Source organism: Xenopus laevis, chromosome 1S (genome assembly GCF_017654675.1).
Source record: "Xenopus laevis strain J_2021 chromosome 1S, Xenopus_laevis_v10.1, whole genome shotgun sequence".
In the NCBI taxonomy this organism is placed as follows: domain Eukaryota; kingdom Metazoa; phylum Chordata; class Amphibia; order Anura; family Pipidae; genus Xenopus; species Xenopus laevis.
Window position 1 is genome coordinate 135,227,803 of NC_054372.1, and position 144,179 is coordinate 135,371,981.

Below are 144,179 nucleotides of genomic sequence, written 5' to 3' on the forward strand. Positions count from 1 at the left end.
CACTTTTTCATACCTTATTATGTGCAGTGCAAGTGCAATCTGTGCTTTTGGTCAGTTGGGCTTTCTTAGAGCAACCAGCACAGAGAACACTATTCTGGACTCTTATATTAAAGGAAAACTATACCCCCAAAATGAACACTTAAGTAACAGTTAATATCATATTATGTGACATATTAAAGAATCTAACCAAACTGGTATATATACTTAAGTAAATATTGTCCTTTTACATCTCTTGCCTTGAACCAACATTTGATATTATCTGTGCTGCCTCAGGTGAGATCACCTGACCAGAAATACTACAGGTCTAACTGTAACAGGAAGAAGTGTTGAAGCAAAAGACAGAACTCTGTCTGTTAATTGTCTCATGTGACCTAACAAGCATAGTTTGTTTGGCATGTTTGTGTGCACAGTGAATCCTACGATCCCAGGGGGCTGCCCTTATTTTTTAAAATGGCAGTTTTCTATTTATGATTACCCAATGGCACATACTACTAGAAAAGTATATTATTATGAAAATGGTTTATTTAAATGAAGCAGGGTTTTACACATGAGCTGTTTTATGCAATATCTTTTTATAGAGACCTACATTGTTTGGGGGGTATAGTTTTCCTTTAAGATGTGTGCAAGGGGATGCCCACTTCCCATCTACAATATACATATTGTTTATCTAGTCTTAAAGTTGCACCTTGTAGTAGCCATTGAAAATAATGTGGGAAAGGAGCTCTGTGTGCAGAAAAACATGCAATTTTGCCAGTTTTTTTCACCTTGTTTAGTAAATGAACCATACCATATCCCCTGGATTGCCCCTTACCTGGGCATCATTCAGTATGTACAGTACATACTAGCACTTGTGAACAGGTGATACCCATGCTCTTAAAATCGCCCAATTAAAAATCCAGTGCAGAGTGTAGCACCAGTGCTCTCTTGCTTGCTTGACCAAATGAAGGGTAAATTAGCAGATAGATACGGATGGCAGAGGGGACACCTATTAACCCTGATGAATTTCTTCACTAGGCCTTGCATTATTAAAGTTTTGGCAAGATCCCCTCAATGTGTAAGTTTGTATGTTATATTTTTTATAAGAGTCAATACAGCCCTGTTAAATAAAAAAAAGGTCCATGTCAAGAAAGTATTAAACTATAAACTTTTTGTTTTCTGAAAAGTAAGTCAGTGGCTTATATTCTCTAAGATAAGTATTTTCTCTAAGGTAAGATGCAAACAGATTATTGGTTTCTATGAACTGCACATCCCATCATCCTCCATCAGCCTTTAGTAAACATGTGGTTTATTTACTTACAGTGGACAAACAAGCCGCAGCACATTTAATCATAACAGTCAGAGAAATGTTTTTGGGTTTTTTTCAAAATGTTTTTATTATTTTCAAATTAAACAAGCAGGATTTTAACAAAAGACCAAAGCTGTACAATGAGGGACACTAATACAACTTGTTTTGGCTGAATGCCTAAAATAAAAATAAAATATAGATTTGAATCTTTAATTGGTGATGCCACCTGAACTGTTCAACATGGTAAAACAAATTAATTAACAGAGAAATGTTTTCATTATTTTGCAAGCAGTATACGTATCCAAGCTATCTAATGATGGGCAGGTCTGTGCATTCAACTATTCCAAAACCAATTCTTTCAGATGCCAGGATGTCAACAATCCTGTTGTATCAGTAAAATAATGATGATCTAGTCTGTAATGTTTAATATATTTATATTGTTTTCCAATTTATGCACAGCAAGTATGGGTAATCACTTTTAACAAACCTGGAATTGACCAAGATCTCATAGATACCATAGTTAGCTGATTTTGCTGTATCTGGGAATCCAGCATAGATTACAGAACAGGGCTCCACCCTTAGGGGTAAATTTATCAAAGAGTGAAGTTCCGCCACTAGAGTGAAATTCCGCAGCTCTCAATTCATTCTATGGGATTTTGAAAGGCGTATTTATCAATGGGTGAAAGTGAAAGTTCACCCTTTGATGAATACGCCTTTAAAAATCCCATAGAAATGAATGGAGAGTGGCGGAATTTCACTCTAGTGGCGGAACTTCACTATTAACTTCACTCTTTGATAAATAAACCCCTTAGTGAGAATTGTTGCTATAGATGTTAGAACTAGAACTAGAGAACATGGTGGCCCCATAATGCTGAGAAAAATACAGAGAATGTATGCAAACACTGCATAAATGGAAATAGCACAAACATCTGGTGATCACAGGGAAAAACTACACATAGAAAAATGGCTTACAGTAGGAATTGAGAATGATGCCCCAAAGACAATTCTGAAAGCAGGCAAAATCACAAGCAAAGTAACACCCATAAATGTGCAGCAGCTCAGGCATGAATTTGTCTCCAGGAAAGGCTGAACAAATATCACCTTGTAGCAGGTTTATAATGTATCTGCTTTTAAAAACCCATGAAATTTACATATATATACTTACACAGCTTGAATACTGATTTTTGTCTCATATGTGTAGACATTTTTTACGCGTTTATCTAGAGCCCAGTTATGAAACACAGATAAGTATAATAAAGTGCTAATTTGAATCCAAAATTGGGCATGCTTTGATAATATTCAAATAGGTAATTAACTATCGCTCCTTTGCAACCTGCAACAAGAGCCCTTTAGCTTGCTCTGGTGGATTATTCGCACTCATGATGCAAGAGAATTTTGGAATTACCGGCAGCCAGGGGCAGATTACTGCACAGGCTTCCTTAGGCTATAACCTAGGGGCCCAGTGTGAGAAGACATTTCTATTCATCTCCCAGCAGGTCCAGTTGGGTGCACCTACTGGGAGAAAAAGGGTAGGCAAGTTGTGTGTCTGTGCACCCAGATACATGCAAATCCAGTGACGTCACTGGTGCACACCGAATCTGACCCAGCTAAGAGAGCTTAGGTGCACATGTGCCTGGTTCTGCACACATCCGGAAAGTAGCCTAACCTAGAAAGGGGCCCCTGTGTGGATGTAGCCTAGGGGCCCCCATGTTATCAATCCACCACTGCTAGCAGCCTGGACCTGGCGGCGGTTCCAGGGTACCAGGGAAGCCATTCAAAGATAAAATCTGAGGAAACAGTGTATAACTCAACTTACTAACAAGTTTTACCATGAGCTCAATGCTTTATTGTGTGTAAAAGAATAGATTTGCCTCCATGAACTGCTTTTTGCACTTGCATTCATTAATGAGGCTTTATGTGTAGAACGATTAAATGAAATATCGAAAAAATACATGTCTAAAAAAATGTTGTCATAGTCAAAATATCTTCAAAAAAAGAAGCACATTCTTGGAAGCATATTCACGTGTGATGTGGCAGGTTCCTGAGATCAAACTGGTCTGGGACATTATAAGGATGCTTCAAGACCATGGCTATTTACTATGCACTACAGGCCCAAGTTTTACAGTGATAAAATCAATTCTTTTGATCATTATTTTCCTTTTTCTAACAGTATGTTGAACTACTATGTCAGAAATATAAAACATGTTTTTTTTAGTAACTTCACATCATTCATTCTCTGGGTATAACAGCATTTCTTGTATAATTCAACCTATAATCTGTGTAATCCATTTACATTGTAACGAGTTAGTGTGGGATTTGCCTGTGTTTCAACAGTTGTCTCCAAGGAGAAGAATTTCAAATGGCAAGGTTTCCTACACTTGAAAGAGAGTCAAACATGAGTTAACAGACAGATAAAAGAGAAAGCACTTATAACAATAATGGACAAAAAATAGCTCATGAGATATGTGAGGGGACAATTTACTTTCCCCCAGCAAGTTTTATGGATGGAATTATATATATCTTTATAATAGGCCTATGTGAAATCATTTTATTACATGGCTGTTGTGAGATGCAAGGTAAGATTTGGGGGTAGGGACTGAAAAGGGTACATGGTGGAGAGCTGCTAAATATTTCCACTTGTTCCAAATGGGGTTTTGCTTTAGCAATGGATATAGGACATCATTGACCCAAAGCCCTGTTTTTTCTCCTCCGTCTCCCTCTACATAAGTATCTATATAAGAATCTTTAAACAAACAACATCATTTTTAATGTGCTGTGTTTATAATAATAATAATTGTCAGATGATCATTAACATGCTGATTTTGAAAAAAGATTAAAGCCAACTACTGATCAAAAGATTAAAGCCAACTAAGGATGGTCAGGAGAGGCCTAAGGGAATGATCCCCTGAACCTGCCTTTCCCCAGTAAAAGGATTCAACATACAGTTCAGTTTATTAACCCATTTAACCACCAGTCTTACCTTACCTTTATTATTGAATACCTAAAAAACAAACAACAGAACAAGAAAATAGGGGGCAAATTGCAGCCGTTACAATCCACCGATTGAGCACTTGCACCCATGGCATTAGCTGCACTTCATAGCACTTTGCTGTGTACTTTGTTTTGGATTTAAACTCCAGCACAAGGTGCAAATCTTTGGAGCACAAAGACCCGTGCCTATGAGATCAGCCTTTGCAAACTGAATGTATAGTGTACTGTATTTGGGCCAGTTTACTTGCACAATGCACCCTGATCCCATATTAGTAAATGAGCCCCAATACAACAAATGTATTTTATTTAATTGTGTACCAGGCCCTGTCACAGGAACAAGAGTCATTGGCTAGAAGTTAATGTGACCCATATTTCCTGTGCCACCAGTAGTTGGAAGGTCTTCTTCCTCTATATTTACTGTATACCTTTGACAAAACTTAGGCAAGGTTATAAAATGGATTTTGTCAGAACAAAATGAACCCTGTGAAAACAAATAGCATTTTGGCTCACTGATTTAAATGAATATTTCATTCTTCAAAATGACCCTCAATGTAGTCGAAGATGAAGAAAATATAGTGCCTGATTTCATTTGGGGCTAAAGGGGACTTTTAAAAAGACACCTTTATTGGGTCATAGATCCTTAATGGCCCAATGTATGTTACAAAAAATATAATGAGAGTGTCCCAACAGTCCTAGCACAGCACAGTAGGATGTGGGTAGACAATCTCCGTTTTTCACACAGACAGAAACTGTGGTTCAGGTCTTTCTAACTCAGTAATCCCGAACCAGTGGCTTGTGAATAACATGTTGCTCACCAATCCCTTGGATGTTGGTCCCAATTGCAAAATGCTGAGAGCTTTAAGTTAGTTGCATTTTTGGGCAAATTTTCAGTAAAATAACATAAAATGTAACATTTAAATGGATAGTTCTTATTTTAGGTGTATAAAGTAATAATAAATAATTGTTCATGACTCATTATGACCCCTTAGAGCTTGTTAAAAGTGTCAGCAGCCTTCTTTTGGGGGATTGGTAGCTGGTGAGGGGGGCCCATGGGGGCAGGGCCCCTGATGTAGCAGCCCCAGTGGGCCCAGACCCTCCCAGTGTGACAATATTTTTTTAAATAGTGCTACTTGTGTACACTGCACTGTACAGTAGAACAATACAATAATAACATACAAAAGGCAATTTCCATACTTCTAAAAGAATGGATTATTGAGAAACATCCTTAAAGGGTTGATAAGGTCAGATGTAGATGCTATACAATGAAGTGAGGGGAAAAAAAGATTTATGTTATTGACGGAAGGTGTACTGATCCACTGATACATATATATGTGTGTGTGTGCGTACGTGTGTTTATATGTGTTTCAGTGAGGCATGCTTACATGCCGTGATGTTTATATTTTCTTAAATTAATTTATCATATATAAAGACCTCTATCCTGAACTCAGATCAGTTGTGTTTCCTTTTCTGTGGCTTCTATCTAAAACAAAACAATGCAATACATTTGTTCTCCTATTGTGAAATGAAGTAAAGTGATTAGGTGCATGCCCCTAACCACACTATTCCTCCTCCCTTCTATATCTCTCCCCCACCATCTCCCTCCCTCTATCTTTTTCCCTGTGTGTGCTGCACCAGTGCAATATTTTCCGCATGGCTGGAATCAGAGAGGAGAAGGTAATGAATCCTGCCAGCAATTTAAATGTACAATTTGTAACGCAAGCCATGAAGAAGAGGTGGGGGCTGAGAGAAAGATCTTGCTGTGTTTGTTTAATGTTAAAATACAACTGTCAGGGGCATCCTCTTCAGGCTGATAGAGAGAATTGTGAGAGAGAATATTAAAGGGACAGGTTCATTAAAATGTAGGTTTCCCTGATGTTAACTCTTTAAGCAACACAAAATGCAGATTTGACAGCAACCCCTTAAAAATCATATTGCCTGTGAAACAGATTCTTTGTTTATGCATGGCTCTTTTTACGGGGTTAAAATGCTGCCTATATCTGTACATTGAATGTACTACTAAACCTATAGATACATATTGTTTTACCTTGCATTCTTCATTCCTATCTGAGGAGTAATACTATGCTTCAACGTAAGTTCCAACCGTTTCTAAATGTCAAGGCAAACTGCAACAGTGTCGGAAGTGTGGGGCATGCAAATACACGATATGAAAGTGTCACTGTCACTATAAGGGGAAAGGCACACTTAGTAACTCCAGGCATTTTATAGGTCCATATGTGGGCAACAAAACACTCAGATTTGCTCCCTATTGATTTGGATAGGAACCCCCTGGCGACTAAAGCTTGGCAAAACAGGCTGCCTCGTTTCCAAGAGAAATCTGTCGGACACGTGAGTGCTAAAACCCCAGAATTGCTATATGTGCCATTGCCCAAAGCCATGACCCCTTGGAGTGTGGAGCATGTTCAGGGAAAAGGTGCAGGTCAAAGGATCAATCACTTTCTTTCCATGCAGTGAATATGAGTATATAATGCATTTCTACTGGTGGCTTGCTTCACAGCCCTCTTGGGTAGCCGCATATATAATAGGAAGCCAGAAAGCAAACAGTGGACGTGCAATAGTCAGTTTTTCCAAACATCAATCACCAGGAGGTTGTCGTTCAAATCAATGGGGAAGAAGTCTGAGTGTGTCATTGCCCACCTAGAGCTATTAACTGCCCAAGCACATGCTCCAACTCAGCAGGAGTCACAACACACAGCATAGCTTTGGGGCAGACAGGAACCTGTACTTTGACACCCCAAGGTCATGGTGGGCTTGGCAGAAAAATGATGCATAATTTGAAAAAATGAAGTGTAGGTTTACCTTTTTAATAGGCTCTGACACAATTCCTTCATATCATTGGAGCATAGCAGCATGAGGCTTCAGAGCAAAGGTCACAAAGATAAAAGGAAGCTCTATAACAACCACCTGCTCCAGGCATTCAACCCCTTTCAGCAATACTCTGCATACTGTGTTCCCATAGCAAATGAACCCCACTGAGTTACAGCATTTGGCACCCTGTTTTGCAGTTATGCTACATACATGAAAAACAGAAAAGAAAAGGTATGTCTGTGTTTATATTTTCATATGCCACTGAAATGATGCAACACATATACTGGTGGTGCCTAAATACAGTATTTGGACAGCAGACTTTTACCAGCCCCCCAGGGTTTTGTCTCTCCCTGATGCACATAACTGTGTGAATCTTCTGTGCTAATCACATATGGCAATGCAGTTAAAAGAGCAAGCTTATTTACACATACATTTCCCACCAGCCAGATAACACATTTACATTTCATGCATGTTTCACAAAATAAACGTCTTTCCTGCATCTTGAATTCTGATGAATCCACTGTGTCTATTATATTTCTTTTGTCATCAATTATTAGATTTCTGCAACACACTGGGAGTTCCTTACAAGGCTGATGAGATAGATATCGTCTTTAAAGCTGAGATGCTTCAAAGCAAATTCTCAAATTATTTTAAAAAACTGCTTTTATTTATCTTGAAACTATCGAGCTTCATTAGGAATGTATATTTCATAGAAGAACAAGTTAAAATATAATTGGTATTCATGCCAATTTCGGAATTAAAAGTTGCACTTTTAATTCCGAAATACATCAATTTGAGTTGTTTCTCATATTCTCAGTATCTGTGTGTCTAGACCACTGTAGGGCATTCTATTTTTAAACGGAATTTACCAAAGGGTGATTGTGAAAGTTTACAATTTGATAAATATGCCTTAAAAAATCCCATAGAAATGAATGGAGAGAGGCGGTATTTCACTCTAGCAGACTGTGGAGATCTCTGACTTCACTCTTTGATAAATATACCCTTTTTTTGGCTCTTGGGCCACTGCATTTCGCATCATTTACGAAACTGTTGCGAAAATCCGTTTCGGACGCGTGTTGGAAAAGTCACTGGCGTCAAAACCGTCGTGTGTCAATATTATTCGGGCGCCCATTGACTAAAATGCTGGCGCCAAAATTGACGCGATCGTCAGAATTAGGGTGTGTCAAAATTCGTGTTTTTGCAACTTTTTCGCTATTTCGTGAATTTTGCAGGCAAAGCGAAACAGGACAAATTCAACCATCACTAGTATATTATTAAATTGCAGTTAATTCCACAATCATGGAAGAAAAGGGGACTTAATGTGTCTTTTCTTCATTTTAGTTATGCACATATTTATGAAACCCACAGTGTTAAAGGAGAAATAAAGCTTAACTAAAGAATTAGGCAAAAAATTTTGTATATTGTGCTTTGAGCTTCTGCACCAGCCCAAGGCAACCACAGCCCTTTAGTAGGGCAGATATGTGCCTCCAAAGATGCCCCAGTAGCTCCCCATCTTCTTTTCTGCTGATTCACTCCACATGCTCTGTGCTGCTGTCACTTACTGAGTTTAGGGACCCACTCACAATATACAGTACACATGGAATAGCAATGTCACAATATAAGGCTGATTAGTAATTAATACAGATAATTACTACATGGCATCACAGAAACCAGTGCAATTAGCATCAGAATTTAATAATCAGCCCTGTAGCATCAGCTTATATTACAGACAAACTTCATTTTCTGCTTGATAATTTGTGATGACCCCTAAGCTTAGCTTCTCAACAGCTGCTCAGAGCCCACTGAGCATGTGAGTGTCACAGACACTTTCCAAGATGGTGACCCCCTGTGACAAGTTTGAAGTCCTGGATCATTGCTGCTATTGATATATTTAAACTTTAGGCTGGTGCAATAAGTTCAATATATAAAGTATGGCATTTTTAGCCATATTAATTTTTTTGGTTTACTTCTCATTTAAATCATGGTCACGTCATGATGAGGGAAGGGAAATCACTAATTTCCAAGCAAGTTTATACAATGTGATTGGTGCAAAATTTAAAAAACAAACCAACATGCTTGAACACTTCCCATTGACTTCTATGTTACCTCAACAGGCGTTTTGTGTTTCATAAAGGAGTTTTTCACCTTTAACTTAACTATTTTTTGTGATTTTCAAGTTACAGGTAAGGGATCTGTTATCCTCCAGAAATCCCTTATCCAGAAAGCTCCATAGACTTCAATTTATCCAAATAATCCATATTTTTAGAAATGTTATACTTTTTCATTGTAGTAATAAAACAGTAGCTTGTACTTGATACAAAAGACATGATTAATTATTTTTTAATTATTTATTTGCTTCCAATAATTATTAATTATTGGAAGCAAAACCAGCCGATTGGGTTTATTTAATGCTTATTTGATTTTCTAGTAGACTTAAGGTATGAAGATCCAAATTACATAAAGATCCATTATCCAGAATACCCTAAGTCCCAGCATTCTGGATAACAGGTCCTATACCTGTATTTAGCTTTTTATTCAATAACTTTCCGGTTTGCAATTTCCGCAATCTGATTGCTAGGGTCTGAATTACCCAAGCAACAATGCACTGATTTTAAGAGATTTTTAAGAGACTGGAATATGAATAGGAGAGATCCTGAATATAAAGATGAGTAAGAAAAAGTAGCGTTAACAATAAATTTGTATCCTTACAAAGTATTTGTCTTTTAGATGGGGTCTATGACCCCCATTTGAAAGCTGGGAAAGACCCAGAAGAGGAAGGCAAATTATTCCAAAAGTATAAAGAAAAAAATGAAGGCCAATAGAAAAGTCGCTTTGCATTACCCATTCTATAACATAATAGCAATACATAAAAATACATATAATAATAATAATAATAATAATAATAATAAAAGTTAATGTAAAGGTAAATTGTGACTTTCCATGATTTTGAAATCATGAATATAATGGGAACCACGTAGATGTGAGCACTCGCACCTGCACGTCTTTGAAGTCCACAGGAACAGCAGGAAGCAGTCAGGGCCAGTACTCCATCAAATAATAGCCTAAGGGGAAATTCTCTTCACTGATGTTAATGTTGTGATGAAACAAATATTTAAATTTAAAAAACAACTAAATGCATTCTAGTGTTGAAACCTTCAAAAGCAAAGTGTAATTTCATATGTTGCAATTCATGACTGGCTGTTTGGGCAAACCTGATTCAATGAAATTGTAAGCTCTACGGGGCAGGGACCGTCTTCCTACTGTGTCATTAACCACACAGCACTTAGGGTAGGGACACACTGGACGATTTGTCGCCAACGTTTTTAAAAAGCAAATCGCGGCGACATATCGCTCGTTTTGTCTCTGAACAAAAACAAATGAAAGACGCCAGCTCCTGTGCCCACAGCGCGTTTGTGAATCGCCTGTAGCTCCAAACGCACTGAGACCCTTTTCCGAGCGATTTATCAGAAATAGCATGTACTTAGAAAAGCACTGAAATCTCCTAGACACGCACACACATACAGATAAGTAGCAGCAATTGTATTCAAATTACAATGCGAACGCAATGACGCAAGAACGCAAGAATGTAAAGACGCCAGGTTACAGCGGGAAGCACAAACCGTTTCCAGTTTGGGTGGAGCACGTACCGCACAGAGTAATGGGATACAAATCGCTCTGTGCCAATAGTCGCTGTGAATCGTCTGTTCAAAAAAGACGATCGTCTTGTCGCCGCGATTTACTTTTTTAAAACGTTGGCGACAAATCGTCCAGTGTGTCTCTACCCTTAAGCTTTGTGTCCTTATATAAGTTCTGTTTATGTTTATCGAATTAAGGGTTAGTTCACACGAGGAGATTCGGGGAGATTTTGTCACCTAGCGACTAATCGCCTCGTCTTCTGACGCATCGCTGCGTGTGCTTTAGCGCAGGAGACTTTTCATTATAGCCTATGGGAAAACACGCTGAGGAAGTTCAGGGAGATTGTTGCTCAGAAGACGAGGCGATTAGTCGTCAGGCGACAAAATCTCCCAGAATCTCCTCGTGTGAATTAACTCTAATTGTGTGAATTGTTATCCCTGTGTGTACTTGTATATATTTTACTTTTATTCATTGTACGGTGCTGCAGCTCCTTTATAGCTCTTTACAAATAAATGTATGCATACATACAATGAAATAGGACCTACATGCCACTGAATCTGGCATAATGGGGAAAATATTGGCTAACTTCCAGACTACACTTAACCAAGTCAGCAGCTTACTGGTCCACTTGTGATGGGACTGCACAGGCCCCTTACCTTATGTCATACAAACGTTGCTTCAAGGGATAAACAATTAGGTCAGCTTGATTTCACCCACAATCTGAATGGCCAGTTTGCCAACATTGCCAGATAAAGCAAAACTTACCATGTATAGTAACAGCCAATTTAAGCAGAATTGCAACATTTTCATATATTTTACAAAATTCTCCTTCCCTGAAGCACTTCTAAGTGATTGGAACCTTATTGAAGGAAGGCTGTCCTTAACAGGTGAATAAAGCTTGGTTTAATCAATGCCTTGAAAATGTATTACTCACTTTCTACCAACTATAGTGTTTTGTGAACAGTATGGGGCTTATTTATAGTACTGTGTAATACAATTAACCCAGAAGAAACAGTGCAAAAAGCTGTGTAAAAAATATGGTGAATTTATCAAGGTGTGTGTTTTATTTTATTCTGTCCAAACGCCGCGGTGACATGATATTCCAACACTTCAGATCTTGTGTAATTAATTAAAACCAATGGGAAAAATAAATTATAAATTCCAGCTATCTGGGAAAAAAACTGTAAAAAAAGCCACTAAGTTTGTCCAGAGCAGTAACCAATAGCAACCAATCAACAGAATTAACTGGAATTAACTGGTCACCTGTTTAAAAACAAGCATCTTTTGATTACTATGGGTTAGTGCTCCTGGGCAAACTTAGGAGCACATTTACTAAGGGCTCTTACACATGAGCGTTTTTACCTGCGCTCCCCTGCGTTCCGTTTTTCGGCGTTCAGCCGCAGGGGAGCGCAGGAATAGACGCATTTAATTATTTCAAATGGGGCTGTACTCACACAGGCGCATGTAGGCGCCGAACATAGGAAAAATGCAGCATGTTGCGTCTCAACCTGCGTTCGGCGCCTACATGCGCCTGTGTGAGTACAGCCCCATTTGAAATAATTAAATGCGTCTATTCCTGCGCTCCCCTGCGGCTGATCGCCGAAAAACGGAACGCAGGGGAGCGCAGGTAAAAACGCTCAGTAAGGGTCGAATTTCGAAGTGGTAAAACTTCGAAATTCGACCATCTAACCATTTTTTTTTGAGTGAACTTAGCTGTTTTCGATCGAATTCAAATTGTTCAATCGATCGTTGACATCGTTCGAATTGATTTTTAAAAAAAAAAACTTTGACTTCTAAAAACTTTGCCAAATACTGGCTATAGGTTCTAGGAGGTCCCTATAGGCTAACATAGCAATTCAGCAGGTTTAAGGTGGCGAAGTGTTGAAGTCGAAGTTTTTTTAAAGAGACAGTACTTTGATTTTCGAATGGTCGAATATTCAAAGTTTTTTCAATTCAAATCGAATTTTGGCCTATTCGATGGTCGAAGTACCCAAAAATTACTTCAAAATTCGAAGTTTTTGAATTTGAAAATTCACTTCGAATTAACTTCGACCCTTAGTAAATGGGCCCCTTAGTGCCTTTTATTAAATAAGGGTTGTTTTTTTTTGGGAAAAAATTCTCTTTACCAATCATTTTCCCAGGTAGTGCATACATCTACTTACTCACAGGATTTGTTTGTCTATTTCTCCTGAAATATTTAAAGTCTAACATATTGTTTTTTTGTGAAAATGCAAGGATCAATTGGATTATCCACTTGTATTTCAAATTTTTCCTTAATTAACTAAAGAATGGATGCCTGTTCTAAGCACATATGTTGGAGGAGATACTTGTGACAGTATTTAGCAGTTGAATGTACAGTTGAATACAATTTTGTATATGAATTGAGATTGTTAAACAGCAACTAATATATTAATATATAAAACATAAGAAGTATCAGCCAGGTCATCAGTGGTCTCTAAGCCATGCACACAATTATGAACTTAGTTTTCATTCATTTACAGAAGAAGGTACATGTATATATCTGAACAATTATGAACAATTATGAATAAAATGTGCAGTATTATTCTGAATTTGAACATGGGGAGGCACATTTATCAAAGAATTTCAAAATCATGTGAGTTTTTTAAAACTCCCCTAAACTTGACCTTGATCAAAATTTATTATTAAAATCAAATTTTTCCAACTCGGACTAATTGAAACGACTCAAAAATGTGAATCGAATTCGAATGGAATTCAATCAAACTCGATTCTAGCTTTTTCTCCGAAAAAAACTTCAATGTCAGGAAGGCTGCAAACATCTCCAAATTGATCCCTGGACCTCTCCCATTGACTTATACAGCAATTCGGCAGGTTTTAGGTGGTGAATAGGTAAATAGTCGCATTTGAATTCTTAAAGGACCAGACTATGATAAATCTCAAAAATCAAATTAGAATTTTTTTAAAAACTCTAATCTCTTTTGACCATAAAAAAACATTTGAAAATTTGAATTTGAATTTTCAATGCGACTCTTATTTAAGAATGATGCAAGCCAATATTTGTACAGAATATCTATGAAAATACACAAAGCAAAGGGGGTATAGGAAGCGCAAAGCCCGCCAATAGTTCATATTTTCTGCATTCAGAGAACATAGATCAGCCTATCCAGATAATGATCCGGCTATGCTGCCAGGATATTCTGAGATAATGTAGTGTTGAGTCCAGAGAACTAGGCTGAAAACAGGTGTAAAGCTGGCAATATGCAGATCTGGGGCTGATTTGACCACCCAAGTATTGGGCCAAATCAAGTTGATCCCAAAGAATCAAACAGAGGAGTCTATTCAGACCCTCTGAAACTACATTAATGTATCAATGCCCTCCTGATCCGATGGGAATTTCAAACCTGCCTGATCATTGTGTAAGATACCTTAAATGACTGTTGTAACTAAGTATACAGTAGCTGTGAATTATAGTTAACATCAGAAATCAGCACTGCCCTTTTATCTGCAGAGCTGTAGTTCAGCCATAACTGGACATTCAAAGGGAATTTCAACAGACTTTAAGTTTATACTGTCTGTACAACACCATAAATCCTGAAAAGATGGGCTTTTAATTTGTTGGGGAGCATTCTCTCTTTTTGGAGTAAAATATTAATTTCATAATGGTGGCATTCAAAAAAGGCATGGTTCAAGTTCAGTTCCAATATCCTTCTTGTTTTGTATTATCCCTTCAGGTTCAGGATGCCAGTTCTTTTTGTGGCTGCACAGTTAGCAGCTAAATCCTACCCTGCAGGCAGCCTCAGTAGTGGCAGGGAAGGGGTTACCAGGAGGCAGAGCCGCTAGTGTTATCAGCAGCTTGCAGATCCCCATTACCAACTCAAGGGTGACTACAGATGTATTTCCCACATTACCAGTCAAAATAAATAATGTGTGACATAAAGCCAATCTTACCAGGGCTGGCCTGTGATAAGATGATTGGATCCGGAAAGAAGCTATAGCTTGGGGGCTGTATAAACTATGGAGTTATAGGTGCGAATTACATTATATATATATATATATATATAGTATATAAGGTGTAGGTAAAGTATAGATATACAGTCTGCAAATGTTGGAAAATTATACACATACTTTTATTTATTTATTTATTAAATATTTAAGCTCTACTGCAAGTAAGCAGGATTGTTAAGCTCCAAGCTCGATTCAGAATTACACAAGCTATAAATATAAATCCCATATTGGAGCCATTCCTGAGCATTTCCAAAGCTGAATCTGCAAAGTAATGACTTACAATTTACAGGACAATATTTACATTTTTCATAGAGGTTACTAAGCTGATATTCTACAAGTTATATGCTTAGAAAGAGCCATCACAAGCTTCCAGTCCATATCGTCTGGTACGGAGAGAAATACACTAGCACCGTAGTTACAAATCTTGATAGAATGTAAGATATTGTGATGAATGCGCTGTTTGCCTCTAAGCAGGGAGATTGCATTTTTCTTTGAACTGGAAAATGTCAAAGCTGCTGTTTCAGAGGCAGGAGGAAGCGCAGAAAACAATGGATGAAAATGACTTCCCCAAGCCTGTTAAAAAGAAGCATATGTAATACATGATATTATATGTTCTGTTGTGTTAGGGGGATTTTACACTGAATAATATATTTCTGAGGCTTGTCTTGTGCATCTTACTATGGTTAAAGCACCACAGAGTTCATATAGTAGGTCCAAACCCCTTTTCTAGCAGACAGGTTAAAATTGGAGCACTTATACTTATAGGGAATCGCAAAGCTTTTTTACACTATAAATTAATTCAGATGGAAGAACTATAATGCAACTTTGGTAAGTCAAGGTGAACAATATTACATAGCACAAATAGAATACAAGATTATCAATAGGCAAAATATCCAGCCTGGCCAACGCCATTTATATTCCAAATGTTAATGTGCATGAACCCTAATAGAATCTAAGCAGCAAATACAATATTTGCCACTTTTTATTTTGATGTAATTCTAAGCAACTTTACAATGCACTATACATTTAAAAAGTGAATGTTTTTAAAGTTTTGTACATGATGTACTGTAATTGCGAGTGGAAGCCGTATCTGTTTATTGCTTTCTGCTCCCTGGTCCTGAGTCTCAAAACAATGTAGCATAAATCATTTCTCCTCTGTTAATCAGCAGGCTGCTGCTACATTGTTTCAGGAGTCAGAAAAAGAAGAGCATATAATGTAAACAGACAGACGCTGTAATATATTGTAAAGTTGCTGAGCATTACTTCTTTCACTATGCAAAATATTTTTCTTTCGAGAAGGGCCTCAAAAATTAAGGCATGCAGGGGTAGAGTAGGGTTGGGGACAGGGGCTTGTGGGTGCACGTCAGGCCCATCCGAAGATTTTTTGCTGGGGCGGCCTGGTGTTATGAAGGTACACCAATGAATTGTATAAAGAATATTTGCCTATATCTCTCCATTTAGTTACCACTAGTAGAAGCTAAACAGGACCATGATTTTTTTTTAGACATGGTTTAATCATATAGTTTGCATAGTCGCACAGAAACAGATACTTGTTTGTTTAAATGTGAATTTTGGGCGAGATTTACAAAAAAGCGAAGTGACTAACGCTGGTGACGATTAGCCAGCGTTACCGTTTTTAGGCACTTTGCCGATTTACTAACGGGCACAGGTGTAACTTCACTAGCAAAAGAGACAGACACTAGCGCTCATTCGCACTCTATCTCCAGGCAAATTTTCGCTCTGGCAAATGGACATTACTCCGCAAATTCACTAAGATGCGGATTTTACTGAACGTTACATCTTTTCACTCAGACCAGGTGAAGTGCAATGGAGTACATAGATTTTCACATACGTATAGAACCGGATCCGCACACACTCAAGTTAATGCAGTCGGGGAGTATCCCCTTTTATTTAGTCAACAAACATTCAGCATTTTGGGGGACACCCTCCCTTCATCAGGGGTTGATGAAGGGAGGGTGTTCCCCCCCCCGAAACGTTGAATGTTTGGTGGCTAAATAAAAGGGGATACTCCCCGACTGCATTAACTTGAGTGTGTACGAATCCGTTTCTATACATATGTATTGCTAGGGGACCTGGCTGGGTCAAAGGAAGAACGCACCACCATTGCAGGACTGGTGAACTACAGGCAGGAAAAATTACATTCTCAGTGGCGTAACTAGATATTACTGGGCCCAACAGCAGATTATTTTTCAGGCCCCCAGGTTGACCAGATTTACCAATGTTTATTTAAATTGTATATGAATTAGGACCCCTATGCCTCCTGGGCCCCGCTGCAGCCGCAGGGTCCGCTTCCTCTATAGTTACACCCCTGTACATTCTTCTGTTACTTAAATCATATTTTTTAGTGGGAAAAGTCCAAAAAAACGCTGGCGTTTTTTTTTTTCAGAGTGATATATCTGCAAAAGTCCTGCAAAAGTCCTTAAAATTTATTTTTGGGTAACCAGGTTCCCCCATACATTTTCTAACATATGGAACATAAACTATACAGTGGGCTCATGTGTAGGGCATTATTACAACTCTATTTTCTTTATTAAGGTTCCCTGGACTTGTGTAATGTAATGTATTTGCTGCAACATATAAGTCCATTCAACTTGAAACTTCCCAGCGTATGCAAATTAGCCTGAGCGAAGACCTCTTATGAAGTTGCGTTATGATTTGCTCGCATTGCCGAAGTAACGCTAGAGAAAATTCGCCAGCATTTGCCGCTCTGACACAAATTCACATTTTGGTAAATTAGCGGTGTCTGAGCGAATTTTCACTGGGCGAAGTATTGCGATGGCTGCAGAAAGTTTACTTTGAACGTCAGCCTACAATTTACTGTCACACAGAAACATGATAGAACAAGTTTTTAAGTGACAATCACTGACCAGCATTTGCACCCCTACTTGTAGTGCTAGAAATAAATAGGGCGCAATTTCCCCTGAATTCCAAGTTGGCAACAATACACTGGTAATCAAACCACTTGACAAATCTTTAGAGGGTCTGCTTCAAACTGCACTATTACCTCTGAAGTTTTAATTGTGGCACAGGGATATTATTCATCTCATTTGGAGAGCAGCTCTGCTGGTATCATGTAGGTTGTCCTGTGACTAAAATTGCCAAAATATACACTTGGGGGCACATTTACTTAGCTCGAGTGAAGGAATAGAAGAAAAAAAACTTTGAATTTCGAACGTTTTTTTTGGCTACTTTGACCATCGAATTGACTACTTCGACCATAACTTCAACTTCGAAATGGAACGATTCAAACTAAAAATTGTTTGTCTATTCAACCATTCGATAGTCGAAGTACTGTCTCTTTAAAAAAAACTTCGACCCCCTACTTCGCCAACTAAAACCTACCGAGCATCAATGTTAGCCTATGGGGAAGGTACCCATTGGCTTTCTAACAATTTTCTGATCGAAGGAAAATCATTCGATACGAAGGATTTAATTTTTCCTTTGATAGATCGATCTAAGTATTTGCGGTAAATCCTTCGACTTCGATATTCGAAGTCGAAGGATTTTACTTCGACGGTCGAATATCGAGGGTTAATTAACCCTCGATATTCGACCATTAGTAAATGTGCCCCTTAATAAGGGAAGCTTAATAAAAATGCAGAATGTAAGGTTGTGATACCACTGATACATTATTTATCCATAACAACCCAACTGATTTATTTTGTAGTTGTGAACAAAACATCATGCTTACTAAGTAATCTTTTTTTAAGATATACCCACTTTTTTATAGATGTGTAAGGGGATATATCTCTGTACAGTGCTGTGGCATGTGTTTGTGCTATATAAATAATTCATATAATTTTGTTTCAAATATAATTCTCAACAGTTTTAGGACTGTAGCAGAAAATGAGGGTTGATTTTGGCCCTTATTTAAGTATTAACACTAAACAACCTGTTTGTTGCAGAATATCATAATTATAAGCAGAATTTTATTTTTCTTACTTTTAAATTAATCTTACAATATTGCGTACAACATTCCTGATGTTGCAGCAGTTGTGTCAGAAAAAAACACGGACTGCTTCTCAGGTGAAAATCACTTATCTAAAAGAAGGTAGATGCAGGTTTGCTTATGTCACCTGATGGGTTTACCTTGATGTGGTATGGTGGCTTAATCATTTTATGATCATAAATTTGTAACTAAAAACCCCTGTTTTTGTAAATATATACAATTGCATACAAACCGAATTACTTATGAGACAGCGGACCAGGGAATGTGCATTGATTAACTGGCCAAATCCATAATTTCTATTGTATTTAAACACATTTTACTAAGCCTTGGAGTGCACCCACAACCCCACTCTTTTGTATTTATGTCTCCTGAGGTAGCAGACCAATTGCCACCCAAATTCACACATCATCTGTCCCAGAGGACTGGGAAAGTTGATTAGAATTATTATCTCTTTAATACAGTTGGTCAATTAGCCAATAACCTAAATGCTGATTGGTTGCTATGTTTTACTGCTCTGGAGTTAAATGTTGATATTTTTGTGAATTTCTAAGGGCTTGTACTCGCCTGTATTTTTTTTCCTGCACTCCCCTGCGTTCTGGTCTAGGACAAGGAAAGTTAAACTAAAGAAGTAGCTAGAAATGTTGTACATTATGTTTTGAGCTTCTGTACCAGCCCCAGGCAACCACAGCCCTTTAGCAGTAAAGATCTGTGTCTCCACAGATGCACTAGTAGCTCCCCGTCTTCTTTTCTGCTGATTCACTGCACATGCTCCATGGTGCTGTCAGTTACTGAGCTTATTACTGAGCAGAATATACAGTACACATAGAATATAAATGTCACAGTATAAGGCTGATTAGTAATCAATATGGATAATTACTACATGGCAGCACAGAAACCAGTGTAATTAGTATCAGAATTTAATAATGAGCCCTGTAGCATCAGCTAATATTGCAGGCCAACCTCACTTTCTGCTAGATAATTTGTGATGACCCCTAAGCTTAGCTTCTTAACAGCTTCTCAGAGCCCAGTGAGCATGTGAGTGTCACAGACACTTTGAAAGATGGTGACCCCCCTGTGACAAGTCTGAAGTCCTGGATCATTGCTGCTATTGAGATGTTGAAACTTCAGGCTGGTGCAATAAGTGCAGTATACTGTATAAAACATGGCATTTTTAGCCCTATTCATTTTTAGGGTTTAGTTCTCCTTTAAAGGTGTTCAACCGAAGGGGAGCAAAGGTACAGACACAGGCATCTCTTCTTTAATGGGCCATCCATACAATGTCACATGTAAGCTCTAAACACAGGTGGAACGCAGCATGTTGCTCGCAGCATACGCTTTAAATGTATTTTAAAAACGCCCATATATGGATACCTACTTTAAACACCATTCCTAATAATTATGCCATGGTCTCTTATTACTTTTACTTTTAGCATATCAGCATGGCGGATAAATCACAAGGAAACACAGGAAACCAAGTTTTCACATATACATAGTCCCAATGCCTGTCTCCAGAAATGCCTTATTTTTTCCAAAATAAAAACTTCCACAGTCCCCTATGAAAATCACCTGACAACACAAACAGCGGTGTCTCTCAAGCTGGTGTTAGCACATTCAAGTTATGGGAGACAATAGGGCAAGATTGTGGTATTTTGGCCTAGTGAGTTTATATGACTTAAAATATTCAGCAGACAAAATGCCCTAGAGCACATTTAGATAGGCAACCAATGGTATGTACTACACATGCCCAGTATTGCTTCATTTGGCTGTTGTTGTGCTACTATATGCTTAGGAACTGTCACCTTAGAATTAACTTATTGTCTGAATTTGACAATAATATTCTGAGACAAGCTGCACTTGATTCTTTGTGAGTTGTTTTTAGTTTTTTAACTTTGTATACTTTTATACTGCAGCTCTCCAGTTTGAAAATCAATGTAGAGGAACAGAGCACCAAAGAGCCAGAATAATATGTTAAAAAATTTTTTATAAATCCATTAAAAATTACAGCAGCATCTCTCCTGTGGGGCTGCCCGCTTAACGCGTTTCGTGACTCACTACCACTTCATCATTTTGTTGCTAGACAGCTCTCCAGTTTGGAAATTCTATGGATATCTGGTCATTAGGATCCCACTCACCCAAGCAGCCAGGCATAGGGGCAAATTCACTAATCGGTGAAAAGTCGCCAGAGACAGTTTCGTACCCATCACTACACTTCGCCAGGCGAAAATTTGCTCATACAACGCTAATTCACTAAAATGCAGAGTTTCATTGTGGGCGCCGAACGCTGGCGATACTTCGGCAATGCAACAATTCAAAGCAAAGGTGTGCTAGCATTCATTTCTGCCTAGCGCAAATTCGCTAGAGGCCTTGCGCTCAGGTTAATTTGCATACGGCGGGAAATTTAAAGTTGATTAAAGTTATGTTATATGTTGCAGCAAATAAGTTACATTTCCACTGTTAATTACACATGCCCAGGGAACCAGCGCTGCTTCTAATTAATGCTCCACCTGAGGCGCAATTGCGCTATCTCGCAATAAAAAAGCCGAATTTCCGGTTTAAAAAACAGAAATTCGGCTCTTAAAGGTACCAGGAGCAACTTTTTACCGCCCCTGGATACCTCTCCGGCATTGCCGCCTGAGGCGAGTTTCTCAACTCACCTCACTGGCGGCGCGCCCTGCAGGGAACCTTAATAAAGACATTCGAGTTAATATAATGCCCTTCACATGAGTTACCCTACACATAACATAATGCCCTACACTGTATAGTTAATGTTCCATATGTTAGAAAATGTATGGGGGAAACCTATTACCCAAAAAAGAAAAGGCAATCTGGCGAAAGAGGTAATGTTCAGTAAAATCCTCATTTTAGTGAATTTGCTGAGTAACGTCCATTCGCCAGAGCGAAAATATGCCAGGAGATAGACGCTTGCGCTCATTCGCACTCTGTCTCTTTTGCAAGTGAATTGGCACCTGTGCCCATTAGTAAATCGGCGATGTTGCTGCGGGCGGTAACGCTGGAGAATTTTCGCCAGCATTTGCCACTTCATCCTTTAGTAAATCTGCCTCATAGTTGGAAAGTCAGAATGGAAGATGAATAGGGCATACACAGAAAAAGAAGTCATAAAAAGTAACAATAGAAATTTTACACTGCATCTGCTTGTTTTTGTCAGCAACCCCCACAACCACATAAAATTTTTAAATTCAAGATGGAAAAAGGAAGAATAGAAAAGCAAATAAACTAATACACAAAGGTCATTTGAAAAGTTGCTAAGATTAAGACAATTTATAAAATGCTAATTTAAAGGTATGCTTATCAAACGTTCAGTTTATCGACAGCATGGTGAATACAGTTTGCAAAAAACAACATTGTTATAAGTATGTGCATAATTTGAAGTCACTCTTCAATTGTTCTTCACTATTTCTTTTTTATAGTTTTTCAATGATTTGCCTTCTTCTCCTGACTCTTTCCAGCTTTCAAATGAGGGTCACTGACCCCATCTAAAAAACAAATGCTCTGTAAGGCTACAAATGTATTGCTTTTTATTACTTATATTTCTATTCAAACCTCTCCTATTCATATTCCAGTCTCTTATTCAAACGTGTGCATGGTTGCTAGGGTAATTTGGACCCTAGCAATGAGATGGCTGAAATTGAAAACTGGAGAGCTGCTCAATAAAATGATAAATAATTCAAAAACCACAAATATTAAAAAATGAACACCAATTGGAAATTGTCTCAGAATATCACAGTGTATATCATACTTAAAGTTAACTCAGAGGTGAACCCCTTTAAATGAAATAAATCTGATTTTGTTTTAGATGTATATACACCCTCTTTTTGGTGCATAATAAAACATGAAGGATGGAAGTCAATTGATATCTTATTTCAAGTGGGCTCTCTTTACCTGCTAATATAACAAGGTCCAATGGGCCCAAACATTCTCTTACTGTATAACATCAGACAGATCAGATTATCTATCTGATCTGTCTGGTGTTATACAGTAAGAGAATGACAGAAATAATTGGCTTGGTTTCAAATAATGCATTAATTACACAACTGCTCACTTTGAGCCTGTATCAGTTGACTTGCTTTAGTTCTGTGCAGATATCTTCCAGAAATGTAAGGGTTACTGACAGGATTGGTTTGGACTTTGCTTTACAAAGAAACAGGAGGGGGGTCTGGAATTTTGTTTTCACTAATCCAGATTTTGTATGTGAATAGGACAGTAGGAGGGAATTCCCTGTAGGACTACCTAACCACCCCAAACACCAAGGTAAATAAACTTAGCATTAAGCAAACAATTAATACACTGCCCTTTCATAGAACTTCATTATGATGCCTTTTTCTCCACCCAGATCACTTCTCTATAACTGAGTGTGCCCAAGATACACCTTGCTCGTTAGCACTGCAGGGGTTAAACGGGGTTGCCTGTTTCTCAGTGCAGAGACTACACTTTCTCATCCAAAGTGTCACAAATGACTTATTAACGCATTGTATGATGCTGGGGGTTATTTTAGCATAATTATGCTTTGTTTACATTTGAAAGGGGAGGTCAGGATATTGCTAAAATGACTAATTTCTGATCTATTAACTTAATATGGTACTGCTGCCAGACAAACAGACTGGCAACCATTATACAAAATGAGAAAGGACTGGAGAGCCTTCCAGTATGAATAAATGTAGTTTTTATTGAACCAATACATGTTTCATACCAAACAGGTCCTTCCTCTAGTGTGCTTGCACCAAAGGAAGGACCTGTTTTGGTCCGAAACGTAGTGATTCAATAAAAACTACATTTATTCATACTGTAAGGCTCTCCAGTCCTTTTTCATATTGTTGATGTGTGGAGATGGCTACTCTACTAAACTGTTAAAGAGCCTGAACATAAGACTTTGGAGGATCTACTAAGGAAATAATGAATTGAATGGCACATATTATAAAAGAAGATGTATACACAGTATAATAAAAGGAATATAATGTAGCTGCCCTCCAGCTGTCTGCGTGGAATGCTGACACAACCGAGATCACACGAGCAAGTGAGAAGAACACATGGCTGGCAAGATCTTTAAGTAAATGAAATATAAAAGAGGTTTCTATGAAGTGCACAAATAATCAGATGTGGCTAAACACATACCAATGCACGGCTAGATATGCCCTGGGCAGATAAATAGGGTTATGAACTGCTAATTTTACTGCTCTGCATGACAAAGCTGAATAAAGATTGGGAAAGAAAAGGTAAGAGCAGGGCTTCTGTAGAAATGCACAGAGCACCCCTGGGTGAGGATGCCTTGCATTGCTTTAGGGGAACTCCCATTTCGGGCTGGTAGAGATCACCTGCACTTGATGGAAAGGCAGATGTGTGTTTCCACAACAGACGCTAAAGAGATGCTAAACTGAACGCTTTTGTCCTTTTAACGAGCTGCAAGTTGTCACGGTTGCATATGCACTCCTCCTCCTCTTATTTAATGCTGCTAAAATAAAGCCTAAATATTATTTCAATGCCATCGGATCCCCAAGAAGAAATACCCTCTACTTTGTAACCAGAATGAACTCTTAGCAGCATCTCTCCTCCAAGCTACCCCCGTGCCAGGGACCATTCTCCAGCGTCCAGCCAATATAGATATGCTATAAATTACCCGGTAACCATGGCTACTCCGCGCTGATTGGCAGATTGCTTGGCGACGTTGCTGGGGACGTCACGAAATCTGAATAAGGATGCGCGAATTGCCAAGCTTGGCACTCAGAGCCGATTATGGGGCACAGAGGTGGAACGGGAGAAAGTGACATCTAGGATTGTGGAGTAGGACACCCTCCCTAGCAGATTGGTTTGGGGATCACTGCCGGAACGTTGGAGCATGTGGGAATAAATGACAATATTGGCCACCTGTCATCTGAGCTATCCACAGAGTCAGTATTGGTGAAAACAGGCGCCCCCCTAGGACTGTGCCAGGGACACTTGCGTACAAGGCCCGCTGGGACTGAACTTATATTTGGGTCTTTGGTTGGGGAGTCTATGAGGATTTCACTGGAGTTGGCTTCTGCTGCAGCTGTTTCTTCCAACCATGATGGCCCATTGCGCTGGGTGTGAGAGGCCCATCCTGGACCGATTTCTTCTTAATGTCCTGGACAGAGCCTGGCATGTCAAATGTGTGCAGTGCTGTGAGTGCAAGTGCAACCTGACCGAAAAGTGCTTCTCCAGGGAGGGCAAGCTCTACTGCAAAACTGACTTCTTCAGGTAAGTACTTGCCATGGACTGGTGCCCATCCTTCAGTGGGAATTAAACGGCTGCTTAGGCTGCCTGTTTATTTTATACATTGCGCATACCCAGCAATTGCAACTGGTTGGGCATGGCATCTGAGTGGCAGCACATTACCCTATTATACCCCATATCATACCCCATATTATACCCCATATCATACCCCATGGTTCAATCAGTGGCCAGTCCTGAACGCCCTCTAAGCCACATTCGTGCCAAGGAGTATTTGGATACACGCTGCAAATTTACTCTAGATGTGGAACTTGGATAAATACATTTCTATCACAAAAATATACGCATATGCGTATTATTTCAGTATAAACAATCGTTCTGGGTTGCAATAACAGAACAGAATAGATGTAACCGCTGTTAGAAATATTAGTATAGGGGGATTATTAAGATAGTAACAATTATAGAATTAAGTATCGGGGCGCCTACCAGGGGTTAGGCTAGTATCCCCGATAGGGAAATAACGAGGATATTCGACCTTAGGTGCCTGTTTGATATGAGCAGCTGCTAAAAATACCTTATGTTTTATTGAGGCCTCTGGTCCCAGTGTTTCTATACGGAAATGTATTGAAACCAACCTGGTAATTAATTCAAACACAGAATTGGAACACCATCAAAGATTGGAAAACAAGAAGGTTTTAAATGAATTATCAAAACAATCAGACACCATTCTCTACTTTGGGTAGTGTGTAGACAAGCAGCAAATTTGAGCAGTGACCCCCAGCAGACAATACAGTTCAGATTCACCAAAAGGTGGTCACAAAAAACACTTCACTATCGGAAAGAAGATAATATGTATAACTGACATAAAAGCTAGCATCCACTGAACATGTTTGCTGTTCATATCGCTTGGGGTGGAATTATCCCCAAACGATATTATCACCCTAATTACTAAGCTTAAAAAAAAAAGCGCCTCAATCAATATTAACACCTTATATTAAGATCATGGGGACAAAGTATCTAAAAGTGTGTGTTATGTATGTGGGCAAACGTAAAATGAGCGTTATAAAAAAAATAATAATTCAGTGTCCTAATTTTAGGCACCCACAATGCTTTGTTTCACCCACAATGCATTGCAGGTACCTGTTCTTTTATTCCCAGGGTAATAGCACTAAGAATACTAAAAAAAAAAATCCGCTCATAAAAATTGCATCAGAAACCTTAATGATTCAGTCGATATGAAGGGTAAAATTACAGCTTAAAAACGGGAAAATATTGACCTTGAATGAATAGAGGCCCATATATATATATTTTAGCGCAAGTGTTTCAGCTCATGCCTTATGTGTGCATGTTTCTGAGCAATGTAGTCTATAGATGATGTGAAGGTGCTTCATATTCAGATCCTAATTTATTTCGCTGCAGCTCAGATACAGAACACCACCAGGCTTGACCAATACCTGTTTTTACCTTGAACAAATATAAGACTTCTATGTTTTCTCTTTTGTCCATTCATATATATATATATATATATATATACACATACATGTGCTTAAATTCAGAAAAGCCTTATTCTCAGTGCACATCAATGCCATTTATACATAAAACTGAAGAGTCCCCACTCCCCAGGCATAGAACAATGGGGTATCCATATTAAAATAGAGCGACAATGTTCCATTTGTCAGAGCCCCTGATTGCAGAGGAGTTACCAGCAAAGACAGGCACTGGGGCATTGCTTTCCACCAAGCAGCTGGCTTTTGTCATGTTAAATCCGAAATTCTACTTGCTTACATATGTAATGGTTCCAAATCCCTACATGTAAATAAAAAAAAGTCTAAAACCCCCTTTTTTATGCAAAGGAAAGCGAATTATATTTGTTTTTGGCTGATGGGCTCAATGAATGTTTTTGTTTTTTTGCAGAGATAAGGTTAATCATGCGATCTCCTTTAAATATGTCTTTAATGTAACTTTCCGGTCCACGAATAGCCCCTCCCAACTAATGTGCAAACTCTTTAGGGGCATTTAATGATTTTTGATAAGGTGCAGGTGAGCTAATTATTTCCTTGGATAAGGCTGGCATGACTTATGACCTCTAATACAGTCACTAAATCAAAGTCACTGGATGCACAATGAAAGGTCTGGCCATATAAAAACCCTGCCCAAACCGAGAAAACAAATAGGAACATTTTCCATTGTATTTATTCTCTGTGTTCTCTAAAATAATTCCCCGCCCCAAAACATATATGAATTATGTATATTTTCCCTCACACTGTGTTTAGGTGTAACCTTTTTTTTTATTTTTTCTTATAAAAACAAACACCACCTTTACAGTCACATAGAACTGATTTTTCTTCACTAGTCGTAAAACTGAAGAGAATTATTTGACATTGTGTTTGCTTGTACCAATGTGTAAAGGCGTATACTCCACTGTAAGTAGCATTCTGCTGTTTAAATAAATTATAAACCAATATCGCCGTTTTGGTTCCATTTTAATTTCCTGATTCCCCTAAATAGGAAAGTTTTTTTTTCCCATACAAAAATTCTTCGAGCGTTAGATTTATCCAAGCAGGATATATGGTTTGTGGATCCCAGGCAATGATTTGTGCACCAATAAATTGTGCCCAGCACATATCGTGAGACATTTCAGCTGGTCCTACAGCTTCGCTTTGCAGAATTGCTAAACAGAATTCACAAGGAACATTAATCTGCTGTTTTCTTCAAATGAAGCTTTTGATTTCATAGATTTTTTTTTTTTATCAAATCACCAATATGTCAAAAAAAGCCCCATGCACCTTTTATGCTTACAGCTTGAACTACAGGAATAATTCCGACTGAACAAAAATTGTAAAAAAAAATATTTAGAAAAATAAACAACACTTTCCAATTGTACAGTGCCCGAACAATTGCGTGCGATCATTTTATTGGCGTCTCTAGGTTTTAGAATGATTCGTTTTCTTTAGTGGAATTGTTTAAAAGTCATAGATACAATTCAGACATGGCAAACTATGTAGTTATAGAACTGAAATAAAATATCCATCGGAATGTTAAGGATAATAATGCTCATTTTTACATTTGTAAAAAAAATATATACATTTTTATTGTAGATGTTACATTGTTGCTACTGCGTAAAAATCTGTTAAGCGGCTTGTCCACTGTAGTTGACTTGCAGGCACTCTATGCAATTACTGATAGCTTTTAGAACTTAACATTTGTGTTACCTTGTAAGGTTTGGGATTTTTATTTTCAGAGGCACACACAACTGATACTGTTTCTATGAGAAACAAAAGGAAGGCAATTGTGTTGGCTAAGGGTGTCTTTGCAATTACAGTCCCAATTGAGGCACCACCGAGAGTACACTTATTTTCTAAGCACTGAAGCATGTTAGAGGTTGTGTTACCCTTCATAAATCTTATGTCAGTGTGGGGTGCGTCAGGTAATTAACGAGTACTGCTAAATACATTGATTATTCTGTGAGCGGGGACATTCTATACACCGCATACTAACCCTGTAATACATTTATTCTATAACGCTTGCTCGTGTTGTGTAGCGTTTTGCATGATCCAACTATCTATGCAAATACCCCTATGTTTGCCTTAAATAAAGGCCCAGTGTCCACTTTCTTTCATTGATTATATATGTCTTTATTTCTTTTTTACGCAGGAGATTTGGCACCAAATGTGCAGGATGCTCCCTTGGGATCTCTCCAAGTGACTTGGTCAGGAAAGCGAGGAATAAGGTGTTTCACCTGAACTGTTTCACCTGCATGGTGTGCAATAAGCAGCTCTCAACAGGCGAGGAACTCTACATCATAGATGAAAACAAATTTGTCTGCAAAGAGGATTATATCAGTGCCAGCAGTCTGAAGGAAAGCAGCCTCAACTCAGGTGAGTGTAGGAGGGCAACTCTCAGCAGCAGCAGTATAAAATGGCTTTATGACAGGTGTGGGGTAACCAATGCTTCCAGTCTCAAGATCTCTGGATATTTATTTATTAATTTACTAATTTATGTATTTATTTATTTATTTTAACATTCACCTTCGTTTTCATACCTTTGATCTCATAATGAATAAAGCCAATCGAGCCCCTGCGTGATGCTCTTCTTTCCCTAATATTGGCCTGTAAATCGCAGACCTCACGAGGAAACTTCGGGCGACTTTGGAAAACGAATCGCCGCGTGTGATTAGCGACGGCGATTTTTCATTTTAGCCAGCGCAGAGCAAGGGAAGGCATTCCGGGCGATTAGTCGCCAGGCGACTAAATCTCCCCAAATCGCCCAGGAATAGTTGCCAGACACACCTGCCAGACACACCTGCTTTTGTTGATCAACCAGTCGAAGTGCACTGTCTCCCCTGAAGGCACCCCACCCCGGTTTTTAGGCAACTACAGCTTCCTCACTGAGAGACTGATATCGACTGACCGATCATTAAAAAGCAGAACATGGTTCTGTGGATTAATATTTTTGTTGCATGAACTTGCATCCCATGGCTCACTTTAAAACAATATTTATAAACGGTGTATATGGCTAAAGTCTATCCGTGTGAGTAAAAGACACAAAATGAGACCAACCCTGTACATAACCAAATACATTCTCTTCAGCCGTAATTCACTGTTCTTTGATTCCCACTTAGTGACACTATTGTTAGGGTTGTAACGGGACTGCCTCACTGGTGAACCTGATAAAGAAGGAAACGATTTGAAGCACTCATGCTTAATTTTTTAGTTATTTTAACTATCCCATATTCTCAACATTCACTATGAACATAGCTTTCACGCAAATACAGAGGGCTTTCCTAAATTGTTTTCGGAATATAGGTAGCAGTTCTGCAGCTTTTCTTCGCAAAAGCAGTGCATGATGGTAGTTGTAGTTTTAACGACAGCTCGTGAAGTACTAGCGTTGTGGACTCTCACGCGGAGTTGTGTTTACAGTGCGCGTGTGGTTCATTTTGTGACTCCACAACGATGTACAGAAATAGAAGGCGCATTATGTTGTAAGGCATGGGAAAACACAGTGTAATAATAACGTATACCAACATTTTCTTTTATCGGATGCTTTCAATAAAAGGTTACTGTTAGGTGCTTCATTGCGTTAAGAATTGGCAATGACGCTCTCACAACATTACAACTGCGTTTGATGTGTACACGTTGAGCGCTTCCCCGAAAGAGAACCTATAGCACGTGACCCATCGTCCTCAGAAGGCGGGAATTAGTGGAGGGAACGTATGTGCGTCTTGTTTACTGAGTTAGACGCCTATTTTGCACAGCATTGCTGTATATTGGCCAAATAATGTGTCATACCTCCCAACATTTTGGAAATAAAAAGAGGGACAAAAAAGTTGCAGCGTGACCACGCCCCTAATTGGCATGTTCATTTTAAAAAAATTTGCAGGTTAGAAAAGTTTGAACATATTTATGTGGTTTTTTTTCAGTTATATTGTTTCAATTACTTTTTTGCTTATCTAGATTGCTTATCTAGATACATTTGAATTGTTACAAATGTATCTAATCTTCTATTGTGGCTGTTCTGGGCTCTCTGCCAAAAGCCAATTAAGTTAGAAACTTTGTTTCTTTTTCTGGCTGTTCACTGCAGAGAAAAACTGGACTTTCCAGTACAAATGAGGGACTGCAGGTTGAGCTGTCAAAAGAGGGACTGTCCCTCTAAAAACGGGACAGTTGGGAGGTATGTGTGGTGAACGTGACACACACACACACACACGCACACACACACTGAATAATGTACTCCCATTGTAAAATATAAGGATAATATGTCACCGAGGAGTACCATGACCATTCGGCCTCGTGCTTTTATACAGGTCATGAAACTCCGAGGTGACTTCTAAAAATCCTCATATTTTCCAACAAGGGGTACTTTATTTATTATAATACACAAATGTTAGTAAATCATTTGACAAAAATGACATCACTATTCACCGTTTATAACTGATGACATCACTAGTCACCTTTATAAGGAAATAATTTACAAGATATTCATGGCTTTTGTGTATTAAAAGCATATTATAAGTCACAAGGAGTTTCATGACCATACAGGTCATGGAACTCCGAGGTTACTTTTAATAGCCTCATATTTTGCAATAGGGGGTACTTTATTTATTATAATACACAAGTTTTAGTGAGTCATGTGACAAAAATGACATCACTACTCACCGTTTATAACTGATGACCACTAGTCACTGTTTATAAGGATATAATTTACAAGATATTCATGGCTTTTGTGTATGATATATATATATATCTACACTTTCAGACACACACACACATATATAGGGGTGTATGTAGATTGACATTGCTCTATTACCTCTATGTTACTGTAGAGCAGGAAGGTAAGGTAAACAGGACAAAACTACCACAAAAAGTGGCAACCTTCTTCCTTGGTCTGTTTCCTATATTGTTATAGCCCAGTTGGAGTTAAATGTAACCACTTGAGACCTGAGTACCCAGCAGTGTATTAAAGCTATGTCTTTACATGATGCACTGTTCTATTTCATTTTATGCAAAGCCAATGTCACTGTTTGTTTCACCATTAGCTGAGATATTCAAAATTGATCCAAAATGTGGGTAACCTAGAAGCACAAGATTGTTCAAAGGGAATTGGTGATCAGGTTTATCAATGCAAATACAGAAAGAAAAAAAATGTAATTTTCTTGACTCGTTAAGTATTGAATTGCGAATTATACTTGGTTGGGTTGGTTTGGGTGGCAATGAGATATGATTCATGACATATTTCATTTGTGTCTAACCCCAGCACTTTGTTTGAAATTTCTTCTAATAATTTCGTAATCAGTATTCATTTTTGTTTTCTAGTGAGTTTTTTTCTTTTAAGAAGTCCAGGGTTTTGTATCAGTTGTGCTGTATTTGGACATTTATTATCTTTTGTCAATCCACTCTTGACTTCACTGGAACTTGAAATAATGCATATTCGCAAATTTCCCCCAAAAGCTCACCAGAATAAAAGACCAAAATTTTCAAATAATATATGTCATGCTTTCTAAGAAGAGTACCACGTGTGAATTTTATATATAGGGGCATTTAGGGCATTTTCCTTTTTTTACTGACACTTTAATGTGATACAAAGTTTAAAAGATATTGGATCATATTTGTAAATAAAAAAGTTTAGTAATTAATGATAGATCTCAGTGAGTTGCCAAATATAAAGCCACAATTACATTGTATGCAACAGTCTGCAACAGCATACAACATTATATTTGTATTTGTGTGTGGGATACAGCCTTTTGACCTGTTGTTGGAGTACACCCTTTATTATCCACCAGAGAAGAAAACCATAGGGCTCTATCGGGGGTAGTAGCTGGGATGCTGCAGACCTGACATCCCTGATTTATGACATTTTTATAGGCTGGGGTTGCCAGACTCTTTCATTACCCTGAATTCTGTAAGTCGGAACAAGGCAAGCTTTCTGACAGCTTGATTTTTAAGTTATTTAGTTCTGAAACAAATGGTTGCACGATTTAACAACATCTTGACCTGAACACACACTTCAGAGCAATATTGCGAAGTATGTATGGGTGCCATAAAACATATGCGTGCTTTAAGATGTGGGGTTCATATGCAAAAAAAGTCCACTGAACAAACACATGTTATGTAATTGCTCGTGTGTCATTTTGAAAGAACTAGAACTTGGCAATCAATGAACCCTGTGGCATTCTTTTCATTTGGCTTTGGTTGAAACACTTTTTATTGTTTAACTTTTAGACATGTCTTGTTCAAAGCAAATGCTAACCCATATTCACTATAGTAATGATCAGTTTACAAAAGAGGATATAATAAGAATGTTGTTTTTGCCTTTACAGTGTCTTCTTGCACAGACAGAAGTTTGTCTCCAGATATCCAAGACCCTATACAGGATGAGAGCAAAGAGACAGACCACTCCACATCTTCGGACAAAGAGACAGCTAACAATGAGAATGAGGAACAGAACTCTGGTACTAAAAGAAGGGGACCCCGGACAACTATTAAGGCCAAGCAACTGGAGACCCTTAAGGCTGCTTTTATTGCCACCCCTAAGCCCACCAGACATATTCGGGAACAGCTAGCTCAGGAAACAGGGCTTAACATGCGGGTGATTCAGGTAACAGAATATCAATATATTTTTTCTGTTCTATTCTTTACTGAACTTCTGGTATAACACAATGATTTCATTCTAGCACATTAAGTGCCTATTTGGCCTAAATACTAACTCTAAGTTATTTTGCCAGTCATGTGGATGATCATATCATACAAAACTGATTATCTGATTCCTTACTACTTAATGACCCCATATACATACCTTTGGTTCTCAACGGATTACTAGACCTTTTAATAACCTATTAATTCCGGTTAGTGTGTGACCAAAGAGAGCTGGATATTCCTTTATGATTTTCTTATATTGTTACTACTAGATTGTTCAGAGTAAAGGTGCCCATACATGGAGAGATCCGCTCGTTTGGCGATGTCGCCAAACGAGCGGATCTCCCTCCGATATGCCCACCTTGAGGTGGGCAATATCGGCTGATCTGATCGTGGGCCCTAGGGCCCAACGATCGGATCCTAACGATGACCAAACGGGCGGTCGGATCGCGGGACCGCATCAACGAATAGATGCGGCCGCGATCCGACGGGATTTTCTGTCCCATCCGATCGAGATCTGGCCGACTTTCGGCCAGATCTCGATCGGTGAAGCCCGTCGGGGGCCCCCATACACGGGCCAATAAGCTGCCGACATGGTCTGTCGGCAGCTTTTATCGGCCCGTGTATGGCCACCTTAAGAATCCTGCTGTTTTGGCCATTGCATAAAGGTGGCCATACATGGATAGATCCGCTCGTTTGGCGATGTCGCCAAACGAGCGGATCTCCCTCCGATATGCCCACCTTGAGGTGGGCAATATCGGGCAGATCCGATCGTGGGCCCTAGGGCCCAACGATCGGATCCTAGCATTCGGCAAACGGGCGGTCGGATCGCGGGACCGCATCAACGAACAGATGCGGCCGCGATCCGACGGGATTTTTAAACCCATCCGATCGAGATCTGGCCGACTTTCGGCCAGATCTCGATCGGGGAAGCCCGTCGGGGGCCCCCATACACGGGCCAATAAGCTGCCGACACAGTCTGTCGGCAGCTTTTATCGGCCCGTGTATGGCCACCTTAAGGTTAACACTGACATTTAGTTGCTTGTGTCAGAGCATTATTTAAGTATGTGTTTTTCATCTGTTGTAAAGATACTAGTCACAACCTAGGGAGGAGTCAGAGTATGACAAAGCTCAATAATTGAAAGACTTTGGTCTGTGTAATGGAGTGAATACTAAATTAGGCTGTTCTTTGGAAGCAATTTCATGTGAGATTAACCTACCTTAATGTGTTTTTACTTCTTAAAACACAATGCAGGTCAGAAGAATTGTTCTTTGGCTTAGTTACTAAAAAACTTAGATGGCTGCATCTAGAATGTGGTCTTAATTATACAGCCTTGCTGTACTTTTCCTCCTATTTTAAGAAAGTGTTTGATTCTGGGAGTAGCTGTTTACTGAAGCTAGGTTTAAGGGCAATCCAAGCATCTTCTTGCTATAGGATAAATTGATTTGCGGCCCTGCTACCTTTACCTTTTTGTGACAAGGTTTAATGTCCTTCTGTGGCACTCACATCCAAAGTTAAAGCTTGTGGAATTCTGTGACATTTTTATATAGCCTGGTCAGCAATTTGCCTTTTCAGGATGTGTTACCTGATTTGAGGGAGGCTAAACTTTTTTTATTTTTCGATGCACATGAAAACTAAAATTATTACCACAATAATGGGCAACAGTAACGCTGATTTCCCCCCCATGATAAACACTGCTCACACTGATGATAATGGGGTTCATAAAAAATTAACATTTTCTTTCTTTTGCTTCTAAGAATGATCTTGTTTGCATCACATAATGTTTCGTTCTCTCTTTTTTTCTTGCTTTTGAATTTGGTATATCATTAGCTTTTTCTGCTTCTGTTATTTCTAAGATCATTTTTTGTTAGTAGATACAATTATCACTTAATAAGAAAATGAGTATTTCAAGATGCATTAGTATAGGTACTTAGAACCTGGACAATTGTAATTTATTTCAAGAGATATCAGTAACACACGGAAACAAGAGAAAATGTTCTTATGCATTTTAAGTTCAGCTTACTTTCTTAACCCCAAAATAGTTCTTTACAAAATAGAAACATTGCTTTTTCTTCTTTATCTCTTTATTATCATTCTTGTTATCTTTCTTTATATTTGGCTGCTGTCCCAATTTTTATTCTACTCTTAAAACCGATCCCTGAGCCCTCCCCTGATATTCACGTTGCTTCAGTGTAAAAAAATGGTGTTTTTTAATCCTTATTTCTCTAGCAAAAGAGTGAGGTCCTTCCCTTGTCTTTCAGGCAGGGGGTCTCAATTCATCCCCCTGAAAGAGTTGTAATCCGGATCCTATAAGCTCTTTAGAGGGGCTTGTACAGGATATGATGCTTTTGATAAAGTGGTTTTCATGTTTGATGGTTTTCATGTTCTTTCGTTCTCGGCTTATCCCAGTAAGAATTCTTCCAAAATTCACAGTAATCCCTCATTTTAGGGGTGGATCTGTATGACAGGAACCAAATTCAAGAGATGAGATGTAGACCTATGGGGTTTTTCAAATTCCATCACAGTTCCACTCTGTGAGCTTGTGATTGCCTCTTTATATCCAAAGACAGGTCTGCAGAAGTATTTTTCTAGAAAAGCATTCTCTATCAAATAGTTAGCTGATTTAAGGACACATGGAAAAAGAATCAAGAAAAATGAATCCCAGAATACAGTAGAACCCCTATTTTACGTTTTTCAGGGGACCAGGAAAAAATTATGTAAAATCCGGGAAAATGTAAAATCATGGAAATGTGTTAAAGTTACTTTTTCTTCAAGTACTGAAATGATATAACAATAGAGTCAGTTTTACTTTGAGATACAATATTTAGTGTTAATAAGAAGGGTTAAGCATTGCAGCGTTAATGTTACACTATGGGGGGCATGTACAAGGCCTCTCAGTCACATACTGTACATAACTTAAAGCAACAAGTGATTGGTGCAGGACTGTATAAGGGGCAGACTAATAAGAACTGACCATTTACAGGCAGAACCATGGCAAAATATACATCTGGTTAGTATTTTAAACTTCTTCATAATAACATTCATAGAGGGGGAAAAACTGTTTTTGGGTACATCAGAACAAAATTTTGATGAAAAATCTGGGAAAAAAATTACTTAAAATCAGGGAAATGTACCCATTGAAATGCATTATAAATTGGGGGGACCAGAAATGAAAAAATGTAAAATAAGGGAAAACTTACAATCAGGGTACTTAAAATCTTTAATCAATAAATATCAGATTCGCCCAACTCAAAAATAATTAACTCAATATATTTCAGCTACAAGAGTTATATATATATAGGTCAAATTTCATTTGTTTTGTGTGGGGGTACATTATTTCAAGCTCATATATTATCATTATTTTATTTCCTTATAAAATTCAGATGACACGTGGGTATGTAATATTATACATAAATGAAATCATATAAAAATGTAAGCTGTCACAATGACTACTATATAAAGGTGAAATGACCTACAACTATGGGATCCGTTATCCGGAAACACTTTATTCAGGAAGCTCAGAATTACTGAAAGGCCATCTATCTAAAGGCTGAAGATACAAATTACAGATAGATCCGTTATCTGGAAAACTCCAGGTCCTGAGAAATTCTGTATAACAGGTCCCACATCTGTATCACTCAAAGTTGAAATAGAACAATAAAAAAATGTATATAATGGTCCAGAAATCATTAAAATAGTATGGGCTTGAGTTTTCTAAATAATAGCATTTAAACTAAGAATCTTCATGAGAAGGTACTGTGATTGTTTTATTAATAAAATTACACACTTATGCAATAGTTTTGTTTACTATTGCTCTGAAGAACGATCTAAGTGTAGCGTTTTTGTCCTAGGATTTTATAATAGCAGATGAGCAACATGCTGACATGTAAGCCACGGTGGATATGTATGCGTATAGTATATTTCCTTTTACTTGTATATGTTTCATTATCACTGTAAGAAAACAACAGCCAACAAAGACAAATCAATTTCTGTAGAGACATGGTGTTATTCATCAACTTTTTTTTTTAGGGGAAGGCAATATCTCATTTTAAAATAGTTTAGGACTCTTTCTAGTTACCATTATCTTTAAAGGAGAAGGAAAGGTTAAAACTAAGTAAGCCTTATCAGAAAGGTCCACCTAAATATAACAGTAAACCCTCAAAGTAATGCTGCTCTGAGTCCTCTGTCAAAAGAAACACTGCATATCCTTCCTTCTATTGTGTACCCATGGGCTTCTGTATCAGACTTCCTGCCTTCAGCTTAAACCTCCTTGCCCCGGGCGTGAGCATGCTCAGTTTGCTCCTCTTCCGCCCCCCCCTTCTCTGTTGTAATATGAGCCCAGAGCTATAAGTGAGCAGGGAGAGTCTCAGGCACGAAGTGATGTCACACCAAGCTAATACTGCAGCTGCTATCCTAAACAAACAGAGAGCGTCTAGAGCTGCTTACTCAGGCATGGTAAAGCATTCTACAGAATAAATATAGCAGTCTACCTTGCACTATTGCAGCTAATCTATTGGCAATAAAATCCCTCCACAGCTTTCCTTCCCCTTTAATGTCAACAGACCATGGTGCGGCTGAATACCCATAATGCAATGTGGTGCTACTGGTGAATAGGAAACCAGCCATATAAAATGAAATACAATTGCATACAATTTTTGTGAGACTTATTTTGTGTAAATTTTTTTATAGTTAAGTGTTACTTTTAATTTCAGTTGCATACCTTTTTAATTGAGGTTCTCTTCTTATCTAGATGTGCACTGGTTAATTTCTACCATGACACATTAAAGTAAATGAAGTTTAAGTCAAAGGTGCCATCCCTTAGGGGCAAATTCATCAATGGTCGAATATCGAGGGTTAATTAACCCTCGATATTCGACTGGGAATGAAAATCCTTTGACTTTGTAGGGCCCTACTTCGCATATCGAAGTCGAAGGATTTTGCGCAAATAGTTTGATCGTACGATCGAAGGAATAAACGTTTCAAAGGATTTTAATCCAACGATCGAAGGATTATCCTTCGACCAAAAAAATTTAGCCAAGCCTATGGGGAACTTCCCCATAGGCTAACATTGGGTTCTGTAGCTTTTAGGTGGCGAACTAGGGGGTCGAAGTTTTTTCTTAAAGAGACAGTACTTCGACTATGGAATGGTCGAATAGTCGAATGATTTTTAGTTAGAATCCTTCGATTCGAAGTCGAAGTCGCAGTCGAAGGTCGAAGTAGCCTATTCGATGTTCGAAGTAGCCAAAAAAACACTTAGAAATTCAAAGTATTTTTTCTTCTATTCCTTCAATCGAAGTAAATGAATTGGCCCCTAAGTGTAGCCTGTTTTTCCTCACACTGTGCAACACTACAGGGCCTATTTATTAAAACTCGAGTTTTAAAGTGGAAAAAAAAACCTCCAATTTTTTTAAAGAAAAACTTGATTTTTTTGAGATTTATTATACCCCAATGCTAAAAAAAATTTGAATCCAAAAATACTCCAGCTCAAACCTGTCGAAATCATGTAAAAGGCAATAGCAGAGGGTCCCTTTAACCTCTGGAACATGTTTTTTTGCTTCATGATTGTCGAGAGTTTCAGGCTGGCTTTCAGTCAATAATCTAAAAAAGTCGAGTTTTCAGCTGTCAAATCGAAAAAGTCACACAATTCAATTGTCAAGGGGGTTCAGGTTTGGGAGTTTTTTTTAATAAAGTGAGAAAAAGTTGAGTTTTAGTAAATAACCCCCTACATGTTTAAAAAAAGGTGTCAGTTTCCAACTATCATGTTACCGTCATATTGACATTTATTCACTTTTCTCAGAGAAATAATTTTTAGAAAATGGGAACATTTTAGAACATTATACAGTTTACATTTCCCTTGAAACCACTTAGCTTCTACCCATTTACTGTCACAAAGCATGGGCATTGCTAATACATATTGTTTATAAGCTCTCACACATAAGGCAAGCAAATACATTGCCTATGTTTTTCTTTTCTACCCAACATATATTGTATAGTGTGGCACGTTATAATTTATACATCATTTACATTAGTATGTCACCGATTATTAATGGAGAATGAAATATATTTCTCTTTGCTGATATTCAACAATACTTTACAGTCAAGATGGTCAGAACTGATAACTGCAACTTGACATAAAACTAGTGAACCAAGTTACTACCACCCCCACCCCCCAAGATTCTACTGTATTCAGTACTGAACAAATGTCACCCTAAGAAATTATTCCAAACCCTTTTCTATCATGTTAATTGAGCAAAATAAACTTTACTTACACTATATAAATATATATATATATATATTTAATTTTGTTTCCTTCAGTCTTGGAATAAGGAATAAGTTGTGTATCACCCCAAAATCATGCATATGTGCCAGAATGAGGGACCTAATGCCCATGCACAGTGTCCTACAAAATAACAGTGTGAACAGGGTGGGGGAATGTGAGGAGTGTCATGACGTCTAGGAAGTGCTGAATGGAAAGTGAAAGAAATTCACTTCCCCCGACTCTATGCCTGAGGCATAGAGGTGGGGCAGGCAATATATGATAGACAGCTCAAATTTTTAAACACATTTATAACAGGTATTGATGTTTTAATGAAAAAAAGAATTTGGGTTCCATTTAATTTGAGAACATTATACAGCTTTTTATGTCTGGGTGACAAGTCCGCTTTAAGTTTGCTTAAACGTCATTTATTGTGGATGGTGATGTAGCATCATAAGTAGGAATACTGACCTATACCTTATTTTGTGTAACAGGTTTGGTTCCAAAACCGAAGATCCAAGGAAAGGAGAATGAAGCAGCTCAGCGCTTTGGGGGCCAGGAGGCATGCTTTTTTCAGGAGTCCAAGGCGTATGCGACCCCTGGGAGGAAGGCTGGATGAGTCAGAAATCCTGAGCTCTGGGCCTTACAGTTACTATGGAGGTAATCCACAGCAAGGTGCAACTGTCCACTTTCACAGCCCTCAAAGATCTTGTGTTCACAATAGAACAGATAACCCACTTAATGTCCCTTACCTTTTATTGTAAAAGTAATTTAAAATGTTGCTATGAGGCAGGGGGGGGGACAAGAGAAACTTAATGTGTCACTTAAGTGTCACTGTCCCTGTAAACCAACCACACAGGGAGCAAAAAAAAAAAATGTTATTAGAAATTATACACTTGTTTGTGGGCCATGAAATTACTGTTTGAATTATTGCATTCTAGTGTGATCATGTGGTAGTTCACCTCTCTAAGCATGAAACCAAATTTGCTGCACATATATATATCATCAGCCTGTCATTAATATAATGGGACCACATTTCCATGGTGATATGTTAGATGTTATTACTAATATTATCTTTTACTGATATAGTGCTGACATAGTCTGCAGTTTTTTACAGAGACTAAACAGATTTCATCTTTGTATGGCACTGTATAAATGTGCTGCCTCTACGTAAATAAATAGGAAAATAAAGAGGAAACCCAGGAAAACACAAACCTGGACTCAAACATATTTGCCACGTCGGACAATAATCACTCAACTTGAAAATTTTGTTTAAAGGGCTGTGAAAGAATAATACATAATATAAATACTGTATCTGGATTGCTTTTTTAATGGGGACATCCATATAACAGTATTTCCCCTTAATCAATTGTTTTGCTATCAACATGAATTTATGCTGGACTAGTTAATAGAAATTAAAAGGCATCATCCTATTCTTATTATTACATAGGAACAGAAAATCAGCAAATGAAGAGCTGTTTATGTAAAGGGTTTGCAAAGCATTCGGCTAGCTACACTTTAGTTTGTTCATAAGTCTAGGTACGGCCCCTGCTGGCTACTTCTGATTCAGACGCCACAGGAGGGCTATGGGAGATGATAAGTGATGCCCAGAGTGGTAGTATAAGGGAAAGAGTAACTCAAAGTGCAGTGACACCTACAAAGGGGCGAGAAAACGTAAATCACCTCTGAAAAACAGTTATACAAATACAAAGGCTAGATGTAAAAAAATTGTATTGAAGCTTATTTCTCCAACTAGTGTTGCCAGACCTTCAAGTAGCCATATTGTATTCAAATACACTTGGGAAAAGTTCGATTTTTTCCCCTTGTGTAGATTTACTAAAAAAATTTAAATTGTACAGCAGATGTATAAAAACAGGGAAAAGACAAAATATAGATCAGTTTTTAACCTGGCGAGAAGAAGTGAAACGGTCAAGAAATTTTACTTTTGACAAACCTGCTCCTTACAGCAGATCTGTGTGTTCTTGAGGGATTGAGGGATTAAACCCTGATCTCTAACATCTCCATCCAATAAAAGAGAACTCGAGCTGCAAAACACTTGGGTGACAAAATGCTGAAAATCACCCTGTCGGACATGGGGGATAAGGACAGTAGTGTTGTAAGCTCAAACTTAGTGGTTAAAGTGAAGAGTAATGTTCTTTTGCATCAGTCAAATCTTTAAAAACGAATTTAAATACACAGTTATATCACTTTCCGTTAAATAGCAATTAAAATCTAATGTAATAGTTATAATGATTGCATGATTGTGCTACAATAAATTCCCAAAAACTATGGCCTTGCATCTGATAAAGTCAGTGAGCAATGTGCTGACACTCATGTATATAACAAAAAGTTATATTACTCTAACACATGAAATCATATATAACCTTATGTCTCAAAAATAAACTTTAAAAATTTTTTTTTAACTTTTTAACTTTATATTATTAGGTTAGAAGTGCATTGGTTTCTTTACCATCTAATTCATTCCAGTCCATCCATTAACTTTGCCATGGCCCTTCACAGTTTGGTTTTCTTGGCATTGCTAAAATACAACCCCCAGCTGGGGGGTTTTGTTTGAATAGGAAACTTCTACTGGAAAATGATTGCAGGCCTCACAACTTTCCTATAGATAAGCTTATTTATTTGACAATTCTCTTTTACTTTCAAGTAAATATAACACTTGTAAAGTTTTTTGCACCATGATATACAGTAGCTCTTTGCCAGTTATTATTATAATTTATTTATATGCTGCTGAGGTTTACACAAATTATGTAGCATTTACACCAGCTCCTGTTCCAGTGGAGTTTACAATCTAGTTTCCTATCACACATTGACACATCACACAAGGATTTAGTCTGTGTGTTATGCTGTTAGCATTTTGCATACCTCCCAATAAATGTCACAAACTTAAATGAATGGTAGCCTATTTTTAAAGAAAACTAAATTGCCATACAACAGAAAACACCACAATTGTATTTCAACATGATTATAGAAAATTAAAAAAAAAGTTAATTATGCCATTATAGTAACCACCTAGTATAGACCATTTAAATGACCTTGAATATATGAATCTGTAGTTCAGCAGAAGCTATGGGTCCAAGCCTGAATTGGCAATCTGTGAATTATGGCACATGCCATAATGGCGGCTCTAAGATACCACAGACAGTCACTATTTATTGGGCCAGTGGGTTACTTTTTGGGCCTCTGTGTACTTTAAATACTAATTTAATAGTGTCTATTGTGAATCTCAGTCCTGCATGTGGACCTAAGCCATTCTACTTTTTAGTACACAGGAGCATAACAATAGGGACAGCAACCCCTTCAGCGGCTTTAGGGCCAATATTATAAACAGACATGTATATAAATGTCAATATAACACACAATTTCAGCATATGCTTGTGACAGATTCTTCAAAAATGATGCCATGGAGCTGGTTCTACTGACAGATGCCTCTATCAGTTACATATTCTGCCCCTGTCCTTTTTATATCCTATAATAATCCGATTTTATATCATAGTTAGAAATACTTTCTGGGTCCCGCTGTTAGTAAAGGATAACTTAAGCAAAGTCAAAGATTTAAGTCTGTTGAAATAAGTGCTGTGCCCTGTGCTGACCTGCAATGTGTATATGTAAGAATGGCCATGGCGATTGGATTTATTTGCTATATCTCAAAATGAGGTTTATCAGAAAGCCAAAAGGTATTTTGAAGATTAGCTGATTGCAAAGCCTCAGTGAGAGATTTTTCATGAGGGTTTCTTCCAGAGGTCTCTTTAATCTCCTTTTCCCTCTCAATCCTCTAACCACCACCTCCTCCCTTGCCTTGCCTTGCCTTCCCCTCACCTCCTTAAAGGTTTCCTTCATTGCCTCTCCAAAGTTCGCACTCTGCTGCAGTAGAAAGTAAGAAAGAGAGGGCATTGTGAAGGAAAGATGTAAGAGCTTGCCCCCCCTTGCACTCCCTACACTCCCCGCCACCCTCTGTAGTGTTGCAGGGGACAATACCACAGCTGCTTTCTTTGTACCTTATTCAGACAACAGTTGTTCCAATTACCTTCACATTCCTAGAACATATGGAGGGTGATTGGAAGAGAGCAGGGTACCCTGCCTTTCTCTGTTTGTTTTCTCTTTCCTCAGATTCACAATTTACCCATTACAATTATCATTTGTGTCATGTGCCCCCTGAAAACCCAGACATTAATAATATTCAGAGAGGCAATGACATGCAGCAGCAGCAGATTCTCCCTTTCCGCTCCCTGCCTCCTCTCTCTCTTTTCATGGCCACCTTGCAAGTTTCATGTACCCAGTTTTGTCCTCCTCCTCCTTCTACATGTATCCACAATGCTGTTGTCACTTACATTATGTCTGGACAGAAGAATTAAAGTGTTGTTTTACCCTATGTTTCTTTTTATGTTTTCCTGCTGCTTTTTTCCTCGCCCTTCACTTCAAGAAAACAGCATCTGCAAATGTCATGCGGAAAATGTTCAATACACTAGAAATATCAATCTAAAGAGCAGCTTCTGGGCCAAAGACATAAACACTGTCCATTGCTGGGTGCATTGGGCTGGAAGATCAACCTGGATAACCTTACACAGTTACAAGTTGATATATGTTAGTCTGGGCTGAAACTTGTACTTCTGTTTGTGTATATCTTTGTGACCAGCCAAAGGGATCTCTGTGACACCCAAACATTTTCATTATGCAAACTAAGCAATGACTTACAAGTCGTTCAGATTAATTGACTAGTGGAAATCTCCAGCTTTGGGTGTATATAATTTAAATGTTCACAAGTCTATAAAGCTGCATGCATTTGTCTCTCTCTCTTCATCCTTTTCATCTTTCTGCTTGCTCCTCTGATTGCACTCCTTCTCAATATTTGCTCCTTACACACACACAGACACACACATGCACCCCTTTCTAACTTGCCTTTGTCATCTGTTAGGGTAAGGCCACACTGGGCGTTATGGGGAGATTTAGTCGCCTGGAGACTAATCGCCTCGTCTTTGCGGTGACCAATCTCCCCAAACGCCTTCCCTCGCTTTGCGCTGGCTAAAATGAAAAATCGGCGGCACTAATCACATGCGGCAATTCATTTTCCAATGTCGCGGGAAGTTTCCTCACGAGGCAATTTTGGAAAATGAATCGCTGTGTGTGATTAGCGCATTTTAGCCAGCGCAGAGTGAGGGAAGGCGTTTGGGGAAATTGGTCGCCGCAAAGATGAGCCGATTAGTCGCTGCCCAGTGTGGCCTTACCCTTACAAGTTGGATGTGTCTTGTGTCTTTGAGCCGTGTGAATGGGGATGTGTGTTTACCAAGAACTGTGCATTCAGTGCCCTCAATAGATCTGCGTGTCAAGAGATTACAGAATCAGTCCTTTCTTATTCGGAGCAGAAGGGGGAAACAAAGGAATCCAAATAAACCCCTTTATTTCTTATTCTATAAGTGATTTAGTTACACATTCAATTAAAAAGATACTAGAGTAATCGGTGGATTCTTAGACAGTGTTATGTGACTTTGCCTTCAGCTTTCACAAGTAAAAGGATATTGTTGCCAATTTATTTCACCCTTGGACATTCAAAGAAAATATACATACTGTATATGTTTCTATGTATAATATATATATATATATATATATATATATATATATATATATATATATATATATATATATATATATATATATATATATATATATATATATATATATATTGAAAACCTTTTCCTTTTATCTCTGATTGTAAAAATATAATTTTTTCAAATGAGGAAAAAAATGTTGGAAAAAGTAATTATTTTCCCATCTGCTCCCTCCTGCAGCCTTGTAATCGCTCCTCCCTCCCTCCCTCCAACCCCTGCACACTTAATGCTTTGCCACACTTACAAATGGGTTTTATTCTGCTGCCTGTGTGATTTATTTGTATATTTGGCTTATTATTTAGCATTAATTAGGGCAGAAGAACATTGACTCAGGATGGCCTGGTGCCATAGAGACAGGCTTACTTCACTTGAGTAGAAAAATGGCAACTTTATCAATCTATAACCTTTACTCTGGAAAGCAGAGGTTTTTTTTAGATCATTTGTCTAATTTTTTTAGCTAATTTCCAGCTCTATAGTTTCTATAAACAAATCTTAGGACAATATTTCCATTGAAGTAATTTAAAAATAAGTCCATTTTCAGTACTATCAGTTTCACTTATGTTAATTTAGTATTGAAGCTAGACATAAACAAAAAATATATATTGCTGAGTATCAGGACATGTATTAGTTCTTACCCCCCCCTCATTATATCTGAGTTATTAATGTAAGCACTGAATAAGTAAATCTGCTGGAAAACCAGACTTTCCCTGAAGCACACTGACTTCTCACTTTCTCAATTTCATCTATTTCATCTTTTTTTTTCTCGCAGTTTTAAAAATATTTTCTCACGTACTCTCTTGTTTATTAATTAATGCAAAACAAGTTTTGGACTTTTTAAGGATTTTCAATTTTTTACATTGCGCTTTCATTTTTTTCTCTCCTTTTTAATTGTGCTACTTTTATTGTCTCCTGTGTACAACTGCACGAGAGAGCTCATTTACATTGCCTCCTGTTATAAAATAAAAACAAATCAAACGTATATGTTGAACCAGCCGTATACACAGGTGACTTGGGCAATCAGTTTCATGCTAGATCCAAATTGTACTCTGTGGTTAAACTGTGAGGGTTACGTAGAGCTCTAAGAGTGAGAAAAGACAAAGACATTCCTTCCCCAGAGCATCAGTGCCTATTAAGGTAATAGAGGTTCTCTGCCAAGGCTACCAGTAGAGAATAACTGTAAATGGGCTTTTTTTTGCCAATTGATATTAATGTGGTCATGTAATGGGGGGTGATAGAAGACGTTAACAAAATAACTATTTGCATTTGTCATTCTTTTGCTATGATTCGACATACATTAATGTTCACGTTGACATGACTCACAGTGTTGCTCACTGTTATATTTATTTTCCCTTTTTTAGATTATCAAGGAGATTATTATGGAAGTGGAAATTATGACTTTTTTCCTCATGGACCACCATCTTCCCAGACACAGTCCCCAGCAGACTCTAGCTATCTACAGAATTCTGGACCTGGTTCAACCCCTTTAGGTCCTTTAGAATCTCAGCTTTCTGGACACCACCCTTCAGAAAACCAAAGATATGTGGACATGATTTCCCATCCTGACACTCCCAGTCCTGAGCCGGGTATGACTGGCCCCCTCCATCCTATTTCTGGTGAAGTCTTCACTGGTGGTCCTAGTCCTCCCTTTTCTATGTCTAACAATAGTGGCTTTAGTGGTCCTCTGCCCCATCAGAACCTTGACATTAATGAAGCCACTGTATGGTAATAAAAGACACTTGTTGACTTGTTGAAATGATCTCTTTAGTTGACCAGAAGTCATTCTGTCTCTTTCCTTCTACTCTTCACTCAACAATTGGGTGCTTGTACGCCTGATTCCAACAGACAGGCCCAACCAACCTTGGAAATGATTCAGTTCCGTGGTACATTTTCTCCTTGCTGAGCGATGGCTGAATCAACGTAGGAGTGGGCAATCTGGGGTGATTAAAAACCAAAACCAAGAACGACACTAAACCAAAAGCCATTTGTATGACAGCAGAAGAGAAACTGCAATCTGTACAAGCTCTCCTTGTCCTGTAGCACCGGAGCCACAAGTCCAGTTATCGGAAAGAGGGAAGATAAATGGGACCAACATGGCACCAAAACCAAAACACACCTTCATGACTATTTATTATGAAGCTGCCTCCCTACCCAGCTTGAGAACCAGGAGAAAGCCTAAAACAACAAACTCTACATGGTACCACGTATAACATTTTCTGGACCAGAAACCCAAAAGGAGGCGTTTCACTAGAACAATCGAGTTCAAATATTTTGTATTTATTTCACATTGAACATGTATTTTTAAGAATGATAATAAAAAATGGTTACAGGGGTTTTGTGTCTAAGCTCAAGACAATGTTAAAATTAACAGGGAAGCATTCATTTCAGAAATGTCCTTAACGCTGCCTGCCACCCCATTAAAACCTATTTTGTATTTACACGTAAGCCATTTCTAAGTCATTGATTTAGTTACTGTCTTCTCTAAGTTTTGTTCTTTTGGAAGCATTTCACATAATGATCATACTACAAAAGATAATTTCTGTTTATTGTGTGTTTAGGTGGAACTGTTATTCTTTCCATACTGGGTGCTTTCCTATGTCTAAGAAAATACGGGACCAGCTGAAACGATTGAATTTTCTGTCTACTGAGCTTACGTCAAGTTTTTTTTGTATTGATTAAATCCTTAGCTGTCATTAACACTGACTTCCTAAATCAAGTTCTCTGGTTCAGTTGATACATTACCTCAATGATAGATATAAAGCTGCAGTACTGTTGTAGGGTGCCATCTAGTGATCTCTTTCACCAGTGTAACTCTTCCTGTCAATGGCTTAATGGAATCCCAATGAACCTGATCAAAATGTGAAAATCTATAGTCTCTCTTTAACAAAAAAAAAAAAATCAGGATAAATAAGTGGAAGAAGAGATGATAGGACAAGACTCCCATTTGCTGTATTATAGTTTTAAGAGGCTTTGAAGCTTCACATTTGCTTATTTTGTATAAAGAAACATGAAAAATGAATAAAGTAAGTTTGTGTTCCTGATTATTTATTGTATATTGTATACCTGCCTTTTCATTTCATCCAACTACCCTTGCCAAAAAATAGGATTTCTAAGTGTGAGCACTTCATAAATAAACACTAAAAATGCTTGAGTCAATAAAAAGCATACTCTCTTTACATAGGGCTTTGCAGTTAGGTCTTAAAGGGGTGGTTCACCGTTAACTTTTAGTATGACGTAGAGAGTGACATTCTGAGACAATTTGCATTTGGTTATAATTTTTTATTATTTGTGGTTTTTGAGTTATTTAGCTTTTTATTCAGCAGCTCTCCAGTTTGCAATTTCTACAATCTCATTGCTAGGGTCCAAATTACCCTAGCAACCATGCATTGCTTGAATAAGAGACTGGAATAGGAAAAGTAGGTGGGCTAAATAGAAAGTTGGGTAATAAAATAGCAATAACAATACATTTGTAGCCTTTCAGATCATTTGATTATTAGATGCGGTCACTGGAAAGAGTTAGAAGAAGAAGTATATATAGTTAATAAAGTACCCCCTCTTGTAAATTATAAGGATATTATAAGTTACCGAGGAGTTTCATGACCACGAGGCCAAAGGCCGAGTGTTTTTATACTGGTCATGGAACTCCGAGGTAACTTCTAATATCCTCATATTTTACAACTGGGGGTACTTTATTTATTATAATACACGAATTTCAGTGAGTCATGTGACAGAAAGGACATCAGAACTCACCGTTTATAACTGATGAAATCAGAACTCACCATTTATAACGATATAATATACAAGATATTCATAGCTTATGTGTATTACAATACATAAATAATGAAGACCAATTGAAAAGTTGTTTAGAATTAGCCATTCTATTACATACTAAAAGTTAACTTAAAGGCGAACCACCTCTTTCAAGGGGTTGTTCATCTTTAAATTACATTTTGATGTGATGTAGACATTGATACCCTGAGACCATTTGCAGTTGGTTTTCATTTTTTTTATTTATTTTGTTCTTTCAGTTATTTAGCTTTTTGCTCAGCAGCTCTTCCGTTTGGAATTTTAATAGCTGTCTGGTTGCTAGGATTGTGCTTACCTTACCAACCAGATAGTAATTTGAATAAGAGACTTGAATATGATTCGGAGAGGGACTAAATAGCAAAGTAAGGTATAAATCATCATAATACAATTGTAACTTCAAAGATCAATAGTTTTTTTTGTCTGCTGGGGTAAGAGACCCCTATTTTAAAGCTGGAAATAAGTAGAAGAGGAAGGTAAATAATTTAAAAACTATATAAAAAAAAAATATTTGGAAAGTTGTCAGGAACAGAGCATTCTATAATATACAAAATTTAACTTAAAGGTGAGCCACCACTTTAACAGCATACTTTTTTTTTTTCATTGATTTTAAAAAGCAGCCACCAAAAGACTGATTTGATCAAGATGAAAGGGTAACAGGATGGAGATGAGCTAGTGCCCCCTGCACTTACCAGGTAACGCAAACTGACATCCACATAGACAGATAAAGAGTCATTAAAGGACCAGTAACATAAAAAAAGATTTAAAAAAAAAATTAGTTTCCTCATAAGGAGAAAAAACACCAAGACACATTTAACTTTAAATTCGCAACGTTTTTATTAAGAAATAACTTACAGATTCTCAGCTTGCGCTCCTCTTCAGAAACTGCGCCAGGGCGACCATCCATCGTGTGGAGCTCGATTTCTCCTCCCTGCCTTCTATAGGAGATAGCCAGGGAGGAGAAATCAAGCACAAACTTTCATTAAGTACAAACTATTTTTTAAAAAAAAAAAAAAAAAAAAAAAAGTTACTGGTCCTGGTCTTGGACTGTGTCTTGAAACTGCCTGTTAACTGGCTGCTAGGTGAGTTTTAACATTATATGAACTTTCTACTTTGCATACTGTCTGTTCACTTCCAAACACATTTTTCAGTTCAGTTGTTTTCAGATATTTAGCTTTTGCTTTTCTCCCTAATCTGAGTAAACACTGTCTACACCAGCCAACACACTTTGTTCTTACACAAAGTTTGTTAGTGCATGGTCAACTTTTCCTTACCTACAGAGCTACAAGCAACTCATTTATGTTCTTCTTTGGCCATATTGAAGCATACCTCCCAACTGTCCCTTTTTCCCAGGACAGTCCTAATTTTGACAGCTCAACCCGCAGTCCCGGATTTGTTATTGAAATGTCCCAACTTTCTCTTTGATCTCCTGCACTGGACAGCCAGAAAAAGATACAATGTTTCTAACTTAATTGGCACTAGGATACTTTGTAACAATTTAAGATAAGCAAAGAAGCGATTGTAACAATTTAAATAAGCAGGTCTCTCGGGGAAACTGTGACTTGCAGCTTAAAGGGAAATTCATCTTTATTAGCAAAACTGTAATAACACATAAAACAGAAATGTGTTCAAATTTCATAACCTGACAAATTTTGTAAAATTGAAATGGTTATTAGGTGGTGTGGCCACAAAAATGGACGTAGTCCAGGGAGCATAACTACTAATCATCCCATAATAGATCCTTCTCCCTATAGAGACATTAACCATCAAAAAGACCTTTTCTTCTTTGAAAGCTTGACCCCTCATCACTAACACAGTAAATTTGCACCTCCCTTTCCCAAGACTAGACTGCTCATTCAATCCAAAATGTCCAAGGTATCCTTGTTTGACTGGTTTCCTTACTTCAAGATTTTCATGCTTTGGCCTTATTATATTGGGTGGTTCCTAGGCAACCACCCTGCACACTGCCTGTATTCATAGGGGACTGAGCAGGTGAAAATATATGTAGGATCTGATATTTTAGGGAGCATGTAAACTATTTTCCTTGACAAGAAAAAAAAAAAAGTGAAAGGGAAGCTTTCCCTTTCCACTTTGCTCTTTTTCATAGATAACAGCAGAAACATGACCATTAAATTATTACCATATGGTTATTTTTTTGCCCAAAAAGAATGGGGCAGATTTACTAAAGGGCAAGGTGACTAACGTTAGCAAAACTAACGCCAGCGTGACCTAATTTTGTTACTTTACCGATTTACTAAGGGGCGCAGGCGTAACTTCGCTAGTGAAGGAGATAGACTCTAGCGGTAATTCGCTCCCTTATGCCTGGCGAAGTTGCGCTCTGGCGAATGGACGTAACTACGCAAATTCACTAAGATGTGGATTTTACTAAACGTTACCTCTTGCGCCAGACTTGCCTTAGCCATCTCAGACCAGGCAAAGTGCAATAGATTAGATAGGACTTCCTCAAAAAATAGTTGAAAAATATTTTAAGTCCCAAAAAACGCTGGCGACTTTTAATTTTTCAAGGTTATAGGCTGCAAAAGATCGTAAATTTTTTCTGGGGTACCCGGCTTCCCCCCTACATTTCCTAACATATGGCACATAAACTATACAGTGGGCTCATGTGTAGGGCAATATAACAACTTTATTTTATTTTATTAAGGTTTCCCAGGCTTGTGTAGTGTAATGTATTGACTGCAACATATACGTCCATTGAAATTTAACTTCCCGCTGTATGCAAATTAGGCAACACTAGCGCTACTTCGCTTCACTTGCTGCAGTAATGCTAGTGCTTCTTCGCTAGCGTTCGGCGCTCTGGATGCAACTTCAGATTTTAGTGAATTAGCAATGTCCTGGCGAATCTACGCCTGGCGAAGTGTTGCGCAAAGCCGTCGCTGGCGAATTATCGGAGGTTAGTGAATTTGCCCCTTAGAGAGAAAGAATGTTGCTATGCATGCATGCAAAAGAATTATACAATATATGGCAAACCTGCTAAGGGAGAGGAAGGCTGTGCCCTACCTGCTTTTGTATGCTGGTTTCATATAGCATGTCACAATATGTTCACAATTCAAACTTTCCATGCAAATATGGAGACAAGGAGTGTATTGCTGAATACCAAAATAATGTACTGTACAAAAATAATGTACTGTACCAAACCTGACAATTTAGAGGGTCTGAGAAAGCTCCCATTGCATTATAATTCACTCCACTGAGACCATCTCAACCTACCCTGCTTATATATACATCACATCACAATACAGGTATAGGATTCATTATCCAGAAACCCGTTATCCAGAAAGCTCTGAATTACATAAAGGCAGTCTCCACATTTTTTAAAATGATTTCCTTTTTCTCTGTAATAATAAAACATTAGCTTGTACTTGATCCAAACTAAGATATAATGAATCCTTATTGGAAGCAGACTATTGGGTTTATTTATTTATAATGCTTACATGGTTTTCTAGTAGACTTAAGACATGAAGATCGAAATTTCAGAAAGACTCATTATCCGGAAAAACCCCAGGTCCCAAGCATTCTGAATAACAGGCCCCACACCTGTACTTCCAGGGGTTGAGATCAAAGATTTTGCCTTAGAGCAAACAAAGTGTTTTGATAATCACTATTAATCAGGAAGGTCAGAGGCCATTAGACTGAAAGCAGAAGGCTTACACGTGTTCTGCCCAATAGTTATGTATGGTTGTATAAAGATAAAAGAACATCAACAATTTCCATTCATCTTTACAGGAAGATGGCAGGCTATGACCACATTTTGATGGATACAATTAATATTTCCTTCACCAACGTATGGTGAGCACATATTTACACTAGGATTTACTAGCTGTTGTACTACAAGGAATTCCTGTGATAGAAAGAAGATAATGGCATTGCACTACCCTCAGCTTCCTCGCTTGCTTACAGAAGGGCCCACCCCGGTGATTTAAGGTTTAATTCTCCTTTAAAACAGATTCTAGGTACTGGGTATCAATTTTTAGCATGCAGAGAGTTAAATTTCTCAGTAAACACCCATTTGAACAGGACAAACTGTCCTGGATTCAGATGATGTGCAGTTTGTGATAATCAAGAAGATGACACGGAGTGAGAAAGTTGTTTTCTAGTAGGCAATAATACTGAAAAAAATGATTTCCAGAGAAAATGCTTCTTACGTATACTCCGGCTAGAGAGAAAGAAGAGAGGGGTGTGGAGAGGCAGAGAACAGAGTCTAAGTGGAGAGACAAATATGCAGAGAAAGGGAAGCTGTGGTAGGAGACACAGAGGCAGAGCTTTAGGTTGAGCTCTAATTAACTCTAATTAACAGGGCCTTCTTCGTCTCTTATACCAGAGGAATCATGTATAGTTCTGATAGCTGTATGTCTCTGGAAAAGGAATCTTGACTTGTCACTGACATTTTGGTGGGTTTTCAAAATACTTTTGTATGTTTTGTTTCATGTGGATCACCGTTCGCATTTGCCCGAAGTAAAAACACTATAAACTTTATACAATTATAACATCTGAAATGATATATTTCATATACTGTAGTCATGGTGCTTCCAACATACTGTGAACTGTATCCTTCAATATCAGTATGACACATATATAGAGAATAGTGTACCCAGTCTATTGTATATTAAATGAAACATGAGAAGTTCCACAGTCATATAAAGGCACAAGGCCAAAGGCAGAATGCTTTTATTCAGGTCATGGAACTTCAAGGTGACTTCTAATATCCGCACACTGATCAATTGCACACATGAAGTGCAATGATATAAAGTGAGACAGTGATTAGACAAATGGTAGTTTAGGGGACATACCAAAACAAATGGTTTCTTTTAGCAATAAATAATCCTGCAGTGAATAGGTCCCTGTTATGAAGATTAGTTAGCATATACAGGTATGGGACCTGTTATCCAGAATGCTCGGGACCTGGGGTTTTCCGGATAATGGATTTTTCTGTAATTTGGCCTTATGTCTACTAGAAATTCATTTAAACATTAAATAAACCCAACAGGCTGGTTTTGCTTCCAATAAGGATTAATTATCTCTTAGTTGGGATCAAGTACAAGCAACTGTTTTATTATTACAGAGAAAAAGGAAATCATTTTTAAAAATTTGGATTGTTTGGATAAAATGGAGTCTATGGGAGACAGCCATTCCTTAATTCGGAGCTTTCTGGATATTGGGTTTCCGGATAAGGGATCCTGTATTTTGTATATCTCCTACCTTCCTCTGGTCTTTCTATGCCCCCTACAAACACACATAAATAACCAAACATACACACATAGTTGTATATCTTATAAGCAATTGTGCACTCTCTGCACCAATACAACAGCATATTAGAAGGCACCTGAGATTTCATTAAAGGGATACTGTCATGGGAAAAAAACATTTTTTCAAAATGAATCAGTTAATAGTGCTGCTCCAGCAGAATTCTGCACTGAAATCCATTTCTCAAAAGAGCAAACAGATTTTTTTATATTCAATTTTAAGATCTGACATGGGGCTAGACATATTGTCAATTTCCCAGCTGCCCAAGTCATGTGACTTGTGCTCTAATAAACTTCAATCACTCTTTACTGCTGTACTGCAAGTTGGAGTGATATCCAACCCTTCCCTCCCCCCCCCCAGCAGCCAAACAAAAGAACAATAGGAAGGTAACTAGATAACAGCTCCCTAACACAAGATAACAGCTGCCTGGTAAAAACCCATGTCCCACTGAGACACATTCAGTTACATTGAGAAGGAAAAACAGCAGCCTGCCAGAAAGCATTTCTCACATGACCTGGGGCAGCTGGGAAATTGACAAAATGTCTAGCCCCATGTCAGATTTCAAAATTGAATATAAAAAAATCTGTTTGTTGTTTTGAGAAATGAATTTCAGTGCAGAATTCTGCTGGAGTAGCACTATTAACTGATGCGTTTTGAAAAAACATGTTTTCCGATGACAGGATCCTTTTAAGCTATAGGCACATCAGCTGTAGCTTTGTGTCTTCATATCGTCACAGAAAGCTTTATTTAATATTTGGGGGGTTACCGCACTGCTTACTCTGATTAGGTAAATTGACAAAGAATGTTCACCACCCTAAATGTTGCCAACAGTTACAAGGATCCCCATTATTCTAAAGGCTATAGGTAGATGTTCCTTTCTTCTGTGGTCTGTTCAGTTCTGTTTTGCATTCAGAGGCCTTTATATTTCCCAGCCCTGTTTTACAGAGGAGCTTTCACAAAATGTTTACCTATATTGTTAATTAAAATGCATTTTTAATCATTTCTTTAACTACATAATCTATACAAGAAGAAGTCCGTTCAGTAACCTGTCAATGCTATATGCTGCTTCCTGCAGACATCGATGGGAGTTTGCACATAGAAGCTGTCAGGCTTGGTTCTCTCTTCCTGCATTGTAGGCCATAGTGTTGTTCTATTGATTTTTCAATACATGTTTTATGTCCCTTCCAGTCTCTGTAGTTGGACAGGCCCTGGTCTTAGTTGCAAGAACTGCAGATAATATATTACAGCCAGAGGGAGAACTGACTTGGTATAATTAATGGGGCTTCTGGTAATAGGATTTCCCAGCCTTGAGGAACCTTTTTACATAAGATATTGGCTGGAGAGTTATGATTTATAGGGGTCTTATCCCAGTGAGCTTTTAAAGGAGGGTTTATGGAATCAGGATATTTATCAGAGATGGGACGGAGAGAGAGGGAGGAAAGGGCAACCAAACAGAGAGTGAAGAGGCACAGGTTTGAGCATTTACTATACAGATGATGCAGGAAAAAGGATCAGGACACATATATGGGCAAAGAAAACAGGGATGTATAAGGGTGTGTAAAATAAAGTTAATACTGAGACACAGATCAATCACAATTAAACCAAAGTTTGTACAAATTATGAGGCTGCTGTAAAAACTCAGGTGTTCTGGCTCCTCCCTGTGGCTCAACAGAGCATTTCACCAAGCAAAGCCAGCAAATTTCCTCTATGCTTAGAAACTTTTCTTTTCTAGTTGTCTAACTTATTTATTTATTTTTGTTAACCCCAAAATATACGGTATGTCAACCTCAAAATCCTATGTATTTCTGAGAGAGAGAAGGTGTGGAAAAATGGGGCCTCAGGCTCCCAGCCCCAAAGCACTACCCCGATTTGATCTTTATCCATCTCTGGCAGGGTTGGTTTTCTAATGTCAATACAAAGACAGAAAGGGAATAATTCGATTTTATTGGAGTTTTCAATTCATATTCAGCTGGGATTTGAAGTGTTTTAGCTGAGAAATGCTGATCGAACTGCCTCCACACACTACCATCACAATGGGGTCAAGGGGTGTCTTCAAGATTCCCTCCTGCTGCAGGCGTTGGATATGTCCTGAATAGACAGCAGCAAGGGCAGCTCCACATGCAGGCTCCACAAAAATTAACTCATCATCTGGAAAAAATGATTAAACATGAAGTAAGGGGATGTAAATCAGAACCTGGTAGATGTAAGACATTAGGAATGAGGGGGAAACAATGAAGGATATAATAAAGCCTTTACCAGAAGGGTATTGGGAAGTTACAGCAATATTGTTACTTGGCAATGAAGCAATTTGTTGTAGATTCAGGTAGCAAATTATGTAACCAAATGGCTGCTGAAAATATCAAATGCTGTATAGCCATAGGTCTACATTTAAAAAGGTAAATATTATGTTGAAAGTAGGGGTGCACTGAATCCGGGATTCAGGCAGGATTAGGCCTTTTTTCAGCAGGATTCGGCCTAATCCTTCTGCCCGGCCGAACCGAATCTGAATCCTAATTTGCATACGCAAATTAGGAGCAGAGAGGGAAATCGCGTGACTTTTTGTCACAGAACAAGGAATTCCCACCTGTAATTTGCATATGCAAATTAGGATTTGGTTCGGAATTTGGCCGAATCTTTCGCGATGGATTCGGGTGTTTGGCCGAATCCAAAATAGCGGATTCGGTGCATCCCTAGTTGAAAGAAACCTTATATTCTTATATTCTACAGAGCTCTTTTTTACAAAATGATGCTGTATGACTTAATGAAAAATATACCATACTTGCCTTCTTTTGAGTGTGCATACCTATCTATATATTGTTACGTTGTGGGGTACCCATTGTAGGGGTACCCTTTTGATGTTTGCACCTCTTGCACTGTTTACCTACAGCATTTGCTGAATTGGTGTGCCCTCCACCCATTACTAAATTCTTAATGAAAAATAGGACCTTAAAAGAAAGTGTAAGAATACAAAAGAAAAAAGAGTGAAGAATGCTTTTGGAAACCCCATAGAAAAAGAGCATCTGCACTTTATACACACCCAAAAACATTTCCACAGCTCGTATGGCTTCTCTGTCATCAACAGTAATGGAAATAACGTTGTGCTCCCTTGTACACTCAAAGGCTCTGTCACATACTGTCTTGGCACCGAGACACTTGGCAACACTAAAAGAGACAGACACACACATTTACACACTGACAGGTCATTGTATTACAGATATCAGTAAGAAAAGACTTGTCATTCTAGGCCAGGGCCTATTCTTATGATGTGTTACTGTAAGTAAGCTGTTGTTCTCCGTGGGTGGCACAGTGCTGGGATAATCGTGTAAAAAAGGTATTGTCATATATATGTATATATACATAATATGTACAGAACTCTCTAATTTGTAAATAGTTGACAAAAGGAGAATATGTTTGCATGGCATGCATCTTACCTGGTAATATCTGGAAGGCTGATGGGTTTTCCTGCTTCAAGAGCTGCATTCAAACAGTGGGCACCTTTAGTCTCCATTGCAATTATGGGAATATCAGTCCAACCCACCTTCTTCATCCCTTCAGCTAGCCCAGCCAGGAGCCCACCACCCCCTACAGAAACAACCAGTGCCCCTGGCTTCTGAGAACCCAAAGAGGCCTTTAGTTCACACACAAGGCTGGAGTGGCCTTCCCTGAAAAAAAGGAAGCCATCAATTACAGTAAGAGATAACAATTGGTTTCAAATATTCAGAGACACTGGTTATAGTATCCAAGCTTAAACCTCTTTCCTGGCCTGAAAAATGTGTCCCAGTCTTTTGATTCTAAAACTAATTCTCATTCATAAAAATCGAATCTCTAATTTTGTATGTGTGTATGTATATTTTTATTTGTATAGCACTCCTAGAGCCCAAAGCACTATACAGCAAAACAATAAATTAGTAGTAACAAACAAGGGTTTACTGCTATTAGTAACAATAAGTACAGTACATTATAAGAAATACAATTCACATAAATATAAAGTATAATTACAATTCATCATTTCTGCTCATTAGAGAGACATGTAGGGCATCAGACAAATTCTTCCCCTGTTTTTCTGTCTGTGACATCATTCAGCCCAGTTACAGGCTGGAGAGCCATCAGATTGACTTTGGAGCCAAATGTACAGGGTTTCCCCACAGAGCTTAAAGAGGAAAATCCCTGCTGCAGCAGCCAGAGAGAATAAGATCTGTGGAAAGTGACACAGCTGCTTAAAAGGAGTTCCAGAAAGAAGGAGAAGGAAAGGCTATGTTTTGCTCTGCTGGAAAAAGTATTTATCAGTATGAGCATCAGGGAGAGCCAGTTTCTATCTCCTGCCTGTGGATATTTTGGCCACTGTGTGTTTCCCAAGGGTGAGGACAGGTATTGCTCGTGTACCTGCCATGTGGGAGCAGCTACTACTTTCAAAGGGAAAGGTACCTTGGAGCAGGTAGCACTACTTGGGGACATAAGAGCACTTGGGGAAAGGACATTGAACTGATCGGAGTGATTTTGCATTTATCCATCCGGTGTGGGACTGTGGCATTGAGAGACTGTGCCAGGTGTTGATAATCCACACTGGTTCCGCAGAGTAAAAGCTATATTGTGTGATTTGCATTTACAGTTACTAAATACAGTTTAGATAAAGTTTATATATGTTTTATTGCAAGCTGTGTGTGTTTTATTTTTCCTATTGGAAATCCCCCTCCCCAGGCGGACACTTCGCCCCCTGTGCATGCACTCAAATGTGAGCATATGCATGCAAACAAGCGTGGACTGGCACACATTTGTGTGCTTTGCAGTTGGAGTGCAGAACTCCCTCAGCCGGAATGGGGTCGGCAACATACGTCTGCTAGGCAGATACGTGCCTAGCACCCCCAAGCTTTAAGCAGTAAGCATGTGACTCTTCTGCCTACCCCTTGTTCCAGCCCTGAGTTGAGTTTGACTTTAGTTTTTATATAAATGTGCAGTCAAAATATTTATTCCCTTATGTGTGTAGTAACATTTAAATCAGTATTTCAAAAGTGTAAGACCAGGCTCATTTTGGAGGCTTGCAAAATTTGAAAGATAAAAATGGACTGCTTGGGCAGCATCTAGTTGTCCATAGGGCAGTCTAATGTGAATTCTCTCTTCTACAATAAAATTTCTCACACCCTATATGTGACAAAACATGCTAATTTTTACTCCAACACAGTAACCCATAGTAACCATTAAGTTAAATGCTAAACCAGTAAATGCTACCTGCTGATTGGTTGCTACAGGCAATTAGACCTGTAGCAAATGTTGCACCTTGGTTACAGCTTCTCTGTACATGTGAAATACAAGAATATGTCTATATGCGATCTATAATTGTTATTATGGTAAGAAAGTTTCAAATCGCTGAGGCCTTGATAATGCTTGTGGTAAGCATGAGAAGACTTGATGAAACTAAAGGTTGATAGGGACTGATTTAAATAAAGGTGACCGCAGTACTCATTCCTTACTCCTTTCATTCTTGCATGGCACCAATTCTAATAGGACATTTGGGAGAAGTAGCTGCCATAACTATTCATTTGTTGAGCTGGTTTCTGCAGTTCCCAAGATACCATATGAGTGCACAAAGAACACTACTATGATTTTCTGCTCACCAGACGAGAGGATGGTTAAATGGAGAGATATACACACTGCCAGGAGTTTCAGTCAGCTGGTGAGCATGTGCATCAGCATCATCCCAGACCTGCAGTTGGCAGAGGGGAAGAAAGTTAATGATTAACACCTTGTAGTAGAGCAAGGTCTTGTAGTAGCTGGAACTCCTCATATAACCCTACCAGTAGGCATGTTGTCCCAGGCACCATACCCTGCAACTCCTCTTATCATGTCTGTGAAAACTGCACCTGCTTGGACTCATCTGACTGCTATAATATTAGTATCGTGTGTATCCTGTGCCCTGATGTGGAGTAGCTAGATAGGATATAAAATATCTCCTGTTAGTGGAGTGGTGGACATACATAAAAAAAAGCATGGATTTTTAAACCTGGCTGATTGACATCTGGTCAATTGATACTGATACAGATATTGATGGGGGAAGCCTGTCAGAGAGACCCATACACTTAGGGGGTAGAGCCAGTAAGGCTTTTGGGGGCAAAGCTCACACTTTTCAGTTCTTTTTTTTAAAACTCGAATTTTTAGGGATTTATTAAAGCCCGATGCTGCAAACATTCAGAATCTGAAATTCCGCCATCTCAGACCTGCTGGGGTTGTATATAAGTCAATGGGAGAGGTCACTATCATATTTGGAAGTTTCTGTGGTCTGTGCTAGAATTAGCCCGAAATTGGACTATTTGTGGGTTTTCGGGCAAAAATCCAAAAAATTCTGGCTTTTCTGGAAAAAGCCGGAAAAAACGTGCCTTTTGGGAAAAACTCCAGAAAAATCATATATTCGGATTTTCACTCAATTTTATCGAGTTTTCCTATGATCTGATTAAATCGAACTTTTTTTAATAATAAATAAGGCCAAATCATGGATTCTAGTTTCGTCAGAGTTTTTGGATTTAAAAATTTAAATTACATTTTGATAAATAATCCCCTAAATCTGTCAGCATTTTATATATCGGCCTGTGTACTGGAAGCTATAGGCAGGTTATACAGTATATAGACAGAAATGGTTTAGCTTGATGGACTTGTGTCTTTTTTCAACCTAACTTATTATGTTACATTTGTTGAATCCATTTACAGTATATATCCAGGGAAAGACTGGACTGCATTGTTGGTACTGTATTTCAGCAAATTTTACAGCTGGTTTATGCTGCAGTCTATTATGATTTTCCGTCCTATAGATCAGTATAATTGATGAAATATGGGTTGTGCCTCTCTTACTCTAATACTGTAATCAGTCATATATTTGGCTAATGATAATATTCAAGTAGTGTGTGTGAATGTGATAGGGACCTTAGTTTGTATGTTTTATCAGGGCAACATGTGCATTCCAGCATATAAGAAAATTGGACAAAAGCTTGTCAAACATGACGTTAAAATGATTAGGCAATCCTGCTACCTTCAACCTAACGAAAGAAATAGCAATTTAAGAGGTTTTGTTTGGGCAGGACCCATCCATAGCTGATATACTAGTTGGTAGATGTACTGTATCTTGATATTGGGATTGAGGTTCTCATCTTAGTAAAAGGCAGGATAGCAGACACCATGTGCCGCTCTGTAGTTGCTTCAAGGCTGAAGGTTTTTTATGGAAAATGCCACCAGGGCCCAGAGTACTGAAAACAGGTGAAGATCTCAGGCACATTTGGGTTAAATGGTTACCCATAAGCTGACATAGTAGAAGGCAGATGTATCTTGGTATTGGGACTGCACTTGTTTGAGACACAAAGCACTAAGCTGCTCCTATCAGCTAAGTATTATCTCCACGAATCATTTCACCTTAATTGCAGGCTCTTTGAGGTCTGTTTTCATACATTTTATGAGTCACTTTATACGCTAATGTTTTGCTAAATGACATGTATAAAATTCACCAAACTGTTTATATTCTAGGTTTTGATAAAATGTTTTATTTAATGTCTGTAATTACACTTGACACAATAAATGTTTTGTTGTAGGCTATATTTTAATCTGTGCATTAATCTGTTAATAGCTAAATCCCCTAGCTACTGTGACAACAAGGCATTTTTGTAATTAGTATAACTAAAACTTACCCAACAAAGAAATCTTTTTCGAGCTGGATGGTCTGTTTTATATGCATAAACTGAGGGGTGAAGTGCAAAAGACAAGGGCAAAACACCCTGTTTTATCTGTACTTTCAACCTTATGATTTGTGCTCATTTCTGTAGGAATCAATAGCAAAATGGACAAGTTACAGAGCAGAGCTTGCACCTGCCATGGATTCAGGCTCAAGTGTTCTGTGTACGGGTGCTAATAGGCCCTGGCATTTCAAGTATACAGAGGGCCAAATAGCCCCCCACCACCCTCACAAAATAGTCTATTGCATCTTACAGCAGCCCCTCTGGCACTGCCAGAACCCACAGATTGCCAGTCTGGGCCTGGGTGTAATTTTGCACCATTTAGTACCTTAGTGCTTGTAGCTATAGTAAATAAGCCCTATACACTTAAAATATGCATTGGTCATTATCTTGGCTCACTATTCTAGAGCCCATTGTCCCGCATCAGTTTCACGCCCTGGTTACATTACATTACATTGGCTACAACTGCTGTTAGGTTTTATATCCATACATTCCCTGTCACAGCAAAACCAACTGAAAAATGAGACACTGGGTATGGGCTGGGCCCCCTTCAGATGCAGATTTTGCACAACAGTCCCCATCTCACCTCTGTGATAAAAAATTATATTTGGGTTGTTTGATTATTTCATATAGTATGAAGGATCCGCACACACTCTATTATTCTGCAGTTGGGGAAGTGTCCCTTTCTTTATTTTTTAACACCACCAGTATCACTGGTGGTGTTATAAAATAAAGAAAGGGGCACTTCCCCAACTGCAGAATAATAGAGTGTGTGCGGATCCTTGAACAAGAATTGCTGTTGTTGTGGGACCTGCCCGGGTCTGCTGATGACCAGCACCACCATTGCAGTGAGTTTAAATACAGGAGTTGCGGTGGATTGTTAACATATAGGATGAAAAGACAGTTCTCCAGTAAATCCACTCAAATATATACCCATGCCCAGTTCACTGGTACAGGTCTTGGAGAATGTTGTAAAGAAATGTGTTATCAGCATTTTAGAAATCTTACCTTAATTCTGACCACACTCAGGAAGAGTTAGTTAAGGATATGGCTTATAATTCAGTGGGACAGTTAGATATAAGTACAATATGACTCCACAAACAGAGACCCAATTGCGCTAACCCAATGGATAGGTTCAAGGGCTGATCTGAAGGGTTACTTAGTAGAAGTGCATTGAGCACCTACTTGTGATGTAATAACTCACGATCAACCCATTACCAAGCCCCACTAGTAGTAAAGCTTCTGGAAAATATACATGTATGGATGAACCATACTTAACATAGTGGAGAATGTGTGGTTGTCATCCAGGAGTCGTACCTGTACTGTGGCCTTGGTACCAGCGGGGGCCATTGGTAAACCATAAGCCCACCTTTCAAAGCATAAGAATAATATACTGCAGACTATTTCGCAGGGGTTGAGAGGTATATAAGTGGGTGCAGGGGGAGGGATTTACAAACTGCTGTTGTTTGGGAGTGCACAGTAAAGGAATACAAAGGATAATCAAACAAATGTTTCAACAAAGTCTGAGGCCTCTTTTACACTTCTAGAGAGACTACATGAATGCATAAATGGATAGTGTTGAGGGGTTTTTACTTTTCCAATTATCACAACATCAGCTCCCAGATCCTGCAGCTTCTGTACAATATCTGCTCCAGTACTTTGTGGAACAACAATGGTTGCTGGGAGGTTCAGTCCCCTACAAGCATAAGCTGCTGCCAGCCCAGCATTACCCCCTGTGTGTGAGAGACAGAGGATGTATAAGGCAGAGATAGCAAAAGCACCAACACAAGAAAGCACGATAGATACTGTAAGTGAATATAGATACAAAAGAAAAACTATTGTATAAAAAAAGATGAAGATCAACAGACACCCAAATAAAGTAGCTTAATCAATACCTGAGGAACAGACAAACCTCGTGCAGCCTTTCTTCGCAAGCTACAAAACAGAGAAAAAAATATTTAGTTTGTCACTGCTTTCAATGCTTTCTCTGCTCCCTATCCAATGTGTAGCCATTGTTTCTGCTCTCACAGGTGAGTACCTCAGCTATGTTTTCTATATGATGTGTTGCTCTTGCTGCTGTACTCTATTGTGTATCACTGTGTATACTCTGTGTAAGCAAATCAAGCTGTCCATATCAATGGAACTATGTTGACTACATGAGCCCTCTTCTAGGGTACAGCAACTTAGACAAAGGATGAGGCAAGGTTATGATACTAAGGGCCAGACTTAATCTGATGAGATAATCTTATGTAACGCTAACATGGGCTAGGCAGACCAAAAAGTAGTTAATGTCCAGCTAGTGATAAGAGCATGGATTACATGTGACTCAAACACTTCAGGCTACGGCCTTTGCTAAGTGGAAGATTTCAGGAGTGGTGTATTATAACTACAACTCTCAGGCTACTGTGCAATAAAAATAGGAATAATGGACGCCAGAAGGTTCTTATGGTGAAACAAAGGAGTAACAAGTTTATTTCTTCAAGATAAATATCCCACAGGTTTACTTACAGTCAGAGGAGGTGTATGTAAGTAATGGTAGCAGGCTAAACAAGCAAAGGATGATACAGCTGAGGCATTTGACTCCTATAGGCATTGTAGTCAAGCAGTAAAAAGGAATCCCAGGCAGATGTACCTTTAAGTGGTCTGGATCCCACCCAGTGGAGTGGTCTGGGAGAAGGAGTCTAAGCCTGACACCCTATCCACTGTGGTCCCTTCACTAAAGGCAATCTAGGAGCCTAGGGAAGTTTCTTCCTGCTACACCTCCTTAATGGAGCACAAAGCTGATCTTGCTATCTGTACTCTCTATCTTATTCTCCTAGAGAGTCTATGCCAGATATAACCCTGTTTTAGCTAACCTCATTCACAGGGTTCCCTGCTCCGCGACTCAGACACTAGAGGTCCGGGTCCCTCTAGGGCAATAGCTTTACTGGGCCTTGGTGTACCCTGGCTCAATGGGAACAACCAGTTGATGAGTGTGGTAGGAAGTGGTCATTACACCTCTTGGCCAATAAATAAGGATATGTAAATTACACTAGATACATGGGCTTTTGCCCAGCAACTAGGAAAAAGGAGGAAGGGTAGGGAATTAAAGCCATAGGGGCATATTAACCCTATGGGTCCCTACACTTATCTCCTTATTCAATTCCAGCCTTAGTTGAAATAAAATTTAGAAAAAGGAAAATGCAAATTAAGCCCAAATTATTGTTTGTATAATACTTATAAGACACTGGTATTAGTGGTTTTTAATCTGACTGCAAGCTGATCCACACACAGTCTGTGCACTGACACTATTTTTAGAAAGTCCAGAAATTCCTTCTGATAAACATTTTTGTTTTCTGTGTCAATGACCTTAGAAGAAATAATGAACCAACCTTTATGCAGCACCGTCAGCCATGCACAATTCTATCTGGTTTATTCAATAGGTCCCTTCCTACACCTCTATTCCTTTAGGAAATATCTAACCCAACCTTTATATATATATAGCATCATGTCAGTATGTTAATCGGCTTTAGCTATCACAATATCCATACAAGCCAACACAGACCAGGGAAAACTGATTCCAGTTCCAGACTGGTTCATACTGCAATGGGTGGAACTGAGGTACAAGACTAAACAAGAGAGTATATAAAATGACATAATGCCATAGGCAACAGATCATTGAAAAATCTCTTATTCAGCAATACAATGCATATTTGGAATAAGATATAAAACTTCTCTTCACAAAGTCTCTGAACCATTAGGCCAAACTAATATTACTCAATGTGCCTTAAGGAGAATAGAAGTAACAAAGATTACTAAATATATACATTGATTGTAGTGATCGAATTAACTTTCAAGCCTGTCATTCAAACTACTACATAGTTACCAGGGTATAATTACTTCTCCAGCGCAACTGACAAACCATCTAAGTTAAGTTTCTACCAGAATTTATATAAATCACCGTTGGTAAACCATATCTGTTGCATAGTCATGTGAAGTTGGCTTGCAAGGTAAATATAAGGAAAATTCAATGCATATATTTTAACAACAGTGATGTATATTCATCATAGGAATGCAACATTGCTTTGTCAGTCGCTTCCAGTACCCAAAAGCTATTAAACCCAAATTTGCAGCTCTAGTTTTCCTTGTTCTGCTTGGCTAGTAAATTCCTTCCAAATTATCTGTAGAGTTGCAGAATGAATACATTCCCCATTTGTTTGTATGTATTTATGTATTTGTGTATGCTAAATACAGTGGGGCAGGTTTACTAAAGGGCAAAGTGGCTAACGCTAATGATATTTCACCAGAAATTCCATCCACAGGGACACCATCAATTTACTAACAGGTGTAGGTGACAATTCACTAGCGAACAGGACTGCTGCTAGTGCTCATTCGCACTCTATCGCCAGGCGACTTTTCGACTTCACCACCTCAGACAAGGCAACTGTTAAAATAAAGCTACATCTTCCTCAATCTTATGTCAGTGACATCATATCCTGTGTACTGGAAATGCATTAAAGTTGTAAAAATGCAGGTGACTTTTCCTTATTTTAAGCGGGATTGCCTGCAAAAGTCCTAAATATTGAACTTGGGTTAACATTTTTCCCCAGACATTTACATAGTTACATAGTTAAATTGGGTTGAAAAAAGACAAAGTCCATCAAGTTCAACCCCTTCAAATGAAAACCCAGCATCCATACACACACCCCTCCATACCTTTACATAAATTCTATATACCCATACCTATACTAACTATAGAGCTTAGTATCACAATAGCCTTTGATATTCTGTCTGTCCAAAAAATCATCCAAGCCATTCTTAAAGGCATTAACTGAATCAGCCACAGTGGCGGAACTACCGGGGGAGCAGGGGGTGCGAGCGGGCCATGGCCCACACCCCCTCAGGGCTCCCCGGCAGCCCGCGCGCCACTGAAAATGCGGGCGGTACGGAGGGGGCGGGGCCCGGCTGCGCGTCACGCACCAGGGCCCGCCCCCCTCTAGTTACGCTACTGATCAGCCATCACAACATCACCCGGCAGTGCATTCCACAACCTCGGTAATAAAGGATATCAAAGGTTTTAGTAGTTCGCTCCCTCTGCCGGTTCCCAAAGAGAAGATTCTGGGCTGGGAAGACGTTACTATAGCAACATGTAAACAAACAGGACAGAGAAGCGGAAGGGAGGAATACGCAACCGGATCCGCCGTCTCTTCATATGGCGACATGCGCACTGACAGCTTTGAAGCCCTTGAGGAAGTCAGAAGACGAAACGCGTCGGGCAGTGACGTCATCCACGAGCGCACTGGGATACACGAGGCAGCCGAGACGCCGGCCAAACCATCTACATTGGCTGCCTGGTGACTCCAACAGACGGCGAAGTGGTGACTTTGTTTTAATGCGAAAATTTTAACAGTAACATTGTTAGTGTGATTTTAATGTTATTTTGGGATTAAAAAAGTGATGATTTTACACTATGTCAGCACATTGTTTTAAAGCCACAGAGTCTGGAGAGAATTGAGAAGATGACTGTTAAACTATCTTTCTAAATGCCTAAACTTCGTTTAAACGTTCGTGAGTACCCTCACATAAGATTCACTTCACTGTGTGAATTCTAATAATTGACACGGCAAATAGCATAATTTGAAAAGGGCACCTTTTTAGAAGTACTCTAATCTCACAAAGTGGTGTACTATATTTATGTAAGAATACTACACTATATGAGAATCATTTTCTTGCCCCTTTGTTTGTCTATACCTCGTGCTGGATGAGCGCTGGTTTCCTTCCGTAACTCTGAATTGCATTCCACAACCTCACTGTCCTGACTGTGAAGAACCCCCTACGTTGCTTCAAATGAAAGTTCTTTTCTTCTAGTCTAAAGAGGTGGCCTCTGGTACGGTGATCCACTTTATGGGTAAAAAGGTCCCCTGCCATTTGTCTATGATGTCCTCTAATGTACTTGTAAAGTGTAATCATGTCCCCTCGCCTTGCAAAGGTGCACGAAGTGTGTGAAGCTGGTGACAATTCTCCCTTCAGTGAATCTGCCCCAGTGTCTCTTCTTGCATATAAACTGTGCAGTGTGTTTACATGTTCATCTTCCCTGCAGTGTGTATCCGTGTGTATGCTACAAGCTATGCGTAACTTTATGTAAGCTAATTGCAATCATGTATATGCTCTCTGCAAAGTAGATTCAGTGCAACTCATCCTTGGTATGTTTAAATATGTCATAGGAAAGAGCAGCAACAACAGGAATGCAATTTTCAACATGTATTTAAAGCTGTATGCATAACTGTGATTCTGTGCCATTTTACTAGATGTGGCAGCTGTTCATATTTCTGGCCACTCACCTTCTGACAATAGTGTCCAATCCCACGTATCTTGAAAGACCCTGCAGGCTGAACATTTTCCAGTTTCATGAGAACTTCAGTCCCAGCCAATTTGGATAAAGCACGACTCTCTTTCAGAGGAGTGACAATATGAAAAGGAGCTTGCTCTGCAAAATCCATCTCTTAAAGAAGCACAACCTGTTTATATACAGAATAGGGTAAAAGCAGCTTTGAGTCATTCGGCTGATATGTCAGTAGAGCTAGAGACACTGCTCCCCCAGTTAACATGGACAGATTACTTCAGACATAAGGCACCATTATGTATTTTGTTTACTGCACTCCACTGCACTAAACAAGAGGAAGCCCTCCAGTAAAAAGGACTGCGATACACAGTCACAAAGAACACAGTACACACCTGATCTCAGCAGAGAACTTTGTCACATTTGTACAGCTCAGTACTAAGGCCTTGACAGCATGCAGCCTGACATCCACACTGACCGCTTTGCCTCAAACAATCTTTAAACACTTTACAGATAACAGATCAAGGTCCTGAGGGAGTGCCTGCTGGGAGGAGAAAGAATTTTACGGAATGTTATAACCACTCCACTGCTGACAGGGCAAGTTTATAATGGATTGTCGCTGCATTATACATAATGTATTTAATTGTTTATTAGAAACTGTTCTGCCAGTGTTTCCATCTTAAATACAAAAAGAAATCGTCAGCGCTCAGTCTAACTCACACTGTGGCGTTGACCAGCTGCTGTAGAATGAGGAGCCTTGACGTGGCACGTGAGCTTACATATTTTGGCCAAAGTGTGGTACTAACACCTCATTTTTTGTAATCATTTTTTAAAGGCAAACCGAGTGCTGGCAATTTTTCTCTTACCAACTTAAATACTTAAGTTATGATGTTTTTCAATTTCATTCTAGAAAATTATCTGCCCACAAGCCTCTGCCAACTGTCAACTAGGATCATAATAATTCACTCTGAACATTTTATTTTTATGTTACCATTTTAGTAACAAGAACTGGACCATTATCATCATCTCTGCACTGGTCTTTTCTTCCCATCTGGACTACTGTAACCTTTTACTACCTGACTTACCTACTTCATATCTTTCCCCTCCATATTTCTCCCTATATTTGGCAGCAAGACATTGGCACCAAGGTTGTTGCTATAATTTAGAATATAGCTTAGGCTAATAAAAACATTTCAACAATACAGAAAAAAGAGCATCAGAGCAAAGAGCAGATCAGCATAGTTAGGACTGGAAATTGAGATTTCTCAGTAAAAGATCCCTTAACTGAAACTTCTACCTGCTTCACACTAATCATTTTTACAATTCAAGCACTATACTCAACTGAATCAGCCTACAAATGAATGCTTACCTCTACATGTACAGTATCCTTGGACTCCCCCACCTATGCCACACAAACCATCCTCGATTCGTACGATGAGATCTTTGCGTCTTTGACCAGCTTTACTCGAAATCTCAAAGATGACTTCAGGAAAAAAAATATTCAGTTTGTAAAACTGTTACCAAGATTATACCAAGATGTTATCAAGATTATAAGAACTTTGAATAAGGAATATTCATTCATTCAAGTTATGAGCTAAAAAAAAAATAAAAAAATATACCATCTGATTAAAATAAGAGACATGCATCTTTGGAGATGCTCACATGCTGGTTGGCCCTAGGAAAATGCCTATTTTGCCCTTTTGTTAATGCAACAGTCATGTCCCTATGCAATCTGTGAACTAAAGTGCCTGTTTGTGACTGTTGGACATTTTTGCTTGCAGTGTACAGTATTTATTGATATGCTGAAAATTGGATTACTTCTCAAATCCAGTAAATATATAAGGAACACGATCAAACTATTTATTTTACTATATATTTATTTTTTAATTCGATACTTTTAGCTTTTGGTATAAGACTGTTCAGCTTCAAACATAGGTTTGGTAGTAGAGCCTAGCTGTTAATTCATTTGTACACCCGATGTCTAGGGTTGCCACTTGGCCAATATTTCACCAGCTGACCAGTAAAAATGATGCTTGATGCCAATGTCATGAATAGGGAAAACTTGTTAAAATATAAGATGGCAGTATTTTTTGTTCCAGAGAAGGTGGTCCTACAGATGCCCTCCTGGTATGCCTCATACTAGACGTAACTGTTAGTAGCTCTAGCTTTATATGTTTATTTGTCATGTCACAATGTTAATGGATTCTATATCTGTGAAACAATTAATTTGGACTACATTTCCTAATACTCTAATACTGACAAAATTCTGTCCTCTCCCCAATGTCACTATTGACATTTATAATAAACCTTCTTAGAAGTTCATGGTTCTCACTGTACAGAACATACTATGTAAGTTTCCCCAATGCCCTTCCATGCAAGAAAGTGAAGTGTTAAATTACATTTTGCTAAGTCGGCATCTGTAACACTGTTCACATTGCATAACACATTGGAGAGCGGCACCCTGGATGTCTGCCTGAGCTTGCACAGGATGTGTAACTAAATCAGCATGAGTCCGCACTATTTGTGCATGTATGTGTGACAATCTCCAGCTTGGAGACACATTCAGCCAGCAAGCACTCATCAGGTGACCTAGCACACTATTAATGGAACAGAACAGATACAAGTTGTTCAGGTATGCAAGACATTCCCTATTACTGCTCTTTTCTTATAAACCAAGTATAATACTGTATGTAGAGTGCAGTACAGTGAGGGAAATACAGACATATTAACATGAGTGATTCAAAGGTCATGCTCAAACCGGTGCTGTGAATCTGGCAGCTTGTACTGGCATAAACTTTAACATTTGTAATCTTTCTACCACATAATAATCACAAAATATTTTCCAGGTTTGCAAAAGTTATATTAAATTTGTCTGTGCAAAAATATTAATTTTTACATTGTGAATTTATTTCCATTTACAGACTTTTATCACAGCCCCCATAAATCTGTAGTGCATTTAATATCATGTCCCCAGCAAACAGTGTGACTGAGTTGGAAGACCATTTTGCACTCAAGGCCTCTAGTGAGAATTAAGCTTCTAAGCCTCGGCCAATTAACATACACCTGTAAGGAATTCTTCTTTCATTTTTAATTTTTTTTGTAGTAATTCATTATACAAGCTGAACTGCGGGCTGGCAATCATTCTCTTTTTTATATAACAGGGGGAGTAGGAGAGAGAATAGGTAAAGGAGGAGGGGCTGTCAGGCGGTTTAGCAAAAGAAAAAAAGACAGGGAGCAAAAAAGTAGGGAGCAGCAGAAGAAATGGAAAATGAGAATAGTAGGGGACATGCGGATACAGGCAGTGGTGTAACAATAGAGCAGTGATCCTCAATCAATGGCTCGTGACCAATATGTTGCTCACCAACCCCTTGGATGTTGCTCCCAGTGGCCTCAAAGACACAGTATAAAGGTATCAATATAAATCAAACAGGCCGACTAGCCACAAATATATATCTCTAAATCTCTAAATATAAACGTATATAAACAGGGGCCACCATAGAGAAAGCATACTCTGCAGTCTTGGGGGGCCCTAGGGAACAGGCCGGTTCAGATTGCAAGGTCCACTACCTCTATAGATACACTACTGAAAATATTCCCGTCCACTGCATCCATTCGCCAGACCCCCCAGGTGGGGTCAGGTGGACTTATGCTCTGTAGTTACTCCACTGGAGAGAGCGGGTAAGCAAAAAGAGAAGGGAATTTGAAACAGGAGAGAACAGAATCTGAACAGAAAAGTTGAATACCTTAGAGGAAAATGATGTGGGTATGGGTATCTGAACAGAAAAGTTGAATACCTTAGAGGAAAATGATGTGGGTATGGGTAATAAGATAAATAAGTGTAGACTGACTACAGGAAAATTAAAATGGGGAAAGAGGAGACATATAGCAGTCTAACAAGCAAATTGAAGGACCTCTCGCGTTTCGGTGCCAAAATCCGCTGCATCTGCCTGCACCTGAGTGGAAGCAATGCATCTGGGTGCATCTGGGCCTGAAGGCTCTGTTGGGATTTTGCAGACCAAGGAGGAAGCTACTAGTACAATACAGTTTGTGGTATCAAAAGGGGTAGGCAAAAGAGTAAACAAAGTCCAGGCAAAGGGTCAATCAAGGCAGCAAGGTTCGTAATCCAAATAACAGGCCGAGGTCAGTAACAAAAATCAGTAATAGAAATAAATCACACCCTTACATAAGATGAAAGTCTGTAATGTTCTGGCATCTTAAATAGGCAAGTTTTGGCGCCAAACTGACGCGCTAGCGTCATGACGCTGCGTGCTGACGTTGCACACCTTGACGCGCTGGCGTCCTGATGCTGCGTCCATTGTGGCGCCAAACTGACACGCTGGCGTCATGACACTGGCGTCAAGATGTTGTTCACGTTTAACGCACTGGCATCAGAACGTGCCACGAGGGAGTCCCGGAGGCCGCCATCTTGACGAGGAGGTCGGGACCCACCATCTTGCTGAAGAGGACCGAAGCCGTGAGTATTCCTTACACAGACACAAGGTACAGTGGAAGAGCAGCTGAAGTCTTAGACAAAGTAGAAAGGGTAGAGAGCAGGAAAGACATATAAGGGGAGGAGAAGATATATGTATAAAGAGAGTGACAACTGGAAAACAGACTATAAGATCTAGGATAAGTTACATTAGAGCCTGTTATTACAGTCATGCAATCAGAATAAATACCAGTTCTTGAAACCTGCCTTGTAAAAATTAACAAACGGCAAGGCCTTTATATTAACTTCCTGTGAATTGTAAGCAAGCAGTGAGTAGCAGTGAGTAGTCTCTCCCAGGTGGACATGGCACAGGCACACAAACTGGCTTTGCTATTTTGGACACTAGATGGTAGCACATAGCTGTAGTTATATCTTTTATAAATGAGCTTGGATTATTATGATAATATTTGTTAATAACAAATAAATGTGTAATTTATAAAGGCGTTATAAATGTATTATATTTATATACATAACTATGTATGCATTATTAAAATATTATTTAGTATTATTTATGTATTTATTACAAATACATTTGTAGTTAACACGCTAAAAAAAAAAATTAAGATCATTTAAAATACTGATAATAACATGAAAGTGATGATATTGCCTGGCAGCTATCACCCTGTATGCACATGCAAATACATGGCAACTGAATCCTTGGTCAAGTAAGATTGAAATACGGGAAGCAGTAAGACTTTTATTAGAATCTACATAATCTATATATTACCTCACATATAAACCAACCATTTAGCATTATTCAAAGGAGAACTAAAGCCTAACTAAAGTATAAGGCTAGAAATGTTGTACATTATGTTTTGAGCTTCTGTACCAGCCCAAGGCAATCACAGCCCTTTAGCAGGGAAGATCTGTGCCTCCAAAGATGCCCTAGTAGCTCCCCATCTTCTTTTCTGCTGATTCACTGCACATGCTCTGTGCTGCTGTCGCTTACTGATACTGATATGTTTCTATAAAAATCCTAGAAATACACCTGTATCAATTAAGAGATGCTCAACGCCAAATATTTGCAGCCAAAAGCCCCCTGCAGCGAGATCCTGCCATAGGCTAATTACAATGAAAACAAATGGAAGGACTGCAACGCCCCCATCCCAGCGTGACTGAAACAGCCGCGGATGATCCCTTAGCTGTTTTGGAGGGTCGGGGGTGGCTTTGAGGGGGTCTTGGCTGCAAATATTTGGCGTGCAGAATCTCTTCATTGATACAAACACGTTCCTATGATTTTTATAGAAATGTGTCAGTATCACTTTAAGCCAGCAGCAGGTAAATAGTTAAATATGCCATCATGGTACCTTTGTTGTAGGAGCAGTAAAATGAGTAAGAAATGAATAAGAAAACTAATGGCAACAGTAATAAGCAATACTTGTCTTTAACTTGCTTAAATATGAGAGCACAACTTCTCTGGTGAAAAGGACCTTGCATAGTTGTGTGTGTATTTATATGTGTGTGAACTGCTCTACTGGGTGCCTTCCCAAATATTTTCTAAAAGTCTCCTTCAGGATCTGCTAATGTGCAATGGGACAATTCTGCTTGTATTGCATTAGCTGACAAATAAAAAAGAGGGCCTTCCAATCACCTGCATGAAATGCATAGATGAGGAATGCAGAGAAGGAATAGTTTTTGTATTTCAGTTATACTCATGGCTGGGAAGATACCCAAACCTATTTATTAAAGGGTACATTTGAAATCCAGTAGTTTGTGTCTGGTTATTTGCTCTTACCATATGGGAGAAATAAGACACTTTCAGGAGTATTAGTGCTGGTGATGCACAGATGGCAAACCGATGACCACGGTCTCTTGAATTTGAGATGCCTCCATTTCCCAAAGATGATAAAGATTGGACCTTTCAACCACAGGAAAAGAAAATTTTAGTGCAAAGGAGCAAATGTCTGATCTCAAAAGCAGGGTTTGCAAGATTTCGGTAAAATGTAAAAATGTGTTGATGTAAGGTGTAAAGTGTGTGGTCAGCAGTGCCAAAAGGCTTTTGACTATTCCACCATGGGCAGCAGTTTTGGGCGGCTATGATTAAGTGTATATACAATGAGGGTTATTTTGGCAAGAGGATTTCAGAGATGGGGAATATTATTAATGGGTCATTTCCACAAAGACTGTACTCAGAAGTTTTAGCCTTGCAGCACTGTACCTCCAGCCAGGAACTGGGCAAATGGCAGATTCAAATTAACATTCAGTTGTCAAATATCTATGACAAATTTATGCCTTCAAACCAAACAGGGCACAAAACACACTAAGTGGCCTTTATACTGGCCTGTACGTGGTCACCATTAAATTAATCAGGATGCCAGCGTTTTAAATTGTCGTAGAGCTGTCAATGTTTGAGTAATAATAAGAAAAAAGCAATGTGGATATTCAAGTCATAAACTGCCATGTAGAACAACAACTGGTGATTACTCCTGTAGCCTAGACCTCATGCAGTGCTTTGCTGTGATAGACAGAAGGGAACAATTAAAACACTACAGCATGATGCCCCCAACCCCAATTCATGATCTGCACACAGGCCACTTGTATTACAGCCCTCCTACGTCCTACCATTATCTGTAGTCTGGGGATTCCATTTGTGTTTCTGCATCCTTCTTTCCTATGGGTATTAAAGTGAGGTAGGTAAACCAGCCTTACCAAACCTTCAGCCAAGACTTACCCTAAACATCTGCCCTTGTCTGTTCATTAATGTGCATAACTTCTATGAACCATTAAAAGAACTACTATATACCCTAGACTAGAAGTGAACATGTGCTAAGAAAAAGTATGAAGAGCAGCGAGTAATACCATAATCAACCATATTAGATAAACCTGATTAAATCAATATTTTTCTATGATAATTAATACATTTGAGCACATAAATCTACTATAATTTCTGAACATATGAAAAATGGCACATTACAATCTCTGTTATGTAGATCAAGATAATATTTACATAATACTAGTGTCTGATTTCCCAGGGTTTCAGGAAGGGGCTGCATAAGCACAGCAAAAGTTGAGGCAGCATCTTCAACAAATTAAAATAAGTGTATTATTAATTATAACATTCCAATTGAATAAAAGACCTACTAGTGTACCAGAAAGGTAATGGCCAGGTAAGAAGGAAAAGGGGTGGGGGAAAAAGAGAGTTAAAAGACAAGTTAGAGAAAGCAGAGTAAGAGTATGTGGTGAGCATAGCAATACAGAAGAAAGGAGAAAACAGGAAAGTTGAAAAGGGAGGCAAAGGGGAGAGCATTGCAAGAAGTAAAAGGAGCAAAGTTGGTGGAAACTGATGAGATAGAGTGAAAAGAATTGAATGAAAATTGAGGTAACAAGGAATAAATAAAGAAGAAGAGGAATGCAGGCTGAAAAAGAGTAGGGGCGAGAAAAGCACAGAGCAGATGAGAACATGACGGTGAGATGGAGAGGAAAGAGTGTTGTTTTAGGGAGCAAGAAAGAGAAAAGTCAGGCTAAAATACAGGAATCACATAAAAGAAAAGGGAAAGTAAGGCAAAACAAAAAGTAATTTGTCGCTTGAATGGGGAGAGAGAAAAAAGCATCACAAAAGAGTGACTATGAAGATTTTCATTCATCCAGGTCATGGTATATCTAGTATAGGTAAATCTAAAAACAACTGGACTTGCTGAGTAATCAATGAAGACGTTTCACTACTCATCCGAGCAGCTTCTTCAGATCAACTGACTGGTGTGGGAAGTTTTCGTCATATAAACTCTTCCACTAATCCAAACACAATGGCACATTGTAACTCTTCAAAGAGGTGACATCTGAAGAAATTCACAGAGGTGTTGATTCTGCGTAGTTACTGTGATAGGATTATCCAATGTGTCATGCAACTCATAGAAACAGGTGTTACTTGTGAGAGTTGCATGAATGAATGTGTGAACTGTTCTGAAACCACCGGGGTACAGATGTTAGAACAGCATTGTATGTATCAGAAAGGTGGTGTCGAAGGCCCCCGCCTCTGTTAAGGGATGGTTTCTCCACTTTGACATGAATCGCCTCCTTCACACCTCATTCAAACCAGTGGTCTTCTTTATCCAAGATTTGGACCTTGCTATCTTCAAAGGAGTGCCCCTTGTCTTTTAGGTGTAGAAAGACAGCAATGTTTTGACACATTGGACAATCCTATCACAGTAACTACACAGAATCAACACCTCTGTGAATTTCTTCAGATTTGGATTAGTGGAAGAGTTTATATGCCAAGAACTTCCCACACCAGTCAGTTGAACTGAAGAAGCTGCTCGGATGAGTAGTGAAATGTCTTCATTGATTACTCAGCAAGTCCAATTGTTTTTAGATTTACCTATACTAGATATCACAAAAGAAAAGTATTTAATGGAGTAGTGGAAAAGAGTGAGACAACAAATATATTGCAGAAAAAAAAAGAGAGATAAGGGAGTGATGGGGGAATACAGAAAATCAAATAACAAAGGAATGGAAGAAAAGGGCAGAATAGAAAAGAAAGGACTGTTAGAGAGCCTTTGTATAAAAGGGAAAGAGAGAAGATATAGGGAGTGACATAGGGAGCATAGGGCAGGCAGAGTATGGCACACATATTAAGCATAACACAAGCAGAGTATCGTACACAAGGAGCATAGGGCAGCCAGAGTATGGCACACACAGGGAGCATAGGGTAGGCATAGTATGGCTCACACAGGGCATAGGGCAGGCAGAGTATGACACACACAGGGAGCATGGGGCAGGCAAAGTATGGCACACACAGGTAGCATAGGGTAGGCAGAGAATGACACACACAGGGAGCATAGGGCCAGCATAGTATGGCGCACACAGGGGGAATAGGGCAGGCAGAGTATGGCACACACAGGGAGCATAAGGCAGGCAAAATATGACACACATAGGGAGTATAGGGCAGGCAGAGTATGGCATACATAGGGAGCATAAGACAGGCAGATATTGGCACACACAAGGAGCATAGCGCTGGCAGAGTATGGCACACAAGAAGCATAGGGCAGGCAGTGTATGGCACACAAGGAGCATAAGGCAGGCAGAGTCTGATCATTTGTACTTCTGTGCTTGTGTGTGTTGCTTGTGTGCTTCTGGGTATGTCTTTGAGTCCAATTTATCAAAGTTAATGGTCATGACTGTAGCATGCTACTGAAATAACATTAGCCTAGCCCTAGAAGAAGAATAAAAAGTGGGTGTATTGCTCTTAAAAAAAAAAGTTTTCTTTGGCTAATAATCTATATATCCATGAACTTGTTTTCTCCTGGGGTGGTGAACTTGATATTTACACTGCATTCATTTTGTGTGTTCTTAGGGTATACTATGTGTCATTTTAACTGTATTTAATCTGTCGTGTATTACATGATTCTTATACAATAAATCTGCACTGAATTTAACCAATGATATGTTCTATATGTTCTAGGATTATAAAATCACTCTGTCATATGCTCTTGTTGTATTATACATTCTGTTGTAATTGCTTTTATCCTACCATGAGTTTTTAGGCTATTATACAGGTATTAGTGTATTATACATTAGATTGTTACTGCATGTATCCTGCCCTTCATTCTGGAGTATTATATTTGAATTAAGGGGTTGAACTTGATGGACATGTGTCTTTTTTTAACCTAATTTACTATGTTACTATCTTGTCATGCAGTGTGGGAATTATAAATCAAGTTTGCATTGTATTCTGCCCATTGTCTGGGGGTGGAATATGTATCATGTTTTAGATACTGTATGTTTATTCATAGGTTTTTAATGTCTAGCAAACTGGGAGAGAATTTTTGTATAATATTCTAATTAGCCTCCCCAAAGACAGAAATCATCCTCCGCCTATCCCGTCATTGTAATCCCTTTGTTTGACCCTAAACCCAGATGATCAGCTTAGCCTGATACAGCCTGCCTTAGGTGGGCATATTGATGGAAAGTCATTTTATAATGTATGACCACCTGTGTTATGGAATTTTTCTTCCTGTTGTGCATTGCAGCAATTACTCCAGCAGCTACTTCTGTATGTGTTTCTCTACATTCCATGGATGCAACAATTTAATTTTTGGAATACAGATATTCATTATGAGTCACTGTTAATGTTTATGCATATTTTGTGAATTCTGTATTTTCTTTGATTTTGATTAAAGGTTGTGTTTACAATCTCCCCTAAAACATTGAGTGTCTTTGTACTAAGAATGCTTCAAGAAAAGAGCAAAGAAAAAAGAAAAGAACATATAGCGCACAGTGTGGATATTATTCATTTTACAGAAGTCTCAAGATAATCCACATCCCCACTATACAATTATTACCGGAACAGAACAATCCTTGTATCTGTGGAATTTTGGCAGATGTCAGGAGTGTTGCTGTAAGATGCCATAGACAGTGACTATTTATTGGGCGTTTGGGGGGGGGGGTTGTTTGGGCCTCTGTGTACTTGAAATTCCAGAGCCTATTTGGAATCTCACTATGGACCTACTTGTAATTCAGTACCAGCAGGGGTTGCTAAGGACATACAATTTAGCTAATAAAAGGGTTGGACAAAAGAATGTGCAAAACAAGTCTGATATCTGAGAGCCTTCTCATCCACTAGTGCTCTCTGGTATTTATATTTTGGTTTGTCATACCCAGTGTTTCTGTTATTGCAGCTAAAACTTATGCTAATGATATGTTTTATCTTACCTCACTACAACAACAAAAATAGATAACAGCAATTAATGGAGGGCACTTCCTTTATACAAAGGGCACAAGAGCCAAATAGAGCCAGAAAATACTCCAAACTGCAGAAAGTTGCTCTGCGCACCACATATCATTGCAACAGTGTATCATTACAAAGACATTAAAACATTATTACATTGGTGTGTGGAAGAATACCCCAACATTTCAGACACTTAGTCCTTTGTCAAGGGGCTTCAACAACAAAAATATCCACAAGTATAAGGCTTTTTAAAAGGTTATCTGAACATTATGTTCCCTGCAAGGCTACTAAGCAAATACATAAAATCTATGAATTTCCCTCAGGTTACAATGTCAAGAATGTGCCCACCGACAGCTACTTTAGTGAAAGGAAAAACACAGAAAGATCATCTTTCACCTTCTTCGTGTCTCTGCTAAATAACATGACAAATAAAAGCATCACCTTCCACAGTATAGTCTTTAATAATACAGAAAGGCTATGAAAGAACTGTTAAATATATCCTTATAAGGAGGATCACTTTTAATAGGTACCTTGTAATATTACAAGATTCACTAATTATATATATTTTAAAAATAATGTTCCCCCTACTTTAAAATACAGTATTTTAAACAGGAGTCTGCTGTATTCTCTTTGGTATATATAGTTAATATTGAACCCCAGTAGTAAAACAGAAGCACTAGAAGTCACCTTGAAGCTCCACAATCTGTATAAAAGAACACAGCCTATGGACACACCATTCTGAAACTCCTCTGAGCCTTCTTGTATCATTTTGTCTTAAAGATTGTTTTGCACATTGTTGTCTTCATAAACAAAATTAAAATTACTTGTCTCCTGTTCATCAAAATGGGTTTGTTGTGCCTGAAGACAATATGCTATGTTTAGTGAATGAAATCACTGCTCACAAAAAGAGAAATTGCTCTATCTGCCTTATCCCCCCATTCTACAGTAGTGTATAATATTGCTGGGGCTTATGAATTACATTCCAGTCCACATAGGGTCTATTAGACCAACTGCAGCATTTATTTTGCACTAGCCAGGAACATTTTTTATGCTTGTGTTGCTACCCAACTCTTTTTACATCTGAATGTTATAAAAAGGGTTGAGAACCCCTATAGTAAGACTTTACATTTCAGTGGGTGTCTCCTAAAACTGCACACCCAGATTTGTTGTTATCTAATAACTCTTCAAACTCTGTCAAGCTGCTTAAGAAACCTAATGGACAGTAGCCCCCAGGGCCTCTGACTAAATTGACATTAGCTATACTGTAGGTCATGAATGTGACTGAGCCACTTTTTGGACTGCTGCTTGTCCCAAACACCCAAAAGTCTGAGAATGTAAAGGTGATTCTTATGTACATTAGTACACTCCTAATGCAGCCCAAAATTAGTCAGCAATAAAACCAAACAAAGGACTGACTTCTAATGATAGTCCAGCACAGTCTGAGAATCTGAAAATGAGAGGTCTAGAGCTGGTAAGTACAATATTTTCCAAACAATGGTCAAAGGTCCAATGAGATAAGCTTCCACTGTAATAAATATATATATATATAGTATAAAGTATACTGCAGGGAATGTGATAGAGTTCCTAGAGCCCTAAATAGACCAAACACCATAGCTGAAGTACCTGGTATTAAGGGCTTGTAGGTAGAGACTATCTAGCTCCTGCCATAGCACACTCATAGTCAATGAAATAGTCAACTTCAGCTTAAAAGGGCAGTTCTTTGCTCCATTGACAAGAGAAAGACTGTGGGGTTTGTAATCCCAAGTGTAGAGAAGCAAGGTAAAACAAACTCAGGAAAGTTCCACAACTACTTGGAATGCAATCACTTCATTAAACCAGTACACTGTGCATGGAACCACCGATAGGACTGACCTGAAACATGTTTCACAAATAATAATGTATAATCTGTCTTGTATAGATAAAGGCTAACTGATATACTCTGACTACCATTGTAATATATGAAATAACCCTGGCCCAGCTGAGGGTGAGAGTTGCATGTAGCAACCACCGGCAGCATTTGTTTGATTTCACGTGATCAGTGGCTGAACTACTGGGGGAGCAGGGGTGCAATTGTACCAGGGCCTGCACCCCCTGCGAGCGAGTCAGCAGTTCACGCGAGTGAAAAAAACGCTTCCAGACGGGGGTGGGCGGTTCCAGCTACAGCACGGTCTGCACCCGGGCCTGCCACCCCATAGTTACATTTCTGAACATGATCCCTATATTACCCCTTACCTCAGACCTTGAAGGGGCCCAGCCTAAAGGCTTAGTTCTTGTTTTAGAATATTTACTGTTTTGGATATTCCTGGAACAATAATTCAATGACCCTTGTTAACAATAGGATTTTATGAAAACTGGGGGCTTCAAACAAAAGTGTCTGAAAAAATATCCTACCTACACGATAAAATATGTGGACTAAAAATATTCTATCTATTCATAACTTTATCCATTGCAAATATGTGCTTCCTCAATTCAACTGCTTGATTTTACCTTAATGAACACTTTGCATTCTTCTCTTTTGTATATGACACTAGAAGGTCATTCCTTGCACAATTTATCTAATCAGGGTCATTGTGTCTTTTCATAAATTACGTTTTCCAGCTGCATACCTACTTTCAGTATATAGAAAAGCAGTGAGATTTGAAAGGAACCTCAGTGTCCCTTAAAATACTTCACTCCTTAAGGCAACCGGCCTTTTGCTCTTTGCAAGAATCCAGGCATTGTCACACACATTGATATTCTCTTCAATTCTACTTCTTCGTGTTTTACCATTCTCCTTCCCCAGCATATGAGCCTGTCACATTGTTTTCATTTCCATCTGGTTATAATATCTGAAAAAAACAGCCTCAAATCAAAATGATATAGAGCCAGAAAGCTGCAGTTTTATAGTTTAAGCATAAAACGGAGAGAATGAAAATGATATCTGTTTCTATAAATCTTTTACAGACTAAACCCCACCTCCAATCTCACCTCTTTTAAATACCCGTTAAAATAAAAATGCCTTATAATGGATATATTTAAGCTAATATTCCATTTAAGCTAAGGGTGTCTTTTTCTGCTGGAATAAAAACACCCATGGAGAAAACACCAATACGCTGGCATCAGCCTTGAAGAGTTAATAGTGAAATCAGAGGACAAGATGTTTAGTTGCATAGTTCTAATATAACAAGACTATTCCATAAGAAAAAGTTAGTTAGGGCTCTAAGAAACATCTAAAAACAAACAGTGGTTTAGGTCAGATTCTAATGCAGCACAACTGAATCAGAAATTCTAATTTGTGCCAAAGCATAGAAACCTTTCAATAAACATTTTCAGCATTGCAGAATACTGTTTTACAAACAAACAACATGTACTGTACTTTATTAGTTGTTTTCCTCAATCTCCGAGTTCTGACATGACAGTATATACGTCTCACCAAAACCATGGGACATCTCTTTACTGCCTCCCTGCAAAGCCACCACTGCATAAACACCCCTTCCCCACTCAGTACCTCTTAGTCCCATTGGTTGGCATTGTTGTCAAGGATGAGGCTCCAGTTAGCTGGCATTCTCTTTCTCTGCTCAGCCATGTTCATCAATGTGCCCGAGCTTCCAGTTGATGCTACAAATATTTTGGAAAATAAATCCATAGAAAATGAATTAGATTCCCTTATTCAGCTAAGACAAAGATCAGACTTGATTGATGTATTCGAACCTTTCATGTTGCAACATATTCATTTATAAAGGAATGGCTTACAGAAGAGTGAAATACACGCCTAAGTGATTTATGACCCAACTGAAATGTTGGAGATTGCATTTCTGTCATGCAAAAAGTATGATTATAGATTACACAATATTTGAAGGTGATTAAATATTTAGGGAGATTCAGACTGGAACAAACTTGTTAGAGACATTTCTTTCTAAAGCATAAAGCGAACCTTTCTGACCTAAATGCCTGGGTCCTCACATAGAGAAAATGAGGCTTCAACTAGACTAGACATTATTTCTAATATTCATGTTAAACCTTAAAGGGATACTGTCATGGGAAAAATAACCTAAAAATTTCCTTCTCAATGTAACTCCTTCAGTTACATTGAGAAGGAAAAACAGCAGCCTGCCAGAACGCATTTCTCTCCTAAAGTGCAGGCACAAGTCAAATGACCAGCGGCAGCTGGGAAATTGACAAAATGTCTAGCCCCATGTCAGATTTCAAAATTGAATATAAAAAAATCTGTTTGCTCTTTTGAGAAATGGATTTCAGTGCAGAATTCTGCTGGAGTAGCACTATTAACTTATGCGTTTTGAAAAAAACATGTTTTCTGATGACAGTATCCCTTTAAAGGAACTTACTTTGTTCTTAGGCCTAGTTATTTGCTGACATTGTGGCTTCCAGCATGAATATTGTACTCAGGCACTTAAAGGGTAGAATACTTCTTGATCAACATGATTTAATTGAATGGCACGTGTGATGAACATCACATTGCTTCTTGTTTTAATAACAAAAAATCTATGGTTTTTGTTATTTCTTGGGCTAAATAAGATACAAAGGGAAATAGAGGCTACTCCATGCTTGGACCTTAAAAAGTAGATAATTACACTTTGGGGCAAATTCACTAAAGCGCAAAGCGGCTAACAGTAGCGCAATTTCGCCAGCGTGACGTCATTTCGTTACTTCGCCGATTTACTAATGGGCGCTGGCGTAAATTCGCTAGCGAAGTGGACCTACTCTAGCGCTACTTCGCACCCTTACGCCAGTCGAAGTTGCGCTATGACGAATGGGACGTAACTACGCTAATTCACTAACTTGCGCATTTTACTGAACGTTACCTCCTGCGCCAGACTTCGTCACCTGAGATCAGGCGAAGTGCAATAGAGAACTAAGTCCCAAAAAACGCTGGCGTATTTTCCTTTTTTAAGGGTGATAGGCTGAAAAAGATCGTAAATTTTTTTGGGGGTACCCTCTTTCCCCCCCCTACATTTCCTAACATATGGCACCTAAACTATACAGTGAGCACATGTATAGGGCAAAATAACAACTCTATTTTATTTTATGAAGCTTTCCCAGCTTGTGCAGTGTAATGTATTTGCTGCTACATATACATCCATTGTACTTTAACTTGGCGTCGTATGCAAATTAGGCATTGGTATCGTAACTTCGTTTGCTTGCCGAATTTCCGGTAGCGCAACTTCGCTACCGTTCGCCTCCCTGAGCGCAACTTCGCATTTTAGTGAATTTGTGTAGCGCTGGCGAAACTACGCCTGGCGAAGTGTGGTGGAATGTTGCGAAGCTGTCGCCGGCGCAACTTTGGATCTTAGTGAATTTGCCCCTTTGTTGTGACAGTTTTGTTAGTAGAATTCCATTATAAAGGGAGATTATCTGTGCACTTGGAATTTAATTATCGATCTTACAAGGATGCATCAGGGGCACAGGGAGGGGGCAGTGCCATATTTCAGAATATATATTTAATGCAGTATATTCTTCATCAATATGGTCTAATAACTTTAAAAAGGGACATTATTTGCCTAGGCTGAACAGCATATACTGTACTCAGCTCAGTTTTCATTCAGATGGATAGGATGATCTGAATTTTTGTGGGATATGTAACATACTGGAAATCCTGTTGATGAGTTGACAATGGTGGGTGTTCTTGTTAAGATGCTGTAGATGGAATACGTATGAACTATAATGACATTCTTTAACATAAAATGCAATAAATTTATAAAGTATGATACTATTCATTGACTTGCTAGGGAGAAATTTTCCTTTGCATGAGCAAATATAAACTTTTGTGCCGTTATTTAAAACTGTAAACATAGTAAGCAATAACTGCAGGCTGGGCCACGATAATACATCCACAATCCTGAAAAATGCAAATTTTTGTTATTTGTATTTTTAAGGGGAATTTACTTATTTATTAAGGATTTATTCTCCTTAATGTCATAAGTAGAAAGCTCCATTATTTTCCTCCGACAACATGTATAATGGTGCCTTAAAAGCAAAAATCAGAAAATACTTGTAATGTCTCTTTATTTTTACATAAATAATTCAATTAAAAGAAAAAGGGTCAATTTGGAAAGCCGGGGAAAGCAAAACCCTTACTACGGTTTAGCTAATATACTTTATAAAGGTAGCCAATAAGAGTAATGCACTGCAGTGCACTGCAAGTGGAAAAAAAGTACAATATTTATTTGCTCAACAATTCGCTCCCCAACTTTATCAAGAATGTGTTTTTTCCCAAGTGATACTATGTAAAGATGAAGAAGTATCCACACTCAAAACATAAGAAACACAAGTGCATTTTATTGTTGCGACGAAGGTTTGTATTTAAAATCTAGCCATTGAATTGTTAATATAAAACGTTGACAGTCTATACAAACTGTGCATTGTAGAAAAGGTGAAGGGAGCTAGTGATGTTAGTAGACATCAGAATAGTGAGGCCACACAACATCACCATCCATGTTCAGTGTCGGACTGGCCCGGCAGGACACCAGGAAAAACCCGGTGGGCTCGACCCTTAATGAGCCTCCGTCGTGCCAGTCCCCTCTCCCGATCAGATTCGGGGAAAAAAAAAGTTCTTTCAGGCGCCGTGCAGCGCCATCTGTGCATGTGCGCAGATGGCGCACATGCAGTTCATATCAGCTCTCTGCTAATATGTATAACATCAATGTAATGTAATGTGCATTTAAATGCTCTATATTATCGCAAATGTATGATCTATTTCCCATTGGGTCACTTCATTGTGATAATTATTAATGCAAGTCGCCTTTGAGTTCCGTTATTGCATTACTCCTTGGTGACTTCTAATTTCTTTAAGGGGCATACATTATCCACCATATTATATACAAGAGTCATGAATACCATTTAAAACATAGCCATATAAACAGTGCTTGGAGATATATCAGTTAAAAAAAGGGACATTATTCACATGACTTAATGAAAGACAAAGGCAAAGAGGTTAGTCAGCTATTGCTGTGTTTGTTTACTCTTTATAAAGCCCACTATCTGGACCACCCTCTTTTCTACATACACTGTCAAGGGAGGAGCCAATTGAATGCAAATTACTGCCACCATGCCCTCTTACTACATAGTCATGGTGGTCCTTATATTTTTATAAAAAGGGGTACATCATTCCCTATTAGTGCCAAGGTTAGGTCTGAAAATGCAAAGCCCCTAAAGCAATGATTAAGTAAGAAAACACTTTCCCTGATATAAAACACTAAGTGGTATTTCTTATATACCTAGTAAACATAGACCTACTTGCCTGGGATAGTAGGGCAAAATCAGTCCAAGAAGACAAAATCTATTATTTAATCTACATTTACCTAGTGAATCTACTAGAAAGGCTTTGAGGTAGAGCAGGGGTCTAGGGATGTAGCGAACTAGTTCGCGCGAACTTCGACCGTTCGCGTCCGCCGAACGTTCGCGAACGTTTGGGAACGTTCGCATTTTGAGTTCGCGTTCGATTCGAATACAAGTTGTTCGACCATTCGAATTCCTTCGACCGCTAAAATCGAACGATTTCCATTCGTTCGAACGATTGTAAGCATTCGATTCAATGAAAAGCATTCGATCGAATGGCTTCGATCGTTCGATTCGAATGAAAATCCTTCGATCGAATGATTAAAATCCTTCGATCGTTCGAATCGAACGATTTTAGCGGGTGTTCGAAGTTCACGAACTGTCCGCGAACGTTCGCATTTTTTGCCGGTGTTCGCGAACGGCGTTCGCGAACACCAAATCGGCAGTTCGCTACATCCCTACAGGGGTCCCCAAACTTTTAGTTTAACTATGAGCCACATTCAAATGTAAAAAAACTTTGGTAGACCCTATGTGGACTGACAGCCTATGGAGGCTCTACTTGACAGTACACCTAGTTTTTATGCTATCAAAACTTGCCTGGAATTTAAAAATAAGCACCGGCATTGATGCCACTAAGAGAAACATCTAAGCGGTTGGAGAGCAACATGTTGCTTGTGAGCCACTGGTTGGGGACCACTGGGGTAGAGTTAAATATGAATACTGTCTAGTATCCTCCTAAGCTTCTCTGTGGCCCTTTTTGAGCACAAATGATAGATCTACACTCACTTGAAAATCAATGACTCAATGAAATACGTTGCAGGTTAGAAACAGGCTGTCTGGAAGTTTGGAAATATATATTTGAATATATGGCCATATCTGTGCAGGTAAAGGACAAGGACAATTTGGGTCAAAGGGGAGTAGCAATAAGTTAGTCACCCCAAAGTGTCTCTAATTACTTACCCATTACTCCAGGGTAGTATTCTGCAGGGTGGACTGTGGCCAGCTTCCCAGGCACCCCATGCACCTCTTCAGATGTGGCTAATGAACAATATAGAACTCTATGGCAAAGTTCTGGACTACGCATTTCCAAGGTCTGGGGGTTCCTAATGAATTTTACTCTTAATGATTCAGGCTTTCCTTGTCCCTTAAAACAGCAGCTCTAAAGCTGGCCACAGACGCAAAGATCCGATCGTACGAATCAACGTAAGATCGGACTTTCCCATCTCCCGACCTGCCACTAACCATTTAGATCAAACAAAGTAGTTAAAGAACAGATCAGCCGATGTTCTCCCCTGACAGTAATCGTACGATAGTTATGTCCGACAAAAGCTAGTGACAGTCTCCCACTGAAAATCGTACGATCGGCAATACACGCAGAGATATTATGGGGAGCCGACATAAATTTTCTAACCTGTCCGATCGACCAAACGACCGATCTACGCCAGACGAAAAATGTCAGGACTCTCCACACACGGTCCGAAAATCGTATGAATCATCGATTCATACGATCGGATCTTTGCGTCTATGGCCAGCTTAAATGTATTGTTGGATCAAGGGTTATTTAAAGGAAAACTAAAGCTGAACTAAAGAAGTAGGCTTGAAATGTCATACATTATGTTTTGGGCTTCTGTACCACCCCAAGGCCATCACAGCCTTTTTGCAGGGAAGATCTGTGTCTCCAAGATGCCCCAGTATCTCCCCATCTTCTTTTCTGCTGATTCACTGCACATGCTCTGTGCTGATGTCCGTTACTAAACTTAGGGGCCAACTCAAAATATACAGTACACATAGTATATAATTGTCACAATAAAAAGATGATTAGTAATTAATACAGATTATTAACATATGGTAGCATAGAAACCAGTTCAATTAGCATTAACTAATATTCAGTAGCGTAACTAAAGGGGGTGGGCCCTAGTGCGTGACGCGCAGCTGGGCCCCGCCCCCCTCCGTACTGCCCGCATTTTCAGTGGCGCACGGGCTCACACCCCCTGCTCCCCCGGTAGTTCCGCCACTGCTAATTTTACAGGCCAACCTCGTTTTCTGCCTGATAATTTGCGACAACCCCTAAGTTTGAAGTTCTGGATCATTGCTGCTATTGAGAAGCTGAAACGTTAGTCTGGTGCAATAAATTCAGAATACAAAATGTGACATTTTTAGCCAGATTCATTTTTAGGGTTTAGTACTCCTTTAAAGGGCACTGTTAAGTATGTGCCACAAGACATAGGAATACCTTCTGTTTTCAGAAGGTCAGTAGCATCTGGCTAAGAGAATACCTTAAGCCACACATGACTGAAAATAATACCCCTACACAAATCTGTGACAACAAGAATAATATCAAAAAAACACTAGCACTGGCAAGGTTAAATTGACATTTTAATGACCCAACATCACCCTACAAGTAGCTAGCTTCCTATTTCTCAATCCAATATTGAATTAACTCTTGAGGGGGTGTAATTTGACAGCCCTAAAATCCCCAAGCAAAACCACCACATTTCCCCCACATATATGCATATAGGGGAAAGCCAGTGGAAGAACTCCTATGTGTGTTTATTTCTGCCTCCTTGTGGCCTCCTGCAGGATCTGCATGACAGATGGTAAGGTGAGCATAAGTTCTGCATCCAGTCAAGAAGAGATTTGCAACTGTCCAACTTTCCCATAGCGGACACAGTGGCAGAGCATGTTTTCTGCATAGGCTTGTATTTTATGCATGATACCCATAAATGCAGGTGTTCAGCCAGTATCTACATTTAATACTATTAATGCTGCAAACCCCACTAACTGCTGATCGGTAGCTATGGGCTAACTGCACTGGGGCAAATGTTTCTGGTGTTAGTTAATAAGCAAAATTTAGTTGAGTGTCTTTTAATAAATTATTTGTATAACATTAAAACAGAATAAAAAGATACATTTTTAATCAAAGCATTCAAACTGCTGGTTGCCTGTCCTAAAGCTAATTGGAACCTAACAATAAATGAGTGTTCCTATGATACAGAGTATGTCATTCTTACTTTATACATCATAATGTTATTGCTAGCTTAGTTTGCTTGTGTTGTTAACAATTGTACTGTACAGTAAAAGGAACTCATAAAAAAAGTCTGAAAGACAAAAGAAACATCTTGTGCTTTGAGTCAGCTTTTATGAGTCTGTGAATGGAAAGGACAAACACATGTGCCCTTCAAGTGGAAAATGAGAGTTGGTGGGGGGCTTGTTGACTTGGAGTGGATCTGTCTTTCTGCAGTTTTACTAGGGACAAAAAGCAGCACCTTCATAGGTCTTGAAGATAAAAGAAATATTTAGTACTTTTCAGTGTGTTATTATGAGTCTTTGAAGGAAGAATGAATATGCCCTAGAGCCCTTCAAGTGTGAAATAGATATTAGGGGGCCTGTATTTCTGCTGTGTTACTAGGGACAACTAAAAGCACAATAGTATGCTGTAGCAATCCACACCTGAGAGAAGCAACCCTTCCCTTAACATGTACCCTCCAAGGCCCGGATTTGTGGAGAGGCCACCAAGGCCCAGGCGGCAGGATTTAAGGGGGCGGCAAGCTGCCCAACCACATTGGTATAGAAACACTGGAGATGCAAAGGAGATAAAAACATTTTTTTAAATTTCCCTTGCACCAATTCCCAATGCTCCGCTCCAGATGATGAAAATTTGTGTGAATAAAAGGGGGATAATAGAAATAAATGTGTGTGTAATACAAGCAACAAAACATCATTGGTCTCATTTAAAGCAACCAACGTGCATAGTGCAAATGGGTTTTTCCCCAGAGCATTTCTACATCTTTTCTTTGCACTCACAGAATATACAGTAGTTTTCAATGTAATAATACAGGCCTAAGTCTTGTCCCCATTTGCTTTTACTAGCCTTTATTTTTTTCCATTTCAGTTATATCATTACATAAATCTAGAAGACTACTATCTGGAAGACTTCTGGAAAATAAGGGAGCTCTGTATTTGGAACATGATTAAATTGGCACAAAAAGTGCATGTGGGTACAACTTAAGGCCCCCATATATGGACCGATAAAAGCTGCCGACCAGGGCCGGATATAGGGGTAGGCAGAGTAGGCACGTGTCTAGGGCGCAAAGCTGGGAGGGCGCCAGGCACGTACCTTCTCTGTCGCCTACCCCAAGTCCGGTTCCCTTCTCTTCCCGACTCTGCATTATTTATCGCTTCTTTACGCTTCTGTGCATGCGCGCCAGCTTGAATTTGCGCATGCGCACCCGAGCTTGAATTCGCACATGCGCATGCGAGCACAAATTTACGCATGCGCAAACAAACGCAAATTCGTTTAGGCGCCGCGACTGCCGGGCCTGCCTAGGGTGCCTGACCGAGTCGGCAGCTTATTGGGCCATGTGTGAGGCCACCCGACAGGCTTCCTCGATTGATATCTGGCCCAAAATCGGCCAGTTCTCGATCGGGCAGGTTAAAAAATTCGCGGACGCATCTATGTGTGTATGAGGTCCCGCAATCCGACTGCCGGTTCAGATGCATTGTGATCCGATCACTTCAATGTGGGCATATTGGGTAAGGATCCGCTTGTTTGGCAACATTGCCAAACAAGCGGATCTCTACGTCTATTACCACCTTTACAAAGGGAACTTGTATTTAACAAGTAGCCAAAAGAAGGCGCACTGGAAGTTGCAGTAGCACCTGCTCTTTATGCACATTTTGTTTTGTACCCTGCCCTGCTGAGTAGGTATGTATGTATGTATGTATGTATATTTTTATCTGTATAGCGCTATTTGAGGGCAAAAGCACAGTACAGCAATACAATTAGTAGTAACAAACAAGGGGTCACTGCAATAATAAGTAACAATAAGTGCATTATTAGAAATTAGGGATGCACCGAATCCAGCAGGATTCGGCCAAATCCTTCTGTCCGGCCGAACCGAATCCGAATCCTAATTTGCATATGCAAATTAGGGGCGGGGAGGGAAATCGCAAGACTTTTTGTCAGAAAACAAGGAAGTAAAAAATGTTTTTCCCTTCCCATCCCTAATTTGCAAATGCAAATTAGGGTTCGGATTCGGCCGAATCTTTCGCAAAGGATTCGGGGGGTTCTGCCCAATCCAAAATAGTGGATTCGGTGCATCCCTATTAGAAATACAATTCACATAAATATAAAATATAATTACAATACAGATTAAGTGCTCAGTGTCAAGGAGACAAAAGGATGGAGAACCCTACCCTGTGTTATAGTCTCATAACTAAACCAACAAAAAGGGATAAACACTTCAATATTTAAGTAGTGTGGGTCTGAGTTTTATATTATTATGCTTCATTTATATAGTCCTGACATATTCTGCAGCCCTTATTATATGAATTATACATCATTTGCTGTCCCAATGAAGTTTGCAATCCTATCACATTAATTTTACCAGGAATCAAGTTAACTGGCTGTATGTTTTAGGAGGCAAAATGAAGAGAACACAGATAGTGCCCTGAATGGAATCAAACCCAGGACCCAGAGCAGCAACAGGCACAACTATTGCATCGCCATGCTATTAGTTTTCCTACGAGCCTACAGTAGTGTTAAAATGAATTAGCAGCTACAGTAGATGTACAATACATTATACAGTAGTAGGTGAATTGCATGAAACACATTCTTATAAACTAAAATGTGCATTATATATTAGGCTGTTTAGATAAATATGGCTATGATACATTACATTGAAATGGGTGAACTATAACACTAAACCCTCTTAAGTAAATTCTGAAAGAAGAATTATAATTCAGTATACTGCAGCAGCCAAACTGAACACCCAGCTTCTCACTGTTTGTCTATAACGCATAACATTGTAGTAGTAGAACTATAAGACTCAATATTAACTTAAAATTTTAGATTCTGATTCGGTGTACGATTTGCTAATTTTGTGACTTCTGAACCCAGGTGTCGAAATTAGTGTACAAGTTATTCTTAACCAGCTACGAATTTTCCATTTGCAACAATCTATCATTTATTATATTAATATTTATTGCAGTGTGCAAAGCTTGTCTTCTAGGGACCAAAATTAAACTGAAGCATTGGCTTCTTGACCAAAAAATTAGTTGTATCTTGTTTTTATTACCATACTTTTTTATTGTAAGAGGAAATTCACTGTATTTCGGTGTAATCAAGGTGACTCGACCCTAAACAGCATTCATTTCTGTGATTTATTATGCCTATTAATTGCAGTACAACTGTGGAAGAAAATAAATGGATATGGGCAGGTAAGTGGATTTGGTAATCCAAATGTTTTCCCAGTTCTGACTTGTGTTATAGCACAATATAACCTTTTTCTTGGAAAAAGACCATTCCAACATAAAAAAATTATATATTGAGCATAAAGTGTTGCCAGGAGGAACCTCCCAAATGCATGGGGTTTGTTTTCAGGATACCTGACGCAGTTCTTGGGACATTCCTGTGTGTTTGTCTCTTAGCCAAGAAAGCACCTGGCTAGGTTTTTGTGCACTGACTAATACACTTTATCATTTTCAACTTTTTAATGTAGTTTCTCAACTCCCCTCCCCACTTAGAAGATCCCTGATTCAGCCTTTACTGTCTTGATTCTAATTAGAAGTATGACTCCCTTCCACCCCCTACAACATGTTTACCAGACAGCTATTTTTCCCCAGTAACCAGTCTGACCAGCTTCAGCCGGTCTTTGAAGAATCCTAACATACAACATGGGGAGGGTCTCCTCCAGGAGGGGGGTTCTTTGTCCTATATATAGCCCCTATTTCCTTTAGCTGCCTATACCCTCCCACCGCTTCCCGAGACTGGATGGACCCTTTTGGTATTGTCTCCAGCTCCATCGTTGTCAGATGTAGGTTTGGCTGGGGGGTGTGTGGGGGGTGTGCAGGGGTGTGTATGACATCCTCCTGTCTGATTGGCTAATGAACCTGCTCCTGATCCTATAAGACTTGAGGATTTGACAGCAGAGAAGCATCCCTTTAACTAGCAGGAACAGAAGAGGCAAATTGAAATTATCCTATCCCGGTCATACATCAGACTCTGAACCCAGATTAAAAAAAGGTGAGTACCCTCTGTACAGAACTGGCTTCTTGTATTTAGAACTCTAACATTATATGCTTGCTTTCTAAGGGGGTTAATGTAATAAATGGGGGAAAAATATTACTGGTTTGGTAATTTTTCCACGGCTACAGTAAAAATCACATTAGCCAGTGGTTATTATGCCCTAATGTGCACACAGCAAGTTACTGACTGCATAAAGATCATCATTTGGGTGTAAGCAGAGTATTTTTGGCATTCCTTGGACAGCTCCCACCATTCTCGGCTAATGTCATTTTACAATGTAATGTACTTTTTAAAGATAAGAATCTCACGAACCATACTAGGGATAATCTGTTTAGGTAAGAAACAAAATCACTGTGAACTGTAAAGCCTTCCATCTCACCCCATGTAACCTTCTCTGGCTTTCCCTTTTCCATGTACCAGAATTCCCTTGGGCCATGTTTTGGGATCTGTAGCCCTGAATATCTGACAAGCAATAGCTGCCTGAAGGGGATTATATTGGTAGAGAAGGGAATGGTGACAATGTGGGAAAAAGCATTTCAGGCACAATAATTGATTTTTTTTTTTTTTTTTTAAACTCTGTTAAATTAAAAAAATATAATTCCATTTACATTGTATATGAGGTCACCGACCAACCTAAGCCGCGTGCTCTTGCACCTCAGCTGAACAACGAATGCAGTTTGGGTAAACAAATATACATAGTACTCTATTAAATAGATACATGGTCTGAGTTTTCTAAGACTAATGGCGGACTGTGTGTATTTTCCACCAGTGTTTTTAGCTGGCAAGGAATCACACAGATGCACTACTGCCACCTGTTATGCCAAGGACAGACAGCATGGGTGAATTTAGCCACTTCTCCAGCTCATGATACCAGGGGAGAATATGTGCTATCAGCCTTACGGTTGCTGCTGATTTTTGGGTAATATGCTGGGAGTTCCTTGTGTTGTAATCATGACTTTGTTTACAATATCCCAAATTATCTATGAGAGCTCTGCCCTTGAACTGAACCCTAAAGTCCTTAGCTCTGTAAGGACAATTACACACGGGCCGATAAGTCGCCACTATCTTGGCAACTTATCACCACAGAGGTAAGTTATGGCATTTTGCACTGGTGATAATTACCAGCCACTATATACCTCTTGTTATAGTCATGGCTAATCATTAAAAAAAGGTCCAGTGGCGGCTTAGAGCTCCAGTTGCTCCAGAGTAGTATTGTGTATCTTACACCCGGTGATTTGTATGCCTGTTTATCAAAAGGGAACTGTGATTATTAATCACCATGATCAGAGTTTTTAAAAATCACAGCAATTAATTGTCCCAGGTGTCATTGCCATAAAAAGCAATTTCATTTTTAGTTGTTTTTTTTTATTCTTACATTCCCCTTTGTGTTCCATAGGTCAAGATGCCAGAGAACAAATGTCTGCATCTCAACACACCTCTCAGAGATAGTGTACCTTTGTCCAAAATGGCTGGAATGACAGTTTACTTGAAGCTTGATAACGCACAGCCAACAGGGTCCTTCAAAATTCGGGGCATTGGTCATCTGTGCAAGACGGTGAGAGTGGCCATAGTATACAAATCATGACATTTAATACTAAAAATACTAGGACTTTACTTATGTCAACAATCAGATCATGAGCAAATGAATCACCTAGGGGGCCTGTGCATGAGTCATTGGCTACAGACCACATCCTTGGCTGACCATATTTACTCCACAGCTCAATCAATATCTTAGTGCCAATTAGATATCAGTTGGGCAGATAATCATTTTTGGGTCCACATATGGTCAAACAGGCTACACACACTAGAGTGAGAGATAGCTTTAGCTTCCTGAATTGTAATAATCATAGGACAGGATAATGATAGACAATAATCATATCAAATTAGACAGTTTCTTAAATTAGAGAAGGGCTTCATAGGACATGGTCTCATGTTCCCTAATGCCAGCCAGTTCCTCCACCAGTGTAAGTCAGCAAAGAAACTACTGATAAGAGCTTTATGCAAGTTCTATAAGAAACATCTTGTGTGTGTCGCTTGGACAGGTTTGATTTTCCAATTGGATCATGGACCAACGGGCTAGTTGATGCAATCCTCACTCTGGCATTTTATATTCCAGCTGTTGTAAAGCGATAGTTTGTCCTCAGGGCCAACGTTCAGATTAGCCAGATCTCGCCCATATCAAGTGGGCATTTCAGGGGAAAGATGTGCTTGTTTGGTGACCTTGCCAAACAAGGGGATCATAAAGTATATTGCCTTTAGGGACCATGACACCGGTCAGAAGAACTCTGTATCCTATGCAGTCTTTACCTGATGCGATTTTCCATTATTTCCAAATGATATCTGAATAAACACTGATCAGATAATGGCTGGATTCAATTTAACTCCTAATTCGGTTCTCTAGTTAACCAGAGAAGTACACAGAAGTATATTATTCTTATCATTAAGAAAATCATTATCAGAGGTCATGATGAATTTTGTCTCTCAACAATTTATAGCTCTCATCTGAATACAATGGGCAAAAGTAGACACATTCTAATCATGTTTATGTTTCTCCTGCAGTGGGCAGAACGGGGCTGTAAACATTTTGTCTGCTCATCAGGTGAGTTCAGAATAAATGTCTAATTTCTTCTCACTATTAAGTAGTCTTAGGTTTCCAGATTAAACAAGACCAAAGTGAAAAAAGGTGAGTGACAGGGCTTTCCAATAGAGCTCTGCCTTTAGGGCTATGGTAGATGGCACATTTTGTTTGCCACTACTTAAAGTTACACTGAAAAATCATATATAGAAACCAGGAATGGCCACAACTACTGCTCTTCAGCTGCTGCAGAACTCTGTTTGTCTAAAAGCAGTCAGGGTACCATTCACCTTAATAGGCTAAATCTGTCACTAGAAATGTTATTCTCCACCTTTTCATTCAGTTATCTTCAGTTCTTCTGTGCCATGTGCACTTATTGGATCATGTTCCTAAACAACAGGCTAATAGTAATTAACTATTCCTGAAGATCACCTTTATAGGCCTTTAAGATGAGCCATCTTTCCAGCACATTGAGTTCCCCTTGGGCAGATAGATAGATAGATAGATAGATAGATAGATAGATAGATAGATAGATAAAGCATGGATATTTTCCTGTGTTGCTACAATGCAGTATAATATTAAGTAGTACCTAGCATGCCAGTACAAACATAGCATCTGAGAACAACCCCCTACCATTCAATTTGTCCTTCTGCCTTATATGTATTATATGTTCAAAACAGCTGATGCCACATTTATCTTTCCAGGAGGAAATGCTGGTCTGGCAGCTGCTTACAGTGCCCGGATGCTCTCCATACCCGCTACTATTCTTGTGCCCAACACTACACCCGCATTTACAATTCAGAGAATGAAAGATGAAGGAGCCACAGTCTGTGTTGTGGGAGAGGTTTGTACTAAATACAGAAGTTTCACTTGAATCTGCGCTGACCCATATGATATTATATTTGAGAATAATGCCTGAAACTTGCTTACCAAATGAATGCTTTTTGGAATATATATATATATATATATATATATATATATATATATATATATATATATATATATATATATATATATATATATATATATAAAAATCACATCCAAAATCGGCACTACCCATTTTGGAGCAAATCCCATATATCAAAAATAGTTAAACACACTGGAGGCACTCACGGAGATAAATATAAGTGATTTTATTCAATCCTCACATTTAATTATCTCTGTGCCTCCAGTGCATTTAACTATATATATATATATATATATATATATATATATATATATATATATAGTTACCTCATTTGGTTATGGCCATCTTACATAGCAGGCAGATAGGAGGAGGTCAAGGCTCCTTTATCTCTCTTGACACCATATGTCATATCTCCATAGATGCTGGATGAGACCATAGAGCATGGCAAAGAGCTGGTGAGGAATAACCCAGGATGGGTGTACATCCCCCCATTTGATGACCCACTGATATGGTAAGAAGGCAGAAATGTTAAGAAGAGAACATTTGAAGAGATTGGAGCATAAGAAATAATATAATACATATAAATTATATAATACATATAAATTATATCTTAGTCTGGATTTACAGTACAATGTACTGTTTTATTATTACAGAGAAAAAAGAAATCATTTTAAAAAAAATTGGATTATTTGATTATAATGGAGTCTATGGGAGGCAGCCTTTCCGTAATCTCGGAGCTTTCTTGATAATGGTTTTCCGTATAAAGAATCCCATACCTGTACTGAAATATCTTATTATCTGGACACATTTTATTATCTTATATCCTTTACATCGATTGCCTTTACATCACAGTGACATCTAGTGCCTTTAAAGGGTAACTGGCCAGTGCCATTATGCAATATGCTACACAAAATAACATTTGTTTAACCTATTACCAGGTGTAATCAGTTTTAAAAATATATTGGGTGTTTTGTCAAACTAACTTTCCACCTTTAGTGAAAGTTTACCATCTTAAAATCAGCAAACACTTTCTAGTCTAAATTAACTTTTCTTTTCCTCGGATGATAAAGCGCCTTAGGGTCCCTGTGTCAGAACATTGCTTTTAAAATATTAAGTACATATAAGGAGTGCAAGTTGCCCTGCTACCTGGATTTTCTAGGGTTTCTAGAATAACTAAAGGAGTTATCTGTGCCCAATAGGTACCAGTTAACTGCATTATAATGGGGTGCTTTAATTACACTTACCTTTTCGTAACTCTCACTATCTGCAGGGAGGGTCACACCTCACTGGTAAAAGAAATTAAAGCCAGTCTACCTTCCAAACCTGGCGCAATTGCCTTGTCCGTGGGAGGTGGAGGCATGCTTTGTGGAGTGGTCCAGGGGCTCAGAGAAGAAGGATGGGATGATGTTCCTATCATTGCTATGGAAACCAAGGGAGCTCACAGTCTCAATGCTGCCCTTCAAGCTGGAAAATTGGTCACCTTACCAGAAATAACCAGGTAACCAGGTTGATTTTATCATTCAAAGAAAAAACTTTTTTTAAGCTTTTCTTTATACCTAAAAAATGTATAAAGAACCTTCTATAACCTTTAAAATATGCTAGTAAGTGATATGTTCTTTGATTCTTAGAAATTTGTTAGCCCTGTCCCTTACATCCAGTTCAATGAGTTCAAGATGTACCATTAAGCTTGTGCCACACTTTTTTTCCACAGTGTAGCTAAAACGCTGGGAGCCAAAACTGTAGGAGCTCAGACCCTAAAAGTTGCTCAAGAACATTCAGTGTTTTCAGAGGTCATTTCTGACCAAGAGGCCGTGATGGCTATTGAGAAGTTTGCAGGTAAGAGTCAAAGCAAAATGTCAGTCTATTAAGTAAAGCCTTGAAAACCATTTTCAGAAAGCATGACATTTTTCATTTAACGATATATGTAAATTTTGTTTTGGCGGGCTTGTGGGGCAGTTCATGAATTTAAGTATTAAGCAATGTCACACTTGCCCACCAGAGGAGAAACATCTAAAACCACTTATGCCACTTCCCACTGACATACGCAAAATGTAATTGGAAAAAAAATCAGGGTTTCTGCTTAAAAAAAAAAAATATATGCATTTTAATGAACTGACTATTGAAGCATGTATACAATTGCATAAAACCATTTAAACAAGAAAAAAAAGTGTAAAGATGTGTTAAATGCTTAAACACATCTATAAATTATTTAACTCCAGCAATCTCCATTGCAGAAACCATCCATTACAAATAGTTAATTGTAGAATTGTGAGGGTATTTGCTTATATTAACCAAAATGTTTTTGGAGCAGGCACTCAATAAAGGCAATCTTCCACCAGGATGTTGAATCGAAGTGAAAAAGTTTATTGTGTCCACAACCCTAAATGTTTTGTGTTACAAACACTATGGGGCAGATTTATCAAGGGTCGAATTTTGAAGTTGAAAATACTTCGAAATTCGACCATTGAATTTAAAAACTTCGAATATTGAATTCAAAGTTTTTCAGCAAATTTGGCAATCATTCGATTAAATTAAAATGAAATCCTTTGAATCGAACGATTCGAAGGATTTCAAAGATCTATCGAAGGATTTTAATTAGATGTGTAAAGACTTGGATAAAGTTTGTAGAACGTCCCCATAGGCTAACATAGCAATTCGGCAGGTTTAATTTGGCGAAGTATCGAAGTCGAAGTTTTTTTTAAAGAGACAGTACTTCGATTATCGAATGGTCGAATATTCAAACTATTTTTACTTTGAATCGAATTTGAAGTACATTTCGAAGTCGTAGTATCCAAAAAATTACTTTGAATTTCAAATTTTTTTACTTCGAATACTCCCTCGAATTCAATTCGACCCTTGATAAATCTGCCCCTTAGTCATAGGCTCATTTGTTAATATTAATTTCACACAAATGCCATCATTTACACCATTATTTGAAGTCACCTGAGACCTGGCATAACACATTCAAGACAACAAATTGCTCGTGTTCCATCGTATACAAACATTACTGTTCATGGTCATAAAGTAACTCCAATATCATTTTGTCCCCATAACTAGATGATGAGAAGATGTTAGTGGAGCCTGCCTGTGGTGCTGCTTTAGCTGCAGTTTACAGCAATGTTGCAGAAAGACTGAAAAAAGAAGGAAAATTGAGCCCAGATCTCTCCTCTCTGGTCATCATTGTTTGTGGAGGAAACAATATTACCCTAGCGCAGCTCTTCCAGCTAAAGAAACAACTGGGGATGCTGTCCGATAGCTCTGCTTAGATCTACTACATTCTTCATAGTGGTATTTCGTATATACAAGGATTCCTAGGTTATTTGTCTTCTCTTGTAGTAGGCAGGGGGAGATCAATGACAGCCCACTCTTACATTGTTTCTGTCATATGAAAACATTTCCATTTGTTGTGTGCCTTGAAGCAGGTCTGGCCTGGGATTCAAAATAGGCCCTGGCATTCCTAGTATACAGAGGCCCAAACAGCCCACCGCTAATGCTTAATAGTCTTTCTATGGCATCTTATAGCAGCCCCTCTGGCATTTGCCAGAACCCACAGATTGCCAATCCGGGCCTGCCTTGAAGCCATCATTGAATGTAAGATGAACAGAATACTGTTGGTTACATGGCTGGACCAGTGGTCCACATTATTTGTAGAAGACAAATAGCTCAGAACTGTAAATATGCTCATTTATTTATATCAGCAGATGAAATCCATGCACAGGAAAACTGTGGTGAGGAAATTTAGACCTTTATGTAGTGAAACAATATATAAAGCACTGTAATACATCGGATAATTTACTAGGGACTAATTTGTTTTCATGCCCTAATCAATGGGTAGCTAGTGGCCCTTCTGGTTACAAAGGCCATTGCATCATATGTGAATCTTCTATTCCCGATGCACACAGAATGTATATTAGCCGCACATAATTCCTTAGCATTGGGCACAAAAATATTTCCACTATCTTAATACAGCCAAAACATATCAGTGGTATTTCTGTTTATCAATGATTATTCAGTTAAAGGTGAACTATCTCAAAAATGAAAAGTTAAATACGAGTCTTCATCTCATAAAAACAAAAGCATTTCTGAATATTTTTCATAGTCAAAAAAATTTTTCATCATCAAAACCGGACTCCTGCATGAAAAGGGAGAGATTGTGGAAAGGGATATAATGGAGAATAACTTGATTCTTTCAAGTACAGTAGGGAATTTTTAATTGATTATATTTAGAAAGTGCATTATGTCAAAGAGATGGAGCTCATAAAAATTTTTAATTTTTTTTTTAGTTAATTTGCCATTTTTTTCACTGGCATGAGCAGGGATCGAATATAAAAACAAAGACCAAGAAAATCAGCTGCAGATTTAAAAGACTTGCCACTCGGATAATATCTCCATTTTTTTTTTATAATATGTCTTTTTGTGTTCAATTTTTGTAAAAAAAAAAAAAGAAAAAGAAAAGTTTGTTGTGATGATTTTAAATACAACTGTGGTTTTAATACATCTATTTAAGTAAAAATGCAGAATAGTGTTTATTTTCAACAAAGGTATGTGATGCTGCTCTTCAATTCTCACTAGTGATGAGCAAAATGTTTTACCAGGTTTCACTGCAAAAAACACACCCATAGACTCCAATGGGTGAAAAAGTTTGTTGTGTGTCAAAAAAAAATAAAAATAAAAATTGTCATGCATAGACTTTTCCCAGTTTCCCAAATTTTCAGTGAAGCAAAACGGGTCAGATTCAACCCATCACTAATTCTCACTGAAAATTCTTGGCACAGCTGGGGCTCTAGCATATATATCCACAGGGACAAAGTCCGAGGACCCATGGCAGAGGGGCCGCCCTCCAACATGGGAAGGCAAGTGACCAGTGGGATAATTAAAAGCATGAAAAATTGTCTGGTTATTTTTATGACCAAAAAACCAATTGAACCTGCCTGTGATGTTACAGAGGGATCCGTAAAACAATGGGGCAAATTTACTAACCTCTGAAAATTCACCAGCGACAGCTTCTATCACATCGCAACACTTCGCCAGCCGTAGATTCGCCAGGACAACGCTAATTCACTAAAATCCAAAATTGCGTCCAGGTCCCCGAACGCTGGCGAAGTTGCACTAGCATTACTGCAACAAGCAAAGCGAAGTTGCGCTAGCGTTGGCTAATTTGCATACGGCAGGAAGTTAAAGTTGAATGGACGTATATGTTGCAGCCAATACATTACAATACACAAGCCTGGGAAATCTTAATAAAATAAAATACAGTTGTTATATTGCCCTACACATGTGCCCAGTGTATAGTTTATGTGCCATATGTTAGGAAATGTAGGGGGGGAAGCTGGTTACCACAAAAAAAATTACGCTCTTTTTCAGCCTATCACCCTGAAAAATTAAAAGACGCCAGCGTCTTTTAATCTACTCTATTGCACTTCACCTGGTCTGAGGTGGCGAAGGCAAGTCTGTCGCAAGAGGTAACGTTCAGTAAAATCCACAAGTTAGTGAATTAGCGTAGTTACGCCCATTCACCAGAACGCAAATTCGCCAGGCGTTAGGGAGCGAAGTACCACCAGAGTCTATCTCCTTCGCTAGCTAAGTTACGCCAACCAACGTTAGTAAATCGGTGAAGTACCGAAATGACAAATTTACACCCGCGTTAGTCACTTTGCCCTTTAGTAAATTTGCCCCAAAGAATCAGTTATGCTGCAATGTTTGTTTATTGGAGCATGAGCATTACCAATAAATGGCATAGTTCTGCTTCTCTATATTACTTTATTTCTGATGCCACAGAGTGGGCAGAGTTAAACATCTTCCTATGCTGAAATACCCACCGTACCTCAAACTGGTGCCATCAAGGGTCAGGCAATTCTAGCTTGAAAATGCTCATCTTTACAGTGAAGAATGCCAGATCTGTCAATGCACCAGCAGGGTCGACACGGTTACTATTTAGATCAAAGGAGAGGCAATAGCGACCCATTTGCAGCCCTTCCTCACAGCCTGGCAACTGTGCAAGCAACACACCCGAGATTAGTTGTATGTATACAGTATTACACCTCTAATGGTTAGTTTCAGTCTGAGCTCAACCCTATGTAAAAAGTGCAATACCACATGAAAATCCCACAAAATGGGCACCATATGTTTCAATGCATCTGTAACTTTGCCTCAGCTATTCATCCTTATGCTTCATTCTCACCACAAGCTCTACAAAGCAGTACAGTAGTTTGTGTGCCTTTCAATTAAATCACTTTGATCCTCTTTTTCTAGTAGGGCACAGGCTATATTCCTGAGAGTGTATCTAAAGTATCTAAGTATCTAAAGTTTGCTGTAAAAAATGTAAAGAGTTGCAAATACCTGGAGCTATAAATGGATTTCTGCATTCAGGTAAAATATGCCTATAACGTTTCAGCAAGTAAAATTGAACCACTTCACACAATATTTAAGAGAAGGTACAGAATTCTGCACCCTCCTTTCTAATATCTATTAGGTTAGTGTACTGTCTTTAAAGGGACAAATGAACAAATGACCATTTGAGAGCAAGAAAGACAGTAGTTACTGTGCCATATCAAACTGTTACAATCAGATTTTAATAATACAATCACATTATATATATATATATATATATATATATATATATATATATATATATATATATATATATATATATATATATATATATATATATATATATATATATATATAGAGCAAATTTTCATAAAAACTGGTACATAATAAAATAATGAACTTTTCATTGAAAAGAACTTATTGATCTGTAATCATCTTTACAAAGACCACAATTGCATATGAAGAGAGCTTGCTGCAGATGTGAATGCTTACATCTCTTTGGTTAAGTGCTGTTTGTTCATTTTGTACAAATATTCTCACTGCATTCATCACAAGAGGCTTCAATAGTACGAAATGTGATAAAGATCAGAGCACTTAACAAGTAAACCTGCAAGGCTCCACTATCTAGTACCTACTTCAGGGTTTTTCAGCCTCTGCTTCTTCAGCAGTTTAAAGAACAACCCCAATCAGTCCAAGCAAAAAGGTTGAGGATTCTGAGCGAGATAGTACTTAAGTGCTGAAAGGCCAGAAATATGCATTTACATGCCAAGTGCAGCAAAACTGAAGTGTGTGCAGCTTGAAGCCTTTCATTCAAAGCAAGTAAAGTCAGACTTATATGAACACAGAAAGACAGAAAAATACAGAATCACCCTAAAAGCAGTAAACCAAAGAGGAGATCCATTTATTCCAGAAATATGAAATACTGGACACATGGACAAGTAGGCATGACAACCCCTGAACTCCAAAGCCACTCTAGGAAGTACCCATGGGACGAACTAGTCTGCCGAATTACCACAATTGCCTGCAAATTTCAATATTAGGAAGAAGCCTAATTGTCTACACTACACTATAGTATAGCATTTTACCTACATGCACTGTATTGCTTGAACAGATAACATGATTTTAAATTTATAACGTGGTTGTCTCTCTCTATCAGATAAGATCAGATTAGTTTGCTAGAAGAAAGGGTAAAATTAATGTTTTTAAAGACATTAAACCCTGTCCCTAAAGCATCACAAGGGCTAACAATGAGTTAATGTGCCTTGTTCCACAAAGCTAACATTCGGTAGCCTTGTAAATAATTAGATACACTGCCCACAGCTCAGCAAAAAGAGTCATACTTCTAAATGTTGCGGGGGAGAGCAGATCCTTTACAAATAAAATGTTTTTCAGTCATAAACCTCGGAAACGTTGCATCTCTGGCACCTAAACAAAATGTTATGATCATGTTTTGGATGAATATCCTGTGAAAAGACAGCAGTTTCTGCTTGTATACAGTGCTGAGGAAGGCAAAATGACCTGTGGATGGGGACTTTGCTTCAGTTCCAGCTGATTGTTATTGGAGAGAACTGCCAGAGATCGGGGTGTCCTTTAAGAATGGCTTGGATGATTTTTTGGACAGACATAATATCAAAGGCTATTGTGATACTTAAGCTCTATAGTTAGCATAGGTATGGGTATATAGAATTTAATTAAAAGTAGAGAGGGGTGTATGTATGGATGCTGGGTTTTCATTTGGAGGGGTTGAACTTGATGGACTTTGTCTTTTTTCAACCCAATTTAACTATGTAACTACTATATGCATAAGGCTTCTGAAAGGAGAAGTGCTCCACTGAAAGGGTGGAACCTGATCCCATGTGGGCTCATTCACTGCCACCATCTGATACTTCTTGGCCATTTCATATGATGTAAGCTGTAATTTAAGGAAAATATTGAATCCAGTGCAACTGAAAAGAAAAGTTTTAGGGAAAAATATATTTTATCTAGCTTTTTACTTAAGAGTATATTATGTGTAATGTCTAGTTTCAGCACATTTGCCACTGTGCTAGGATTTCTTACATGTAATATATACTACCCTCCCACACTTCTTATTTACTGGAAGATATCTGGCCATGTGTAAAACTAACAAGCTGTGCATTTAGCCCTCATCTTGGACTTCACAAACCTTCATATTCATGCCACCCTGCTGCCGCTGGGACATAGCTCCAAATGGGTAACTGCCATTGACTAAATTAAGATCAAAACGGGCAGAGATAGCATTCTCTCCATTTTGTGGGGGATTACAACTACTACTTTTCAATATGCTTATTATTTTTTTTTGTAGTGATTTTGAAATCCAAGTAGTCATGCTCTGCTACTGGGTTAAAACATGAAAATTGCTGGGAACCATTTTGCTAGAGAGCCAGCACCACTCCTGTCTCCTAAGCAAAGCATCAGAAAAAAGGCAAATAAGCAGAAGTTTCTGACAAAAACACCTGCTTATTTCCCGTTGGCTGCCATTCCTGTTGCAGTCCTTTTTATTTTAATATCTTTCTTGTTTTCACCCAATGGCAAAGAATTATTTATAAATAATTACAGAAATTTAAATAGAACCTATATTACAAAGTAGCATAAGCTACATCAATAAATTAAGTGCCCTTTGTTTTGGACTTCGGGTGCCCTTTGCCGTTTGCTGCATGAATCTTATATACTGTCAAACATAGTATAGAACACGTTTTGAAAGTAGAATGTCTTAAGCAAACAAATTACTATCTATACAATAATATGGTAGTCAGGTAGGACATATGGAGAGTTGAAAGTGGTTTATTTAAAGAGAATCTGTGATGCCATCAGCAAAACTACCTGCTCTACTCCAAGACAAAACAGATCCATTACCATTAGAGCTGCATTGAATATCTACATTAAAAGCATGCAGTTTTCCCGTTTTTTTTCTGCAGAGATGAGTATTCACAATTCATTGAATGTGCGAACACTTTGCTCATGTCTAGCTTGCCTTTAGTTAAATAACCAATACAAAAATATCTCTACCTCATTAGCTTCACCATTGATTCCATATCTTTCAGAATGGTCTCTCTGGAATATCAGGGCCCGTGGCGTTTTGTCATAGTAAAACCAGTCCCAAAACTTCTCCACCAGGGCAGGCAAACCACTGGCATTAAACACCTCTGGAAAATAACTAAAAAAAAAAAAAAGTAAGAGTAAGATCTAGCTTTGACATTTCAAAGAGACTGCACAGTCAGAGATAACTGAGAAAGTCCACACTAATAATTTTGTCCTTACGAAATACAGATTACAAATGCAAGGAGTTCAAAACCTACGGGACATTGTAGCTGGCCCAGTAACCAGTTTTGTAGAGTACATCCGATTTATCAGCTACAGCCACCATACCACTGACAAGGAAACAGAAAGAATGTTAGAAGCCACATTACAACTGCCGGATACCTCCTAAACTCCATTAAAACAAAACAAAATCGTCATACAAGCACCTCTGAATCCCAAAAACAAATTGCATATTTTTTCTATATTAAAATAGACACTCTAGATTTTTCCCCAATAAAAATGCCAGCTTTTATTCATATGTATAGCTTCAAGGAAATAATAAAGCTAGCAGAGTTTAAAAGTACTGTTGTGGGCACTTGCTCCTTTTTTGAAAAAGAAGATATAAGTCAGGTAAACGATGAAAACCCCAGATAATCTATACGAAGGATCAGTAAACATTTGTTGTGATCTTGGTGACTCTGCTATAAATATACAGTAGCTCACATGACTACAAATGTATTGAAAACATGGAAAAAAAAAAAAGTTTTTGTAGTATAAATGTTGTAATTTTTTCTTTGTCAATTGACTTATTACATAACTTCATGATAACATTAGTAAGACTGAAATCTTTCCAAGCAGAAAATTCAGCACACTTATTCATTTGCTAAGTGCATATATCTACCAAAGGAGTGGCCCAGCTCTTGAACCTAGTTCAACTGTGGCAACTTCTGTAACTTTCAAATTTAGAAGAAAGGTCACTGAAATTAGAACTGATGGAGAAGGTGCCATACGTGACACAGGCTTGTATTTTTGGAAACCTAAAGCACCTATCATTTTGTTCAATTTGATCACATTGGATGACAGAGCCGGCATTCATGGTCCTATGAAACATGAAGCAGAAAGTCTTGCTTTCACCAATTTAAATTCCCAAAATATTCACAGGCTTCAATTTAGTATTTACAACAAAAAAGCTTACACATGTGCAGATCCTTGAGACAGCCTCAGAAGAATTAACTGAGGTAACCTGCTGATATATACATGCACGAGGAACTAATTTGCCCACAGTGCCAAAACTGGTGGCTGTTATCACAAATCCCATGTTATGGATGCCCTCACAACGCCAGAAAGTTTCATATCTGGCCTGTCCTAAAAACATAGCATCATCAAGGAATTGTATTATTTTTGTAATCTTGTTTCATTGTTAAATGCTCTTAAAAGGACCACTAATATATCCTATGTATTCTGTATTCCCACTAAATGTTTGTACTCATTGTCCTTTGTATTCCCTTGGGATGTAAGACTTTTATTCACACTGACCAGTGTGCTTATACATTATATATTGTGAAGAGTTCCTTAGCTGCATTGCTAAAGACTAAAGTCTTATATGACTAAAGGTGGCCATACACCTAGAGAACCGCTCGTTTGACAAACTCCCCGATATGCCCACCTTTAGGTGGGCGATATCGGACTGGTCCGATCGTGGGCCCTAGGGCTCAATGATCGGATCATAATGCAAGCAATATGGGTGGGAGGAGCGAAGGACTGCATCAACGAACAGATGTGGTCTCGTTCCGACAGAATTTTTGGTCCTGCCTGAATGACATTGACAACATTTTGAATAAGGCATCTCCAAGAAATGGAAAAGCTTTTATATTAAACTGAAAGGGCTTTTAGATGTTATTTTCCTAAAATATAGGTTATCCAACATGAAGATTACAGTTCATTACTAACTATAGAGTAGATAATTACTGACAACTCAAGTAACTGTTAGAGTTGTGGTGACTCTACTCACGTTCCACTATTAAACTTTTTAAAAATGGAGGCCCATTCCTGACCTCCTGTTGCCAGTCTGTTAGCAACAATATTACGCATGCCACTCTAGTACAGAGTCCTGTGGCTTGATATACTTCCAGAGAGCATCATTACGGTTTCTAATAGTAGTTTCCAGGGTCACCTGCAGAAGTGGAAACACAAACAAGCAAACACCCCATAATTTCACTTTTGTAATTATGATTTTTAATGCACATTTTAAGAGTTATTTCCATTTTCTGTCCCTTAAAAAGAGGCTGTTATTTAACTTTATTTACTACATTTATATTTAGTAAATTGTCAACTTAAAATGTCATATCCTATACCATTTGTCCTCTGGTCAACTTCAGTTCAGATTGCATTTATTTTTTCTTGCTATTTCTGAAATATCATTGCACATAATACCTATCTTCAAAGTTATAAAATGTGGGCGAACAAAAACTTACCAGGCCACTGCTCAGCAGGTAGAAATCATCTCCAGAGACTATGGTACCAGGTTAAGAAGAAAACGTCTGAACCCAGCCAGGCACAGTTGGTCCCCCTGTGAAGAGATACAGCTATGGTTATGTATCTCATACAAAAAAAACATTTTATCTGTAGACTTTAGGAAACAACTTTACTGAAATTTGACTAGTTTTTATGGAGTACCTCTCAATGCCACTGAACCCGGATTTAGACATGAAAATGAGAGGGTGGGTGATAAATTAATTTAATCTCTGGTTCTTCAAGGCAGACGGTTGCATCAGAGCTCCAGATATACAGTATGTTAGTTGAAGTTGCACTCCTCTGTTATAAGGCTAAGACACATTTAGAACAGGGTCCTTGCTCTTGAAAATGTAATACTGGGGAATACTGAAAATAAAAAAAAAAGATGCAGAACATCAACCATAATAACAATCTGAAAACTACTGAACTGAAAGGTGCCAGTATTCCTGGTCCTGCCCTTCTCCATCTCATCCTGCATCCAGGCAAGGTTAGCTTCTAAATAACTCCGCAGTTTCTCACAGAATGTGGCCTGATATTTATATGGACCACAATACCCCATCATTGTGTTCATTCAATGCATAAAAATTAACTTCAGGGTCAAAATATACATACAGCATCAATAAAAGGATTCATCCAAAAATCAACATTTTGCATTTTGCTCCAAAATCTGCCACACCTGCAGTGCAGCAGAACAAAAGAAGAGTAGCAGTGGATTCATTGTGTCGTGTGGCCCTAGTCTAACACTCACTTTCACATCCATTAGCAAGCCTGATAAATACATATGATTGTATACAGTGTTGCAAGGAATGGTGCTGTGTGGTGTATTCTAACTCCAATTTTTTAAACACACAGTTTGATAAATATGCTCTTTAGAGATACCAGTTTGGGAATACAAAAAGTTGAGCATATCTATGCTGACCACATGTTGTTACTTAGGTAAGTTCACATAAATGGAAGATTGACCCAAATTTTTTAAAGAAAACTCTTACTTTGAAACTTCCACAACAGTGCCAGAAAACAGAAGAGGTGAATATGCACCAGAAACGTTGTTATCGCAACTGTAGCGGTGCTAACAACTCCAGTTACAAAGCCAAAAATGCTGCCTCAAAACTGCAAAAGAAATTAGTGTAAACATTTTCTGGCTTTTACAAGTATTTAACTGTATCTTAAAAAAGTGACATCAAATCTAAACATCCCAGGGATATCAACTCTGACCCTTATTGAGCAGTATAACGTAAATGAGTTTTTTCAACTAGGATTACAATAGTGATGGACTCGCTAATCCACAATGCAGCAACCAAACCCTTTGATTTACAGCTACCTCTAGCTACACTTCGGGCTACTTATATTATATAAACAAAAAAAGTTTACAAGTGGAGACCTCTGACCGATTTCCTTTTTTTCTCTGTAATAATAAAACAGTACCTTGTACTTGATCCAAACTAAAACGTAATTAATCCTTATTGGAAGCAGAACCAGCCTATTGGGTTCATTTAATGTTTACATGATTTTCTAGTAGACTTTAGGTACGAAGATCCATATTACAGAAAGATCCGTTGATCTGGAAAGACGCATTCCAGATAACAGGTCCCATACCTGTAACTAACTTTTTTTTTTTTTTTTTTAAAGTCCTACAGTTAAACTCCAATTTTAAGTTTTTCAGGGGACCAGAAAAAAATGGTGTAAAACCCAGGAAAATGTAAAATATATTAAGCATAATATTTGGGTGGGACCACAAAACAACAATGTAAAATGAGGGAAAACTTACAATCAGGGGATGTAAAATGAGGGCTCTACTGTATAATCTCCCCTCCTGTGCAACATAATCCACAGCCCTTTCTCTTGCTAATTCAGCATCTCTCCTATCCATGGAAACATAAGCCCTGCCCCCCATGGTACAGCCAATAATACTGCTCCTGAAACTCACTGGTCAATGTGAATATACAAGTTGCGGTGAGAAAGGTAGAATTTATCTGTTCAACCTGTTGCTGCTGCGCCGCTCCCAACGAAAACAGAAGGAGTAGAAGCAGCTGCCAAGGAGCCATCATTCATTCCAGGAGACTGGCAGGGACAAGCACAAGGCAAAAGACCCAGCACTGATCACATGACCGCCGCAGTCAGCTGACCAGTTAGGGGTGGAACCCAAATGTTAACTCCTTTGTTGCTGAGTATTCTTTTGCTAGAAAATAAATCGCGTTTCTACAAAAATAATCAATTCGGAACAAAACGGCGTAGAACGTAAGACCCAGCTGACTGACAACTGTCGTATATATGCCGTGTACAGTGCCACAGCTACGACACGGTATAAACTAGTTGCGTACAATAAAGAGCTCCCGTTCCCTCAATGCATGTGGCTGTGGTTGGTCCTTTAATGGGCGGGGCGTAGGAGTTTCATGTAGTAAGCATCAGCTGATCTAGAACACGGGTTAGTGGGAAGATAAACAGAGACTAGAAAGTTCGGTTTCCCGCTTGTCTTCCGTAACTCTGGTAAGTGAGAGGCTTCTGCCCGACGTATCGCTGATCCGTACAGTTCAATTATCGTTTAGCTGCTGCTGGGGCTCAAAGAGCAGGGTGTGAACATTTCATTGCCTTATAATACACTATACACCAGGAGCAACAAGTAGTCTCTGGGCTGCCTGAGATATTGGAAAGTGGGGTGAGTTTACTTCTCAGAGAATGCCCTACTGAGAGAGAGACACACACACACACACACACACACACACACACACACACACACACACACACACACACACACACACACACACACACACACACACACACACACACACACACACACACACACACACACACACACACACACACACACACACACACACACACACACACACACACACACACACACACACACACACACACACACACACACACACACACACACACACACACACACACACACACACACACACACACACACACACACACACACACACACACACACTTTGCCTGTCCTGAAGGGTAGACAGAACAGAAAACAATACAAATAACTTTAATACCATTTCAAACATTTTTTTAGCAGTTATGCCTGACTAACAGGTGTATATAATAGACAAAAGCCATGAATATCCTGTAAATTATATAGTGAATAAAGTACCCCCTCTTGTAAAATATAAGGATATTATTAGTTACCGAGGAGTTTCATGACCATATAAAAACACGAGGCCGAAGGCCGAGTGTTTTTATACAGGTCATGGAACTCCGAGGTAACTTCTAATATCCTCATATTTTACAACTGGGGGTACTTTATTTATTATAATACACAAATTTTAGTGAGTCATGTGACAGAAATGACATCACTACTCACCGTTTATAACTGATGACATCACTACTCACCATTTATAAGGATATAATTTACAGGATATTCATGGCTTTTGTGTATTATATCCTTATAAATTATAGATGATGTCATCAGTTATAAACGGTGAGTTCTGATGTCATTTCTGTCACATGACTCACTGAAACTTGTGTATTATAATAAACTAGACATTAAGCCCATTAAATTAACGGGCACTAGAACATATGTAGTCTGTTGCGCGTCTATCTACGTCGCTAGGAGACGGTCCGTGGGGCATATGCGCATAGCGCAATCCCACGGACACAGGGACTGGACGCAGAGACACTTGAACTTTATTATATAGGATAAAGTACCCCCAGTTGTAAAATATGAGGATATTAGAAGTTACCTCGGAGTTCCATGACCTGTACTCCTCAGTAACTTATAATATTCGTATATTTTACAAGAGGGGGTACTTTATTCACTTTATACACTGTAAATTCAATGCACCCCCCAAACTTGACTTCATTGCAAAAAAAAAATCCCCATAGTCCTGACATCTCCTTTACAGGCGGTGGAGTCTGCCCACTCCTCTTTTCCCTTCTATTTACCCTGGTTGAAAAGCACAGAATGCTCTGTGCCCCAGTCAGTGGCGGAACTACCGGGGGAGCAGGTGGTGCGAGCGAGCCAGGGCCCGCACCCCCTCAGGGTCCCCCGGCAGCCCGTGCGCCGCTGAAAATGCGGCCGTACGGAGGGGGCGGGCCCGGCTGCGTGTCACGCACCAGGCCCCGCCCCCTCTAGTGACGCTACTGGCCCCGGTCTTTCACATGTGCTGTCCGTCACACTTTTTTCTTTGGTTTCAGTCATGACAGTTAAGGAAGTGACACAAATATGGCAACTGCAATGGTTATGAAACCAGGAGTACTATAATGTCTCAGTACTGTATTTAATGTTTGTGTACTTATACCCTCTTGAACAACTTATTGTAAATTTGCTGTGTGTGCTTTTTTGTGCACTTTAAAGCGATACTGACACGTGCCTATAAAAATCATAGGAACTTGTCAGTATCAAGTGCACCCAGAAAATTTAATCCGCAAAGCTACCCCCGCAAACCTGCTTTCACCCGACCCTCTGACACTGCTAATGATCTTCTGAACAGTTTCAGTGACGCTGGACTGGGGGCGGCGCAATCCTTCCATTGGCTGATTACGATCGATCCACCTCCAGCCCTGCGCCACTGAAGCAACACGGAAGATCTGTTAGTGGTGTCAGCCGGTCTGCTGCTCACAGGTTTGCAGGGAACTATTCCGTGTGCAGCATTTACTTCATACTGACATGTTCCTTTAATTTTCACATGTCAATATCGCTTTAATATAAGCTTCAGCATACTGAAATAAGAAACTTTGTAAATACAATCCATTAAATATTCTGCATATTGGATCTAACTGTTAATGAATATCTGACACCCAACTCCTTAATGAAGAGAAATGGATGCTGAGAGAGGAATAGCGAAGATGAACTTGATTATTTAGGAAACAGAACAGAATTTTTAATTGATTGTATTTAGAAAGTTTATCATTTCAGAATGCTGAAGCTTATATTACATTTTCATTTTCGATATTTCCCCTTTAGCATGAATTATTATAAATGAGTAATTTGTTTCCATCACATTAAGCAGTTGTATTGAGAAAATGTTGTATTGGAAGACATAAAGCAGCACTTGCTCTGATCTTTTCTGTGTTGTAATAAGAATAAAATGGAAAAAAAAAAACTGAAAATTGTAAAGGGGGTGAGAGAACAGCTCACTAGCAGTTGGCTGACCTGTGAAGCATACCCAGGTCGCAGTGGGAGTTAATCAACCGAGGGCTTTACTTTGTACCATTGGACCAGTTCCTCCTTCCACTTCCAACATGTTGCTCACCAACCCCTTGGATGTTGCTCTCAGTGGCCTCAAAGCAGCTGCTTATTTTTCAATTTCTGGCTTAGAGGCAAGTAGGCTGCCAGTCTTCATCGAGGCTACTAAATGGCCAATCACAGACCTTATTTGGCAACTCCAGGAACATTTTTTATGCTTGTGCTTGTACTTTTATGCTTGTATTGCATTAAACACGCATGGCAATCTTGCTTGCATCAATCCTGTGTGCCTTTGGATTACTTTCTATGGTTTAATCAGCCAGTTACATGTAGCGTTATTACATGTTTACACAGACATACCATATTTGAGGGACTTCTGAATCAATCCAGTGAAGCAAGATCTTTATTTTCAAATAATGCTACATTTTTTTTTATCTTCATACAGTTTTTTTTCTTGTTTAACAGGAACACTGTAAATGTTTGGTGTATAGCAATGAAGCATCCCAGAAGCAGCCCAGTCCCATAAATTAATAATGTGCATGTAAGTTAGTACTGGGAATTTCCAAATCTGTTATATATAGTAATTTCTTTTTAAAAAAGTTGATAATTGCAAATGCTGTTTAGCAATAGGGATGCACCAAATCCAGGATTCAGTTTGGTATTCGGTCGTTTTCAGTAGGATTTGGATTCGGGCAAATCAAAAAAATCACGTGACTACTCGCCACACAAACTCAGAGCACAGTTCTTTTCCCACCTCATTTTCTGAATTTGCGTATGCAAATTAGCGTTCAGATTTGGTTTGGTATTCAGCCAGCTCTTTCGCCAAGGACTGGGGTTTGGCCACATCCTAATATAGTGGATTCGGTGCATACCTATTTTAGCAGACAAACATTTAGCACCTTTTTTAAGAAATAAAGCCTCTGAAATGTTACATAACATTGTAGAAACTTGCATTTATTGTTTCCTTTAATCTGTTTAAAAAGGGAACAAAGGGGAAAGTGTAAATGTTTCCCTGTGTGAAAAGTGCAGTGGGTGTTTACAAGGTATAGGGCACCTCTCTGTAAATACTAATATCAAAATATCACCTGCTGCCCCCAATATGGTGTCCTGTGTAGCAGAGCACCAACTATAATGGCTGGCCCTATACAGAACAACCAAGTACTTCTAATATTTTACATACATTTCACAATGGTTTATTTATAACTTAAATCTTGCTAAATATTTTTTTTTTACACTCATATAGAACAACCAAGTATTTACAATATTTTACATAAATGTGTCAATGGTTTATGTATAACTTAAATTTTGCTAAACTTTTTTGTGTTTTGTTTTTTTTACACCTCATTATTTCATGTGATGCATGGGTGGGACACTGAGTGTCATTTAAATACTTTTATGCTTCCTGGTGATGCTACTTCCCCTTGTTTTAAAAGACAGTAACTGCACCAGCACGGGAGAACATTCACAGAGGCAGACACAGCAGAATGGAAGAAGGATTCCAATGAACAGAGAACAGTGCAAGATATTTAAGGTATGAAGCTGTAATATCTACCAACACCAGCAGATATTCAGCATGTTTCTAAATATTGAACAGTGATCAGTAACTTCCACATCAAATAGTCAAGGGTCAGTTACATTTCTTACAGGTATGGAGCCTCTGAGCTTTGAAACGTACAGCAATTATACTGTCTGGAATAAAGCTGATGTGAGTATGAACACTTTTAATCTTATTTTGTTAATTACACAAATACTTGGTGAGTTAATCTATTCTCTTTTGATATTAACAAAAGTAAAAAAGAAAATACTCCGATTCTAGTAAACTGATCCAGTAAACTGATTGCTGGATGATTTTTTAAAAATGCAAATAATTCCCATACTCTTTTGAAAAGTATAAGCACTGGGATTTCATAACTGTAAATATAAAATGGCCCATGTCCTGATCATGCGACAAGTACTGTACTGTTTTTGGCTTATGTTGTTGGTAAAGCACATGGTGGAATCATTAAAAGGAAGTGAACAGTACAATAGAAATTGTTTCTAGTTTCCTGCTGTAAAGTAACTGTTATGAAATATTGGTGACAGGTATTCATAACGCTTGTGGTAGGAGACCAGTGGTTAATTTATCATTTACTTGCATGGTTTAACCTAGCCACCTAGGCAATAAAAAAATATCATGGTACATATATAGTACATATCTTGCTGAAAAATCACACATTGTAGTTGTAATAGTTTGTAGTTAGAGCCACAGAAGAGTGGTAACCTAACACCTGTTCTGGAATGGGTATGCTGGTAAGTCTAGTTTTGCTGCAGATTGATTACCCATACCAACAACAGACTTTTTCTGCCAGAAAATGTATATGTCGAGTAATGTGTAAGCTCAACTGACACCTGGCCACATTTTAAGAAGACTTGTCCTGCTGTATATTAGTTTGTCTCAACCAGCATTTTTTTCAGCAGTGCCAGGAGGTAGGCAAGTTGAATGCTTCACTTCGGTGCAACTTCACCAGAACAACACCAGACTGCAGTGACAGTGATGGATATATTCATTATCTTGATGGAGCTTTCTGCCGCTTCCCTCCAAGCTTGTTCCCTCTTGCTATCTTTTTGTATGTGAGTATTTGCTGGGTAAGGCTGGTATAATAAAGCCCACCATGCATGGGTAATTCCTCAGTAATAGCCTTGCCTGGCCCACAGGTTAACTAGACTTCACTAATGTTCAAATTCCACTGATACAGTCACTTTTATCACAGGTCCAGGGGCAACTGAAATGTGACTGTTGATGTAATAACTGAAATATTATTTATTATTATCTAATGCATTATCACAATCTGGATAGCACTTAAATCAATAAATGTTCTAAGTAGAATTCCCTAAAAATACTGGGAGGTCTGGTTAACTTAATAAAGTATGGATTTTTTTACTTTGTGTTTTTTAAAGTCTCCTCTTGTCTCTCCTCACAGGTGCTTTGGTTGCTCTACCTTTTCATTATCCTCGCAGTAACTGCAGAAAAGTTGTAAGTACCATGTTCAGAAACAAAGATATATCTGTTTGTTGGGGTTCACCCAGCAGAATGCATGTGTGTTTATTAATAGATCACTTTTTATTTCTTCTGTGTACAAATACTGTATATAATCTAGTGCAAGTCCCTTCTTTTAATGCATATATGACCCTTTGACTCTAAAATCACAGAAAGCAAATATAAGCTCTTTTTTCCTTATCTGGGTATGCCCCATGCACTTGCTTAAAAAAAATGTGCATTGGCAGATAACATTTTCAGTTTGGAGTGATGAACTGCTGGATGGTCTGTCAGAACCAAATACTGAGCTGACATACATGACCAAGTGGTTGGACAGTGAATCTAATAATGCAGAAATGTGCTGTTTGTCTTTCATTCAGTTCACCTATTTGTAAGGGTCAGTGGGATCTAGATAACAGCATAAATTCATAAATGGTGAGTTACAGAATAAGATATTAAAAACATAAACCATTGAAATTGTCTTGGAATGCTTTTATTTAATTTTATGGTAAATAGTCTAATATTTCTAAGAATGTATTATAAAAGGTTGATTATTTTAAATGTCATTATATAGCATTCTTGCTGTTTACTGTACTACTTTTTTTCTTGCAGTTTCTGTCCTAATCTGTCAGCGATATCCCGCATTCTTAGACTTTCTCACAATGTCGCTGTATCCTTTTCCAGAACTTTGCTGGTTTTGGCTGTATGGAGAAAAGACATGATCCCTAATACATCCTATGTTTACAGTGGTGCAGTAAACCATAACAAGCAATCACTGGTGGTGTTAACTGTTTGATTTAGGTTACTGTCCCTGTGCACATTTAGTGCTTTTTTTTTTTTACATACAGGTTTGGTGTCAAAGCCAAGAATTTGAAATTGCATTATACAGCTCTAAGTATAGAATGATTGTGCCTTTAAATTAGATTTCATTTTCCGTCAATAGAAATTTACATAAAAACCCCTACTAGAATCCACTAGAATAGGAAGCCCTTTTAAGGAATAAAAGCACAAATTTAAATCAGGTACAGGTATGTGACCTGTTCTCCAGAATGCTCAGGACCGGGGGCTTTTCTGTATAAGGATCTTTCCATAAATTAGATCTCTCATGTCTTAAGTGTACAAAAAAGCATATAAACATTAAACTCAATATGATTGTTTTGCCTCCAATAAGGATTCATTATATCTTAGTTGGGATCAAGTGAAAGGTACTGTTTTATTATTGCAACAAAGACAAAAGCAGGTCTCCGTGTTTTCCTTTACTCACCAAGTATTGGTGGTGGTTTCGGGTGCACAGCCCTGAACTTGAGCTAAGGGACAGGATTCAAACCCTATTTATAGTATAAGCAGGCACTCAAGGACCAATCTTCCATACAGACATGTATAAGAAAGTAGTATTATTTGTTACTTACAAGCGATGCTGTAAAAACCAAATAAATACTACTTTAGGATTGGTACTTGAGTGCCTGCTCATACTACAAATATTTTTATTATTACAGAGAAAAAGGACATTGTTTTTAAAAATGTGAATTATTTGATGAAGTCTACTGGAGACAGCCATCCCATAATTCTGAGCATTCTGGATAATGGGTTTCCAGATAACAGAACCCATAGCTGTGCCATATGTGTTTATCACTGTCTTCATGTGAACCAGAATATAAGCATCTAATTGTCCTTGACATTCTTTCTACATGGCGTTACTTTCTTGGCATTTGGGAATGGTGCCCCAGATGTATTTAGTGCTCTGGCTGCTTTTTCTGACTCAAGGACAGCAGGACTTGCAATCGGAGCCCTTTTTGGTATGTTGGAAGGTCTTAAGAGTATGCTTTTTCAACTTGTACACAATGAGTGGGCGAGGCTTAGAATATTGTGTAGTTAAAATGTGTGGTGGGCTGTGTTGTAAATAAATTAAGGCTATGGCACACACAGTGTTATGGCCACCACAGTGCTCTTTGGAGAACTGAAGAGATCAGTGTGCCTTTAATTGCCTGACACTGCTTATATTCATAACAATGGAAAACACTGTGCCTTTGACTGACACAAGAGGTGAGATACTACTAGTTGCACCCATGTGTTTCCTGCTTTTCACTGGGTAGCAGCGATACAATAGGACTGCTGAATATAGTTTTTTTTATATGTTGTTTAAATCACAGAAAAATGATTGGTTATTGCTTGAGCTAAACAGTGCAGCCAGGGAAACTGTAGCTACTTCATGTTTGGTTCTTGCAAAGTACATGCTTACCAATAAACAAACCTCTCTCTCCACACTGTAATTGTTTTAGTGTACAAATAAGCAGGAGCCCATTATGCAGTCAAATTCCATGTGTGCCTTAGTCCTTAGGACGGAACACCTACATTTAAAAATGTTCTGCCTTCTTCTTATGTCCAAGGCAAATGCCACACAGTGGCTGAAAATGACCTGCTGAAATACACAGGCAAATAATCAGCCCCTAAGTGGGCATTCGCTTCCTCTCCTGCCTGCACCCAGAACCATTGTGTTGACTCAGGTACAGGCTGATGTGGTGGATTTTTGCAAAGAAAGGCTAGTGTTTGCATTCATGTGCCAAAATTTGCGGTTTGTGCCTGCACCCAAACCAACACAGTGGTTATGGGTGCAGGCAGGAGAGGAGGCTAATTCCTTTTTTTTTACATGCCTTTCAGCCTTCCAAATTATTTCATAAATTGCACCACCCCTAGTAGTATATTATAGAATGGCTAATTCTAAGCAACTTTTCATTTGGCCTTCATTTTTTGGTTTCATTGTTGAATTATTTGCCTTCTTCTGACTTCACTGACCCCATCTAAATACACAGCCTACAAATTTATAGTTATTGCTACTTTTTATTACTCCTCTTTCTATTTAGGCCCACTCCTATTAGTATTCCAGTGTCTTATTGAAATCAATGTATGGTTGCTAGGGTATTTTGGACCCTAGTAAACAGATTGCTGAAATTGCAAACTGGAGAGCTGCTAAATAAAATAGCTAAAAATTTTAAAAAAAATTGTCTGAGAATATCACTCTCTACATCATACTAAAAGTTAATTTAAAGGAGATCAACCCTTTATTCATCAGTAGAGAGATGTGCACCATGCTTAATGAGGAAAATATGAGAACACCTTATATTCTGTACGATTAAGAATATTTAATTTTTTAATTGTTAGGTGCAGGGGTCTTTGTCACCACTGTAGTGGCAGGCGGGATCAGTATAGTGAAGCCATTCACAGCTGCATCTCGTCCTTTCCTGAGAGACATTGTGTTTTACATATCTGCCATCTTCCTCACATTCTTCGTTCTGTACCAAGGTTATGTGACCCTAGCTGAAGCTCTAGGTGAGTATAAAGCCTCTTTTATTTTTTATCTCCTTTACTGGGTTTTGTGTCACGTGAAAGAACAGGACATATAACTGCTGGTTAGTGGTGTGCAGGTTGAGAAATTCCTGGCCCGTGCTCCCAACCCACAACTGGCCTGGCCTGACGTCCCCCCCCCTATATTTATAGATCTGCACCTGCCCCGCAGTGACATTACAGAAGGGGTGGGCACGAGCCTAAAAATTTAGGCATCGGAGCTGGCAGTGCTTAACGTATTGGCTTTTTGTATGAACTGTATGAGACCTTCTGGAGAAAATATACCGTACTAGTGCAGTTTCCAGGCATTAATATAGTAATTTTTTTTGGTGTTCATGGCTCTTTTTACTAGGGGGTACCTGCTTCTGCTTTTATTTAACTGTTCCTGTTTTCCCTGTACATTATTGTTAATTACTCCCTGCTTACACAATGGGTTATACTGTATCTGTTGCAGATGGCATCTGCTTTGTGGACACTGCTTTATTGTTCATAGTTTTTCCTTTTAGTGTATTTGCTGTTGTACCTGGTTTATGTCTTTGTGGTTGTTCTCTCTACCTGGATCTACCGGAGGATGCGCCAACAGCAGTTATCTGTTCCAGTAACAGAAGAACCAGGTGAGGACTTCAATGAACAGATTCCATGTTAGTTATGCAGTTAATATATGTCTCATTCACTGCAATGGGCAGTACCCCATATATACTAATCAATGAACAATAAAAACTAACTTTTCCTATGGGTTACTGCCTATGTGCATTTTTGCCCAGGTTAATATGAAAGGCCCCAGATGCTAACACTATTGTCAGTCAGTTTAAAGTATTCTAAAATGACTGCTTTTTTTCTTCATTGTATTTTTTTAATGTTACCAGACCTTTTGGGCGAGTCAGAAGATGATTGCATTACCACTCCACATGGCTCAGAATATGGTAGGTTGTTTTGATTTCTACAGTGACCAACTGGGAAATTTCTATTTTCTTTTTAAAATGACCTCATTTACGTGACATAATTATATTAAGTGAAAATGCCCAAATTACTGTTTGGGTCTTCTCATAGTTATATGGTTTATTTTTTTTTCCCAGGAGATGAGTATCAACCCCTCTTTCCCATGCAAAGGAGCACCTGGCAGATTCTTACCAGTGAACTGAATCCAGTTGATGCCAGGAAATGGAAACAGAAATCTTGGAAGTGGAGAACTTTCAAAATGATAAAGGTTAGAAAGAGGCAATATATAATTTATCACATAAGGATGGGGTCAGACTGGCCTTCTGTTAGCTGTTTATTATTACCACCCAAGGTCTATATGATGCCTGTTTACTGCTGTCTATATATAATTGTTGTGAGAGTGATCACTCAATGTTAGGTTCTCTTGTGAGCCCTAGGAGGCCCAGTCTGATACTGGATATGCTTCTGTATTTAACTCCACATGAAATAAGGTGAGAGAATATTTAACTCCATGACTGTTGCTTTGTAATTTCTTCTGGCTTTGTTGTTAAAAATGTAATTGAATTAGAACCAGAAATCTTCAGCTATAAAAGTTTAAAATATGTTTTCTAATAGTAGACATGCAATAAACTACCTTGCAGTAAAGCAGACATAACATCACAATGGGTGTCCTGTACTCCTAATGGTATTGTGCCAAAATTGCGAATAAGAATCCATACAACCGTTATTTTTTTTAAAAAAATTGTGATAAACAATTCTTTGCCTAAACATCAAGTGAAGTAGGTGTACACGATATTATTAGCCATATTTGCTTTTGCAGGTACCTGTAGAATTCCTCCTTCTCCTTACTGTTCCAGTGGTAGATCCTGATAAAGAGGAGAGAAACTGGCAAAGGCCTCTGAACTGTTTACACCTAATCACCACCCCATTGCTTTGTGTGTTCACTATGAATGCAGGAACATGTGAGTTCTCTCTCCATCTAACTACTTCTCACCAATCAAATTTAAATCAAAATGTCTATCTAAGAAACTATTGGAACGGGCACTCTTATAACACAGATATTGGTCTTTAGCTGATTGAGCTGGTTTCAGTTGGTTTGATTCGAATTAACCAAAATATATTTTCCTGCAGTCAATGCATGCACCTAGTCAACAGAGCTTTCTTACATACAGTTTCAAATTCAAAATGGATGCTAAAATGTATTGTCTGTACTTATTGATCTTACAGCTATTTGACTTTTAAAAGCTATTTAGTCCCATATTTGCATTTAATAAATATAAATTTGCATTTCAAACATCTGGAAAGATCTCTCAAGCAGATTACAGAACAACCATTTTCTTTAAATAATGGGGGCAATAAACTTGTTAGGGTTACAAGACAAAACAGCCTGCCTTCTGTCGTTTCAGATGGACTCTACATAATTAAAGGTGTGATGCCAGTTTGGGCTGTTTTGCTGATTATTGGAACTTTCTCAGCTGCGGTTGTTTTTCTTACAACCACAAATGGAGAGCCTCCAAAATATCATTGTGTAAGACTTTAAAGCACTCCTTTGAGTTGTTTGAGATACCTAAGTTATTGTAATTTACATTTTATAATACCTCCCAAATATCTTTTCTTAACAGCTCTTCTCCTTTCTGGGATTTGTTGCCAGTGCTCTTTGGATCAGTGCTACAGCCACAGAAGTAGTTAATTTGTTACGCACATTTGGAGTCATCTTTCGCCTCAGTAACACAGTTCTTGGGCTGACGCTGCTTGCCTGGGGGAACAGCATAGGCGGTGAGTAAAAATTATATAGATTTACCTGGTTCTGCTTGAGTTCTACAACACTGAGTGACTGCATGATAGAGACCAATAATAGGTTTAATGCTTACAATAGTTCTCTTTGGGAGGTGCTGCCTTGTGCAATATTTATTAACCTGATTTTTTTTTTCCAACACAGATTTTGTCTCTGACATCACACTAGCTCGACAAGGATACCCCCGCATGGCTTTCTCTGCCTGCTTTGGTGGCATTATCTTCAGTATCCTTTCTTACTGTTTTTTTGCAATGACTGGAAAAAAACGGAGTGGTTAAGAAGCTCCTTATAATCATGAAGGAGCACCATAAAGACAGCAAGCATTTATGATAGCAATTAAAATTGATTGATTGATAGGCTTGATAATGTATAATAAAGTATGAAATCCTCCAAAGAATTCTAGAACTGACTTCTATGTTTTTGGAATGCCTATAAAACCATGTCTAGAATATAAAATTCCTAGCCTAAAGAAAGCATTGGCCATGATTATAAAATTATCAGATTCCAGATTTTATTTGTTTGTATCTTAACTTGTTGCCAGATGTGCTGATCGGAGTGGGGCTTGGATGCCTGATGCAAATGGGGCCAAGCAAAACATCTTTTCAGGTTTGTTACTTTGGATATACCCCAGGCTAAAATCTTAAGCTGGATGTAGATGCAAAGGTACAGTTGTATGAAATTAAGATTTCCGGATCCCGACATATTTTTGTACCATGGCAATCAGTTATTTAGTTGATTTAACAGATTAAAAGATTTATATTGGCTACTGATCACATCTTTGCATGTACTGCAATGTATATCTGATGATATCAATGGGTGACTGTCACTACTATTTGTCGGGCATGACTTTTGTACGATTGCCTGTCTGTCAATTAATGGCCAAAACATTGTCTGATTTGTTATTTTTCCTACTTATTTTAATGAATGGTTAATGGAGGATCATTAGACTGAAAATATATGATTGTTCGCCAAACAAAGAGTAAAATCTGCATGCCTATGGCCAGCTTTAGATGGTATTTTAGGAGGAAATACTGGTTTATAAATTCACAGCTGTTTCAGTATACATGTTCTGTTTTGCTACATCGATTACTATGCTGTTCAGTGGCAGCATCATGGCTTATACATTCTAGCAATTCAAATGTTGTTTACCATTTCATTTTATCCTGAATTATACTTGCCTTGTTTTCCAGGCTTCTGTTTTCCTTTTCTCTACCATCCATGCTTTTTTTCTCCTGTTCATAATACATTATCAAATGTTACATTATATGATGGGTAACACATGTACTCCCCCAAGTTTATGATACCCTTTATACCTGATATACTCAATTTGTATTGTCTCCTCCTACAGCTTGAGCACCAGGGTCTTCTGGTGTGGATCCTGGCAGGGGGCCTTGGCATCAGCTTGGTATTTTCTCTTATATCTGTGCCCGCTCAGAGTTTCCACCTGCGACGTGGTTATGGTGTGGCTTTGCTCTTCATCTATGTCCTCTTCCTCACTGTGGCCTTATTAACTGAATTTGGGGTCATCAGATTGGAAATGTTTTAACTCTGCACTTAAGTCCTACCAGGCCTCCATCTCATGAATCCATGCATTTTTCTTTGCTATTAAACAAAAGTCACAGCAAACCTTTCAACTGAAAAAACTGTCTCTTGAGGTTGGCTTTGAGATTTTATCCCATCGTGACTTCGTTATTGACTCAGGATTACAGATTTATTTACAGTATATTTTATACCTCGGATTTTTAAAAAGTTTAAACGGACAATCAATCTAAATTATATTCTGTATTATGTTGCTGATCCTAAAAAAAATTATCTTAAGTTTTTAAACAATTTCTTTCAAAAGCTGTATTGTAGAGAACTACTTTTGTAAACTATTATTATATTTTTTTAAGTTAAAGCCTAATGTGTAGTATATTGTTTGTACTGAGGGAAAAAGAAGAAAAGGGAAACCCGTTCTGTGATCAAGCTGCACTTTTAAATCAACAATAGCTAGTTATTTAGAACATGATAATAAAGAGTTTTATATTTGCATTAAGATGTATTACCTCTGAGCATCTGAAACCAAGAATGACCGGCATTGGTCTCAAATGTGAATCTGCTTGGATAATAGTTTTCAATCACCCTAAAATTTATTTTAAGGAGAAGTCATTGTAAAAATCACTGGGGTTCCAAATTGTTTGGCACACCTTCCCTTCGATTTTTCTAATCACTGACCCACTACCCTAGGCTGGTGTTGCTCTTGATGGACTTTGAGTATTTCCAAGTGCCAAACTCTATCTTAAAGGAGAAGGAAAGGTTAAAATTAAGTAAGCCTTATCAGAAAGGTCCACATAAATACTCCATTAAACCCTCAAAGTAATGCTGCTCTGAGTCCTCTGCCAAAAGAATCACTGCATTTCCTTCCTTCTATTGTGTCCACATGGGCTTCCGTATCAGACTTCCTGCCTTCATCTTAAACCTCCTTGCCCCAGGTGTGAGCATGGTCAGTTTGCTCCTTTCCCCCCCTCCCCCTCCCTTCTCTGCTGTAATCTGAGTCCAGAGCTATGAGTGAGCAGGGAGAGACTCTGGCAGGAAGTGATGTCACACTAAGCTAATACTACAGCTGCTATACTTAACAAACAGAGAGCTTCTAGAGCTTTTTATTCATGTATGGTAAAACATTCTACAGAATAAATATAGCATGCTAACTTGCACTATTGCAGCTAATCTATTGGCAATAAAATGCCTCTGTAGCTTTTCTTCTCCTTTAATCAATTTGTGTACTGCATGTTAGTGATGTGTGGGCCGGCCTGAAGGCTGTAAGACCGCTGGTTTAACTGGCTACAGGCAGGTTTGAGCTGTACTTTAGCCTGTGCTCTCCCCATCCGTGGCCTTCTTCTGCATCATTTCCGCCTCTGCACGTGACTTTTTATGTACTCGCACAGGCCCTGTCCCATCCCTTTTGTGATGTCACAGCAGGGTGGGCGCTGGTATATAAAGAGGGGATCGTGCTGCGTTAGGGTTGGGTGTGGGTGGAGGAGCAGCAGATTAGGGTCGGTGTGGGTCATGTTTTTCTCGCCCTGCACATCACTACTGTAGGCGTTCAGATTCATGAGGCATAGTGTTTGCCTGGGAAAGAGGAAATATATTGTGGTGTAGCACTCACATGGGTCAGAGCATTGTTTTGAAGAAAAGGAGCAATGAACTGGGGGAGGCAGGTTATTGACTAGAAACACTGGGTGGGGGGGTACCTACAAATCAGCACCCCCCCCCCATGATTTTAATTTACCTCTCCTTTAAATGACATGACAGTGTTGTATGTATTACCTACTCCATCACACAGTCCTTTTATCCCAATTAGTAATGTGCTGCCCAACTCCCTCCATCAGGAGCCGTTTGGCTGCCTTTACTGTAGAATTTCAGGCTGTGCCAGTAGCATTACCCTTCAATAGCAACATATTAGCACAGTTCTTTATATACCCTTGCATTTTCAAGATATATTGAGTTAAACATCTATTTGTGCATGTATTTTTTTGGTTGGTTTATTTGTTCTTTGCACTACAAATACATGAAATGACAAAAAGCTGGTTTGATCATGCTGTATATGTTATGTTATGTTCCTTTAGTTACACAGCTGATACATGTGAAGGGCTGCCTGTTCCACATGTGAATTATACCCCCCAACAAGGATAATGTTGTCTACTACCCCATTTGCGTATGCAATGTCTTTTAACCTTTAGTTGCTTCTGTACAGCAGGGCATAATCACCCACTATGTGGAAAATGTTACTAGAGTGTTGCTCTATATTAAGGCAGAAATTCTCATGTATAAGGCAGAAATTCTCATGTAAATGGCAATTTTGTATTTTGGTGTATACTGATCAATTTTTAATGTATTAAACTGTTAAAAATATTTTATACATTTGTTTTTGTATTGTAAATGATTTACTTCAATCTATGTTATTAAAGCAAACCATAATCTAATTATGTATGTACATATATATTATAATATAATCAAGCTGAACTGTAGCCTTTGGGGCAGCCATTCAAAGGAGAAATGGTTAGAAATCAGCTCGTAGAATATAATGGTGTTCTACAGATCTTAACTGTCATCCGCTAAACCTGTGCCATTTAGCTCTTTTTCATTTGCCTCCATTGCTACACAGCAGCTTGTTTTTTTAAACTATAGTATTGTTTCTGAAGCAAACACGGCAGTTTTACAAGTGCAGGGCGATACTACATTGTGTTTTATTTACTTTTTTACTCAAATTTTTTGGTGTTACAATTCCTGTATGTATCATATACTGCGTCAGCCACTGAATTGTTTGAGTTGGGCCATCTATGCCACTACAGAATGGGTTCAGTATAGCAGGGCTGTCCAGCTGGAGGCCTGTTGGCTGGATATGGCCCCCAGTCTACTTCAAGGCCCCAAAGACTTCACTGTTCAACATCATCATTTTAATTCAGTCTGGCCCTCTGACTTGCTCTATGACATATAATTGACTACATGTAATAAGTTGTACAGCACTGCAGTATAGCACAGTCACTGGTGGGGGCCTCAATATTTATTACCTAAAATTTTCATGAAATGCCATTGCCTGTCCTAATACGGTAGTTGTACTGCTGTACCAGTCACTATCTGTATAATTCAAATCTCCCAGATTTGGCCTTTTCTATTTGTAATAAAAGCTGAGCTGTTTCGCTTACATGTGGTCTATAGAATATGTCCACAATTAACTAAATTGTCAGTTGTCTAAGTATTTTTTTTTTCTTTTTATTTATTGTGTTTTTCCAACATATACATACATTGTTGCAGGCCCGGACTGGCAATCTGGGGGTTCTGGCAAATGCCAGACAGGCACTATTTATTGGGCTGGTGAGGTGCTGTTTGGGCCTCTGTGTAGCTGAAATGCCAGAGCCTATTTTGAATCTCCGTCCAGATCTGCATTGTTGTCTGTAAATATTTTAACCCATAATGCTTTAGCCCTCTCATTCTCCACTATGACATCTTCCTTTATATTGGGTTTAGGGACATACTTTGTTTGTCTATCTTTCCTCTGTTATGCCCAGATCCTTATCCTACCACAGAACTTCTCATTCTGTACATTGATTTCCTTAAATTCCTGTCACCTTCTTAATGTAGCATGTTCCACAGTTAGAGGCAGATTTATCAAGGGTTGAGTTTTTTTTATGGCCAAAACTGTCAAATTTGACTAGGGTTTTATCCAAATTTTTCAAAAAAATTCTAATTAGATTTTCGAGATGAATCCTTCTCTGGCCCTTTAAGAACTCAAATTTGACTAATTGCTGTATAAGTCAATGGTAGAGATCCAGGGATCAATTTGGTGATGTTTGCAGCCTTCCTAACATTGTAAGAGAAAAACCCCAATCGAGTTTTTAAAAGGTGAATTGAATTTGATTCCAATTCTATTAAAACATTTGGGTCGATCCTATTCAACCGAGTTTAAAAAATTCGGTTTTTACAATAAATTCTGATTGGTCTAATTTCGAGTTCATGGGAGTTTTAAAAAAAACTCACATGAATTCTAAATTCGACCCTTGATAAATGTGCCTCGTAGGGGCACATTTAATAAGCTCGAGTAAAGGATTTGAAGTAAAAAAACTTTGAATTTCGAAATTTTTTTTGGGTACTTTGACCATCGAATAGGCTGCTACGACCTTCAACTTCGATCCAAACGATTCGAACTAAAAAACGTTCGCCTATTCGACCATTCGATAGTCGAAGTACTGTCTCTTTTAAAAAAAAAAACTAATTTAAACCTACCGAGCTACAATGTTAGCTTATGGGGACCTTCCCCATAAGTTTTTTAAGCTTTTTTTGATCGAAGGGAAATCCTTCGATCGATGGATTAAAATCCTTCGAATCCTTTATCTTGAAAAAGTACGTTTTTTCCTTTGATCGTTCGATCGAAGTATTTGCGGTAAATCCTTCGACTTTGATATTCTAAGTATTTGACTTTGAGGGTCGAATATCGAGGGTTAATTAACCCTCGATATTCGACCCTTAGTAAATGTGCCCCTTAGTGTCTTTGAAATAGATACTGGAGAAGTCCTCAATTTAGCTATTCATCTAGTTTTCTAAAATCATAATTGATGACCCCCCCTCTAACTTTGTCATGGGTTCCATTGTGTGCTTAAACTGCTTAGCACCCTGAACACAGACTATTTATATACTCGAGTATAAGCCGAGTTTCTCAACATCCAAAATGTGCTGAAAAAGTCTACCTCGGCTTATACTCGAGTCAATGGGCGCTAGCTGAGATTGCAGTCACTGCTAATCATTCCTATACCAACAGAGGACACTTGGGGAGAGACTGCAATATCACACAGCACCCTCTGTTGGTTATATGAAAGATTAACTGACTGCAATATCACACAGTGCCCTCTGTTGGTTATATGAAAGAATAACAGTGACTGCAATATCACACAGCGCCCTCTGTTGGTTGTATGAAAGAATAACTGACTGCAATATCACACAGCGCCCTCTGTTGGTTATATGAAAGAATAACAGTGACTGCAATATCACACAGCGTCCTCTGTTGGTTATATGAAAGAATAACAGTGACTGCAATATCACACAGCGTCCTCTGTTGGTTATATGAAAGAATAACAGTGATGGCAATATCACACAGCGCCCTCTGCACATGGTAGTGGGACAGTGGGACAATGCACACAGTAATCCGTTTGGCAATTCTCTGTCACCATCAACTTTGCAAAGAAGTCTGGTTGATCGCTGGGGGGGTCGCTTTGGCGGAATGTGCGCTGCTGGGAGACAGGGCTGTAGTGTCTAGGCTTATACTCGAGTCAATACGTTTTCCCAGTTTTCTTAGGTAAAGTTAGGTACCTCAGGGATACCTAGGGAAGGTGCACAGGCTCTCCCACATAAATATAGCAGAGGACCCCGTGTTAAGTCTAATTAAACAGGGCCCATCGAAATGTAAGATTTCAACCTTATATAAGCTCATCACTACTACTCAGGCGAACTCCACTAGTTTGAAAAGCAAACTCCTATGGGAAAGAGATGTAGGGGACTTGACTGACACCCAATGGAAATTAGCACTCAAAACCCCCAGATTGGTCTCAAAGGACTGTAGGCATGAACTCCTCCAGCTTTATCTGATACATAGGGCCTACTATACTAAAGACAAACTGCACAGAATGTTCCCAGACCAATCCCCTCTGTGCAGCAGATGTAAGACGGAGGTTGGATCCCTCATACACACTTTCTGGCAATGCTCAGCACTGCAACAGTTCTGGCAACAAGTCTTGGGGCATACGAGCAAAGCCATAGATACATTGATACCTGCAGACCCGGTACTATGCATACTAGGGGTGACCACAGATCAAAGCATGCTGACAGAAAAGAAACAGCTGTTAACTAAAGCACTATTCCATGCCAGAAGGCTCATAACTGCAAATTGGAAATCAGAAATCCCCCCAAGTGTTGCGGCGTGGGTGGGGGCTATGCAGGATGCATGTAAGTTAGAACTGCATATATATAGGAGAAGAGGCACACCCCAGCACTTTACAAGGATATGGTCGGGGTGGATGGCTAACAATGCGGACTTGGAGGACCCAAATAGGGGTGACCCAGAGTAAAGTGCTCCTGGTGTGTTAGGGACTACCAATTTAATACTAAACTGAAATATTGTGGATGGGCATGAATGATGTTGATATGTTATCTGCATAAATAATACAATGTACACTGCTGAGAACTGTTCGGTAATAAAGGTGAACTGTTATCTTTGAGGATTGTGCCAATCTGCGCATTGGCCTGTATTGTGAATGCACTGTTGAGTACTCTGTCATGTTTAAATTGTTCAATAAACCTATTTTGAACCAAAAAAAAAAAAGTTAGGTACCTCGGCTTATACTCGGGTCCGCTTATACTCGAGTATATATGGTAACAGACAATTTCGTTTAATATCCTTGTGAAATTTAACTCTATACAATTTTTCACTGTCTCATTTCTGATAATTTCTGAAAAGTAGGGTATACTATTACAATATCTACCGAAGTTTTTGACATTGATAAATTTGCAGGATGTAACAATGACCCAACTGCACAGAAGTGGTGCTCTATATCCAGACAGCAACTTTTATTTTCATTTTTCTTTTTATTGTCCAAAAAATAAAAACAGTACAGATATAGGATCTTTTATATCATCATCATCATTTATTTATATAGCGCCAACAAGATACGCAGTGCTTTAAATGCTGGTTTTTTTTCAAGATAATGGGTCTTTCTGTAATGTGGATCATTATACCCCTGAGATTAAAAATCATTTAAACCTTAAATAAATCCAATTGATTAATGCAGTTTAGTTGCCATTTAAGTACAAGTTACTGTTTTCCCAAAAAAAAGGAAATCCCTTTTAAAAATTAGAATCATTATCTTAAAATGGAGTGTATGGGAGATGGCCTTCCCTTAATTTGGAGCTTTCTGGATAACTGATCCCATACCTGTACAACAAATTTAGTAACAAAAATAAACATTAAAGAATAATACAGTCGTGTTCAGAAGAATAGTTTTATTTGTGTTATTCCTTTACAAAAGTTGAAGAAAGGGGAATATTAGGCTGTTCAAAAAAAAATTCTGCAAAAACTCAAACATTCACTGTATAAACTGAAAAATGTTTTGATTTTGATTTCTTTTGAATCACTGAACTAATATTTAGTTGTATAATCAGTGTTTCTGAGAACTGCTGCACATCTGTGTTATATGGAGTCGACCAACTTCTGGCACCTGTTACATTCCACAATTCTTCTGCATTTCTTGGTTTTGCCTCAGAAACAGCATTTTTATGTCACCGCACAAGTTTCTATTGGATTAAGGTCCGGGGATTGGGCTGGTCACTCCATAACGTCAATCTAGTTTGTCTGGAACCAAGATGTTGCTCGTTACTGGTGTGTTTGGGGTCGTTGTCTTGTTGAAACTCCCATTTCAAGGGCATTTCCTCTTCGGCATAAGGCAACACGACCTCTTCAACTATTTTGATGTATTGAAACTTGGCTTCACATGTAACGGGTAACTTTAGTCCTTCTTTGATCTTCCTGGAGCTGATCATTGGCCAATTCGAAGTTTTTTTCATTCTAATCATTCACTTGAGCTTAGTAAATGTCCCCCCTAATAATGTTCCTGCCGGTTCAAACTTTCCAAATCACGTGACCCAACGTGAGCGTTATGCAAGACCAAAAAGAAAAAAAGTTGCACTCAACACCTCCAATTATTTATTCATCTGGAGTACAAAAAAACAAACGTTTCAAGGGCCGTCTGCAGTACATCACTGATGAAGGGGGCAGACGGCTCTTGCAAAACAAATCATGTAACTTTTTTTTGACGCCCGAAAAACTCAACTCGACCCAGGAAAACTGCGTCTTTTTCGGATTATGAAACGGATGCCAGTCTGAAACCTTCGAAGATCATGAAGACAAGAAACATCTTCAAATCTGCCATTCACTTTTACAAGTATTTTTTCTTCTGACTCTACCCAGCTGTCAAGTTAATGCATGGTTGCTAGGGTAATTTGGACCCTAGCAACCCGATTGCTGAAATTGCAAACTGGAAAGCTGCTGAATAAAAAGTTAAATAACTCAAAAACCACAAATAGTAAAAAATGAAAACCAATTGCAAATTGTTTCAGAATATCTTAAGTTAATTAAAGGTGAACAACCCCTTTAATCTCTGTAAAGATAGATCCCTTATTATATACTAAATACCCATACATAAAAGGGCACCTGTCACCCAAAATTTGAGGTGCAGGCTAATACAGCCCACACTCTGGTTGGGGGAAACAACAGAGTTTTTTTTTTGTTTTAATACTCCTCCCTGAGCACTAGGCCAGCTGAACCACGAGGAATCTTCTTTGGTGGGTGGCTATGTTGTGGCACTGAGAATAGTTTCACAACTTTATGCACATGCGTGTGACATCACACCTGTACACGTCATAATGTCACGTATAAAGTTAATAAAAGAGAGAGTTCACAAGAAATTCGTCCCCCTCTACCTGCCAAGTAGTCATTGCACCTATTCTTTTGTATAGATTTTATAGGGTACATGATATTTCATTATAAAGATCTTCCTTAATTAAGGATGGGATGCAGGATGAAAGACAATTGTATTGTGTATCCCTAATTAACTCAGTAGAATATAATTACTTGAGATAACGCTATGAACTAAAAAAGAGCTTGTGTAACAGCTCAGGAATCAAACATGTAGTAAGAATTCTCTCAATTTGAGAAAGGTTTAAGGGATCCCAAACATTTTCCTATGCGTCATACTCCTAAATGGCAATTCTCTCTCGTTATACTGTATATCTGCTGCATTTGTGAGGAGTTTGTGGTTAGCAATGCAGTTTGCAGACCATGTGTTTAGCAATGCTGTGCATGTGGTTGTTAGTTGTGTGTAGTTTCCTAGTCATTTCCTGAAAAACACCATGATTAATAGAAACAGTATACACTGGAACTAAAAATGTCATCTATATATACAACCTCAAATTATTTACAGAGGTCTGTGTATTTGGCATCACTGCTGACATACCATAAAACATGGCTAAATGATTGTACAGAGCTCTATTCTAGGCTTAAATGCCACTATCTTGACCTATCCACCCACTACAACTCATCAAACCTAAAAATGAAGCAGGGGATCTACTACTAAATTTCAAAGGATTTGGGGACGTTGGATTGATGTTTATCAGAACTAAGGATAATGCCATATGGATCATACCTGTGCTCATGATAAGGCTGTATTTAAGACATTCAGATCTTAGTATGACACAACATACAGTATTTAAATTGGAAACACCCAAACTTTTCCAGTATGCATACAGTGGTAGATAGAGGTGTAACACAACTGACAGCAATGTTCAGCATAGTGTAAGTCGTGTTTGAGTTCTAGCTGACACACAATGTAATTGAATAGATTTTTTCCAGCTTTGGGGGCTTTTGCAGAAGGGTCCACCAACTTCTTATTACACCATAAAAGAGACAGTCACGCATTCCAGGTTTTAAAGGACAAGAAAGTGGTACTAAACAGTGCAGGTGTGAGGAGCCAGCCTCTGAAAGGAACTTATGATATATAATAGCTCCAAAACCAGTACAATTGGCATTGGATTTTAATAATCTGCCCTGTAGAATCCATTTATATTATAGACAAACCTTTATTTCTTCTTGATAATTTGAAATTACCCCTAAATTTAGCTTCAAAACAGCTGCCCAAATTTTGCACACTGAGTACGTGCACTGAACAAGGCCAAAATCATTCCTGTTATAGTGATGCTGAAGCTGGTGCACTAAGTTCAGTATCAGGGCGTAACTACATAGTTCTAGTAAAGGAATCCTCCAGAATCATATGGAGTTTAATAGTCCAAGGTTATTTGTGTGAGACACTTGGGGGTGGTTATTTACTAAGGTTGGAGTTTTTTGAGTTAATTTATTGATAAATAACTACCACTTGACACAAGTAGAGAAAATTCACAGCCTAGTCGAATGTTTTCTACCACAGTTCTCAGCAATTATATCAACATTTTATGTGCATGCAATTAATTGCAGCTCTACGATTTTGCCTAACAAGCGTGTGCATTTGCAAGTATTAAGCAAGTGTCCTAGTAATTCTTCTTTAATAGAAGGACCTGTAGAAGTAGGGTTGCCACTTTTGCTGATGGCTAAACCCGAACACGGAGGGCGGGCAGATTGCATTAGGGGTGGGGCAGTGATGTAGGAACAGACATGATGACATCAGAGGTGGGCACAATGATGTTGGTTGAGTTCTGACACCGGGGTGAGGCTATTGCATTACTTAGAGCAACTGGCTGGATTCTATCCAGTTTTTGAAATTTTTTAATGTGTTGATGCCCAGTTAAAAACCACACAGGTGGCAACCCTATCTCTAGCTATACTCTGCTTGATGAGTAAGCCCAATACTTTACTGTATTTACAGATATGAGTTCTATTATACTGAAATTATCCTGAAAGCTCTGAAATACAGCAATGCTAATTTAAAAAAAACCACTTGTTTTTGATTGATTTGCTTTTTTTTTGTAATAATAAGAAATGAACTGCACTTGATTAACTAAGCCATGTTGAGGTGAGTATCTTAGTATTTAAATGTTTTTCATGTATTGGCCAGATTATTGTTCGGGTTTCATAAGGCTGAAAAACGAACAGAAAGTTCATACCCAAACAGGCCTTAGAAAAACCGAACTGTTCGGATCAAAACCAAACAGGTGGCAACCCTATGTATAAGGTATTTGTTTACACCTGTAACAGTATCATAACTTGACAGCACTGCGCCTCCTCCCAAAAAAAATCTAAGGCTAGTACTACACGGCCGACATTGATGCGATCCGATGCTGGGCGACTAAACGCACGTGTCAAGTCGGATGCGATAGGAACAAGGTAAGTAAATATAACGGATAGTGTCGCAACGGTGATCCGACGCGACACGACTGACAGATGCAGACGCAGCTTTGCAACACGATCCGACTTTACATTACTTACCTTGTTCCTGTCACATCCGACTTGGCGCGTGCATTTTGTCGCCCAGCGTTGGATCGCATGAATGTCGGCCATGTAGTCCTGGCCTTAGTGAGAGCAGTGCACATAGCCCCTCCTGACAGCAACTCTTAACCCTAATCCTTCCCCACGGGCGACTACTTTGCAGCAGGCAGTGACACTGAGGTATTAAAGAGCTGGGGGACTTACATATGACAGAGCCCACAGTATCTGCCAACCACACAACCTTAAGGTGGCCATACACGGGCCGATAAAAGCTGCCGACAGACCGAGTCGGCAGCTTATTGGCCCGTGTATGGGGGCCCCCGACGGGCTTCCCCGATCGAGATCTGGCCGAAAGTCGGCCAGATCTCGATCGGATGGGGTTAAAAATCCCGTCGGATCGCGGCCGCATCTGTTCGTTGATGCGGTCCCGCGATCCGACCGCCCATTTGCGAACGTGAAGGATCCGATCGTTGGGCCCTAGGGCCCACGATCGGATCAGCCCGATATTGCCCACCTCAAGGTGGGCATATCGGAGGGAGATCCGCTCGTTTGGCGACATCGCCAAACGAGCGGATCTATCCGTGTATGGCCACCTTTAGGGTCTGCTGCATTATAGGTTATTACAATCAAGTGAGGTTCAATGCTGAATAAGGAATGTACTGATGCAGTACAGTTTATCTCCATGATTTTTTATGCTTTTTTGAACTGTTTACAGCTATTGGTGTTTGTTCCCTCATTGCCCTTATTTTGTTTTTACTAGTAGGTTAAGAACGGCTCTGGACTAGAAGTCAAAATAGGCTCTGGCAGTTCAAGTACAAAGAGGCCTGAACAGCCCTCCAGTGTTCAGCCTATGACTAAGTGTCCCTAGTAGACACGAAAGGCATCAGGCCCTTGTTTTTAATTATGAAAAATAAAATGCAAATGTTTAACTTTTAACATCTGGCTTCTGCTTCTCTACTTGGTGTGGTTCGGCTTGTGTCAGCCTTTTTTGATGTCTCTAAAAAGCCCCCCCCCGCGATGGGTTAAACCCGAACAATAGGGGCGTGGCAGATAGCATTGGGGGTGGAGCAGTGATCTTGGGGTGGGCATGATGACATCAGAGGCAGGCACAATGATGTCGTGTAGCTATGATGCCGGGTCAGGGTTATTACATCACTTATATGCAAATGGCTGGATTCCTGTCCAGTTTTCGCAATGTTTTTAAATGGACAGAAAGTTTTGAACAGACAAACTGAGATGTCCAGTTGAACCCTACACAGCTAGAAACCCTACCTCTATTCTGCCTGATGAGTAAGACCAATCGTTAACTACAGGTATGGGATCTATTATACAGAAATCAGTTATCCAGAAAGCTCTGAAATACAGCAATGCTCATTTAGAGAAAAATCACACACACACACACACACACGCGCGCGCCACCAAAAAAATGTAATAATCTTACAGCAAGCCCCTCTGGCATTAACTAGAACTACAGTCTGGGCTCGGTTAAGAAGCACCAGCAAACAGTTTTAAATTCCAGATGGGAAAGACACTGAAAAATATTTCATAAACCTAAAACCACCTGAGGTAATTGTGTTATGAAATGCTGCAGCCATTGTATTATAGGAAAGCTGTGGTTACTGTGGCAACTACTTGGATGAGTGACGTTTGATGTTCCTTTTCAGCCTATCCAATCATTGTACGGGTGACAGAATGACAAATGAGCAAGCCCTGTAGGGTAAAGGACATACAAGTAGGGTAGCGACTAGTTCCTATCCTCAGAAAAGTAGGCACCCGAACTTCCATGCGAAGTCTGCTTCTCACTGACAGAAGGGGGGCTCGGCTAAAGTTCAGCACGCCTCTTCCCATTCAGACACAGAAAACACACCGGCCCGTGTCAACTGCCCCCCCTCCACAGTGGTGGCCCTGACCGTAATATTTGCTGAGGGACTGCGAGGCATCGTTTACAACATTATGACAATACAATGCGAAGATCGCACTTAATTGACGTTTTCTTCTACCAATCATCTGGCACCACGCTCAGTGTCCCACGTATCAGCATTTAGAACAGGTGGCTAGTGGGTAAGGCTCTGAGAGGCTAATATCTATCGCTTCTAAATGTTTGACGCTGGAGTCAGCCAATAGTGAGGTAAAACTATACGTGTGGGCGGGAATTCTGCTAGGAAGAGACTTTTCTGAAAAGCAAGGCGGAAGCATTGGCGCTGACTATCTAGTAATGGATATTTACGGGCACTGGGACCATTCTGAGGTGTTAGAGCTACAGGTGGCTACGGCAGTCGTTACCTGGATCAATCAAAGAGGTAATAGTCTGGGAACCTATGTAATGAGAGGGTGGAGAATAGCTGCTGGCTTACTGGTAGCGGTTATACCATAACATGAAGGGCATATAATTGGAATGTCAGGAATTGTAATTACCTAAGAAGGTAAACTTCCGTTTTTCGTTCTTTGAATGTCTAGTTGCTAAATATTCTTGTACTACACCTCCCAGCATCCCCTGACAGCAGAAGGAGGTGTTTGTCGTGAGGCCACTGCTGTGGGCATTGTACTATATAGAGGCTAGAGCTATGTCTTCCTGAACATCTACAGCTTTGTCTTATCTATTGCTCCTTTGTATGTTTTCAGATCCATGCGGACATTGAAGACAATGACTCTGCTTGAAGCATTTGGCGCTGGTTGAGCATCACATCAATGGCAGTGACAGTGTGTCAATGGGCATCTTTGGGCTCTAGTATAGGGCTGGTGCTACTGTCGGGTTCGATTCTGGTGGTTCTGTTTCCTCTGAGTGGGCTGGAGCATCAGTACAGAACAGCCGTGAACATATTGCTGCAGTATAACCTGTGGGGAGGTGTTGATCGGGGGCACACATTCACTGGCCAAACACGGGGTCTAGCTGTCGCCTCAACAGCAATTGAACTTCTTGTGCTGAAACAGAAGCCTACATCAGGTACTGACTTTCAGTTAGAGCTGGTATCTCAGAGGATTCTATGTATTGTACTACTTTAGAATATGGAGCCGTTATTTTATTAAAATATAAAAGTAAAGTCACCTTTCCTGTTAAGGGATGCAGTTATGATATACCAAATATATAGCCTGTTATTGCAAAAAGACAAGTAATAGTAATATTGTAGTGACAGACTGTTTTTTTTTAAGCATTGCCTCTATAACCATGATTCGCCATAAACAACAGAGCTATATCACCGTATGCAAACATTATCCTGATGTGGCAAACTGTAGATTGCAAATATGGCCAGTAACATCACAGCTATATGTATTTAGTGATTTTATTTTTAAATCTATCAATAGACTTTGACTGATGTTGCTTGTCCCATACGCAATCATGCCATTCAAATGGCTTGTATATACAGTGTTTTATAATGTAATTTTTTTGGGGATTAAGGACAAGGAAAGTGCCCCTTTCTTTAGTCCCTCGTGAGTGAATACTATTGCTTACACATCACACCCCTATTTTAACTACTTTCCCAGGGATCCCTTGCATCATTTTAGAACCGGCCCATGTACAAATACAATGCTAACTGTTTTTACATTTTTAGATGTCAAGTTCGAAGCCAAGGCAGCTCTAAACCAAGCTTTAGAAATGAAGCGCATGGGGAAGAAGGAAAAAGCACATAAGCTTCTACATCATGCCTTAAAGTTGGATCCCGATCATGTGGATGCCTTAAATGAGCTTGGCATCCTTCTGGAAGAAGAAAAGGACATCATTCAGGCTGACTATTTATATTCGAAAGCTCTGACAATATCACCAAATAATGAGAAGGCTTTAATAAATCGAGATCGGACACTGCCACTTGTTGAAGAAATTGACCAGAGGTATTTCAGTCTAATCGACAGCAAAGTGAAGAAACTGATGTCCATTCCAAAAGGCAATCCTGCTCTCCGCAGGGTAATGGAAGAGTCTTACTACCACCACATCTATCACACAGTAGCTATAGAAGGAAACACCCTCTCGCTTTCAGAGATCCGGCACATCATTGAAACACGTTATGCTGTGCCAGGAAAAAGCCTTGAAGAGCAAAATGAGGTCATAGGTATGCATGCTGCGATGAAATACGTCAACGCAACTCTGGTCTCCAGAATAGGATCGGTGACCATTGACAATGTTTTGGAAATACATCGGCGGGTTTTGGGATATGTGGATCCTGTAGAAGCTGGTCGATTTCGGCGTAGCCAAGTTTTTGTTGGCCACTATATCCCACCCTATCCTAGAGATGTAGAGAAACTCATGCTGGAGTTTTTGCAGTGGCTAAACTCTGAAGAAGCAATGAGCTTACATCCTGTGGAGTTTGCTGCTCTAGCCCATTATAAACTAGTTTATATCCATCCCTTTGTAGATGGCAATGGCAGGACGTCTCGCTTGCTTATGAATCTTATTTTGATGCAAGCAGGATACCCACCAATTACTATAAGGAAAGAACAGCGGTCAGAGTATTATAATGTTCTAGAAATAGCCAATGAAGGGGACGTGAGGCCTTTCATAAGGTTTATTGCTAAATGTACTGAGAGCACCTTAGATATTTTATTGATTGCTACAGCAGAACATCCTGTAGGACTTCCAGAGCCAAATCATGGTTCCTCAGAGTGCAAACAAACTATTACAATTAAGACTTGACCTTCACAATACTCCAATGCCTTTCATGCCTTAAGTTCCCCATACACAGACTAAGTCAGCAGTTATTGATCAGTTTATGGGGCTCTCCAACATGCTCCCCCCCCCCAATCGATATCTGTCAGATGTCAATTGCCCAGGTTTAAAAATCCTGTTGGATCGAGGACCACATCAACAAGGTCTGACCACCTGGATTTTCATTGTTGTGATCCGATTGTTGGGCCCTAGGGCCCCCTTTACATGTTAAAATGTTACATATCCTATTTATTAGTGGAATTTACATTCCATTTAGTTATCTGAAAATACATTTAACTTTGTTTAGACTTTGATTTTATCCAAGACGTGTTTGTGTGAGTGTCTACATAAATGTGTACATATATGTAATGTATATATGCTTTAAAGGTGAACTAGGAAAGGAAAACTATACCCCCCCCCAACATAAATACTTAAAAGAGAAGGAAAGGTTAAAATTAAGTAAGCCTTATCAGAAAGGTCCATCTAAATATACCAGTAAACCCCCAAAGTAGTGCTTCTCTGAGTCCCCTGTCAAAAGAAACACTGCATTTCTTTCCTTCTATTGTGTACACATGGGCTTCTGTATCAGACTTTGGCTTAAACCTCATTGCCCTGGGCAAGAGCATGCTCAGTTTGCTCCTCTTCCCCCCCCCCTCCCTTCTCTGCTGTAATCTGAGCCCAGAGCAGGGATAGACTAAGGCAGGAAGTGATGTCACACCATGTTAAAGGAAAACTATACCCCCAAAATGAATACTTAAGCAACAGATAGTTTATATCAAATTGAATGACATATTAAAGAATCTTACCAAACTGGAATATATATTTACATAAATATTGCCCTTTTACATCTCTTGCCTTGAACCACCATTTCGTGACTCTATCTGTGCTGCCTCAGAGATCACCTGACCAGAAATACTACAACTCTAACTGTAACAGGAAGAAGTGAGGAAGCAAAAGGTATAACTCTGTCTGTTAATTGGCTCATGTGACCTTACATGTGGTTTGTATGTGTGCACAGTGAATCTTACGATCTCAGGGGGCGGCCCTTATTTTTTAAAATGGCAATTTTCTATTTATGATTACCCAATGGCACATACTACTAATAAAGTATATTATTATGATAATGGTTCATTTACATGAAGCAGGGTTTTACACATGAGCTGTTTTACTCAGTATCTTTTAATAGAGACCTACATTGTTTGGGGGGTATAGTTTTCCTTTAATACTGCAGCTCCTATCCTAAACAAACAGAGAGTTTCTAGAGCTTTTTACTCAGGTATGGTAAAACATTTTACAGAATAAATATAGCATTCTAGCTTGCACTATTGCAGCTAATCTATTGGCAATAAAATGCCTCCGTAGCTTTCCTTCTCCTTTAAGCAACAGATATATTTATTTATATCATATTAAGTGGCCTATTAAAGAATCTTACCAACTGGAATATATCTTTAAGGGGGTGGTTCACCTTGAAGTTATTTAATATGTTAAAGAATGAACAGTTTGTAGCAACTTTTCAATTGTTCTTCTTTATTTATTTTTTTTATAATTTTTGAATTTATTTATTCTTTTGACTCTTTCTAGTTTTTAAATGGGGGTTACTGAACCCATCAAAAAACAAATGCTCTGTAAGGCTACAAATGTGTTGTTATTGCTACCTTTTATTACTCACCTTTCTATTCAAGCCTCTCCTAATCATATTCCTGTCTCCTTTTCAAATCAATGCATGGTTGCTAGGGTAATTTGGACCCTAGCTACCCGACTGCTGAAATTGCAAACTGGAGAGCTGCTAAAAAACTTAAAAACCACAAATAATAAAAACCAATTGCAAATTTTCTCTGATGCATCTAATCTATCCTGCTAATTATCTCTTTACAGATCTCTCCTCAGTGAACCAACATTTCTCAAATGTAATGGTTCCCATTTTAAAGGTCCAATCCTGAAATTTTGCTTTTTAGCAAGGTAAGGGGCACGGAGTATTGAGCTGTATACTAGTAATTAAGGTAACACTAGCACTGGTATGCATTCATTTATAAATAGATTCTAGGGCATATCAAAGTTCTAGTGAGTACACTGAAAACTAATCAGTATTATTAATCATACAAGATTAAAGCGACACATACTGTATTTAAGAGACTAGCAATTAAAAAGTTCTTCTCTCCATTTAATCATAACACTTGTTTCTTTGCACTATGTTTGAGCCACAGAAGCAAATATAATTATTATGTTCTCTTTGTATAGCATCAGTGTACAGGTATAGGATCTATTATTTCAAAAAGCTTTATCCAGACAGCTCAGATATATGGAAATGCCATTTTCTGTAGAGTCCTATTTAAACAATAGTTTTATTTTTTTAACAATATCCTTTGTCTCTGTAATAAACAATAGCTTTTAAATGATGATTTAAAAGCTATTGTTTTAAAATGATGATTTTAAATGTAACTAAGGAGCATATTGGGTGGCAAAAAATGCTCCTGGTTGTTTATAAGCCTACGTGGTAGTATGGTGATCCAAGCACTCCATATAATATAGTCCCTTACAGAATCAATGCAGCTTGGTGATTGAATCGCTAAATGTACATCAAATATTTATCATTTTTCAAGCCTTCAGGATTAATTATCCCAAAGAAACAATTCTGGTATATCTAATCTTATAGAACAGGGGTGTCCAAACTGCGGCCCGAGGGCCACATGCGGCCCAGGATTTATATGAATCTGGCCCAGCTTGAAACGCTTGGTTCCCGAGGAAATAGGAGGAGAGGGGACTCTACCCATTGCCCAGTTAGTAATAATAATATAATAATACGTCTATTTAATATCCAGGTGTCCCATATTCCAGTGTATAGCTCCATCTGGTTATCCAATTGCCATTGTAGTGTAAGAAAGTGCCATCTTGATTTTGTTATTTAATATGAAAGCGGTTGTTCAGGGAACTAACATGAAGCCCTGATTATCATAACAAAGGTTTTCCTGTGATTACTAAGGCCTATGTCTGCTGTGGGGACCATAAAACTGATTGTGTATGCGAGAGAACTTGCTCAACAGGATGTAGGCAAATTGGGGGTTTATCACAGCATCTTGGCAGTTGGGAGGGTTTCTGTGGGGGCAGGTGAGAACCCAGGATAAAAGAACATGAGCAGACATGTGAAGCTGGGCAGCAGAGAGGGAGCTGGGCAGCTGAGAGGAGGCAGCTAGAGAGCTGGAGAAGCCGGAGGAGCCTGGGACAAGACATGTGAGGAATGAAGACCAGAGGGGAAGGCAGAGATGAAGCCGAACTCTATTCCCCTGCCTTTTTGGTAACAACTATGTAGACTTGTGTAATGTGTAACTGTAAATATTGTAATTTTTGTTTAGTCTAAGTGTAATCATTAATGTAGAACAATCAATTCATTTATTTTACAATACATCACTTTACTATACGCTCATTAGTGTGGATTCATTGTCTGCTTGCTCAAAAGAACCAGAAACCCTAGTAAGTGGGTTGAGGTATATTATTAATATTGATATAATTTATGTTAATATTGATATAATATATATAGAAACTTACAAATGGCGAGCCAGCCAGGAGTTCAATGCATGGCATTTAATCCATATTTATGAGTGTGTAATATTGTGTAGTAAATTAATTGATTGTTTTGTGTTGTTTTAATTGTTGTTAAAATAATCATGGAGGTTTTAACTAAAAAGATGGCCATGGTCAAATGCACAGGACAGATTGTTAAATGTATGCAAGGATCTCCAGATCCATGGGCTAAGGCTCAAGATTATGTTACCAGGGCAATTCATGACAAATCTCTGTCTAAATCAAAGGGTAAAGGTGCACTGGTTTATGCTGCCTGTTGGATAGCAGAACAGTATAAAATTGTATCTGTGCAAAAAGGGAATCTTGAAGAAAAGGTTCAATGTTTAAATGTGTTAGTAGATTCTCTAAAATTTTCTGTAGAAAATGCTGCTGCTATTAATGTTAGCAACCAGCAAACAACT

At 38.8% G+C, this 144,179-nt stretch overlaps 7 protein-coding genes across 15 annotated transcripts in view; 5 read left to right on the top strand and 2 right to left on the bottom strand.

The window, feature by feature from the left end:
• Positions 1-24,194: 24,194 nt before the first annotated feature.
• On the top strand, positions 24,195-47,959 carry lhx5.S (LIM homeobox 5 S homeolog; the record flags this gene model as incomplete). Its single annotated transcript, NM_001090569.1, is given in 6 exon segments — positions 24,195-24,923; positions 28,551-28,774; positions 32,713-32,990; positions 39,780-39,945; positions 46,268-47,566; positions 47,567-47,959. Coding segments are annotated over 5 exon segments (1,209 nt in total).
• Positions 47,960-55,899: 7,940 nt separating this feature from the next.
• Positions 55,900-82,760, bottom strand: LOC121399475 (serine dehydratase-like). 2 transcript variants are annotated; one of them, XM_041580251.1, is made up of 12 exons: positions 82,644-82,760; positions 81,767-81,984; positions 74,228-74,350; positions 69,373-69,486; positions 68,399-68,547; positions 68,005-68,181; positions 63,580-63,619; positions 63,278-63,417; positions 59,585-59,673; positions 57,404-57,634; positions 57,010-57,134; positions 55,900-56,120 (listed from the first exon to the last, which is right to left on the bottom strand). In XM_041580251.1, the coding sequence occupies exons 6-12, from the start codon at positions 68,161-68,163 to the stop codon at positions 55,927-55,929; spliced, it is 978 nt and encodes a 325-aa protein (XP_041436185.1). In that variant the 5' UTR covers positions 68,164-68,181; positions 68,399-68,547; positions 69,373-69,486; positions 74,228-74,350; positions 81,767-81,984; positions 82,644-82,760; the 3' UTR covers positions 55,900-55,926. The 2 variants fall into 2 exon arrangements, with proteins under 2 accessions (XP_041436185.1, XP_041436184.1); XM_041580250.1 differs by lacking the exon at positions 82,644-82,760 and adding an exon at positions 82,512-82,583.
• A 10,622-nt stretch (positions 82,761-93,382) lies between these two features.
• Positions 93,383-101,453, top strand: sds.S (serine dehydratase S homeolog). The gene is given in 8 exon segments (NM_001097702.1): positions 93,383-93,455; positions 94,855-95,013; positions 96,018-96,057; positions 96,738-96,877; positions 97,360-97,451; positions 98,211-98,438; positions 98,652-98,776; positions 99,998-101,453. Coding segments are annotated over 7 exon segments (987 nt in total). The 5' UTR covers positions 93,383-93,455; positions 94,855-94,860; the 3' UTR covers positions 100,207-101,453.
• A 2,199-nt stretch (positions 101,454-103,652) lies between these two features.
• LOC108705056 (putative phospholipase B-like 2) lies at positions 103,653-111,159 on the bottom strand. 3 transcript variants are annotated; one of them, XM_041580253.1, is made up of 6 exons: positions 110,806-111,159; positions 108,784-108,878; positions 108,321-108,482; positions 106,588-106,659; positions 106,298-106,445; positions 103,653-105,182 (listed from the first exon to the last, which is right to left on the bottom strand). In XM_041580253.1, the coding sequence occupies exons 3-6, from the start codon at positions 108,398-108,400 to the stop codon at positions 105,054-105,056; spliced, it is 429 nt and encodes a 142-aa protein (XP_041436187.1). In that variant the 5' UTR covers positions 108,401-108,482; positions 108,784-108,878; positions 110,806-111,159; the 3' UTR covers positions 103,653-105,053. The 3 variants fall into 3 exon arrangements, 2 of the variants coding, with proteins under 2 accessions (XP_041436187.1, XP_041436186.1); XM_041580252.1 differs by lacking the exon at positions 110,806-111,159 and adding an exon at positions 108,986-110,177; XR_005965055.1 differs by lacking the exon at positions 110,806-111,159 and adding an exon at positions 108,986-110,176 and having other exon boundaries at positions 103,653-106,445; positions 108,364-108,482.
• A 22-nt stretch (positions 111,160-111,181) lies between these two features.
• On the top strand, positions 111,182-124,990 carry slc8b1.S (solute carrier family 8 (sodium/lithium/calcium exchanger), member B1 S homeolog). 6 transcript variants are annotated; one of them, XM_041572389.1, is made up of 18 exons: positions 111,182-111,310; positions 114,435-114,510; positions 115,403-115,500; positions 115,616-115,674; positions 116,424-116,579; positions 116,930-116,982; positions 117,598-117,655; positions 118,676-118,781; positions 120,145-120,312; positions 120,834-120,941; positions 121,194-121,250; positions 121,404-121,534; positions 122,087-122,228; positions 122,673-122,794; positions 122,889-123,042; positions 123,206-123,286; positions 123,603-123,667; positions 124,410-124,990. In XM_041572389.1, exons 4-18 carry the CDS (start codon positions 115,618-115,620, stop codon positions 124,605-124,607), a joined length of 1,656 nt encoding a protein of 551 aa, XP_041428323.1. In that variant the 5' UTR covers positions 111,182-111,310; positions 114,435-114,510; positions 115,403-115,500; positions 115,616-115,617; the 3' UTR covers positions 124,608-124,990.
• A 12,289-nt stretch (positions 124,991-137,279) lies between these two features.
• Positions 137,280-140,681, top strand: ficd.S (FIC domain containing S homeolog). Its single transcript, XM_018244013.2, has 3 exons — positions 137,280-137,860; positions 138,183-138,504; positions 139,112-140,681. The coding sequence occupies exons 2-3, from the start codon at positions 138,249-138,251 to the stop codon at positions 140,185-140,187; spliced, it is 1,332 nt and encodes a 443-aa protein (XP_018099502.1). The 5' UTR covers positions 137,280-137,860; positions 138,183-138,248; the 3' UTR covers positions 140,188-140,681.
• A 2,570-nt stretch (positions 140,682-143,251) lies between these two features.
• The window catches only part of iscu.S (iron-sulfur cluster assembly enzyme S homeolog), a 19,372-nt gene continuing 18,444 nt past the window's right edge, over positions 143,252-144,179 (top strand). Inside the window, exon 1 of the mRNA XM_018233835.2 lies at positions 143,252-143,491. Within this exon, the coding sequence (XP_018089324.1) occupies positions 143,435-143,491 (57 nt within the window). The 5' untranslated portion in view covers positions 143,252-143,434. The remainder of the gene's footprint in view (positions 143,492-144,179) is intronic.

What these genes read in the sequence shown, in the direction of transcription:
- LOC108705056 (XM_041580253.1), bottom strand. Translation starts at nt 108,400, where the DNA reads ATGCGTAATATTGTTGCTAACAGACTGGCAACAGGAGGTCAGGAATGG. An exon ending in AAAAAGTTTAATAGTGGAAC is followed by an intron (nt 106,660 to 108,320) that starts GTGAGTAGAGTC and finishes TTTCCTTGTCAG; the next exon opens with TGGTATGGTGGCTGTAGCTG. An exon ending in TCAATGGTGAAGCTAATGAG is followed by an intron (nt 105,183 to 106,297) that starts GTAGAGATATTT and finishes CTTAAATTACAG; the next exon opens with CTTACATCATATGAAATGGC.
- ficd.S (XM_018244013.2), top strand. Translation starts at nt 138,249, where the DNA reads ATGGCAGTGACAGTGTGTCAATGGGCATCTTTGGGCTCTAGTATAGGG. An exon ending in GAAACAGAAGCCTACATCAG is followed by an intron (nt 138,505 to 139,111) that starts GTACTGACTTTC and finishes TTACATTTTTAG; the next exon opens with ATGTCAAGTTCGAAGCCAAG.
- slc8b1.S (XM_041572389.1), top strand. Translation starts at nt 115,618, where the DNA reads ATGGAGCCTCTGAGCTTTGAAACGTACAGCAATTATACTGTCTGGAAT. An exon ending in CTCTTGCTATCTTTTTGTAT is followed by an intron (nt 116,580 to 116,929) that starts GTGAGTATTTGC and finishes CTCTCCTCACAG; the next exon opens with GTGCTTTGGTTGCTCTACCT. An exon ending in GAACTTTCAAAATGATAAAG is followed by an intron (nt 121,535 to 122,086) that starts GTTAGAAAGAGG and finishes TTGCTTTTGCAG; the next exon opens with GTACCTGTAGAATTCCTCCT.
- LOC121399475 (XM_041580251.1), bottom strand. Translation starts at nt 68,163, where the DNA reads ATGGATTTTGCAGAGCAAGCTCCTTTTCATATTGTCACTCCTCTGAAA. An exon ending in AGCCTTCCAGATATTACCAG is followed by an intron (nt 57,135 to 57,403) that starts GTAAGATGCATG and finishes TGTCTCTTTTAG; the next exon opens with TGTTGCCAAGTGTCTCGGTG. An exon ending in AGCTGTGGAAATGTTTTTGG is followed by an intron (nt 56,121 to 57,009) that starts GTGTGTATAAAG and finishes CATTTTTTCCAG; the next exon opens with ATGATGAGTTAATTTTTGTG.